At 47.0% G+C, this 144,179-nt stretch overlaps 1 protein-coding gene across 1 annotated transcript; it reads left to right on the top strand.

Moving 5' to 3' along the window:
* Positions 1 to 35,614: 35,614 nt before the first annotated feature.
* boka (BCL2 family apoptosis regulator BOK a) lies at positions 35,615 to 111,742 on the top strand. Its single transcript, XM_038815817.1, has 5 exons — positions 35,615 to 35,977; positions 72,095 to 72,317; positions 87,513 to 87,641; positions 105,370 to 105,533; positions 111,437 to 111,742. The coding sequence occupies exons 2-5, from the start codon at positions 72,095 to 72,097 to the stop codon at positions 111,560 to 111,562; spliced, it is 642 nt and encodes a 213-aa protein (XP_038671745.1). The 5' UTR covers positions 35,615 to 35,977; the 3' UTR covers positions 111,563 to 111,742.
* The last annotated feature ends 32,437 nt before the right edge of the window (positions 111,743 to 144,179 follow it).

The raw sequence follows: 144,179 nt of genomic DNA, 5'->3' as shown, positions 1-144,179 counted from the left end.
AGACAGAGAAAGGAACCCTCAGTATGCCTCAAAGACACATTAAATTGCCTACGGTCAAGCGCATACATTTTCTTTTTTTTAAATCTTTTTATTGGCATTTTCAAAATTATATACATTGCCGTTCATTTTCATTTATTGTCACAAAAATGTCTTCTTAGGTTTCTCTATTTACAGTCAGTCGCCGTCTGTCTCAGCATACAATCCTCCCTATCCCCACCCCCCCTCCAGATCCACTCTCCTTGACCACCCACCCCCCCCCCCCCCCCACTCCCTTCCCCCCTTTTTCACTGCTGCTCCTAATTTTTTTCCTGCTGGGCTTTGCTCCCCCCCCCCCCCCCCCCCCCCCCCCACCCTCCAACCCCCGGTCCTCCCTCGCTTTCTTCTTTCAATCTTGTCCTGGCTGTTTCCCCCGGCCACTGGCTATTTATTTATTTATGTGTTGGCCACAAACAGGTCTCGGAACAGTCAGGTGAACACCTCCCATGTTTTGTCGAAGTCCTCTTCCGCGGATGGTGAATTTGATTTTCTCCATTTGGAGAAATTCTGATAGGTCAGATAGCCAATCTGCAGCTTTGGGTGGTGCTGCTGATCACCCACTAAGCAGGATTCTATGGAGGGTGATCAGGGAGGCAAAGGCGAGGGCGTCCGTCCTCCTCCCCATGAAGAGATCTGGCTGGTGTGATACCCCGAAGACCGCCACTTTCGGGCATAGCTCCACCCTCATCCCCACCACTTTGGACATTGCCTCGAAGAAGGCTGTCCAGTACCCAGTAAGTCTGGGGCATGACCAGAACATGTGGGCGTGGTTGGCCAGGCCTCCTTGGCACCATTCATATCTATCCTCCACCTCCGGGAAGAACCTACTCATTCAGGTTCTGGCCAAGTGGGCTCTATGTACCACTTTTAGCTGCGTTAGGTTGAGCCTCGTGGAGGTAGAGTTGATCCTGTGCAATGCTTCACTCCAGAGTCACCACCCTATTTCGAACCCCAAGTCTTCCTCCCATTTCCTCCTTGTCGTGTCCAGTTCGGTGTCTGCCGTCTCTCGCAGTCATTCGTACATGTCACCACAGTTCCCTTTGCCTAGGATATCTACATCCAGTAGCTCTTCTAATAGTGTCTGTTGTGGTGGTCACGGGTATGTCCCTGTATTAGCACACACATTTTCAACTCTTTCACTGAAAGTTACCTGCATGCCAAAAGATCTGCGCTTTATGAAAGACATCATCCTGTTTCTGGTTCTCCAATCCTGAAGCGTAGTCAATCGAGTCTCCCACACAGCTTGGACTCATGGTGGATTTCGGGATCAAATTTTTAATATCTTCAGTAATTGACACAATCCTGTAGACATTTTTTGTCAACCAGGAATTGAACGGAACACAAAATGGTCAACGGTGCTAACTTGGAATTCATCTTTGTAAGTACAGGAGCTCAATATTACTGAAATTTCCTGTTGTGTACTCAAGCAAGACATCGCTGCTGGTGGAACGTCATGTGAGTTGTAATGATATAATAATAATCTTTATTATTGTCACAAGTAGGCCTACATTAACACTGCAATGAAGTTGCTGTGAAAAGCCCCTAGTCGCCACATTCCGGCGCCTGTTTGGGTACACAGGGGGAGAATTCAGAATGTCCAATTCACCTAACAAGCACGTCTTTCGAGACTTGTGGGAGGAAACCGGAGCACCCGGAGGAAACCCACGCAGACACGGGGAGAACGTGCAGACTCCGCCCAGACAGTGACCCAAGCCGGAAATCGAACCCAGGACCCTGGTGCTGCGAAGCAACAGTGCTAACCACTGTGCTACCGCAGAGCATTTGCATAGGCTTTAGTTCTCCACCTTGTGTTGTATGAGCAACATCTCCTGGAAAAAACCCTGTCTCGTGTTTGGAAGGAGCCCAAGTGTGTGGCACCTCCATACCTTTCTCTATGCAGCACCTTGAGAATATAAAAGTTGATTAATGCTCCAATACAATTTAGCAATGATGCTAATACTGAGGATATTCATTTAAGGTAAAATATTGAAATGAATTTAATGTAAACTTAATAAAAGTCATTAAATGGAAACATTGTTTTTAATTCAATGTAAACTAACTAAATGTAAACATTGTAATAAAATAGGGGCAGGATTCTCTGATCCTGAGGCTAAGTGTTGACGCTGTCGTAAATGCTGTCCTGTTTCACGACGGCGTCAACAGGCCCTCAGGAACAGTGATTCCGAGCCCCTCAGTAGGCCAGCACGGCACAGGAGCGACCCACGACGCTCCACCTGCCGATGCCGGCGTCAAATGGGCGCCATGCATCTGCGCATGTGGGCTGCGACCTGTGCAAACGCACAGCGATTTTTAACGGCCACTCGGCCCATCCCGGGGGGAGAATTGGCGGGGAGGCGCTCCGGTGCCGCGCCGGCCGCACCAGCGCCAATGGCGCCGATTCTCTGCTCGCCCGGCAATTCTCCGGCCCAGCGTGGGCTTAGATAATCCCGCCCTACATGTAAATTTAATAAATGATATTCAATGTAAACATCGTAATATAATTACATGTAAATATAAAAATGTTATTGAATTTTGCAGCATAACATCCCTAGCCTTAAACTCAAGAAAAAAAGAAAACATTTATTCTGCAATTGTATAAGGTGTTAGTGAGGTCACACCTGGAGTATTGTGTTCAGTTTTGGTCTCCTTACTTGAGAAAGGACGTACTGGCGCTGGAGGGTGTGCAGAGGAGATTCACGAGATTAATCCCAGAGCTGAAGGGGTTGGATTACGAGGAGAGGTTGAGTAGACTGGGACTGTACTCATTGCAATTTAGAAGGGTGAGGGGGGATCTTATAGAAACATTTAAAATTATGAAGGGAATAGATAGGATGGATGCGGGCAGGTTGTTTCCACTGGCGGGTGAAAGCAGAACTAGGGGGCAAAGCCTCAAAATAAGGGGAAGTAGATTTAGGACTGAGTTTAGGAGGAACGCCTTCACCCAAAGGGTTGTGAATCTATGGAATTCCTTGCCCAGTGAAGCAGTTGAGGCTCCTTCATTAAATGTTTTTAAGGTAAAGATAGATAGTTTTTTGAAGAATAAAGGGAATAAGGGTTATGGTGTTCGGGTCGGAAAGTGGAGCTGAGTCCACAAAAGATCAGCCATGATCTCATTGAATGGTGGAGCAGGCTCGAGGGGCCAGATGGCCTACTCCTGCTCCTAGTTCTTATGTTCTTATGTAAATGTTCTAATATAATTAAACGTAAACTTTTTTTTCCAGGTACCACCCTGGGGCCTTTCCTTCCTGACTGGGCCTTGAGTGGGGATCCTCCAGTGGAGGCCGCTGAGGAGGCTTCCCGGCCTTTACCAACATGACCCAGACTTCAGGCATTGCCTTCTACTGGGAATTGGCAGACAGTTAACTGACTTGTGGCTCCCTTCACCAGCAAAAGAGGAATCTTCCCTGAAGTTTAGCGGTGCTGGATGAGCGTCTGCATTCCATTAGGCTGACAAGTTTTGTAGCAAGGACCCCGAGACCATTAGCTGAAAGGAATTGGTGGAAGGTTTCTGAATGGTACATGTGGCTAGTGTTCCACAGCTTGTCATGTTTAAGCGAGTCATTTTCAGCTATTTATTTAAATCACTGGGTTGTGCTCATGTGGGTCTCTTTCCTTCTGTTACCAAAACCAATTTCTCCAATGGGGTGAGCAAATGTGATGTATTGATTTATTCATTTTTTGCCAGCGTCTAATTCTGTACAGTGATGCTGCCGTGACCTTTAAAGTGCAATTGCTGCCAAATCTTCCAAACGTAGAATTGTGGGACACCTTGTGGACTCATTCATGCTTCCCCTTCAATTGGCGGGTGAAGCAACAACTCATAGGCTACAGGGGAATTGTCTCACATCTGGGGCTGGATTCACCGTTTTTGGGACTATGTCATCGTAAAAACTGTGGCCTTTCACGCCAGAAAAACTGCGGTGAAAGGGCCACATATTCAAAGCCCTGCAGGGGGCTAGCAGGGGCCCGATGTGAATCTAGCAGCTTTTGTTGCAGATATGGGTCCCCCGCATCTCTGGTCGCCGTGCCGTGCTCCATGGCAGACTCAGACCGCGGAGCTGGACCCTCCAAAGAGTGCCCTCGAGCGCCCGACTCGGACCACCCACCCAAAATTAGCCCAGTGCCGTATAAGACTCCCCTACCCTCCGATCGGCCCGCCCCTGACTATGGTGGCTGCAGACTGATTCTGCAGCCGTCACGCTAGTTTCCCGACCAACAGGACCACGTTAGATCCACGCCGGACTGGGGCAGAGAATGGCGGCAGGTAGATGATACGTGGCAGGGTGTACTCTCAGAGTACGGCACTTTTTGGGACCTGGAGAATCGGGGAACTGGCGCCGGTCCCGATTTCGTGTGCCGAAATGGATTCTCCGTCCGCCGTTGGGGTGCGGAGAATCCAGCTTCAGGTGCGTAAGTTTCTCCTTTTGCAAAATCTGACACTCACAGTGGGTGAGTTTGAACTCACCATTAGTTAGAAGATTCTGATGTGCAATGCTAAGCCCAAAGAAGGGAGAAGGCAGTGTCCATGAAACCCTCGGAGGGATAGACCATTTTGGCAAAGGTGGCGTACAGACCTTCAACTGCTGGGGATGAAATGGCTCATGGATATTATAGAACGCACAAGTATGGGCTGTTCCTTTCTACTCTGCAGTACGGAGCTGAAGCGATGTAAAAATAATAATTCTCCTGTTTTATTTGGCTCCCAACAAAGCTACAAATCATTGTGACAGTTCAATGTGATTGCCAAATGATTATCAAAGAACTACTCAATCAAAGGCTGACCCATGTTCCATCTTGCACTAACCAGGACAATCACAAGAATACCAATGTCAAGGGGAACAAAAACTGTGAAAACAGACATAAAGTAATCATATAGCTTCTCTGCCATTTCTCTGTTGTCCATTATGAATCTTCCTGCCTCTGCCTTTCATGGAGCTGCATTTATCTTAGCCAAACGCTACCTTTTACAGTCCATTTTTATGTTTATCGCATTTATATTCTGTTTTCTTAATTAATTTTTTGGCCTCACTTTGCTGTATTCTAAAAACCTCCCAATCCTCAGGTTTACGACTATTTCTGACAACTTTATATACTTAATTATATATAATCCATAACTTCCTTTGCAGACCATGGGTGACTGACTTATTTTGGTTTTTTGCACCTTGAACGAAGGTGCTGTAAACTATGTAAAAGTTCTTTGAAAACTATCCATTGCCTATGCACAGTCAAACCTTATAATGTATTTTCCCAATTCACCTCAGCCAATTAACACCCTGGCTTCAGATTGAAGTTCCTCACTTTCAAGCATAACATAAAATTCTGTCATATTGTGGTCACGCATCCCTAAAGGTTCTTTTACAATTAGATTATCAATTCGCCCTTTTTCATTATATAATGCTAGATCTAAGATGGCCTGTTCTCATACTGCTCTAAAAACCCATCTCAAACACATTTGAGAAACTTGTATTCCTCAACATCAGTGCTCATTTGACCTAACCAGTATATGTACAGATTGAACTCACCCATGATCACAGTATTGCCAATGCTACTGTTACAACATGCTGAGCAAGTGCACAGTCAGTTCCAGCCCCACAGACCCCGGAGTCCCAACATAAGTGAATTAACCAACAATTCATATTTTCTGAAGATCTTTAACCCTTGACTGCTCCAATGAATTACAGACACCAGGTTTATAATTAAATATTAACAAACAGTTTATTAATAATAAGAGGAAAATATGAATATATAAACAAATGGTCAATGTTCAACCAGTTTACTTATTCCCAAAACCCCGTCCCACCCTCCACCGAGTCACACACAAGGCAGGCACATAGTGAGGGTAGGAGAGGATCTTAAAAATGAGGATTGAAGGTTTGAGATTAATCTTGGCCTCTGGGAAATAGATTTATTCACGAGATTCGGGTTGGCACAATTCTGTCCTTTGACCACCGGATGGAGTTTTACACAAGAGATTCAGGTTGGTGCAATTCTAACCTCTGGTCACCAGATGGAGCTGTACACAAGAGATCCAGATCAACGTAATTCTGACCTTTGACCACCAGATGGTGCTCCTGCCTCACTGAGAATTACTGCAGCTTCATTCCTGAGAAATCACAGATTTTCCCCTTTGTCTAGTTTCTGTGCAGAAACTCCACTATATCGCGATCAGAGTCTTCAGTTTGGGCTCTTCCCAGCCTTCCAGATAGACGATTAAAAGGTTACAGACCTATGAAAGACTGCTGGCTGCCCTACTTCATAAGTGCCCTTCACAGACCTGATTGCTCTTTGTGTATTGAGAGAGAGAGAGAGAGACCAATTGCAAGCAACAACAGGAGATAGTTCAGAATTTCAGCTTCACCAATTGGCTGCTTGCAAGTCTATCAAACTGACATCACAGGCTTTGACACAGGATCTACAAGGAAATACCTGGGCAAGTCCATTAAACAAGGAGTGTTTCAGCTTTTCCTAACATCTATAGTTAAGCAGAAATCTCAGTACTATAGCTGCTAGCAAGAAGATTGTAGATTAAAGGCAGCCAAGACAGGAATTTTAAAGAAGGAAACTCAGAGCAGACAATGGTTTTACAACAGTGTCCTCACATTTCTCTCGTTTTCTGATTCATAACATGCCCCACATTACAATTACTATTTGGTGGCCTATAAACAACGCCAGCCAATATCTGCTACCTTTTGCCTTTTCTTAGCTCTATCCAAACATGTTGCACACATTGTTCTTCCGATCAGAAATCCTCCTTCGCTACTGCACTGAACCCATCCCTTATTATCAGCACAATCTTATGCAGTTGGAAACACTTCCTACAGATGTGTTTGCCAGGAGCACATGATGCGTCCACATCACACATACCACAGGATGTACATTCCACTTGATCGACCTGAACTACCAATCCATAACTGGAAAAACTATTTACTACACTTAGTGCAAGTAGTACAAGTAGAATGAATAGAAGAAATTGCTAGTAACTAAACTATACTAACTACTGTTGCACCAACTTTATCTTAGTTTGCTTACTTTATTTATTTATTTTACTTTAACATAATTTTCTTTTTTTAAAATAATTTTTATCGAAATTTTTGAAAAATGTATAAGAGCAAAACAATAATAATAACAATAATAAACACCCCCCGGACCCGTAACAACGCATATAGCGAGTTCCCCCCCCCCCACCCCCCAAACCCGATGAACAATAAAACAAATTAAAAATAAATTAAATTAACATAAACAACACCCCTCTGAACCCCCCCCCCCCCCCCCCCCCCCGGGTTGCCGCTGCTGCTGACCTAGTTCCCTATCGTTGAGCCAGAAAGACGAGGCAAGGCTGTCACCGCCTAAAGAACCCTTGTACCGACCCCCTCAGGGCGAATTTGACCTTCTCCAGCTTAATGAATCCCGCCATGTCATTGATCCAGGTCTCCACGCTTGGGGGTCTCGCATCTTTCCATTGCAACAAGATACTCCACCAGGCTACTAGGGACGCAAAGGCCAAAACACCGGCCTCTTTTGCCTCCTGCACACCCGGCTCCACCCCAACTCCAAATATCGCGAGTCCCCAGCCTGGCTTGACCTTGGACCCTACCACCCTTGACACCGTCCTCGCCACCCCCTGCCAGAATTCTCCCAGTGCCGGACATGCCCAAAACATATGGGCATGGTTCGCTGGGCTCCCCGAACACCTAATGCACCTGTCCTCACCCCCAAAAAACCTGCTCATCCTTGTCCCGGACATATGAGCCCTGTGCAGTACCTTGAACTGGCTGAGGCTAAGCCTCGCACATGAAGAGGAGGAGTTCACCCTCTCCAGGGCGTTCGCCCATGTCCCCTCCTCAATCTGCTCCCCCAGCTCCACTTCCCACTTAGCCTTCAGCTCCTCTACCGACGCCTCCTCCACCTAATGCATCACCTGGTAGATGTCAGACACCTTCCCATCCCCGTCCCACACCCCCGAAAGCACCCTATCCCTTACCCCCCGCGGGGGCAGCAAAGGGAGCCCCTCCACCTGCCGCCTAGCAAACGCCTTGACCTGAAGGTACCTGAACATATTCCCCGGGGGAGCTCAAACTTCTCCTCCAGATCACCCAGGCTCGCAAACCTCCCGTCAATGAACATGTCTCCCAACTTCCTTATGCCCGCCCTGTGCCACCCCAGGAACCCGCCATCAATGTTCCCTGGGACAAACCGGTGGTTCCCCCGCAGTGGGGCCTCCACCGAGCCCCCCACTTCCCCCCTGTGTCACCTCCACTGCTCCCAAATCTTGAGGGTAGCCGCCACCACCGGGCTCGTGGTGTACCTCGTTGGAGGGAGCGGCAACGGCGCCGTTACCAGTGCCTTCAGGCTCGTGCCTCCGCAGGACGCCATCTCCATCCGTTTCCATGCTGCCCCCTCCCCATCCATTACCCACTTGCGTACCATCGAGACATTAGCCGCCCAATAGTACCCAGAGAGGTTGGGCAGCGCCAGCCCCCTCCATCCCACTTTAACATAATTTAACTTCACTTCCCTATTGCTAGTGCCCTTATTGAAACCCAAGGAGCTCCTTCTTTATAAATGATACATTTTTCTAGTATAAGCTATTTAAACACAACCCCTAGTAGCACCTTCTCTCTAACCAATGAAGTTACCATTTTCCTACGATGTCAAACATTTTCAAACTCAACCCACTGCCCCAGTAGAGGTTATCCCTTGCAGATCTGGCTCTCTCCGCTTCCAGGAAGGAAAGGAGAAGAATCCCTTAATCAATAAATGAACTTACGTTTCTCCTGTGATGGTAGACACTGAGTGCTGCTGTTGCCTGACCTGGTGTCTCCTCTTGCACTCCCGTCTAGGTGCTGCTGACTACCTGTCCCAGCATCCTCCTCTCGCAATCCCCTCTAGGTGCTGCTGACTAACTGTTCCAGCATCCTCCTCTCACAGTGTCCTCTAGATGCTGCTGACTATCTGTCCCAGCATCCTCCTCTAGCACTTCGCTCTAGGTGCTTAATGGAACCCTATTCGGAATCCTGGATATCCATTATCCCTTCTTAGTTCCCAAATAACAGAGGTCAAGTCAATGCTTTTTGGCAAAGTTCAGTTGAACTTTATTTGTCAGCTTGTGCCACTGGTAACTTTATTTGTCAATACAAAATTAGGTCAGATTGATTGTCCTTAGCGAATACAGTGGTTGAGTTTAAAATACAAATCGTGGTAATTCTTCAAATCATAATGCACAATATAAAATGACTGAGTGATTTAAACAAAAGAAAGATGGCGACTTAACAAAAGCAAGCAAAGAAAATGAGTTTCAGAAAGAGATCCAGAATGACTTTTTCCATCCTGACAAGTGAATCTTAAGAAGATTATTATTTTAAGGTTTTGCCTTTTTTACAGCTGTGATTGGCTCTAACTAATTTATAATTCACTCAATTCGGCCAAACTGTCTGTTCGTCAATTTAAGAGAGAAATGTATTTAAATATCTTTGTGTGAATTTCCCATTCCATCGCTTGCCAATTTTCCAAATTATCGACACCGGTACCTTAACATTAATTAGAAAACAACATAGCCTTCAGGGCATTATGACCTTAGACTGTGTATTCCCAAGGAAATGGAACTGAGACATCAGTCCAGTTCTTTCCAACACAATAGGGTCTTTTAGTTATTTGTCATCATTGACCTGCAGTCTCCAGCAAGTGTCAAGCAATTTGCAAAATGTTCCCAGCTATTCAGCTTTCTTCACTCTCATGGGTAATATGATTTAGCTAAGTACTCTTAATGTGTTCTCATTTAAACCTTTTACCTATATCATCAATAGCTAACTAGAAAAGCCAATTTCTATCAGTGCTGCTAACTACTTGTTACAGCATTCTCCTCTCACAGTATCCTCTAGGTTCCGCTGACTGTGTGTTTCAGCGTTCTCCTCTTGTACACTGTTCTAGGCGCTGACTGCCTGATCCCCGCAGCCTCCTCTCGCACTCCCCTCTAGATGACTACGTGACTACGTGTTCTAGCATCTTCCTCTCACTCTTTCCTCCAGATATTGTTGATTACCTGTGATGGCATCCTCCTCTCATACTCCTCTCTAGGTGCTGCTGACTGCCTATCTTGACATCCTCCTCTCGCCCTCTCCCCTAGATGTTGCTGACTACATATTCTGGCAACCTCCTCTCCCCGTCTCCCTAGGTGTTGCTGATTACCTGTCATGCCATCCTTCTCTCGCACTCTGCTCCAGGTGCTGCTAACTGCCTGACCCAGCGTCCTCCTCTCGTACTGTCCAATGCCCAGGCGACGCTGTCTGCGGACCTCAGTGCAGGGAGTTTCACCAGGAAGATCACCACCCAGTGCCGCACGAAGCTAAACGACCTTCACCGGGCCGCACAGTGAATTGACATCGGCTCCCTGGCACCGGCCCTACTTACCACCCTCAGCTGCCCCCTCTGATGACCCTGCAGTTGACGCCCCCCCCTCCCCCCAACACATTAGCACCCATCAACAGAACCTACCCATTACCAGCAGCGGTGCCAACATCCTGTCATGTCCCCCCTCCGCCCGCAATGCATGAAGCATGTGGCTCACAATGTCCTCTCTCTGGCTCCATAAGAGAGTTTGGACTATAATAGATGGAAAGGGACCAGATAGGTGGCGGGGTGCTGGACATCTGGGTCCTCACCCTCTACAAGGGTCTAGCGCTGGAGGTCACAGAGTTGACTGAGGGCAGAACAGTCACCAACATTGGGATTGGCCTGAGCCGCTGAGGTGAGTATCCATTGGCCCCACCCAGATGACCTGTCACACGTGTGTTGTTGATACCAGAATAATGATCCTCCCCTCGCCCTGACCAAATGTCCATTCTCCCGCAGGATCTCCATCCAGCTGTCATCTCCACCCTCCATCATGGAAGAGACACACACCTCGATGGGCGACAGTAGTGGACAGGCTTCTGGGGCACATTCTGGTGAATACCACACAGTTGCTGATGCATATCAGTAGAGGCAGGAACATCCAGGAGAGACAGCAGAGATCTGCTGCATCCCAGGTCACAGCTAGGTTCCAGTCACATTATGGGTTATCCCAGAGCTGATGCAGTCTCCAGGGTACAGCCATTACATACATAGATACATAGAAGATAGGAGCAGGAGGAGGCCTTGTGGCCCTTTGAGCCTGCTCCGCCATTCATCACTATCATGGCTAATCATCCAACTCAATAGCCTAATCCTGCTTTTTCCCCATAGCCTTTGATCCCATTCTCCCCAAGTGCCATATCTAGCCGCCTCTTCAATATATTCAATGTTTTAGCATCAACCATTTCCTGTGGTGATGAATTCCACAGGCTCACCACTCTTTGTGTGAAGAAATGTCTCCTCATCTCTGTCTGAAATGGTTACCCTGAATCCTCGGACTGTGACCCCTGGTTCTGGACACACCCACCATTGGGAACATCTTCCCTGCCTCTACCTTGTCTACTGTTAGAATTTTGTAAGTCTCTGTGAGATCCCCCCTCATTCTTCTGAACTCCAGCGAGAACAATCCCAACCTAGTCAATCTCTCCTCATATGACAGACCTGCCATCCCTGGAAACAGTCTGGTAAACCTTCGCTGCACCCCCTCGAAAGCAAGAACACCCTTCCTCAAAAAAGAAGACCAAAAGAGCACACAATATTCTAGGTATGGCCTCACCAAGGCCCTGTATAATTGCAGCATTACATTCCTGCTTCTGTACTCGAAACATGTCATGGAAATAATAATAGAGACAAAGGCTTCGAGCTTTGTTTCAGGAAATTTATTTGACACGATATTGTGGAGTGACTGAAGTAGGCTAAATAGCAATTCCACAGTACTCTGGAATTACACAGATGAAAACCGTTATATTTATAGTCTGAAATACACATCTAAAGAAATAAACAGTAGCATGGCTGGCTTTGTTTATGTTAAACAAACCGTGGGCATGCTCTTGGTTCCTTATCTAGTACGTATTTTCTTGCGCTTGTTAAAGCAACTCTTTCTAAGCAGTATTTTGTTTACATTATCCAACCCTCTAAGTTTTAGATCAGAAGCAGTGTTAAAATATAGTCAAGCAATCCCATCATGCTTTAAAGTGCCTTTTCCTTAATAGCAACTAATATTAATGTATTCTCTAAGCGGGCAACTAATTCTCACATTAACTTCCCTTCAACAAAACCTCTCACAATGAAGGCCAATATACCATTAGCCTTCTTTACCACCTGCTGCACCTGTCTGCTTACATTCAGCGATTGGTGCACAAGGACACCCAGGTCCCGCTGCCCACTCCCCTCTCCCAATTTACAACCATTCAGGTAGTAATCTGTCTTCCTGATTTTGCTTCCAAAGTGAATAACCTTACATTTATCCAAATTATACTGCACCTGCCATTGATTTGACTACTCGCCCAATGTGTCCAGATCATGCTGTAGGATCTCTGCAGCCTCGTCACAGTCCACTCTCCCACCTAACTTGGTACCATCTGCAAACTTTGAAATGTTATATTTTGTTTCCTCATTCAAATCATTCATATATATTGTGAATAGCTGGGGTCCCAGGACTGGTCCCTGTGGCACCCCACTAGTTACTGCCTGCCAATTTGATCCAAAGGATCCATTAATTCCTACTCTCTGTTTCCTCTCTGCCAATCAGTTTTCTATCCACCTCAATATACTTCCCCCAATTCCATGTGCTTTAATTTTGCACAATAATCTCTTATGCGGGACTTTGTCGAACGCCTTCTGAAATTCCAAGTATATCACATTGACTAACTCCCCCTTGTCAACTGTACTGGTTACATCTTCAAAGAATTCTAACAGACATTTCAAGCATGATTTCCCTTTCATAAATCCATGCTGCCACTACTTTCTAAATGTTCCGCTATAATGTCCTTAATAATGGATTCAAGAATTTTCCCCACTACCAATGTTAGGCTTACTGGTCTATAATTCCCTGCTTTCTCAGGACCTACCCTTTTGAATATTGGAGTGACATTAGCTACACTTCAATCTGCAGGGACAGTTCCAGAGTCTATAGAATCCCAGAAGATGACTACCAATGCATCCACTATTTCCAGAGCCACCTCCTTAAGCACTCTGGGGTGCAGATTCTCAGGCCTTGGGGATTTATCCACCTTCAAAACCCATCAGTTTTCCCAGCACCATTTCTCTACTAATCTTGATGTTCCTCAGTCCTTCCTTCTCGCTAAACCTTTCATTTCCAACATTTATGGTATCTGATTTGTGTTCTCTTTTATGAAGACAGAACCAAAGTGTGTATTCAATTTCTCAGCCAATTCTTTGACCCTTATTATGCATTCTCCTGTTTCTGTCTGTAGGGGGCCGACATTTGTCTTTACCAATCTCTTTCTCTTCACATATCTATAGAAACTCTGCGTCAGTCTTTGTGTTCCCTGCAAGCTTACTTCATAATATATTTACCCCTTTTTAATCAATCCCTTCATCCTTCTTTGCTGAATTCTAAACTGCTCCCAAACGTCAGATCTATTATTTTTCTTGGCCAATCTGTAGCCTTCTTCCTTGGATCAGATACTATTTCTAATTTCCTTTGTACACCATGGATTGGCCCTTTTACCCATTTTGCTTTTGTGCCAGACAGGAATGAACAGTTGCTGCAGTCCCCCCATGCGTTCCTTGACTGTTTGCCGTTGCCTATCCACTGTCCCTTTAAGTAACTTTCCCCAATCCCCCCACAGTCCAAAGATCTGCAGACTAGGTAGATTAGCCATGCTAATTTGCCCCTTAGTGTCCAGGGATGTATAGGTTAGGTCCCCGTGCTAGGGCAGGGGATTGGACCTAGGTAGGGTCTGTGCAGACTCAATGGGCAAAATGGCCTCCTTCTGCATTGTAGGAATTCTATGGTGCAATTCCATGGTTCTAGGAAACCTATGAAGTCACAGCGAGAATGTACCAACACCACACAGTCATCCAAGGTCTGAATTGAACAGAAGTCCCTGGTGTGGCAGCAGTGCTAATTAGTGTGCCACCGTGTTAACTATGTTACTGCCTTGTTTACTTCAATTACCTTATTCATGTGCAATTAGTCATAATTAATTGTTGTGTTTCGATGTTTCATTAAGACATTTGTAGAAGCTTGTAAAGTTTAATGTGAAACATTTATTAACCAAAATAATTTTATAAATACAAAACTTTGAAACCAGTTAACATTTAACTTAACGTTCAACGTTCTCAATTGAACAATGACATAAAACAACCTCAACTTTTCTTGTAATGAAATGTATTTTCTCACTTAAACACAAGGGTCAATAAAATATATTTTTCCACATCAACACAATGGTTTTATCTACTTATAAAGAGGAAGGAGGAAAGAGGGGAGGGAATTTACATATCAATTGTTAATTCACAAGCTCAATGTCCAAAAGCAGCAGCTGCTGAAGTGCAGTGTCCTGGCGCACATCTCCTCTCTCATCATGTTGGAGTGTCCTTTCGCAGTACGCTCTTAGGAGTGAGTGATAGATTCACTGCAATACCTGTCAGACAGATAGTTCACATTAGCTGACAGAAGGCTTGCACATATTAACTAAGGCATTAAACTTTGTTGAAGCATTTGAAGTAATCACTGAGGCATGTAAGCATGAACATTAAATCAGAGAGTCTCTTAAATAACACACCTTAAAATACATTTCAAAATCCAAATGTACATTAGCTCTGAATCAACTGGAAGGATAGCCATGCTAACATTAGTGTCTTTGAAGGAGTCAAGCTCATGACCATCCAAAGCCAACTCCACTGGGCCACCCATATGCTCAGGATGTCAGAGTCCCAAATGCCAAAGCAAATCTTATTCATCCAGTTCAAGGAAGCATCCCAGACAGAAGGAAGACAAAGAAAACTCTTCAAAGGCTTACCTCAGGAAATGGACAGAGATGTCAATGCCTAGGAGGTCTTTGCTCAGAAGAGACCTACTTGAAGGAACCTCCTGACTTAAGGGTTACAATTCTTTGAGAACATCCAGAAGCAAGAGGTCCCGGAAAAGGAGTCTGATTGAAGATTCAGTTCTAGTATCGGGTTCATTCGCCACGCAAGGACCCTCAGAACCTGTGACTAGTAATTCAGAGTATCTTAGGTGAACCAGCATACTCGTTAGCATTATAGTTCCTTTTTTTACCACGCCCTGGGTGAGCACATGGTTAGTTCCAGACCCCGGAGTAGCAACATAAGTGAATTAACCAATCATTTGCTTGTTTTTCTGAGATCGTAACCCTTGACTGCTCCAATGAGTTACAGGCACCAGATTTATAACATTAACAAACTGTCTATTTATAACAAGAGTAAAATATGAACATATAATAGAAATAACGGAACAGTGGTCCACTCGTCTATAAAATAAAGAATTGAAACTATGGTCTACGAGTCCAACTTTTCCCCAAACCCTGTTTCCCCCCCCCACCCAGACACACACAAAACAGACATACGGTGAAGGTGCAGTGGAAGAAGTTAAATACCGGGAATTGAAGGAAAATGTTAGGATGAATCTTCGCTGCTGAGGTTGTTGCCTCAGTAGGTGACGGTTTTCTCCGATTGTGACCCTCTGGGGAATTAATTTACACAGGTGATTCAGGTCTCTGCAATTCTATCCTTCAACCACCAAATGGAGCCTTACACAGGAGATTTCGGTAAGAACTTGTCTTCCTATTTTTTCAGCCAAAATAGATAACCTCACACTTGTCTACCTTAAACTTCATCTGCCCAATTTTGGCTCAATCTCCTAGACTATCTATATCCATCTGTAAAATCTGTATCTCCTCTTCACTGCCTGCTTTCCCACCTATTTTAGTATCATCCACAAACTTTGCTATATTATACTCTGTCCCTGCTTGCAGATCATTTTTATAGATTGTAAACAGTTGACCGGCCCCTACGGCACCCAGCGAGTTACAGTTCGCCAGCCAGAGAAAGACCCATTTATCACAAACCTCTGTCAGTCAGTCAGTCTTCAATCCAATCTAGTACTCTGCCCTCAACCCCCTGTGAAGAGAGTTCTCAGGATGGGGTTTTCCCAGCCATCAGGCAGATGATTAAAGTATTACAGACCTGGTGGGAGAAACTGCTTGATGCCTTTTACTCCAATTGTTCGCATCAGAGGTCTGACCGTGCCTGTATCTTTTAAATAGGAATGACTTCCTAGGTCTGGCCATGAGCCCTTTAAATCACCTGGCAGAGAAGAATGCAGCACTTCTCTACACTTCGGACAGCACAGTAGCACAGTGGTTAGCACAGTTGCTTCACAGCTCCAGGGTTCCAGGTTCGATTCCCGGCTTGTGTCATTGTTTGTACGGAGTCTACGCGTCCTCCCGTGTCTGCGTGTATTTTCTCCGGGTGCTCCGGTTTTCTCCCACAGTCCAAAGCTGTGCAGGTTAGGTTAGGTGGATTGGCCATGCAAATTGCCCTTAGTGACCAAAAAGGTTAGGTGGAGTTACTGGGTTGCGGAGATAGGGTAGCGGCATGGGCTTACGTGGGGTGCAGACTTGATGGGCCGAATGGCCTCCTTCTGTGCTGTACATTCTTATGAATGCCTTCCAGCTGATTCCTGCCGGTGTCTTCTCACAGAACTCAGGACAAAATGAAGTGCTTCCCATGACCCGCCTTTCTTCCAGAATGTTCCGAATGGCTCCACCAATCGCAAGCAAGAACAGACAATGCCTCAGAATTCCAGACTCACCGATTAGCTACTTGCCAAGTCTATCAAACTGACATCATGAGCTCTGGCACAGAGCAAAAGGGGAAGTCCTGGGCTAGTTCATTAGACCAGAGGTGTTTCGGTTTGCCTAAAATCTGTTGCTGAAACAAAAACCCCAATGTTGCAGCAGCTAACAAGAAGGCTGGAGATTAAAAGTAGTCAGCAGGACAGGAATTAAAAAAGAAACACCGAACAGACAAAGGTTTTTGCAGGATCCTTACACTTTAATGGCATTAACTTCCTCATGACAAGCCAAAGTTAAAAACAAATCATTATTTCACCTTTTGTGACTCCAACACACTTTCTACAGTAAAGTATGCTTTTGATGGAATTAACAGCCTCATGCCAACCAAAGATGAAAACAATCTTCCTTTCAGCACGGTAGCATTGTGGATAGCACAATGGCTTCACAGCTCCAGGGTCCCAGGTGCGATTCCGGCTTGGGTCACTGTCTGTGCGGAGTCTGCACATCCTCCCCGTGTGTGCGTGGGTTTCCTCCGGGTGCTCCGGTTTCCTCCCACAGTCCAAAGATGTGCAGGTTAGGTGGATTAGCCATGATAAATTTCCCTTAGTGTCCAAAATTGCCCTTAGTGTTGGGTGGGGTTACTGGGTTATGGGCATAGGGTGGAGGTGTTGATCTTGGGTAGTGAGCTCTTTCCAAGAGCTGGTGCAGACTCGATGGGCCGAATGGCCTCCTTCTGCACTGTAAATTCTATGATCTTCACTTTATTTGCATTTTAAACAAATCTATAAACACTAAACACTAATAATACAAAACATTACCCTGCAGAAAATGCTCCCCGATCTCCTGCCTCTGCGAGACTGAAAAATAAAAGCACAAATTAAAACGGTGTAAAATCCCGAAATCCGGGTAAGTAGTCCAAGTCAGTGCTGTAGCTGGAATTTTCATTCAGCAGCTGCAGCGCATCGCATGGCTTCAAGCAGGGGAAAGAAATGGCCATTACGCCGGCACTTCCGGGTCATCGTGCATGCATGTGCGGCACACCAGCAACTTAAGTCACGAATCCTACAGGAAGTTACAGGCTCAGATAATCATATTAAATCAGGATGACCAATGGTGCAGGACATCCCACCCAAAATATTTACTTCCAAGCAAACAGGTAAGCTGGCAACATTCACAGAAACAACTTGATTATCAGGGCATAAAGTCCAGGATAACAACTGAGGCCTGAGGCAGTCATCGCGCGATAAAGACCAATCCACTGGCGCATAAAGTAGACATCAAGGATAAAGCAGGATCTGATGAGAAGAACACTCTTCAGGAGCTTCAAAGGATTCCAAAATTTGGAACACGAACTTCATTACTTCCAACATGGCGACTCGACCGGCGGTCAACTACCTAGGCTCCTGCAAATGTGGCGTGGGGGGGGGGAACAGCCCGGCCAGCTCAGACCACCTCTCAACCGACAACAGAGACAGGACCACACAGAACTGGAGGTTGGAAGGCAAACCCAGTCCCAGGCCTTAGAGGCAGGTTGAAATGTGTTCCATCGAATTTGAGCTACCCGGCCTCCAGATCAAGATTCCCAAAACATGACAGCCAGTTCTCAAACTCAGGCTGGAGACACCCCCAGGCACGACCGGGCTCCTCACCAGTTCTCATTCATCCTCACCCAAATCCCTCAGGATGGAGGACAGACCATGCAACAAGGACTCAACTGTGCTGAGGTGGCTTCCACCAGAGACAATGCTCATTCTGCTACAACAACAACCTCACGCACCATCATCACCTCACAACTCTTGAAATTGAGCTTTAATGTCCTGGGGCTGGTTTAGCACACTAGGCTAAATATTTGGCTTTCAAAGCAGATCAAGGCAGGCCAGTAGCACGGTTCAATTCCCATACCAGCCTCCCCGAACAGGCGCCGGAATGTGGCGACTAGGGGCTTTTCACAGTAACTTCATTGAAGCCTCCTCGTGACAATAAGTGATTTTCATTTCATTTCATGTCCTGCACCACAGAACCAAGACTGTCAGACAGATTAACTTCATCGCCAGCAGCCATCATCCGTCTGTGTGCACCTTACCGTCAGGGCCGGAAGACTCTCAAAGGCAGCTGTACCACTAGAGACAAGGCCCCACCCTAACTCCCTCCAGCCGCCATGAATCAACGAGGATTAAAGCATATTGTCTCGACTCAAAAGTGCTGAAACATTGGCCAACAACTGTCAGGACATAGTAAAAGCTGTGTAAACAAAAAATAAAGACGCAGAAGAGATGTGTACGAGGATAAAAATAAAGATTGAAAGATGAGCAGAGCCTGAGCTCACGTGATCCCCGGAATCCATCAAGGACAGCAGCTGGGCTCCTGAGGTCAGAGTACCACGAAGAAGTCTTCCTGCGATGACACAGCATCAGCTCTACTATCTGCAGTGGGAGCTGCTGATACCTACAGCGAGAGGGAGGACACCTCAAAATGGCGGCGAGTTGCCCTCAGAACACCAGGTTGAAACATTTAACGTGAAAACAACCAGAGCGTGTGCAGGACACAAAGGCAGACAAAAATGCAGCCCCAAATCGGGGCAAAATCAGGAATGGCAAGAGAACTAAATACCTTCATAGAGCAGATGGGGTGGGGTGGACCCGTGGAGGTTCAACTACCCAAGGGAGAAGGAGCACAAAGCTTACTCCCGGATAGTGGGCGATTTCATGCTTGCAGGTGCAGTAGGGGTGGAATAAGCCGCAATAGCAATCTCGGACCACGGTGGTTAGCACTGTTGCTTCACAGCGCCAGGGTCCCAGGTTCGATTCCCGGCTTGGGTCACTGTCTGTGTTGAGTCTGCATGTTCTCCCAGTGTCTGCGTAGCTTTCCTCCGGGTGCTCCGGTTTCCTCCCACAAGTCCCAAAAGACGTACTGTGAGGTAATTTGGACATTCTGAATTCTCCCTCTGTGTACCCGAACAGACGCCGGAATGTGGCGACTCAGGGATTTTCACAGTAACTTCATTGCAGTGTTCATGTAAGCCTACTTGTGACAATAGAGATTATTATTCACTATGCAGATGTGAGGCTGGAGATGGGTCAGGCCCCGTACCCACCCCCATGGAGGCTGGACACAGCCCTCCTTGATGGCAAGGCGTTCTGCAAAACAATGTCACAAGCCATTGATGGGTATGTAACCTGCAACCAAAATGGGGGTGTGGGGGGTGTCTCACCTTCCACATTCTGGGAGACACTGAAGGCAGTGATAAGAGGGGAAATAATAGCGTAGAGGGCTCATAGAGACAGGAAGGAAAAGGCTGCCAGGCAACGGCTGATCGATTCCATATTGGAAGTGGATCAACGGTACCCTGCAGCCCCGACCGAGGAGCTGCTGGCGGAGAGGAAAAATCTACAAGTGGAATTTGGCCTTGTTGCTCGTTTTACTGGAGTGTGATTAACACGCCTCCGTTTAAAGGCCGTGTGCTTAACACTACTATGGCTCTGTATGTGTAATTATGCTCGGAGTCGCCAGGTGCCGTATTGAGACACCGTCACAAGTATATCAAGGTCAGGTTCAAAGTAATAAATCCGTACACCGATTAGTAAGTCCAAACGATTGGTGTTTATTATAACCAATATAATAAATACACATGCATACGCTAAAGAGACTAACTTACTTCTAATACTAAACAACTAAATACTTATCTAGACAGGAACAGGCAAGGTCAGGGAGCAAGGCCTTCGTCCCGTTCTTGGTCTGTAAATTTCTGATTCGCAAAGTTGTCAAGGGCTAGCAAGGTCTGGATCACGTAGCGATCGTTGTGTTGGCACTTACAGTTCGATGGCTGAGGCTCAACGGCCGGTGATGAAACTGGAGTCAGGATGCGATGTAACAGGTCTGGGCCGGAGCAAAACAACAGACCTGGGCCGGAGCAAAACAACAGACCGAACCATGTGCGGGACCTACTCTTATAGGTCCTAGAAGTCCATGCCCCTTGGGGCGGGTTCTTTCACCTGCTAGGTATCGATTGGGTCTTTCCCAATCGATATCTTGTGAACTCCCTAATCCTAGGGTCGTTCCTCGATGGGTGGGGCGGTCCCTACGGCTCTTTGTGTTGGTTGCTTTGGCGCCATTCTGTCTGGGCCTCTATGGAAAAGTATCCATCGATACTTAAATGTTTCTATTGTCCGGGGTCTGGATCTGGATCACCTCATTACTATGCAGATCTGTTTCCCATTTGCACCTTTGGCTGAAACTCGGCACCTGGCTAGAAACTGGTTTCTGTACGTGCAAAATGCAAAACAGTCTTCTGCAAGCTGTTTGTCCTCACTAAGACTGTTTTTCCCTGCAGCCTTAGCAGTTCTCCATTTTGTAGCCCAGTGTCCATCTTAGATGGCTACAGCCTGACCCAACTCCGCCAGACACGGGGATCTTTGATGACCACGGGGACAAGGCCAGTTGCCTACTAGCACACCAGCTGAAGGAGTAGGGTGCCTCAAGAGAGACGGCACAGGTAAGGGACAGGAACGGTAGGTTGGTCACAGCGCCAGATGAGAGCACAGAGTTTCACTCTGTGTGGATGACCTGCTCCTCTACATCCCAAACCCCCTAGTCAGCATAAGTTAAATAATGGAACTCCTAAGGGAGCTCGGTGCCTTCTCGGGATACAAACTTAACCTGAGCAAGAGCAAAATCTTCCCGGTCAACCCTCAGAGGAGAGGAGCAGAGTTGGGAACGCTGCTGTTCAAACAGGCTCAAACCAAGTTCCCATACCTGGGGATCCAGATAGCCCACAACTGAGCATGGCTCCATAAATGGAACCTGTCTGGACTAGTGGAGGAGGTAAAGAGAGACCTGCAGAGGTGGGACTTGCTCCTACTCTCCCTGGTGGGAAGACAATAAAAATGAAAGTGCTGCCAAGGTTCCTCTTCCTATTCCGATCCCTCCTATTCTTCCTCCCCAAAGCCTTCTGCACCAAGGTAGATAAGTTAATGATGGTGTTTGTGTGAGCTGGAAAAAAACCCCAGAATCCGCAAAAGCGTCTTACAAAGAAGTCGGAGCGTGGGGGACTGGTTCTGCTGAACCTCCGAATCCACCATGCGGGAGGGGTGACTGGAGGTACCAAAGGCAGATGGGTGCAGATGAAAGAGACCTCCTGTGTTGGAACATCCCTCCAAACATTGGCCACAGCCCGATTCCCATTCTCCCCAGCCAAGTACTCGAGGGGCCCGGTGGTGGTGGCCACACGAAGGACCTGGAACCAGCTCAGGCACCACTTCAAACTTGGTGACATGTTTGCTGCAGCCCCCATCTGCAGAAACCATAGATTCATCCCGGAAAAAGTAGGCGTCACCGACAAAACGTGGAGTCAGGGTGAAGGGCCCCTGACAGTAAAGGACCTGTACATAGACAGGTAGAATAACAACCCTGGGGGAACTAACAGAGAAGCTCCAGCTCCCGAAAGGGAACGAGCTCCAGTACTTACAGCCGTGAGACTTCCTCTGAAAGGAGACCGATACGTTCCCCCAATTACCCAGACACACACTACTGGATTGACTGTTAGCAGCGTATGAGTTCGGAGACGGTAAATGCACCAACTTGTAGTGGGGAATGTTAGAAGAGGTAAGGGCCCCGCTGGACAAGACATGAGGAATTGGGCATGGAGATAGGAGAAGGATTCTTGATTGAAGTACTGCCTCCACCTCCTCATGCGCAGGGCTAAGCCTATGCAGCTAAAGGTGGTGCACAGGGCGCACTTGACCAGAACATCGATGAGCAGGTTCTTCCTGGAGGTGGAGGATAAATGCAAACGGTGCCAGGGAGGTACGACCAACCACAACCACATGTTGTTGTCCTGCCTCAAGCGTCGGGTCCTGGAACACCTTTTTCAAGACCATGTCCAGGTGTGTAGGGGTGAGGGTGGCCCCACGCCCCTTGGTGGCAGTCTTCGGGGGTGTCGGAGCAGCCAGAGCTCTTCATGGGGAGAGGTGCAGATGCCCTGGCCTTCACCACCCTGCTTGGAGGCAATTCACCAGCGTCTTCGAGGACCTGTTTCTGACCAGCAACTAGTGAGTGGGGGAGCAAGGGGTGTGAACTAGGGGAGGGAAAAGGAGGAGAAGGGAAAGAGTGGGGTAGAGGGGATGGAGGCAGCACCTAAAACATAGGGAAATATGCACTACAATGGGGGTGCGGGGGCCCACGAGCTGCAGGACACGGCCCAAAAGAAAGTCAATTTCTCCAGACGAAGCCTCACCACCCCAGTGTACTGCCCACTGGGACAATCCGCCTCCCACAGGTGACACCGGAGAGTGGTGCTTTTTCTTTTGTTTCTTGATAAAGTTACCATAAAGCTACCGAGCCGGACACAATCCACTAATATAGACCACACAGGCAACATGTATAGCACAAGTGTATAGTTTAAGCACATAGTCTAGAACGAGTTAAAAGATATAAAATACCTTGGGTTGGATTCTCAATTTCAGTAGGTAAATGCCAGCACCAGCGGAGCATGTGTGGTCTTTTACGACTTAAAGATTAGCGCGCAACCCTCACCGATTCCGGCACCGGTGAAGGGCTAGCACCGGCGCCGACTGAAACTCCCGTCTCCCAGAGGATGGCCGGGTCCCGGCCCATTCACGTGCACGGCTGACGACCTGCAGTGGTCGCGCCGTACAACATGGCGCCGACCGTGTGCAGACCCAACCCTCCATCCGCGATTCCACAGCCCACCCCCTGGCCACCTCCTACTAGTCCCCCCCCCCCCCAGCCCTCGCAGAAGCCACCCCGGCCAGCGGCACGGATCCCGGCCGAGTGTGGTGCCACTGGACACAGTCCGCAGCCTTCACGGCCGGTTCACGAACGCTGGGACCACACATGTCCTGTGCCATCGAGAACTTGGCCCATCGGGGGCAGGGCATCGCGGGTGGGCCGGCCGATGAGGTGCCAACGGGATTGCTGATTCCAGGTCCTTCGTGTTGCCACCACCGGGGCGGAGCATGGCGGACCGGCATCGTCCTAGATTTTGGCGTCAGAGCCCATTCTCCACCGAACACAAAGAATCCCACCCATTATCTCTGTTACCTTGGCTATTTCAGTGTTATGCTTTTGCTATTATTATTACTTCTGTCTTGTTGCTTTTTTTCTCTTTTTTCTTGGCAGATATAATTGGATAGCCGGAATATGGGTGTGCTAAGTGTGCCTGTCATAAAATGAGAAACTTCCAATAAAAATATTTTTAAAAAGAGACCAGACTGTGATCACGGGGAGCATGGCTGTAAAAATATGATAAAGTGGTAAAAGGTCTAAGTCAATAAAATATGATTACTGCTCCCCCCACTGATATCACAGGTAATTACAAAGATAACAGCAATGAGCATAGTTAACGTTGAAGAGTCCATTGGGAGTGTTTACAGGTGACAGAAAATTCTATTTTTAATTATTTATAAATAGAAACAATTAATCTTTTTAGCTCACAAACAAAGCAAAAGAAGTCTCACTCATGGAGCTGCTTATCTCTCCCTGACTCGGAGCAATTCTGTCCTGACCATTACCATTTCTGTCCCACTCTTTTGTGAGGGGCAATGAAAGGAGTCCACACTGAGTTGAAGAGAAAAACAAAACTTATTTTATTAAAGACGTTGTCTATTATCTGCAGTTCCAGTAGTCCCCTACTGGGCCTTCTCACATCGATGCCTGACAGGCCGGCCCTATTGTATACAAAGGCACATTAACTTAGTTAAGAGTCCCCCGTCCCCTTCCCAGGGGAGCTTGTATTCTGCAATATCCCCGGGCTAGTGAATCATCCCTACCCTCTAAGACCATTGCGGATTATAACACAATCAGGTGGTGATTTAACCTGAGAGTCACCACACCTCAGCATTCATGAATAACCTCAGCCGGTATGGGAATTGAACCTGCGCTGTTGACATTGTTCCGCCTGAATGAAGAAGCAGCCATCCACCCAACTGAGCTTTCAAAAGGCATTCAATACAGTGCCACACAACAGATTTGTCGCAAAAGGAATAGCTCATGGAATAAAAGAGAAAGTAGCAATGTGGATAAAACATTGGCTGACGAAGGAGAAAGAGAGTAATGGCCAATGGATATTTTTCAGGCTGGAGGAAGTTTGTGCTGGAGTTCCCCAGTATATATCAGTATCGGGACTGTATATTCCTGATCCAGATCTCGGTGTACATGGGACAATTTCAAACTTTACAGATAACATGAAACTTGGAAGTATTGTAAACTGTGAGGAGAATAGTGTAGAACGTCAAGTTGAAGGAGGGGGCAGGCAAGAGGCAGATCAGGTTCAATATGGAGAAGTGTGACGTAATGCATTTTGTAGGAAGAACATGGAGAGACAATATAAAATAAAGGATAAACTTCTTAAGGGGGTGCAGGAGTAGAGGGATCTAAGTGTACATCTGCACAGATCATTGAAGGTGGCAGGACAGGTGGGGAGAGCAGTTAATAAAGTATACAGTATCCTGGCCTTTATTAACAGGGGATGAGCAAGGGATTTATGCTGAGCATATTGTTACGACACGCTGGGTGAGTGCGCAGTCAGTTCCAGCCCCACAGACCCTGGAGTCCCAACATAAGTGAATTAACCAACAATTCATGCTTTCCTGTGACCATTGGTTGCTCCAATGAGACACCAGATTTATAAGTAAAAGATTAACAAACAGTTACTTTATAACAAGAGCAAAAGATGAACATATAAAGGAAATAATAGGAACTATGGTCTACTAGTTTACCTTTTCCCAAAACCCCAGACCACCCTCCATCCAGACGCACACAAAACAGACACTGGTGACGAAATAGGAAAAAGGGTTAGAATAAGGGAAAAGGTTTGATATGAATCTTTGCTGCTGAAGTTGTGGCCTCTGTAGGCATTGGTGTTCTCTGAATGGGACCCTCTGTGCAATTGGTAGATCAATTGGTAGTTCACCTGAGGAAGGAACTGCGCTCCGAAAGCTCGTGTTTGAATCAAACCTGTTGGACTTTAACCTGATGTTGTAAGACTTCTTACAATTGGTAGATACAAGAGATTCAGGTGGGTACAATTCTGACCTTCGACCACCAGATGGAGCTTTACAGAGGAGATTCAGGTCAGTGCTATTCTGACCTCTGACCACCAGGTGGAGCCTTGTGTCCTTGAGATATTACTGGAACTCTGCAGTGTTTTCCATTTGCCTGATCTGTGTGCAGAAACTCTGGCTGTTTTACAAAGAAGGTTCTCAGTTTGGATTCTTCCCAGCTATTCCATTATTAACTTTCCAAATATTGACTGGAAACACTATAGCTCGAGTACTTTAGATGGATCCGTTTTTGTCCAATGTGTGCAGGAGGGTTTCCTGATGCAGTATGTAGATAGGCCAACAAGAGGCGAGGCCATATTGGATTTGGTACTGGGTAATGAACCAGGACAGGTGTTAGATTTGGAGGTAGGTGAGCATTTTGGTGATAGTGACCACAATTTGATTACGTTTACTTTAGCGATGGAAAGGGATAGGTATAAACCGCAGGGCAAGAGTTATTGCTGGGGGGGAGTCTGCACGTCCTCCCCGTGTGTGCGTGGGTTTCCTCCGGATGCTCCGGTTTCCTCCCACAGTCCAAAGATGTGCGGGTTAGGTGGATTGGCCATGCTAAATTGCCCGTAGTGTAAGGTTAATGGGGGGATTGTTGGGTTACGGGTATAGGGTGGATACGTGGGTTTGAGTAGGGTGATCATTGCTCGGCACAACATCGAGGGCCGAAGGGCCTGTTCTGTGCTGTACTGTTCTAAATAAAGGCAATTATGTTGTGATGAGGCAAGACTTAGGATGCATCGCCTGGAGAGGAAAACTGCAGGGGATGGACACAATGGAAATGTGGAGCATGTTCAAGGAACAGCTACTGCGTGTCCTTGATAAGTATGTACCTGTTAGGCAGGGAGGAAGTGGTCGAGTGAGGGAACCATGGGTTACTAAAGCAGTTGAATCACTTGTCAAGAGGAAGAAGGAGGCTTATGTGAAGATGAGATGTGATGGATCAGTTGGGTCGCTTGAGAGTTACAAGTTAGCTAGGAAGGCTCTAAAGAGAGAGCTAAGAAGAGCCAAGCGAGGGCATGAGAAGTCTTTGGCAGGTAGGATCAAGGATAACCCTAAAGCTTTCTATAGGTATGTCAGGAATAAAAGAATGACTAAGGTAAGAGTAGGGCCAGTCAAGGACAGTAGTGGGAAGTTGTGCGTAGAGTCCGAGGAGATAGGAGAGGTGCTAAATGAGTATTTTTGTCAGTATTCACACAGGAAAAAGACAAAGTTGTCGAGGAGAATACTGAGATACAGGCTTCTAGACTAGAAGGGCTTGAGGTTCATAAGGAGGAGGTGTTAGCGACTCTGGAAAGTGTGAAAATAGATAAGTCCCCTGGACCGGATGGGATTTATCCTAGGATTCTCCGGGAAGCTAGGGAGGAGATTGCTGAGCCTTTGGCTTTGATCTTTAGGTCATCTTTGTCTACAGGAATAGTGCCAGAGGACTGGAGGATAGCAAATGTTGTCCCCTTGTACAAGAAGGGGAGTAGAGATAACCCCGGTAACTATAGGCCAGTGAGCCTTACTTCTGTTGTGGGAAAAGTCTTGGAAAGGTTTATAAGAGATAGGATGTATAATCATCTGGAAAGGAATAATTTGATTAGAGATAGTCAACATGGTTTTGTGAAGGGTAGGTCGTGCCTCACAAACCTCATTGAGTTCTTCGAGAAAGTGACCAAACAGGTGGATGAGGGTAAAGCAGTTGATGTGGTGTATATGTATTTCAGTAAAGCGTTTGATAAGGTTTCCCACGGTAGGCTATTGCAGAAAATACAGAGGCATGGGATTCAGGGTGATTTAGCAGTTTGGATCAGAAATTGGCAAGCTGATAGAAGACAAAGAGTGGTGGTTGATGGGAAATGCTCTGACTGGTGTCCAGTTACTAGTGGTGTGCCACAAGGATCTGTTTTGGGGCCGTTGCTGTTTGTCATTTTTATAAATGACCTGGAGGAGAGCGTAGAAGGATGGGTGAGTAAATTTGCAGATGACACTAAAGTCGGTGGAGTTGAGGACAGTGCAGAAGGATGTTACAAGTTACAGAGGGACATAGATAAGCTGCAGAGCTGGGCCGACAGGTGGCAAATGGAGTTTAATGCAGAAAAGTGTGAGGTGATTCATTTTGGAAGGAATAACAGAAAGGCAGAGTACTGGGCTAATGGTAAGATTCTTGGTAGTGTGGACGAGCAGAGAGATCTCGGTGTCCATGTCCATAGATCCCTGAAAGTTGCCACCCAGGTTGAGAGGGTTGTTAAGAAGGCGTACGGTGTGTTAGCTTTTATTGGTAGAGGAATTGAGTTTCGGAGCCATGAGTTCATGTTGCAGTTGTACAAATCTCTGGTGCGGCCGCATTTGGAGTATTGTGTGCAGTTCTGGTCGCCACATTATAGGAAGGATGTGGAAGCATTGGAAAGGGTACAGAGGAGATTTACAAGAATGTTGCCTGGTATGGAGGGAAGATCATATGAGGAAAGGCGGAAGGACTTGAGGCTGTTTTCGTTAGAGAGAAGAAGGTTAAGAGGTGACTTAATTGAGGCATACAAGATGATCAGAGGATTAGATAGGGTGGACAGTGAGAGACTTTTTCCTCGGATGGTGATGTCCAGCATGAGGGGACATAGCTTTAAATTGAGGGGAGATAGATATAGGACAGATGTCAGAGGTAGGTTCTTTACTCAGAGAGTAGTAAGGGCGTGGAATGCCCTGCCTGTAACAGTAGTGGACTCGCCAACACTAAACGCATTCAAATGGTCATTGGATAGGCATATGGACGATAAGGGAATAGTGTAGAGGGACTTTAGAGGGGTTTCACAGGACGGTGCAACATCGTGGGCCGAAGGGCCTGTACTGCGCTGTAATGTTCTATGTTCTATTCAGGCAGGATAAAAGAATCACAGACCTGGTGAAAAACTATTGCTGCCCTGCCCAGACAACCCTTTCAGAAGTTCTGACTGCTGCCTGTCTTTTAAACATTCACCTGAGGAAGGAGCAGCGCTCCGAAAGCTCATGTTTGAAACAAACCTGTTGGACTTTAACCTGGTGTTGTAAGACTTCTTACTGTGCTCACACCAGTCCAACGCCGGCATCTCCACATCATGTATTTTAAACAGGAATGCCTTCACAGGTCTGACTAGCAGCCTTTTAACTCACCAGGTAGAGAGAGAGAGTGTCTTCCAGGTGAATCTTGGCCTGTGTCTTCTCACAGAACTCAGGACAAATTGGAGCTCTTCACCTGATCAGCCTTTCTTCTGGAAGATTCAGAATGGCTTCACCAATCACAAGCAAAAACCATGGGTGGCTTTGAATTCCAGACTCGCTGATTGGCTGATTGCCAAGTCTAGAAAACTGACATCATGGGCTCTAAAGGAGAAACCCTAAAGGAGAAGTTATGGCTGGTCCATCAGATATGGGATCTTTGGGTTTGTCCAAAGTCTGTAGTTTAAGTAAAAGTCTCAGTGTGGCAGCACCCAGCAAGAACTATAGACTAAAGGCAGCCAGCAAGGCAGGGATTAAGAAGGAAAAAAGAAATTAAGAAGGACACACAGAATAAATAAAAAGTTTACAACAGTACCCTAACAATATACAAGAGACTAGTTCGACCCCAGATGGACTATTGTGTACAGTTCAGGGCACCACATAGAACATGAACATAGAACAGTACAGCACAGAACAGGCCCTTCGGCCCTCAATGTCACATCATAAGAAGGATGTGAATGCATTAGAAAGAGTGCAGAAGAGGTTTACAAGAATGGTTCCAAGGGATGGCATGGTGACACAGTGGTTAGCACTGCTGCCTCACAGCACCAGGACCCGGGTTGAATTCCAGCTTTAGATGACTGCCTGCGTGGAGTCTGCACATTCTCCCCGTGTGTGCGTGGGTTTCCTCCAGGTACATGGTTTCCTCCCACAGTCCAAAGATGTGCAGGTTAGGTAGATTGGCTATGATAAATTGCCGCTTAGTGTCCAGGGATGTACACGTTAGGTTCTGGGGATGGGCAGGGGAGTGGGCCTAGGTAGGGTGCTCTTTCAAGGGGGCGGTGCAGACTCGATGGGCTGAATGGCCTCCTTTTGCACTGTAGGAATTCTATGGTTCTATGGAATGAATGAAAATCTTCAGTTGCGAGTGCAGATTGGAGAAGCTGGGACTGTTCCCCATGGAGAGAACAAGGCTAAGAAGATTACGAAAAATTACGAGGGGGTTGGACTGAGTAGATAATCATAATAATTTTTAATAATCTTTATTGTTACAAGTAGGCTTACATTAACAATGCAATGAAGTTACTGTAAAAAGTAATGGTTCAAGTATAGATTTAGATGTAGAATGATTCAAATTCAGATTTATAATGATTCAGATTAAGAACCATTCTGTTTCAGATGAAGATTTATTATGATTCAGAATGATTCCAATTCAGGTTTTTAATGATTCAGGTTCAAGACAGGTCAGTTGAAGTTTCTATTCAAATATTGAATATTTCAGATTCCAACCGATTCTGATTCAGATTGATTCTGATTTAGATTCAGAATTATTCAGTATAGAAGGATTTAGATTGTGGTACAGCATGATTCTGATTCTAATTCAGAATGATTCCAATTCAGAATGATTCTGACACTGTTTCAGTGTGAATCAAATTCAGATTCAGAATAATTCAGAATGAGACTGATTCACATTTGGAATGATTCTGATTCCAATTCAGAATGATTCCAATTTGGATTCAAAATAATTCTGTTTCAGAACAACTCTGATGCAAAATGATTCTGATTTACATTCAGAATGTTGCAAGCAGTGAGTAATACTTATCCTGATTCAGAATGATCCCAATTCAGAATTATTCAACTTCTGATACAGAATAATAATGATTCAGATTCATGATGATTCTGATTCTGAAGAATTCCATTTCTGATTCAGAATGATTCCAGTTTGGACTCAGGGTGATTCAAAATCAGATTAAGAATGATTCCAATTTGAATTCAGAATTGCTCAGATTCTGAATGATTCCAATTCAGAATTAATAAAATCCAAATTGAAAATAATTATGATTCAGAATTATTCAGATTTGGATGCAGGATTCAAGCACAGATTGTTTGAGAGGCATATTCAGAATGATCAAGATTCAGAATGATTCAGATGTTGAATGATTCAGATTCAGAATGATTTTGATTCAGAATGATTGTCAATTTTGATTCAAATTCAGATTGACTCTGATTCTGATACAGAATGATAAAGAATCAAAATTATTTGGATTCTGACTCAGAATGATGGCAATTACAATTCTGAATTATTCCAATTTGGATTCAGAACCTTTCAAATTCAGAATGAATCAGAATGATTCTAGTTCATAAATCAGATTCAGAATGATTCAGATTGAGATTGATTCCAATTTGAATTCAGAATGATTCAGATCCAATTTTGATTTGGAAGGATTCAAATTCAGATTCAAAATGATTCTGATTCAGAATAATTTAAATTCAGAATAACTCAGATTATGAATCATAGAATCAAAGAATTTACAGAAGGAGAAGGAAGCCATTAGGCACATTGGGTCTGCACCGGCTCTTGGAAAGAGCACCCCACTTAAGCCCTCACCTCCACCCTATCCCTGTAAACCAGTAACCCCACCTAAGGGCAATTTAGCATGGCCAATCCACCTAACCTGCACATCTTTGGACTGTGGGAGGAAACAGGAGCACCTGGAGGAAACCCACGCTGACACAGGGAGAACGTGCAGACTCTGCACAGACAGTGATCCAAGCTGCGAATCGATCCTGGGCACAGCTGTGAAGTTGTGAAGCAAATGTGCTAACCACAATGCTACTGTGCTGCCCAATTATTCATATTCTGAATGATTCCTATTCCAAATATTAAAATTTCAGATTCAGAATGGGTCTGATTCAGAATTATTCAAATTTAGAATGATCGCTATGCAGATTCAGAATTATTCAAATTCAGATGATTCAAGTTCATATTTAGAATGATTCACATTCCGCATGATTATGATTCAGATTTAGAATGATTCAAATTCAGATTCATAATAATTCATCTTATAAATCATTGAAATCCAGATTAAGAATGATTATGATTCAGATTCTGAATTATTCTGATTCAGGATGATTCTAATTTGGAATGCTTCCCATTCAGAATGTTTCCAAATTCAGGTTCAGAATTATTCAGATTCAGAGTCAAAATGATACATATGCAGAACAATTACAAATGAAATTCAGGCTGATTTAAATTCAGATTCAGAATGATTCTCAATGCCTCATCTTCCAATTAGACATGGTACAGCCTTCTGGGCTCAACACTGAATTAAACAACTTTAGACTCCCCCTCTCCCCCCCCCCCCCCCCCCCCCCCCCCCAACTTTCCCAACTTTGTAGTTTGCTGTTTTTCAATTCTCTTGGCCTGGCCCAACATAACCTAACTCCTCCCTTGTTTAGTTTTACTCCCATTAACACATTCTGCTATTTTACCTTTTGCCACTATTAGCACCCTTCATCCTTAATGATAGTGTTAACACCCTCCTTTGCCTTATGTTCATGCCCCCTTTGTCAATCTCTCCTTTGTCCTGACCTATCTCTGTTCTATTCTCCCCCACTCCTCCGACCACCTCTCCTACTACATAATACATTACCTTTGTAAAGGTCCTTCTTGTTCGTTCCTGTTTGCTCCCTGTTTATTCCCTTCCCCTTTCTTTTATTTTTGCTGTTACATATTTGATCCATGGATGTTTAATGCACCTGTGCCTTTAATGGACCTGTGCCTTTAATTCAAACAGAAGTTTCCAACAAGGCTGTGCTGTTTTAGACTGGTGATTGCTGACTGGCTGACATCAGTGATGACTCATTTGATTGATTTGGCTGGTGGCCAATGAATTGGGCCAAAAGATCTGCCCGGTGATAGGATCTGATCCTACTGGAATGTTTCAGAGCTCCAAGGGTTGAGTTTTAGTTTCAGTTTAACTTGGCTGTTCTGAGGAAGGACTGTTGACCTCTTCCCTCACCATTTTCATAGAATCAAATCATAGAATCCCTTACAGTGCAGAAGGGAGCCATTCGGCCCATCGACTCTGCACTGACCCTCTGTGAGAGCAGTCGATCTAGGCCCATCCCCCACCCTATCCTCATAACCCCACTTAACCTGTAGATCCCTGAACACTAAGGGACAATTTAGCATGGCCAATCCACCTAACCTGAACACCTTTGGACTGTGGGAGGAAACCAGAGCACCCGGAAGAAACCCACGCAGTCACGGGGAGAAAGTGCACCCAACAGACAGTAACCCAAAGTCGGAATAGAACCCGGGTCTCTGGCACTGTGAGGAAGTAGTGCTAACCATTGTGCCACCGTGTCACCCCAGAAAAGCTGTGTTTCTGAACTGACAGGAATCCTGGATGAATCTATGTATAGGAGAACCATTGCAAGCTGTGCCAGCAGAGTTTTGAACCAACCAGCTCTCTCTCCAGAAAACGCAGAGGCTTGGAAATAAATCACAAACTGAAAACAGAGTTTGCTGTGAAGCCAAGGGAGCCTCTCCAGGAAAAAGCTACAAGCTGCAAACCAAGGACTTTCATCATCCAGTGTGCTGTGACGAAAGCATGCCATTGGAAACTCTTGGGCTGGATTCTCCGCAGCCCCGCGCCGAAATCGCCTTTGGAGAAATCGCTTGCGCGCCATTTATGCAGTTCGTTGGGGGGCCATTGCCAGAGGCCCTCCCAGCGATGCCCCAGTTCCGACAGGCTAAATACCCAACGGCGTGGTTCTAACCACGTCTGGCCAGTCGGACTCAGTCCACGGCAGCCCTGGTAGGGGGTGGGGGATAAGGTACTGTGGGGGGGGGGGGCCTTATGGGCGGTAGGAGCAGCGATTGGGCGTGTAAGATGTAGCGGCGCAGGGTCAATCGCTGGAACCTCCTTTCCTCGCCCACCGGCTGAGTCCCCATAGCCGCTTGAGGCCGCCGCCGTGCGGACTCGCAAACAGAAGTGCAGTGGCCCACATCCACAGCTGAAGCTGCGAGAAGCACTCTGGGGCCCTGCCAGCCTCCTGCAGGTAGGTGAATAGCTGCTAATATTTTTAAGTAATCTCCAGAGTAAAACTCCAGCGTTTTTACGCTGGCGTGGGGCATGGCCCCATTTTTGGAGAATCCATCCCCTTATCTTTTGACCTTCATCCTTATTATTTTCCTTCCCCCCTCCCATCTGTTTTAGTCTATCTCGCGTGTGTAGGGGGTAGAGGATGGGACAGCAAAAGAAGGTAGTCGGTTAGCTTGCTTGATATCCAGTTGTAATTACTGCATATTTCATCATCATTCTTGCTATAAATAAACAGCAATTGTGTTTCAACTTACAAACTTGGTGACTGTAATTATTGGTCAGCTAAGGGCCAAAGAGTTTGGGAATTTTTACAAGAATTATTGGTTAATTCACTTGTGTTCTCTTGTCCGGTACAAATGGGGCTGGAATTGACCGTGCACTAGCCCAGGGTGTCATAACAATTTCTACATTTCTTCTTTCCTCCAGTTCTGCAGAAGGGTCATTTGGACTCAAAACATTAACTGTTGCTCTCCACAGATACCGCCAGACATGTTGGGTTTATTCAGCATTGTCTGCTTTTATTTCAAATTTCAGTATCTCATTTTGATTTTATTTGATTAAGATTGATTTTGATTCCTATTCAGAATGATTCAACTTCAGAATGATTCTGATTCAGATTGATGCAGATACAGAATGATTCAAATTGAGAATGATTCCAATTTAGAATCAGAATAATTCAGATTAAGAATGATTTCAATGTGAATTCAGAATTATTCAGGTTCAGAATGGTTCAAAATTGGATTCAGAATTATTCAGATTCAATATGATTCTAATCTGGATTCCAAATGATTCAGACTAATGCAAATTCAGAATGGTTCCAAATTGAATTCAGAATTATTCATAATGATTCCAATTCAGAATTATTTAAATTCAGATTCAGAATCAGCATGAATCAAATTCAGATTCAGAATGATTCATATTGAGAATGATCCAAATTCAGAGTGATTCTGATGCAGATTGATTAAAATTCAGAATCAGAATGATTTTGCTTCAGAATGGTTCAGATTCAGAACGATTTGAATTCAGATTCAGAATGATTCTGATTGATTCAATTTCAGATACAATACATCTGCAATGACAGTGGATCATTGTCCATTTACTAATCAAAATGCACGAGCCACCTCTTGATTCGCAATTAGAGATGATTGTGTGTATTGTACAGTTGCCAATGTCCCTCAGTGTGCCTGTTAAAACGAAGAACAAAGAACAATACAGCACAGGTACAGGCCCTTCGGCCCTCCAAGCCCGTACCAATTATGATACCAACCTTTGCCAAAACCCTCAGCATTTCCTTGTGCCTTATACCCATCCTATCCATGTGTTTGTCAAGATGCCTTTTGAACGCCGTAATTTATCTGAATCACGCTGTTATAGCGTGTTGAGTGATTTCTGTATATTTGTGCATTGAATAGGTGCCCAGGTCCCTCTGATTGTATTATTCTGTGTGTTGTATATATATATATGTATGTATATCTCCTGTGAGTGTCCTTCTTGGTGTGCGAGTCCGTGTGTTTTCATATTTCTTGCATTGTCTGCAAATAGGAATTGATCACGCCGAGTATTACCAACAAATCACCATATTTTTTTGTTTAACAAGACTTTTAAAAATATCAATCGGATCCAACACTGTTTATCTTTGGACTATGACATTCCATTGACAATGTCAGGTCGGCAAGCTTTCACTTTCAGTGGAGCCGAGTGGCCAGAAAGGGGCAGTGTTTCCCCAAAGAGCGGTGTGTTTAATCTGAGATGGAGAGAGAGGGAGGGAGCAATGGCTTGTTGAGTAACCCCGAAGCTGCCTTTGTGTGAAGGGAGGGTTGCAGAGTGTGGAGGTGGTCGGAGCCTCCTAATCGCGATTGATTCTCTTTCCATAAATGGGATTGTTTGCGAAAGTTGTCTGGAAGCCTCGGGGCATTTTACCAAACCGCATTTCAGCGAGGGGAGGGGAGATAAGTAGTCTCATCGTTAAAGGGGAGCGAGGGGGAGAGTCGGCGCACAACTGGAGCTGGGAGGCGAGGAGCTGAATCTGCGAGTGAATCAGCAAAGGGGAGAGAGGAGAGGATTCAACTCCCTGGAGTCACATACTCCTGGAAAACACGGCAGGAAGTTTAATTAAGTCCCGGAGCAGGAGGTCAGTCCAACTCACTGATTTGAGAGAGTATTTTCACAGGGCAGCTTCTTTCTCACTGTGCTGCTATCGATGAGAGAGCAGCTCCATCTCCAACTCAGCGGGACAATCCTCCCCCTTTCTCCCCCCTCCCGGGAATCCTGCAGCTGCTGTTCCTTCTTGTCTGAATCCCCCCCCCCCCCCCCCCCAACCTCGTTAAATGAGAATGTATACCATCCCCAAGCCTTGATTTAGTGGAGGACTTCCCTTGTGCTGTGATGAGATTTGAGACAGTCTCACAATTCACCCTCAGCTCCGGGGAGTCGAGGCTGCTTTTGCTGGCTGCAACTTCCCACCCCAAACCCAGTCGGTTTTCAGGGTTGTATTCTTTGTTGGGGGGGGGGGGGGGGGGTGGCTTGGAACTGGAGTCTCAGCGTCCAGCGGGTTTGAGGGAGGGTTTTTGTTTTTAATCAGGTTACATTTATTTATTTCTGACACATTCGAGACGGTGACAGGCTGTGTTGGTGAATGCTGTGACATCCCTGGTGGTTTCCATCTGTCTGAATGTCGCTGACGGATTTTTTTTTTCTTTTAAAAGCTCGCTGGAAGTTTGGGCTGCATGTTTTGAGAGAGGTTTGGGTGAAGGGCCTATTTGAACCAGTTGTGATCGCCGCTTCCTCGCGTGTTAACCTGCCACACAGCATCTGGCGGTGTGTACATTCTGCCCAGGCCTCAGTGACCTAGCCCTTCAATATTTCCACTTAGCAGGCCAGTCAATTAATTCCCGCCATTCATAACATTCTATAACGAAAGATTGCCTAAGCATTAGGTAACGCCTGTTGACCATTCAGCCCCTCACATTGCTCAGCCCTTTGATAAGATCATGGTAAATCTGATTGTGGCCTCAGCTCCACTTTCCTATCTGTTGCCTGGACTATGAAAAAAATCTGTTTAATTGAGCCATAGATAAATTCAATGACACCCCCCCCCCCCCCCCCCCCCCAGCCATTGGTATCTGCATTCTGGCACAGGTTTTGCAGATTCTGGGCTGGATTCTCCAGTTCCCCAGCAGTGAGTCTCTCTATTCCCGGCACTTGTCAATGGAATTTCCCATTGAAGCCACCCCACGACGCCACGAAACCCACAGACTGAGGTTCACTGCCGGTGGGAATGGCGAATCCCGACGGCCGGAGAATTTTGACCGTTCCACCGCAGTAACGTGATCACAGAATAGGATGCCAAACCAAAATCTCCCCCTACCCCAATCCCACTGAAGCAGACGCTAAAGAACCCAGGGCATTTTTCAAAGGAGAGGCTTGTTATCCTGGATAGTATTTATACCTCAAATCAACACCACTTAAAATAAAACAGATTGTATGGTTGTCACGTTGCTGCTTGTAGAAATGCTCGAGTTGTTGTAAAGCATTTTGGGACATCAGGAGGTGCAAGCTGCTCTAATGACAAATAAAGATCAACACAGATAAATGTCAGGTAGGACATTTTAGTATGAAGATGAGGGAAGTCACTTAATTCTCGGAAGAGGCAATGAGCTGAATGACGGGATCACAGTGGACAAATGTGCCACAGGTTAGCAAGGCCATCAAATGAGAGAAAACTAAGCTCTAGGCTTTACTTCTAAAGAGAGAGAATTGAAAAGTAATGAGGTTGAGCTAAAATTGTATTGAACTTTGGTTAGACCACGTTTTGCATGCAGTTTTGTTCATCATCTCATAAAATGGCTGCAAATACACTGGAGAGGGGGCAGAGAAGATTTATAAGAATAATATCAGAAATGCTTGGGTATACATAACAGGAAAGTATTGACAGGCTGGGTATCTTTAACAAAATGTAGCCCGAAGGAAGTCTTTAATATCATGTAAGTTTTTAAAAATATACTTTAAAATTTTTCCGTTTGTTACAACAGAAGAAACCCTCAAAACGGGTACAGTACAGCGTGACTATTTATCCATATATTGGACCAGAACATGTGTGGTGGTTGGCCGGGCCTCCCTGGCATCGTTCACGTTTGTCTTCCACCTCCGGGAAGAACCCACTCATTCTTGTCCTGGTTAGGTGCTCCCTGTGCACCACCTTTAATTACATTAGGCTCAGCCCTGCACATGTGAAAGTAAAGTTTACCCTTCATTCCAAAGTCATCCTCCTATCTCCCTGCCTAGTTCTTAAACCCATATGTCCCTATATATCCGCATAGTTCACGTCTTCTAGCTCGCCCGCAGTCAGTAGTCTGTCTAGGAGAGAGTATCCTGGTAATTTCTGGTGTCCTGCAGAAATGTCATCATCTCCTTGCAGAGGAAGTTTTTGATTTGACTGTACCTTGGTTCATTTCCTTTCAAGAGTTGGAACTTGTCCACAAATTCCCCTAGGATGGTTACTCTGCCTTCTATGTACATGTCTCCTACTGCCAGAGTCCCATTGTCCTGTCACCACCTTTTGAAGGAGGCATCCATTGTCCCGGGGGGTGAACTTGTGGATGTTGCAAATGGGGGGCATAGTGAACATCTCGGTTAGACCAAAGGGGTGTCGCAGTTGATCCCACGTTCTTAGTGTGGCTATTACCACTGGGCATTTTGAGTATCAAGCTTTGGGGGAGGTGGAGTGGGCAGGGAGGAGACAGAGTACGGTAGTGGCCAGAGATCGGAGGGATGTCCCAGTGCTCCCAGTTCCTCCTTCTTTGTAGGGCCTTCCTTTTAATTCTGGCCTCTTCTATTTCTATATGCCCCCCGGGATACATAGAACATAGAGCATACAGTGCAGAAGGAGGCCATTCGGCCCATCGAGTCTGCACCGACCCACTTAAGCCCTCACTTCCATCCTATCCACGTAACCCAATAACCCCTCCTAATCTTTGTTTTGGTCACTGAGGGCCATTTATCATGGCCAATCCACCTAACCTGCATGTCTTTGGATTGTGGTTGGAAACCGGAGCACCCGGAGGAAACCCTCGCAGACACGGAGAGAACGTGCAGACTCCACACAGACAGTGACCCAGCAGGGAATCGAACCTGGGACCCTGGCGCTGTGAAGCCACTGTGCTATCCACTTGTGCTACCATGCTGCCCTAATCTGAACAGGAAGAGGAACCTGGGCAGCACGTTCATCTTGATCATCAGATGACTTTGCTGTCCCCTCCTGTGGGTTCACAGGGACATTTTCGCTTTTGCTCAGATTACGTTTGTAACCTGAGAAGGCACCAAACTCCCTTAGGAGCTCCATTATTCGTTCCATACTAGATTATAGGATATTCACACTTTAATAATCTTTTTTTTATAATCTTTATTATCACAAGTAGGCTTACATTAACACTGCAATGAAGTTACTGTGAAATCCCCTTGTCGCCACATTCCGGCGCCTGTTCGGGTACACAGAGGGATGATTCGGAGCACCCGGAGGAAACCCACGCACGGTAACCCAAGCTGGGAATCGAACCTGGGACGCTGGCACTGTGGAGCAATAGTGCTAACCGTGCTGCAGGAAACATCCCCCTCCTAAGAAACAACAGGATCTGTAAGGAGTACATAGACTGGCCAACTTCAATATTGAACCAAATGAAGGAAGGATCCTCTCTGACCCATTCCCTTATGAATCTAAGATGAGAAGTTATGTGATTAATTTTAATGTTCAGCGCCCCTAACCCCCCCCCCCCCCCCGCCCCCTTGAACTGGACAGCCGCGATTTGGTTAGGTTTAAGCGAGGTTCCTTTTTGTTCCATATGAAAGAACTGGGCATCCATTAATTTCCTTTTCGGGCCTTAGCAGCATCTGTAAAGAATGTAATAACCTAGGCTGCACGTTCATCTTAATCAGTGCTATCCTACCCAGCCACAATATCAGTAAGGGGGACCAACAAAGTAGGCCTTGTGCTCATATAGACAGATTTTTAATTGGTAATGGGTTGAAGGGTTATGGAGAACAGGGAGAAAAGTGGAGCTGAAGCCGAGATGTGGTCAGCCATCATCGTATTGAATGGAGGAGCAGGCTCAAGGGGCTGAATTGTCTACTGCTCACTGCGATGCAGTATGGCCGGTAAATGATGGAGACCCCATTCCCGGGATCTACCTGGCTCGCTACACCCAGTGAGACCTAACTCAAACCTCGCAAGACACCATAATGTGAAGCTCATCCATTGTGGGCAGGATCAGTTTTTCGAAAATCTGCATATTACAGCAAGACAGCTAGTCTCACTCTAATATACAGTTCCCTGGAGGTAACCAAGACATTGGGATCTATCCCCCTTTGCCTTGGAGATCTCGGGCGAGTCTCATTCAGTGCTGGTCTCCACAAATGGGGATTAGATATAATAGCACTTGTGGAGGTCTCCGAGGGGATCAGAGCCCCAGGTGTTTACCCTCTGGGGAGGGTGGCACACTGGCACTGCTCATGCCACTTGGGAATGTTATGGGCCAGGGCTTAGAGAACCCCAAAGTTTAGTATGGAGTTCACCTGACCCACAACTTTTAATAGATTGTGGTATGGGGAGCACACGGCCCACTTTACAGGTGTGGTACAGCAGAAATGGAAAAGTATTTTTTAAAAGCAAAACAATGATTATTCCATGAACTCAAGTTAATCTTTTTTTAAAATACAGTGAACATCTTAGCAACCATCAATTCAAATACAACCCCCAAAGAGTACGATACTAAGTAATCCTTAATAACTTCCCAAACAAGATCCAGAAGACAGAAGAAACACCTTTCAACAGAAGCACATTAGGTTTACATTCACTACTGAGAACATTTACAAAATCCTGCAGCCTGCTCAAAAACGAAAGTAAAAAGCTGACAGACAGCCCAGCTCCACCCACTCTCTGACATCGCTGCAGTAGTAAACACCCATTTCTTAAAGGTACTCGCACTACAAATATTTATATACACACCCATTTATAAACACCCATTCTTAAAGGTACTCTCACATGACACCTCCCTCCAAGAAAAAATAAATCATCAACTTCAAGATGGTTTCATTTTTCACCTTTTCACTAGCCCTTAAGAAATGCACGCAGTAAATATATTTTTCGTTTCAAAAAACAAAACACGCAAACAGGTATAATATAGTCCATTTCTTTTTTAGTTCTTCCTCCAACTGAAATTGCTTCCGTTCATCACATTCGTGACAAAGCATCAGCTTTCACGTTTTCTCATCCCGCCACATGTACTATTTTTAAAATGAAATGGCTGTAACAATAAACTCCAGAGAAACAGCCTTGCATTGTTATTCCAGAATCGCTCCAAAAACATCAACGGATTATGATCAGTATATATAACGGTGTCAGACGGATTGCTGGTCACATTAATGTGAAAATGTTGCAAAGCCAGCACCAAACTGAAAGTCTCCTTCTTAATCGTGGAATACCTTTTCTGATGAGAATTCAATTTCTTTGAAAAATAACCAATAGGCCGCTCTAGCCCTTCGTCGTCATCCTGTAGAAGCACCGCACCTACACCCACATCACTCACATCAACCGCCACTTTGAATGGTTTCGTGTAATTTGGGATGGCTGACACAGGAGCAGTGGTTAACACAGCCTTCAGGCACTCCGCTGATCACTGGAATTTGTTACGCTTCTTGAGCAAGTCCGTCAGTGGAGAGACCACACTGCTAAAATTGGGTACAAATTTCCGGTAAAATCCACTCATACCAAGAAATCGCATTATTGCCCGTCGTGTCGAGGGTATCGGAAACTCCCCAATAACTTTTGTTTTCACATCCCCTTGGACCATTCGACCCTGTCCGATTGTATGGCCAAGGACTTGGATCTTTCCAAATTCACTTTTGGCTAAGTTTATCACCAACCCGCCTCCTGAAGTCGATTGAATAACTCCATCTTACCAGATCGTCGATGTATACCGCACAATTGGGTAATCCTTAAACAAATTTGTTAGTTAACCGTTGAAATGTGGTTGGGGCGTTTTTCATGTCAGGTGGCATAACTTTGAATTGGTATATACCATCTGGAGTCACAAAAGCTGAAATCCCCTTCGCCCTTTCGGATAAAGGTACCTGCCAGTAACCTTTAAGTAAATCCATTTTGGAAATAAAAGCTGATTGTCCCACTTTCTCAAAGCAATCCTCCAAACGTGGGATAGGATAAGAGTCCATTCTTGTAACTGCATTAACATTTCTATAGTCCACACACAACCGTAGGGTACTGTCGGGTTTTGGTACCATCACTATGGGTGAGCTCCATTGGCTGCAACCCACTTCAATTATGACATTTTCAAGCATATTCTCAATCTCTTTGTTAACCTGTGCCAATTATAAAGGGTTAAGTCTGTATGGATGTTGTTTGATTGGAACAGCACTTCCCACATCTACATCATGTATAGCCATTTTAGTACTTCCCAATTTATCTCCACAAACTTGCCCATGTGATATCAATAACTCTTTCAGGTCAGTTTGTTTTTCCTCTGGAAGGTAACTCGACAATTTATCCCAATTTTTAAGAACATCCTCTTTTTCGAATTTAATTTGAGGTGTGTCAAATTCACAGTCATCTGGATTTGGTTCCTCACATTGAGTTAGGATCATTAAAACCTCCTCCCTTTTCTCTCCTTCCCTTTCAAATTACCTTTTAAGCATATTCACATGACACACTCGGTGAGTCTTCCTTCTATCTGGTGTTTTTACCACATCATTCACCTCATTTAATTTCCTTTCAATCCGATATGGTCCACAAAACCTTGCTTTTGAAGGTTCACCTACTACTGGTAACAACACTAAAACGTTATCGGCACTGGCAAAACTACGAACTTTGGGTTTCTTGTCCACTACCCATTTCATCACATGTGCAACTTTTAAATGTTGTCTAGCCAGTTCACCTGCTCTATTTAATTGTTCCCTAAAATTTGATATGTAATCCAATAATGTCATTTCTGATTTCTCACTCACCAAATTTTCCTTAATCAATTTAAGTGGTCCTCTTACCTCATGACCAAAAATTAGTTCAAAAGGACTACATTTGGTTGAATCATTAGGTGCATCCCTAAAATAAAAAAGTACGAATGAAATTCCTTTATCCCAATCCTCTAGATAATCATGACAGTAAGCCCTCAACATTGTCTTTAAAGTCTGATACCACCTTTCTAACGCTCCCTGCGATTCTGGATGGTACGCAGTTGATTTAAATTGTTTTATTCCTAAGCTATCCATAACTTCTTTAAATAACCTTGAGGTAAACGTTGTTCCTTGATCCGATTGTATTTCTATGGGTAGTCCATATCTAGTAAAGAATTGAAGTAACTTTAATTTAAGTAATCTTTTTAGCTGTAATATTACGTACTGGAATGGCCTCTGGAAACCTAGTAGACACATCCATTATCGTCAAAATAAATTGATTCCCGCATTTTGTTTTACGAAGCGGTCCTACGCAATCAATTGGGATCCTTGTGAAAGGTTCCTCAAATGCTGGAATAGGTATTAAGGGCGCTGGTTTTATCACTGCTTGAGGTTTCCCTATCACTTTTTTTTTAATTTAGAGTACCCAATTATTTTTTTTTCCAATTAAGGGGCAATTTAGCTTGGCCAATCCACCTAAGCTGCACATCTTTGGGTTGTGGGGGCGAAACCCACGCAGGCACAGGGAGAATGTGCAAACTCCACACAGACAGTGACCCAGGGCCGGGATTCGAACCCGGGTCCTCAGCGCCGTGAGGCAGCAATGCTAACCACTGTGCCACCGTGCTGCCCACAGGTTTCCCTATCACTTGACATGTGTGATATGATTGACAAAATTTAACTACATCTTTATGTAGTCCAGGCCAATAAAAATGTATTTGTATTTTAGCTTGAGTTTTCCTTATTCCCAAATGACCTCCCACTGGTACCTCATGTGCAACTCGCAACACCTCCTTTCTATACCCTACCAGCAATACTACTTGATGACCTTCTGGCCACTTTTCATCCGCCTGCATTTGTAAAGGTTTCCATTTTCTCAAGACACCACTTTTACTGTAATAACACTCTGGTATACACTCAGATTCCTCTTCCGTATATGCTTTCTGATACATCAGTTTTATTTCTACATCTTTCTGTTGTAACTCCGCCAATTTTCCTGCACTAAAAATATCAGCCTCATCCTCCACCTGTTCTTGTTCTTTTTCAACCATCTGGTCAAAAATCGTTTCTGATAATTGCACTTCAACTTCATCTTCACTCTTTGATTTCTCCTCTTGTCTTAACCTATGACTTTGCAACCTTGTTACCACACAATCCGGGAAAATCCCAGGATATTTGTCCTTCAACACTTCAGTTGTCTGATTTTCCACTGCATTATCAACCACAGTAGGCAACACTCCCACCTGCGATCCAGCCATATCATTACCCAAGATAAACTGTATTTCTGGACAAGATAGTTTCTCTATTACTCCTACTATCACTTCACCACTCTTCACTGGACTTTCCAACCTTACCTTATATAATGGAACACTACTCTCACCCTGAATTCCATATATTACCACCTTTTCTGGCAACACTCTTCCCAACCTACATAACTCCTCATCTCTTACCATTAAAGATCGACTAGCTCCCGTATCTCTTAAAATTGTGACTTCTTTACCTGCTCCTCCTGATACACATGAGTAAACTTTACCCACACAAGTAAATTCTTTTAAGAAATCTGGCACCTTCTTATCAATCACCTCATGATCAGGCTGTGCAATATTTTGCATCTCCTTCGCTTCACTTGGGCTTTCCTTTCCCACTTTAACAAATCCTACTGTCTTATCCTGTTTTACCACATCAGCCTTCCCAGTGCTTTTGCTCAACTACCAACAGTGTGACTTTACATGGCCTAGTTTATTACATTTGAAACTTTTCATGTTTCTTCCACCCTCCTGTATTTTTTTTTAAATCTGAGGTACACTCTCCTTGTTATCTCCCATCAGATCACCTTTACTTTTACCACTTGAGTATTTCTCATGTCCCCAGTTTCTATCTCCCACAGGCTGAAACTGATGTCGGAAACCAAGCTTTGATTTATGAACTAATTCATAATCATCTGCCATTTCTGCTGCTCACCTCACAGTTTTAACACTCTGCTCTTCCACATGAGTTCTCACTATATCAGGAATTGAATTTTTAAACTCCTCCAAAAGTATAATTTCTCTGAGAGCTTCATACCTTAGGTCTATTTTCAAAACCCTTATTCAAAATTACTCTGTTTGAACCTTTCAAACTCCATGTATGTTTGACCAAATCCTTTCCTTAAATTTCTAAACTTTTCTGTCGGCTTCAGGCACTAGCTCATATGCACCTAAGATGGATTTTTGCACCTCCTCATAGGTCCCAGATACTTCCTCCGGTAGTGATGCAAACACTTCACTGGCCCTACCTACCAGCTTTATTTGAATCAGTAATACCCACATGTCCTGTGGTCATTTCATTTGTTTAGCTACCTTCTCAAATTAAATGAAAAAGGCTTCTACCTCTTTCTCGTCAAACCTTGGCAACGCTTGTACATATTTAAATAGATCCCCACCAAGCCTTCGACTTTGATGCTCTTCCTCACTATCCTCATCACTATCATCCAATTGTATGTTTCCCTTTACGTCTGCCAATTTTAACTAACTGTCATGTTTTATGGAAATTTTCTGAAGTTCAAACTCTCTCTCTTTTAACTTTTTCCCTGATCTGTATCTCCCTTTCTCTTTCTTTCTGTTCTGCTCGTGCTATTCTTTCTTTTCTCCTTTCTTCTCTCTCCTTTTCTTTTTCACTCTCTCTCTCTTTCTTTTTCCTCTCTATCTCTTTCTCTCTCTCTTTCTTTTTCCTCTCTATCTCTTTCGTATTCAAACTGCTTTAATTCTTTCTCATGTTCCATTTTTTTTATTTCCAACTGAATTTTTGCTATTTCCAATGAGTCAAACTGTATCTCAGGCAACTTTAAATGCTTAGCCACTGCCATAATTACCTCATCGTTTCGCATTTTGTCAGGTAATGTTAACTGCAATGTTTTTGCCAAATCTAACAGTCTGCTTTTAGCCTCTGTCCATAAGGTACTGCGTGTGACCGTCTCCACCCCCAAAAACTTCAGAGCCTCTGGAAGAGCCATTGTCCACAACACACTCCCTACTTAAACTAAAATACCATACTTGAAAAGCAACCACAATATGCTCACTACACACTGTCTTTAAGTTCACTAAGCCAATCCAGTAGATAGACTTTTATCCTGGACGAGCTCATGATTTGTTATGGGCCAGGGTTTAGAGAACCCGAAAGTGTAGCATGGAGTTCACCTTACCCACATCTTTTAATAGATTATGGTATGGGGAGCACACAACCCACTCTACAAGTGGTACAGCAGAAATGGAAAAGTATTTTTTAAAAGCAAAACAATGTTTATTCTATGAACTCGAGTTAACCTTTTTAAAACAGACAGTGAACATCTTAGTAACCATCAATTGAAATACAACCCACAAAGAATACAACACTAAGTAATCCTTAATAACTTCCCAAACAACATCCAGAAGACAGAAGAAACACCTTTCAACAGAAGCACATTAGGTTTACATTCACTACTGAGAACATTTATAATTCTGAATTCACAAAATGATCAAGAGACAGTCTTTTGATGGCAGAGAGAACATCAGTACACTTACTTGGTCTGGCTTCAGCTCCAACACTGAAAACAATACCCTGCAGCCTGCTCAAAAATGAAAGTAAAAAGCTGACAGACAGCCCAGCTCCACCCACTCACTGACTTCACTGCAGTAGTAAACACCTATTTCTTAAAGGTACTCTCACATGACAGGCACCCTGACACTACCACCTGGATGCCAGCCAGCACTGCCAAAGTGCCTAGATGATACTGCCAGCTGGAAGGGGAACTGCCGGTGTGCCAGGCTAGCAGTGCCCGGGTGCCATGCTGGGTATTTTTCACGCGGCGCGATAGGGCCGAGGGGTGCACTGCGCCGGTGTGCGAGGAGGCCCATAGACCCCCTTGTTATTTAGGGCTGTGTGGGGGCGGGGGTTTGCAGTCGCATCGGGAGTTTGCTGCACTGAGGAGGTCTGGGGAGCGGAGCTCTTACAGTGCACAAAATAGGGCAGAGTGCGGCCTCGGGCGCACGTTCCCCGCTGAGGCCCCATATGTAACCGGATGGGCGTTAGATCGCGTGGTGTTTCCTGGCATTGCGAGCACCAGGAAACACATGGCTGCGTTTGTTCAATGTTCTTATCGGTCCCACTTAATAGACGCAAGTGGGGAGGTGGGGATTTTGCCCCATACAAATGTCTGAAAGAGGGGAGTAACAAAAATACCCACATAAGTAAACCCTGAGGGGGAACCATCTAAATGGGAAATAAGGGGAAAGGGTGCGGGGGGTGGGGGGGGAATGTCTCTCTCTAAACCTTCCCAGAGGCATAGCCACAGACTTCGTAAAATTGATTTTATAACCCAAGAGGCTGAACCCATCCACCACATCAATAATAGAGGAAACAGAGGCTCAGATATAAATAGCAACACATCTTTCACCTATAGCATAATCTTATGTTGTTTCCTTCCACTGAATAGCCGAAATGTTGAAGGATCCTGTTTAATTGCCTCTGCTAGAGGCTCATTAACTATTGTGAACAATAATGGGAATAACAGGCAGCCCGGCCTAGTCCCTTCCTGGAGACTAAAATTATCAGATGGATAACCTCCAGTAAGAACTGCGGCCAATGAACTTCTTTAAAGCACTTTTTATCCACTTAAACTCCCCTCCTAGTCCGAACGTCTGCAACGTATAAAATAAATAATTACATTCCACTCGATTTCAAGCTTTCTTTGCATCCAAAGAGATTACCAAACCATCAAATGTCTGCTTTCGAAAGACCTGGATAATACTTAGTAACCTTAATGGGCAGCACAGTAGCACAAGTGGATAGCACTGTGGCTTCACAGCGCCAGGGTCCCAGGTTCAAATCCCCGCTGGGTCACTGTCTGTGTGGCGTCTGCACGTTCTCCCCGTGTCTGCGTGGGTTTCCTCCGGGTGCTCCAGTTTCCTCCCACAGTCCAAAGATGTGCAGGTTAGGTGGATTGGCCATGATACATTGCCCTTCATGACCAAAAGAGGCTAGGAGGTGTTATTGGGTTATGGGGGATAGGGTGGAAGTGAGAGCTTAAGTGGGTCGGTGCAGACTCGATGGGCCGAATGGCCTCCTTCTGCACTGTATGTTCTATAACCTCCTGACATTGTTACATTAATTCAGGCGCTTTATGAACCCAGTCTGATCGCCCTGGATGATCAGAGAGAAGATTTGTTCTTGGCGCCGTGCCAGCACCGTACAAAGTCCGCCTTCAGGAGTGAGATTGGCCTATAGGATGTGCAAAGTTCAGGCTTCTTGCCTGCCTTCAAAATTAAGGAAACATTTGCTTCACAAAGCAACTGCGGCAGCAGACCTGCTCGAAATGAATGGTTATACATACCACTCAAAGGACCTATTAAGTCATTAAATTCCTTGTGAAGTTCACATCCCAAACCATTGGGCCCGGAGCCTTACCAGATTGAAGCTCCCTCAGGGCAAGAGCCGGGCGGCACGGTAGCACAGTAGTTAGCACTGTTGCTTCACCGCGCCAGGGACTAGTGTTCAATTCCCGGCTTGGGTCACTGTCTGTGCGGAGTCTGCACGTTCTCTCCGTGTCTGCGTGGGTTTCCTCCGGGTGCTCCGGTTTCCTCCCACAAGTCGCGAAAGACATGCTTGTTAGGTGAATTGGACATTCTGAATTCTCCCTCGGTGTACCCGAACAGGCACCAGAGTGTGGCGACTAGGGGATTTTCATAGTCACTTCATTGCAGTGTTAATGTAAGCCTACTTGTGACACTAATAAAGATTGTTAATTTATTACTATTTCCCCTCTAGAAGTGGGAGCATTTAGGCATGACCTTTGGTCAGAAATTGTCGGGAATTTAAGGGGGGAGTAGAAACGTTCCATAAATATCAATGCATTCCCAGACTGGTCCGTTTTATAAAAGTCTTATTAATATTCATAGAATCATAGAATTCACCATGCAGAAGGAGAACACCCGCCCATCGAGTCCGCACCGGTCCCCAGTAAGAGCACCCCACCCAAGCCCACACCGCCACCCCGTCCCCGCAACCCAGCAACCCATCCAACCCCTTTTGAACACTAAGAGCAATTTATCATGGCCAATCCACCTAACCTGCTCATCTTTGGATTGTGAAAGGTCTTAGTCTTAATCACCCTATTACCCTTGGAGTCTAGCACAGAGGGAATAGCCCTAGAGTCTGTCCTCTTCCGAGTAAGAAAAGCCAGGTATCTACTCAGTTTGTTGCCAAACTCATATAGCTTTTGTTTGGCAAACTTTATACTCCTCTCAACAAGGTGTCCAGTGTCGTTCAAATTGCATTAATTTCTTTCAGCAATGAATGGTTGTGATTCTTGCCATACCCCCTCTCTCCTTCAGCCAATTTTACTTGCAAACAGCGTTGTCGCTCTAACATTCTCCAACTTTTGTTGGTCGTATACGAAATGACCACATCCCTAGCATAAGGCTTGCAGGTTTGAAAATGAAATGAAATGAAAATCGCTTATTGTCACAAGTAGGCTTCAAATGAAGTTACTGTGAAAAGCCCCCTAGTCGCCACATTCTGGCGCCTGTTCGGGGAAGCTGGTACGGGAATTGAACTCACGTTGCCATGGCCTGCTTTAAACGCCAGCTATTTAGCCCTGTGCTAAACCAGCCCCTACGGGATTTCCCCACAGGATTGAGGGGCTTACATCAAAGAGAGAATTGCCTGAGAAGAGGAGAAGAGGAGATCAAATTCAGCCTTAAAGTAAGAGATAAAGTTAGGTCCCCAGGTCAAAGACACATTAACTCTCCAAAATCTAGACACGGGTTGGGTCCCCTTGAATAGAAATTCCAGGAAGACAGGCACGTGATCAGAAATCACAATTGCATGAAAAACTAGTCAATTCTAGTATGGCATTGGCAGGGAGCAAAGAGGAACGTGAGCTCTTTATCTTTATGATGCATGTACTCCACACATCTAATTATTATTATTATTAACTCAGCACAGTCCATGAAGATTTTAGTAACAAAATCAGGGGAATTATTTGGGGAACCATAGACATTCATTATCGAGACATTTTCTCCTTGACAATCATATATCTGCCTCCCTTATCTTTCAATATTTCAGTCTAATCAGCCCTTCAGTCTAATCAGCACATTTGAATTGACTGACACTGCAACATCTCAGTTACTGATCAGGAATGAAGCAAAAAAAAAACTGCCCCATTCAGTCCCCCTTCAATTTTAAGTGCTCCTTCTCATCTAAGTGAGTTTTTATGCAATAAAGCTATATCAACTCTTTCCTTTTTAAGGAAAAAACGGGGGTGGGTTTGTCCGTCCCGCTGCTCCAGATTTCTGGTTCAGCATGCCGTCGGGATTCTCCGTTTCGCTGGCTGGTCAATGGGGTTTCCCATTGTGGGGCAGCCCCACACTGTCGGCAAACCCCCGGGCTGCCGGCAAAACAGAGAATCCCGACGGCGGTGATTTGAGCCCAGAATTCAGCCTGAGATGTTTTTTCTTTTAATAGGATTATGTACTTCCTGCACATTCCAGGAGCAAAGTTTCAAACAAGCTACTGCAATTGCTTATTCAGCCAGAATTTTGACACAGAGAAAAAGGCTTATAACCCAGAGATTTTCATGCCCCACTTGGGCATGCACCAAAACATACATGCCTTGCCCCACCCCCAACTATACCAGAGGCACCATTGACTTTCTTTCTAGGAAACGAGACCTGCCTGGACCGTTGAATGAGTTAACAATTCTTTAACCCCCAAATTAAAAGAAATACGCAAAGTTGTTAGTTCTAAGGAGCATTCCTCACCAAACACGAGGACAGATAGGGCTATCCCCACAGACTTTGCATAATTACACCAAGAAGTCTTTCATCTCAAAAAAGAGGCTGTAAGATATACCACAAAATGCCCTTTCTGCATTCTAACCCCTCCCATTAGGACTTAAGCCACTTACCCACCTCCTAGCAGTAGTACCACTCGTATTTATCATGATTAAAGCAAAGTAGACCATAAAGCATTTCCTACCATTATAAATGTGCAGATAAAAAGATGTCAAGAAGGATTTTGTCACACGGCCCGAGTACCATACAACCGGCATAATACACTCCTTGGCTGGAAGGAGCAGGCTGAGGAGTATTTTCCATTCAAGATGAATGGCAGTCCCTGATATTCTTAAAACACTCATTGTGGTGCACAATTAATAAACCATCCCTATCCGCTTGATTGATAACACAGAATCAGGAAGGAATTATAATGACAGGGGATAGAGTCCAGAATTTACAGTGAACTACCAATTGTTCCTCCAAATTATTGTCTCCCACAGAGTTCACAAAGGCATTGCCTTCGTTGGATTGTCGAACATTTTTACAGAGTTGTCAGTTATCACCCTCAGTGTAGCAGGGAGTATTACACTCCAGTAGCCTTCAGCTATTTTCTAATTTCATCGAAACTCTCGCACCTCTGTTGTATCAACACCAAGAAATCTTGGAAAAAAGGGACTTTAGCTCCATTATAGGCCAAGGCCCCATTACATCTCGCTGCTTCCAATACTCTTTGGCAATCTCCAAAGTTATGAAGACACAGAATTACGTGTCGGGTACACGGATTGTCCCTAGGTTTCAAAGACAGCAGACAATGTTTGCAGATTAATAATTTCTCGGCCTTTTGTCACCAACGTTGAGCCAGAAATCTCACAGGCACATAATATGGAGTTCTCACTCCCGGACTAGCTGAGCACAAGCTGCGTGAGCGGGATAAATGAGAGGATTAAAGAATGTAATAGAGTCAGAGCCCCTGGAAACACAGCTATTTCCAGGCTTGTATCATGTGACCCCCCCCCCCCCCCCCCCCCACCCCCAATTATGAAATATTTTGATAAGAGTGAGTACAGGAAGAATGTTTTGTTGTGAAGAAAATTACCTGGAGGTCACCAATAGGAGATAGTCACCAAGAAATCCAGGAGGAAAAACATAGTAGTAACTTCTTCAATCAAAAGATTGGTGAGAACATGGAAATCACTACCACAGGGAATGGGTGAAGGAAATAGTTTTGATGCATTTAGGGGAAGACAGACAAACATTGCCAATGGCAGGTGGTGAGAGTGAGTGATTCCTGGCCAACCATATGGAGGAAAGAAAGTGGAGCCTCCACCATCACTATACATAGCTTCATGCTACATCATTCACGTTGAAGATTTTGTTGCCTCAACTCGGGCTCCTTGAAGGGCCAGTTGGCCAGGGTGGATCAGCAGCACATGGTTCAATCCCTGTTATGGCTAGAATGGATTTGGGCTTGCCTCCTTGCCCTACCCAAGGTGGAGGTGGTGACATTATGTGTCAGATCTGCCTGGAGGCAGAGAACTGAAGAAGACAAGCATATGAGAGGGAAATGGGAATAGAGGGTTACAATGATAGATATAGATGAGGAAATATGGGAGGAGACTCGACTGGATCATGAATTGGCTGGGCCCAGTGGCTTATTTCTGTGTTGTATATCCTAGTTTATGTCTATAAAGTTTTATTGTTGATTCTTGAGTTGCCGGCGATGTCAACAAGGATCGGCATTTATTGGCCCCCTGGTTTCCCTGAGAAGGTGGTAGTGAACTTTCTTAAACAGCCACAGTCTCTGTGTGAAGCTGCTCCCATTATGCCATTAGGTGGAGAGTTCCAAGTGTTTGATCCAGTGTCGATTAAACGGTTCACAACCTCAAGGCGTCCAAACATGCTATTCAGCCAGTTAAAAAAATGTAAGCCACTGCTGTAGCAATTTCTGTTCAGCAGTGTCCCATAAACAGCAATGAGGGAAATGATCAGATCGTTTGTTTTGTCAATGATATATATTGGCCAGGACACTGCTCTTTGAAATGATCCACTGAGAGTGCAGACAGTGCCTCACTTTAATATCTGGAAGATGGGACCTCCAACACGGCAGCACTCCCTCACAACTGCACAAGGAGTGTCAGCCTGGAGCAGGGTTTTTCAAAGTGCGGGTCGTGACCCTCAGGAGAGCCGTGGAGCAATCAGCCACAAAGTTGCTCCAGTGGTCCTGATCACAGGAGAAGCACTGACAGCCTCTACCGACATGTTTATTGAGAATGGCGGCCGCTCCTGCCTTTTAAATAAGAAGGAAATGAGGCTGTGCAGTCTTCCGGTCAGAGGTGGCAGTAGAGAGCAAGCACATATTGGGCAGCACGGTAGCATTGTGGATAGCACGATCGCTTCACAGCTCCAGGGTCCCAGGTTCGATTCCGGCTTGGGTCACTGTCTGTGCGGAGTCTGCACATCCTCCCCGTGTGTGCGTGGGTTTCCTCCTACAGTCCAAAGATGTGCAGGTTAGGTGGATTGGCGATGCTAAATTGACCTTAGTGTCCAAAATTGCCCTTAGTGTTGGGTGGGGTTACTTGGTTATGGGGATAGGTTGGAGGTGTTCACCTTGGGTAGGATGCTCTTTCCAAGAGCCGGTGCAGACTCGATGGGCCGAATGGCCTCCTTCTGCACTGTAAATTCTATGTCTATGTCTATATATATGACAGCAAACACCCTGTATGTATGCACTTTTGGTGCCAAATCACAGAGATTCTTCCATTTTCTAGTTGCTGGCAAGCAAGGCAGGAGGATTGTGTAAATGAATAATTTTCTTACAAGAAAGAGGTGGCCAGAGACATGAATAGGCAGTGTACCTATTGGCCAGGATCTCACATCTGAATCTGATAGAGAGATAGCTGCGCAGGAGAGTTCATAGCAGGCTGGAAAAGTGCTCGTGTTGGCTCTGTACAGAGCTCCAGGAGATCTGGTTAAGAAGAAATTTATTCGGGAACAAAGCAGTAAAAGGGTGATTTCTTGAGGTATTATTTTGTCAATTGTGCCCACGCAAATAAGAATGTAAAACCCATGTGCTGCATGCAGGTATATATTGGCAAGTGAGAGGAGAAGTTTCAAATTTTGAAAGAGAAGTGGTTGGTGAAAAATTCCTTTTGAGGTTGAGACCCAAGGAGTTCACCAAGCAGGCTTCCTTTCGTATGAAAGGTAAGCAAACGTGACATTTGTCGCGTAGGTCGGCCGGCGTGGGTCACAGGAAAAAAAGTTGTGAAAAACACAGGCCGAGATTAGGCACTCAAGTCTCTGAAGCACCCAAGGAAGGAGTCAATTATTAACTTCTAGCTGACTCCAAATGAAAAGACTACGCTGTTGTATCTGTGTGTGAAGCTGCTCCCATTATGACGTTAGGTGGAGAGTTCCAGGTATTTGATCCAGTGTCGATTAAGCGGTTCACAACCTTAAGAGGTCCAAACATGCTATTCAGCCAGTTAAAAGAATGTAAGTGACTGCTGTAGCAATTTCTGTTCAGCAGTGTCCCATAAACAGCAAAATACGACCTGTAATAGCACATTAAAAACATGCCAAAAGCCCATGAGGCTGTCAGCATTCTGGAGTAGCATCTCAATCCAATGCTGAGAAAAACAAGCATTTTGTTGCTTCACAACGAGCTACATGTATGAGGATGGATTTTCCATTCTCACAAAAGATGAAGACGGCACAAAAGCAACTGACTGAAGTCCGCACCTGATATGCTCATTGCCCTCTCCTGTGAAAATGTTTGAAGTGAGGACCAAGCAGGCTCCCTTTCGCATGAAAGGTAAGCGAACGTGACATGTGTTGCGCAGGTCGGCCGGCATGGGTCGCAGGAAAAATAGCTGTGAAAAACACAGGCCAAGATTAGGCACTCAAGTCTCTGAAGTGAACCTTAAGCTCAACCTCCTGACTCAGAGATAAGAGCACTAAGAATCAAACTACAGCCGAGACCTAAAGGTAAAGAGACCTATGAGACGAACAGGAGATCTTTGTTTTCAAATTGCTCATCAATTTAGTGAGTCTTAAGATAAACATGTGACCAGATGTGAGGTCACTATAAAGTTGCCCAGAGAGTAAGCAGGAAGGAGTGTGGAAAAGGCAGCAGGGGTGCAGCTGTGCGCTTTTGCCAATATGCTGCCTCTCTTTTGACTTGCGTGTATCATCCACGATCAGTGTGGTGTTTGCACATTCTCCCGTGTCTGCGTGGGTCTCACCTCCAAAACCCAAAGATGTGCAGGGTAGGTGGATTGGCCACACTAAATTGCCCCTTAATTGGAAAAATGAAAAAAAAGAATTGCCTGTAGTATAGAAAACCTTTTGAACGTTTTGGGTCATAACAGAATTGGGGGCTTGTCTGGGATTTGATCTCTAACAGGCTGCAGGTGCTGCTTGATTGTGATTAATTTGTGTCTTTGTGGACCCTTACTTGAATTCAGGTCTCATCCTGTTAATAGTCAGAGTTGGTTGCGACATCCTAGTTCTCTGTTTGAGGTCCTATACTCTAGGACAGTGTGTTTTAAACTTTGTCCCCGGGACCCATTTTTACCAACTGATTGACCTTCAAGACCCACGCCAGCCGACCTTTACGACCCACCATTTTCGCTTACCTTTAATGCGACAGATGAACATCATCTGGTCCTCATGATCTCACTTGCTTTGTCTGCTAAGGACAAGGACTTTTTCTTTAATGCAGGAGGAGGCCATTTGGCCCATCTTGTCGGCACCAACCCTTGGAAAGAGCACACTACCTAAGCCCATACCTCCAACCAATCCTCAAACCACCCTATCCCCATACCCCCATCTGACACCTTTTGGTCACTCAGGCCAATTTAGCATAGCCAATCCACATAACCTGCACATCTTTGGACTGTGGGGGGAAACCGGAGCACCCGAAGGAAACCCTCGCAGATACGGGGAGAACGTGCATACTCCGCACAGACACTGACCCAAGCTGGCAATCGAACCTGGGACCCTGGAGCTGTGAAGCAACTGTGCTAACCACTGAGCTACCGAGCTTCCCTTTCAGTTGATGATTTAAGTTCTCGCTGCATCCTTTGAAAAAAAACAAGAGAATTGTCCTCTAACTCACCATGCGTAGTCTTCAAATGCCTTTGAAGTTGAGGATTTTAAGCTTTTATTTGCCAGTATTTCCCTGCATATGACACACGGTCCCTGCATATGACACACGGCTTTGCATCCTGATTTGCATTGGCACAATTAACAAAGCCACACCTCAAGAAATCATCTTTATACTGCTGTGTTCCCAATTCTAGTTTCTTATTAATGGGTTGTTCCCCAGAAGCCCTGGAGCTCTGTACATAGCTCATGCTGTGTCCTGCCTTGTCCAACCATGGACTCTCCTTTCCTGAGGAGATTCAGTTGTTGAGATCCTGGCCGGTTTGTGTCTTTGGCCTTCTCTCCTTATTACAAAACAATGTGTCTTCATTTCTCACAGTCCTGTTGCTTGCTTGCAGCTACAAAATGGACGAATCTCTCACATGGCCTGTTCTCTGCCGCCCCTTCTGGCAGGAAGACTCCATCATTCGTATTTCAGGCCGGTTGCAGCTGGCATTCTTAAAAGCTGGTTGTGGCCATTGAGTGCTTCTCCCGCGATTGGAAATGCCACGACCAATCGCTCTGTCACGTCTCACCATGACCAACTCATGGGTCACGACCGCAGTTTGAAAAACCCTGCAAATTTCAGGCATTTGTTAAATGAATACGGTTCGACACTTGATGAGTCACAGAAAGTTGGTTTACAGGTGATTAAGAAGGCAAATGGAATTTTGTCCTTCATTGCTAGAGGGATGGAGTTTAAGACTAGGGAGGTTATGTTGCAATTGTATAAGGTGTTAGTGAGGCCACACCTGGAGTATTGTGTTCAGTTTTGGTCTCCTTACTTGAGAAAGGACATACTGGCACTGGAGGGTGTGCAGAGGAGATTCACTAAATTAATCCCTGAGCTGAAGGGGTTGGATTATGAGGAGAGGTTGAGTAGACTGGGACTGTACTCGTTGGAATTTCGAAGGATGAGAGGGGATCTTATAGAAACATATAAAATTATGAAGGGAATAGATAGGATAGATGCGGGCAGGTTGTTTCCACTGGCGGGTGAAAGCAGAACTAGGGGACATAGCCTCAAAATAAGGGGAAGTAGAATTAGGACTGAGTTTAGGAAGAACTTCTTCACCCAAAGGATTGTCAATCTATGGAATTCCTTGCCCAGTGAAGCAGTTGAGGCTCCTTCATTACATATTTTTACGGTAAAGATAGATAGTTTTAAGGGTTATGGTGTTCGGGCCGGAAAGTGGAGCTGAGTCCACAAAAGATCAGCCATGATCTCATTGAATGGCGGAGCAGGCTCGAGGGGCCAGATGGCCTACTCCTGCTCCTAGTTCTTATGTTCTTATTATGAGTTTATTACTAACGCAATGTCTGAACAATTCCATGAGGGCATGAATACAGCTCATTAACGTTGCTGATCTTTTCAGAGTAAAAATAAATGTTTCTGGTACTAAAAAGGAGAAACTGTTTAGTGCAAACATTGGTTGAGCTAACAGCAGATGTTCTGAGAATGGGAAATATGTTAAACACCTTCAGCTACAAGGTTACTTTCACAAAGAATAAAATTGAGTTGCAGTTTAATGAAAATGCAGACTAGACGAGAAAGAAATAGTAATGGACAAAATGAGGTTAGAGCAAGAAAAGAAATCAGAGAGACATATATTTCAAATGGAGCTTGAAAGTAAGAGATAAAGCCACATGAATGAGAACTTTACTTGGGTGCAGGTGGCCAAGTAGCTCGTATCTCCAGTTTTGATGTGAGCCGGCACATTAGGTCTGGTAAGGAAAATGTGGGGCACTTTGAGAAAGTAGCTGAATTACAAGTGGCCAATGGAAGTTTAGGCTCAAATTTTTTGCAATGTGCGCTGACTGATAAAGCTCAACGAACTTATTCAGCCTTGTCCACAGAGCAAACTTTGCAGTACGGAGACAGTAAAACTACGATATGAGAGCTTACCGGCTTGTTCCTGAAGCATATATTCAGCGGTCCAGAAACTATAGTAAGTAGGAGGGCTTAAATTGCCAGAGGAAAGGAAACCATCTTTGACTGATGGTGTGACTCAGGAAATAAATTCTGACTCTAAAGAAACTGAGATGGTGCTTGTGGAGGACTTTGCAAGAAACCTACCAGATGACTCGTACTGATTTAAACATGTTTTTGAAGCCACTCCAGTAGCTATGGTATGTGCTGATCCACAAGAGGAGTTTCCTGGAGAAACACTCTTCTCGGGATAGAGTGAAGCAAGATTTTAAAATCCCATTTTTAAAGAGGTCAGCTAGCCTGGAACGCTTCCTGATTTGTTGCAAAAAAAAATGCAGTGGAAACACCTGCTAGTGGGGAGAAGGATTTAGGAGCCAAACAGAAACTGGAGTGTTGGGTCCTGCAGAAGGAAAATGTCTTCCAAAAGGGGTGGCTCTGGTGAAAATGCAGACACGTGGGCTGGATAATAGAGTTAATGAGCCAGTTCTCAAGGAGCATGATCCATTTATTATGGAAGGGGTAGTGTCTTTGTCTCATGAAGGTGAGAATGTTTCACAACCAGATACTATACCGAGGGATACTGGTGCAGGCCCGTCTTTGTATTGGAAGGGAGTTTGCCTTTGTGAGGAACTAGTGTCCCAGTTCAGAGGCTAGAGTTGGGTTTTGTGAACGTACCTGTTGTCATTGATTTGAGGTCGGAGTTGGTGTCGGGACGTCTTGTAGTTGGGATCCGGCCTAAACTTCCTGTTGATGATGGGTGACCTTTTATTCCAAGAAATTATTTGGCTCGTGGTCAGGTACCCATTAATCCAATAATTTCTAAACTGTCCTTACTACCTAAGCATTCCGATAAATTGAGAGAAATAACCCTAAAGGAGCTTCCTGCTGGTGCTGCAACACGTGCTATGTCTAAGAGGGTGGAGGAAAATGCTCCTGGGGAAATAAGGAAATTTAATTTTGGCGACTGTTAACCCAAGTAGGATGTTCACTGAAAATCCTAATTTGCATGACCCTGACGATTTTTGCCTGAAGTCGGTCAGTCCCATTGGTGAGCATTTGGTGTTAGAAGACGGGTTGGAGACTGATTATGATAAGTCATGTCAATATTCCATGGCAAGGGAGCAGTTGATTGTTCACCAACAGAGAGATTCAGACCTGCCTGCAGGAATTCAAATCTGTCTGCTCTCTGTTAAAAAGCTTTGACTAAGAAAGAAGCCAAGGAATTTTCAAGAGAAACACTCTAATGGGCACAGTGAAGCAAGAGACAAAAAGCCTGATTTTAAAGAGGTCAGCCAGCCTGGAACTCTCCCTGTTTTGTTGTAAAAGGAAAAGCAGTGGAAACATTTGCGAGTGGGGAGAAGGATTTAGGAGCTAAATAGAAACTTGTTTGCTTAAACTTTTGAGTGTTGGGCCCTGCAGAAGGAATTGGTCTGAAATGGGGCAATTAGAAAATCCTACTCATGAGGAGTTGAATGTGTTTTTTCAGATTGTAGGTCCCTCTGTGTCATCACAAGCAAATTTAGGGTCTAGCTCATAAATAGTACAATGGCAGGGCATTTGGGAATGACTTACGGCTGAATTTTAAAGTATTTATTTTGGCCAGGATTTAAACATGATGTGGCAGAGTACTGCAGATCTCAAATCTGGCAAGTAATGAAAAATGAAATGAAAATCGCTTATTGTCACGAGTAGGCTTCAATTAAGTTACTGTGAAAAGCCCCTAGTCGCCACATTCCGGCGCCTGTTCGGGGAGGCTGTTACGGGAAGTAGCTGGCAAGCCAAATCAAAAGATTCCATTCGCCCCATTACAGCCAATTCCTGCCTTTGATAACCTCTTTTTGTCGGCTTTTTGCGGATTGTGTGGGTCCTCTACCAAGAACGAAGACTAGAAACCAATATGTATTAGTCACGTGGGGATCCATCTAGTTTCCTGAGGCCTTTCCTCTGAGGAAAAGAACTGCCCAAAGGCAATAATGAAGAATTTTCTTTGTACTTTAGAATTAGATCAGGAGTTTAATTTTGTGCCTGGGATCTTTAGACCAGTAATGCAGCAGCTTGGCATTAAACAATATCATTGAAGTGTGTACCATCCAGAGTCCCAGGGAGCACTGGAGCGGTTTCATCAAACTATGTTAAGAACTTGCTGCTGTGAATTTGAACAAGATCAGGATGAAGGTGTACATCCCATGATGTTTGCTGTAAGAGAGGTTGTCCAGGAATCATTGGAATTCAACCCAGCGGAGTTGGTCTTCGGGCACTCTGCATGTGGGCCTTGCAAGTGTTTAAAAGAGAAGTGGTTGGCAGATAATACTCTTGCCTATTTGTTAGACTGAGTAAGCTTCGGTTAAGGCTCGCTAGAGCATGCCAAGTGACATGGTCTAAGTTAGAGTTTCCACAAGAAAAGATGAAGTCCTGCTATGACGGTAAAGCAAAATCGTGAACTTCAGTTCCGGAGACCATGTGCCACTGGCTCTCCTTTACAGGCACACTACTGTGGGGCACAAAATCAGTGGCCATTATGTTGTCACTCCTGATTGCCAGAAAAGGAGCAGGCTTGGTCATGTCAATGCAGAAGATGAGAGGTTATCAATAAATATTTTTGTTTTCCTTTATTTATGGTGTTAAGGGTGTTGCTCGTTCTGGGTGTGCTTAACATTCAATTTGGCTCTGTTTCGTTACTTAGCTTTGGAGTCGCCAGGTATCGTTAAGATACCGCCACAAGTTTCAAGGTCAAGTTCAAAGCAATAAAACCATACACCAATTAGTAAGTTCAAACAAGACACGTTTATTATATTACAATAATCTACTAATCATGCATATAACTATAAGACTAGGCTAATCCTACCACTACTAGGCCAAATACTTATCTGGATAAGGGGACTGCTGGATCAGGGAACAACGGCTTCTAGCTTTGTCCAAGGTCCGCAGGCTTCCAGTGGTTATGGTCTAAAGGGGTCAGGAGTGTCTATTCCCGTAGCGTGCGTTGTGACACTTACTTGCTGGCGGCTGCTTTTCCAGACCTCTCCTCTTCAAGGTTCTTCTGCTGCAATGGTGTTCTGCTGGGAGAGCTAGCTGGTCAAGGAGAGGCTGACAGAGAGCTAGTTGAGGAGAGGCTGGTAGAGAGAGCAAGCTGGGGTCGGGGTCTCTGCTTTATACTCCTCTCAGGGTCTTGCGCCCACCTGGGCGGACCCTCTATACTCTTGTAATCGATTGGGTCTCTTCCCAATCGATTGATTTGAATTCCCCAATAGCGGGGCAGTTGCTCGATCACAGGGGCGGTTCTTGGGGCTCATTGTTTTGGGCTTCTTTGGCGCCGAAAAGTCTGGCCTTCCATCCAATGTATCGATTAGTGTTAACTTGTGTCTTTTGTGCCTGGGGATCGCCCGGAATCGCCTCATTAATATGCTAACTGTTTCTTTTCATAGCGCTGTCTGGTTTCAGCAACGGCCAAACTGGTTTCTGTAGCAGTCCAAATATACAAGCACTCTGCAAGCTGCTTGCTTTTTACAACATGTCCAATTTTCCATGCATTCCCTGCAATCTTCTATTTTGTGTTTGGGCAGTGGCCACCCAGGTGGCTACAAGGGGCAGGTTTAAAAACTTTAGTTTTTAAATTGCTCATTTTACTGAGTCTTGATAAAAACGTGACCAGAAGGGAGGTCACTGCAAAACTGCCTAGAGAGTAGGCAGATAAAAGCAGGGGAGTGTGTGGAAAGAAGCAGCAGGGGCACTGCTTTGAGCCTTTGCCACTGACTACTATCAGGGTGCCTCGCTTCCGATCTGTTTTGCATATATATATATGTTTATTTCTGTTGGTAACCACATTATTGTGGAGGCAGAGGTGCATATGTTTTTGGTTTTGTTGCTGATCTGTCAGGCGTATTTGAATCGGATAGACCACAAGAGGTTGGTTTAATGCACACGAGTATCTCTCTGGTACCTACATTTTTTCTTCTCTACTTGATGGGAAAACTCTTACCGACTGAGTGCTTCCTTCAAAAATTCTCTTTCGTTACGGCCCAGGGGTTAATAACGTCAGAATTGCCTGTGCCTGTGCCTGACACCAACAACTGCACTTCCAAATTCCTGTCTTGTATTTGACTCTATTCACCGATCTGGTCACTCCTGATTGCCTGAAAAGGAGCAGGCTTATTCATTCCCTCATCTGCATCGTTGATACCAACGTCCCCATTTAAGCCTTTACATACCCCACACCCTAGTCATTCTACCTGGTACAGCAATGATCTCCACTCCCTTCAACCCAAGGGACACAGGCCTGAAGATTTACCGCAAACTAGCATAACTAGTTATCAGCAGGTCTGACTGGACTACAATACACTTTTGGATCCTGCTCTGAAGAAGTCATGCAGACTCAAAACGTTAACTGTTTCTGTTAACTGTTTCTGTCTCCTCCGACGCAGTCAGATGTGCTTGAGGTTTTCCAGCTTTTGTGTTTTTATTTCAGATTTCCAACATCCACAGTATTTTGCTCTCTACTCTGTTGGATCTTGCATTCCCCCTACCAAAACTGCTCACTATTCCAGGGTCATCCTGGAATTCCAAGATAACCCCTGACTTTGCCACAAACCTGTCATCTCCACCCTCCCATCTAACAAGTGTGGGGAGCTCACTAACTTTATCATTAAAAATGAGACCATCCAATCAGCTGTCATTGCCTTCTGCTCACTCATGCCCAGACTTAGCTTTCGCCACCCCTCCCCCCCCCCCCCCCCCCCCACCCCCAGTTTCTCCCACTTCTCCTTGTGCCTTTTGCAAACTCATCTTGTCCTGCTCACTCTACCTGGTTTCTATTCAACTGATGACCACCCAGCTTCCCTTCCTGGTTCCTATCTTAGCCGATTTTGTTACCATTCCAGTCCCTTTGGGTGTTGTTCCTCTTCTGTAGATTTGTCATCGTCCCACGCCTCAAAATCCTTGACCCTTGTGTCCTTGCAAACAACTGGCCCACCTCCCAAAATCAGTGCCCACATTTTCCACAATGCCATGTTCGAATCGCTCCAATCATATTTTTGCCAACCACTTTATCCAAATGGTTCTAATCAAAGTCAGAAATTATACCCAGTGTAATTGCAAGAAGGATAAAAGTCCCCTCGTCCTTCTTAATCAGTTTGAAGCCTATGATACAGTCACAACACCATTCTCTCACAACGTCTCTGCACTATCGTTCAGCTGTGTACAACTTCACTTACCCGATTTCGTACCTAATTGCAACCAGAGAATAATTGCAATGGCTCATCTTTCCGTTCCCTTTGGGTTCCCAACTGTCTATTCTTGCCGCCCTCCTACTACTCGACATGCTGTGCTTGATGACATCATCCAAAAGCACAGCAGTTTCCAGGGCAACAGCCAGCGCCCAGCTCCGCCTCACCACTGCCCAGCTCTGCCCTGCCACCCCCCTCTGATATAGTCACTGTCTCCAACTTTAAACTGTTCGTCTGCCATCCATATTGGTTCAGTTTTAAAAACTGAATTGTTGGGTGGATTGAAGGCGGGATTTACTGACCAACCCGCCATGTGTTTTTCAGCGGCGGAGATGGCCCGCCAGCGGGATCTACTGACCCCACCATTGTCAACAGGATTTCGATGGTGACAGCACCCCATGCCACCGGGAAACCCATGCACTGGCGTGGGACTGGAATTATGTCCCAGCGCAAACAACTGGTAAATCCCACCCATTGAGCTGGATTCTTTCACCCAGCCCGCTGCAAGAACGTGACGGGCAAGACGTCAACAGTAGAAAAATCCATTGTCCTCAGGCAGAATTTCCCTGTCGCCGGGTGAACGTGGCCAGAGAATCCCACCATTGTCTTTAGTCTTTGAAATTAACTCCATTCCTTAGCCACCAACCCCATCCCTCTCCCTTGCACTCATCAGAGGCCGAATCAGAATGTTCTCAGCCTGTCGTATTTGACCCCCAAGATGAGATTCCAACCGCATATCCCTTCTGCCACCAAGGCTTCTCACTTCCTCCTCTGCAACATTGCGAGATTCCCCCTGCCTTCTGCTATAGAAACCTTTGCCATATCCAGACCTGGCTATTCCCGTGCATTCTTGGCCAGCCTCCCCTCTTGCACCCTCAAGTGAGCCCACATCGTCGAAAAACTCTGCTGCCACACAAAAACACACAGACCTCTCGCTGATTTCCATGCCTCAATATTTAAAATTCTCATTCTTTGTTTCAAATCCCTTTCTGACCTCACCTCTCTCTACCTCTAATGTCCTCCGTGCTAACTGGGCAGGGTGAAACAGTCAAATACCAACCTGCAGAGAGACTCTCCTTTCCCAACGCATACACACAATTGCCCTGGCTGCTTTGGTGTTTTTTTAAATGGAGGATTCTAAAAATTGGCAAGAGGGCAGCTTCACACTCCCTAGTGTTCCTCTCCAGCTGGCCCTCCAGCTTCAAGAGCCTGCCTGCCACCCTTAGAAATTGGACAGGAAACTGGTCTCCACGCCGTTCTGGGCTTTCCCATGTGAAAATATTGACTTATTTTCAAGACAATATTGAAAATATTGACTTAATCACTTTCCCTACTCGAGGTGCTTTGGAACCTGAAAACAGTCCCACCCTGTTTCTCACTTCCATGGGGAAAATTCAACCGAAGGTGCTGGAAGGTGCTGGAAAGGGCAGCACGGTAGCATAGTGGTTAGCATCAATGCTTCACAGCTCCCGGGTCCCAGGTTCGATTCCCGGCTGGGTCACTGTCTGTGTGGAGTCTGCACGTCCTCCCCGTGTGTGCGTGGGTTTCCTCCGGGTGCTCCTGTTTCCTCCCACAGTCCAAAGATGTGCGGGTTAGGTGGATTGGCCATGCTAAATTGCCCGTAGTGTCCTAAAACGTAAGGTTCAGGGGGAGTTGTTGGGTTACGGGTATAGGGTGGATACATGGGTTTGAGTAGGGTGATCATTGCTCGGCACAACATCGAGGGCCGAAGGGCCTGTTCTGTGCTGTACTGTTCTAAATTCTGAAAGTATAATTTCCCTTGTTTCAGCCTCTAAGGCGGTTGTCTTTCCCTACTTGCAGAACTCTTTCTGGCTGGTAGTTGTGCACAAATGTTGAAAGGGTAGGTTGAGAAAGTGGTTAAAAAGGCATACATAGAATTAGAACATAGAATTTACAGTGCAGAAGGAAGCCATTTGGCCCATCGAGCCTGCACCGGCCCATGGAAAGATCATCCCATTTAAGCCCAGAACTCCGCCCCATACCCGTAACCCAGCAACCCCACCCAACCCCTTTGGACACTAAGAGCATTTAGCATGGCCAATCCACCTAACCTGCACGTCTTTGGGCTATGGGAGGAAACCGGAGGAAACCCACGCAGACACGGGGAGAACATGCAGTCTCCGCACAGACAGTGACCCAAGCCGGGAATCGAACCTGGGACCCTGGAGCTGTGAAGCGACAATGCTAACTACTGTGCTACCATGCCGCCCCACTGTGCATACATGACCCTGGGCTTTTGAAATAGAGGCATAAAGTACAAAGGTAAGGAAAAATGTTATGGTAAACCTTTAATCAACACTGGTTCAGCCGCAATTGGAGAAATAGGTCCACTCCTGGGTTCCGCACTTTAGGAAGGATGTGAAGGCTTATAGATGGTGCAGAAGGATTCACGTCAATGGTTCCAGGGGTGAGACACTTCAGTTACGAGGCTAGGTTGGAGAAGGTAGAGTTGTTCCCCTTTGGGAAGAGAAGGTTGAGAGGAGATTGGATGGAAGTGTTCAAAATAGAGCGGTCTGGTCAGAGCACCTAGGCAGAAGCGTTGGGAACCCCAGGACACAGATTGAAATAACCAAAGGGTTTTTTTTTTTAAAAAGGAAATGGAATTCACTGCCTGAATGTGGTGGAGGCAGATAGATTGTGGCTTCCAATAGGAAATTGGAATAGTCCTGAAGTTAAAAAAAATTGCATAGTTATGAGGAAAGGGTCGGAGGGAAATGGGAGTTGATGGGCCAAATGGCCTCCTCCTTTGCTGTAACATTTAACGATTCGAGAAATAATTGTCCATCTTGTTATGAATGCTTCTTGAATTCTGATGAAGCACCTTTAATTTTAACAAAAGTTTGGATGATTCAACTCTGTTTCTTTCTCCACAGATGCTGTCAGACCTGCTGAGTTTTTCCAACATTTTCCGTTTCTTTTTCCCCATTTCCAGCAACCACAGTTTCTTGCTTTTACTCAAGTATCTGATTTGTTTGATCCTATCGCAACGTGCACAGGTAGTAATTCAGAAGTTATTACCTTTGAAGTTTTTTCCATTTCACATTGGACCCCAACTTCCTCAAACACTCCTTAAAACATCATTCCTATAGGGAATCACAAAACTGGAACATTCCTCTCCAGGTTCTTTTCGAGCCATGAGGGGATATCTTTAACCCAGCAACAGCCAGGCAATACAACCTTCAGAATGCACAGTAGCTGCTGAAGAGAATACTGGGCTGTATTCTCCATGCGGTGATGCCAAAATCGTGAAACGCGATCGGCTGGAGAATCGGCTCCGACGCCGAAATCGGGCTTGACGCCGGTTTGGCGCCGATTCGGCATTCTCCCAGCTCGCCGAAATTGCGGTGCCCGCCGCGCGGCCCAGAAGTACAGTATGCATCTCATTATCTGCCTGACAACCGGTACTCCGGGGCCTCAGCGATTCAGCGGTCCGGATGGCTGATTTTCCAACACCGTGTTTCTAACCACCTTTACAAAATTACGAAGCTGGCGTGCTGGCTGAGGAGGCTGCGAGAGGTGGTAGGAGGTGGCGTGGGGGGGGTGACTGTGGGCTCCCGTATCGGACAACATCCGCGCTTTCTGCAGGGGGCGCCCCTGCCAGGGCCGGGAGAGACAGGCCGAGCAGCCGGGGAGCCCCCGGCAGAACAAGGCGGTGCCCACGCACCGAGCGCCATTAAGGGGGCCATCTTGCTGGCTACCCACCCCGGGCCCTGGATGGCCACCAAGAAAACGGCTATATGGGCGGGTGCCGTTCCCCCTCCCCAGCCACCTCACTCAACCAGCAACACCAACCTGGGGACCATCCAGGGCCACACCGACGACAGACCTTAGTGAGGGCAGTGCCATCAAACAGTGGCCCTGGCAGCAGGGATGGGCGGCAGGACCAGGGGGCACCAACAGGGGAGGGGGGGTGGGGGCATGCGTGGCTGGGGCGCGCGGTGAAAACCGGGGACACCATGTAGCCCATGATACCTGGTTGGGCACGCGTGTATGCGTCATGATGACACGTGTTCCCCTCCCCCTGCAGATAATCATGTTCGGTCACGGCCGCTGCCCTACATGCAGCCCTGTGGCAGCGTGAGCGGGGGGGACTCAGAGATGTGGCAGAGTCTGCAGCAGAGGACCGGGTTGCCGCTCAGGCTGGAGGACCTGCCGCCCAACAGGATGTGGAGGAGGAGGAGGTGGTGCCAAGGAGGCGCCAGATGAGGCCCCTTGTATACTGCGACCGCATGTCCTTTGAGGAACTCCCAGACCGGGCATGCAGGAGGAGACTGCGGATGAGCAGGGAGACTGTCAGGCACTTCTGCTGGGCAGATCGCTGGGGAAGGGGTGATGGGGACGGTCGGGGGAGGGGGGGGGGGGCGGCTGCACGGTCTACCCACTGGGCCTCACTTGCCCACCACCCCTCACTCTCAGTGGCCATCACTAACCGCCCCAGCCCCATACCCATCAGACAGAGCACCAAGGCTGGTTTTAACGGTGTGAACATGTGTTTATTCTGAACAATTTAGTATATAGAGTCTGTGCCCTAGCCCCTGTAACTCAACTGTGCTCTGCACCCATGCCAACTTAACTGGTGTCTAACATTCTGGCCCTACCGCTACTCCTTTATGGTTCCCCAGGAGTGGAGGTGGACGCTGTGACTCCTGCCCTGTTGATGCACGTCTCCTGGGGCTGTCAAGCCTGGATGGGCCCGGCTGCTCCTTGGACGTCCCATGTGGCGTGGTGCCACCCTGTTCTGCCCGCTGCCCACCAGATGCACCAGGAACAGGAGTGGGGGTGGCGAGGGGTGCTGAGGTGCTGCGCTGTTCTGGAACCTCCCCTGCAGGAGTCACCGGCACAGGCCCCAGCATCTCCTCCTCCCTCGGGGATGGCCCCCTGGCTTCTTCATGGGATGGAGGTGCGAGCAGAACCATCCCCCGTGGCCGCCCTGACACTTGGCGCTGCCAGTACTGGATGCCCGTTCTGGTATCGAAAAGGGTCTGGACGTTTGCGGCCATGGAGCACCGGGAGTGGACCACCTCCCTCTGTGTCTGTGCGACGCCGGCCAGCACCTGGGCAATGTCGCTCATGTTCTCAGCAATGGCCTGCTGTGACTGGGCCATCACCTGGGCAATGCCATTGATGCTCTCAGCAATGGCCTGCTGTGACTGGGCCATCACCTGGGCATTGCCATTGATGCTCTCAGCAATGGCCTGCTGTGACTGGGCCATCGCCTGGGCATTGCCATTGATGCTCTCAGCCATGGCCTTCTATGACTCGTCCACACTGAGGAGCGCCACTATAATCTGCTGCTGGCACCGGCACATGGCTGTGTGTGAGAGGGCAGCCCTGTCCTGGGCCTTGGCCCCCACCTGCACAGAATACCCCAGGCCTTGCACACGCTGACCCATGTCTGACACTGTCGCCCCCATTGCCTCCATCGCGGACACCACCCGTGCGGTTTTGGCCTGGGTGGCACGCATGACCGGCACCACCCCCTGCTCCTGCCTGCGGTTGGACTCCTCCATCTGCCCCTGAAGGTGCTGGAAGCCGGCCGTCATCCCCTCCTCTAGTCCCTGGGTCTCTGACTGTACCTGCACTATGGCTGGGACTGGACCTTCCAAGAGCCCGGGACCCGTCAGTGTGGCAGCTGGTTCCTGGGGCCAGCCTGCCCTCCGACCGTTCGGCCCCTCAGCTGCTCCTTCCTCCACCTGCTGTACCGGATCGACTGTGTGGTGCGCACCAGTGAGTGTCCCAGAAGCCTCTTCACTAATTTGCCCAACCGAGGTGATAGTGTCTGAGATGGTGGACAGTGGAGGAGATAGCTGTGACGGAAAGTCTGTGTCCTCCTCCAACCCCAACTCCGTGGTGTCCTGGGTCGTGGTGTCCTGGGTCGTGGTGTCCTGGGTCGTCTCGGGTAGAGGGCTGGTGTTCCGGCTGCTCTTCCCATCGGTACTCGGCTGTCTAGGGGGCATGGCTCAGGCACTGGCTGGTGGTGGGGGGCCCCGGATGGGCCGGGACCATCCCCGGCTGGCTCTGTAAGACACAAGACAGCATGCATGGTTAGACAGCCGGATGAGGTGAGGCGTGAGGTGGTGGGAGCTGGGGTGAGGGGGGGTTGCCTTGTACTGGGGGTGGGGGGCAAACACAAACAGCAACAGTGTTAGACGGAATCGGCGAATCAGCCGCCAGTCCGTTAACAGCGTGTTGTGTTTCCCGATACGCCCGTGTTAGCCCCTTGGGTGCAGTTGAATCGCTGCAGCTGTGGACCCAATCACGCCATCGTGAAACCCCACCGTTTTCATGACGCCGTCAACGTCTCAGGAACGGAGAATCGAGCCCAGTATCTATCCCCCCCCCCCCCCCCCCCCCAATCAGTACTACATTCCTTTTCACTCCCACTTGAATGGCTGCTTGTACCGCAATGCCATTGTCAATTTACACTATTTACCCTCAACCACACAGGTTAGAAGAACCTCGTACTTTATGGGTCAGAGGAAAGGTTCCTCCAGCTCCTGAACCTGGGACCTGTTTGCTTGCCTGACTCACAGCTACACCTTCCTGTACCTGACAATTGACCAGACCTGACCTATTCAATCAAAGGGGCGCGACTGCCCCTTGAATCAAATTATCCAGATTTCCTCCCCTCCCCCAATCTTTGCTCTCTGACCCAGATCACTGAACTGGTAAACTGCAAACCTAGAACAACAGTCTGGGGTTTCAAATCCCACCATTGGTAAAAATCCACCCCCCAATGTTTGCAGCCCAGACTCCAGCTAAACTGCTGAACTGCAGTTCCTCAATAAAATGAAATGAAAATCGCTTATTGTCACAAGTAGGCTTCAAATGAAGTTACTGTGAAAAGCTCCTAGTTGCCACATTCCAGCACCTGTTCGGGGAGGCTGGTACGGGAATTGAACCGTGCTGCTGGCCTGCCTCGGTCTGCTTTAAAATCCAGCGATTTAGCCCAGTGTGCTAAACCAGCCCCTCAAGATGCAAGTGCTGCAGATGTGGTTGTTCAGGATTGTAGTACCTGACCATTAACTCATTCTGCAGCTGCAGAAAGCCACCCCGAATGCCTTGTGTACTTCTTTAATTAGACTGTGTACTAACTCAACCTATCTTTATACTTATTAGTCTTCTAGCAAATTACTTGACCTAGTTAAAATTGTAGGTGATTAAATTAAATATTTACCTCAACACAAGGCAAAACAAACACACACCACTTTCCTTACTAATCTACAATCTTGATGCTGTGTTCTGCAGCTAATCTGTATCAGCAGATTCTGTTTACTTTTATAGACCCTTTTGAACCACACCCATAGATAACTGGTGACTCAGTTTCATGCTCACCTATTAGAACTTATTCAGGCAATCACTTTTAGCCAGCCCTGACAGGCAGTGTCTGCTAAATACTGATTAACTTGCAGTTTGTATTTATGGTTGAAGTTATACTCAAACCCGGTCCGGAAAACGGCGGGGAAGGAGGAGGGCCGCCTTGTGAACCTGCTCCCGAGCCTGGTGAAACTCCCTGTTAATAGGTCCAGGCAACGTGCGACTGAGGAGGTCGTCCGGACGGACTGCCTGCCCCTCTTCCGCGGCCGGGTGACCCTGGAGAGGGAGCATATAGTGTCCACGGGCACACTCGAGGCCTTCCGTGCTCGGTGGGCATCGCATGGGGTGGAGTGCTTTAGCGGCAATTATTAAAGTGCACTTTAATTTGATGTTCTTAAGTTTCTGTTGATCTTTGTTTCATTTGGGCAGTGCAGTGCCCCTGTCACGAGCGGCCCTTTTAATTTGTCCCTTAGTTTGTTTTATTTTGTCTGATTGGCTGAACCCCAAAAGAGTAAAGTTAAATTCAGAGGACGCGATCTACCGGCCGGGCAGCACCTGAACAGGAATGCAAAACGGCTGGTAGATGCTGGGTGAAGCCTCCCGCGGGCTTCCCAACAGCCAGTACATCTCACAAGATCAATCCAGACGTTACAAGGCATTGCAATCAGGATCCCGCCCACAATGGTCATGACTAAGTCCAGCGACCTTTTTTTATTAAATATAGAATACCCAATTAATTTTTTCCAATTAAGGTGCAATTTAGTGTGGCCAATCCACCTAGCCTGCATATCTTTGGGTTGTGAGGGCGAAATCCATGCAAACACGGGAAGATGCATGGGTGGCCAGGGATAGGGCAGCGTGGCCCCCTGGCTCTCCCCCTGGAACGCTGGCAGCCTGGCTCTGCCATGGTGCCCTGGTGGCACCGCAAAGCCAGCAGGAGCACTGCCAGGGTTGCAGTGCCAGGGTGCCCAGATGCCCACCTGTCACTGCCAATGGTCACGACCTGGGGAACCATGCCCACGAAAGGAGGTTGGAGGGGGAGGGTATGGAGGTTGGGGGGGTGCAGGGCGATATGAAGGGGCCTCCAGAAGGTTGGGGGTCCTGAAAGGGGCCCTCAGTGACCCCGTAGCGGGATGTCATCACTTTGGTGGAAGGGGTGGGGGGTTATGCCCATGTGTGGGGGGAGGGGGTTGGGGTGGCATTGTCTATGGGAAGGGGAAACCAAAACAGAGATCGAGGCACCCTTTCAAAATAATGGCCGGTTCTCTGAGGAGCGGGTCTGGCCCAGTCCAGTGATGAAAATAATTCTATGTGTGGGCGAGATGGGGTGGTTAGTTCTGTGTGTGGGCGAGATCGGGTGATTAGGTAGTGGTGGGGGGTACTCGCCGACAGAGCCCGTGGGAAACTCCCAGCAAACCCCGCCACAAATGACAAAATTAGAAACTTTTCCGTTCGATCGTACCCAGCAAGGTGAACTAAATTTCAGTTTGACACTACTTGCCCTTTATTATTTAACAGAGTGCCCAACTTGCATCAAATTCCTAACCTTTCATATTGTTCATATTTCACTCTCCTTTGTATAGTTCTCTGGTTTGATGTTCTCCAGCACAATTCTGGTGCTATCTAACGTCATGTTCCTTTTCTTCCAGATGGAGATGCTTCGACGTTCCTCCATCTTTGCTGCTGAAGTGATGGAGGTTTTTGACCGCTCTCCCCCCGATAAAGAGCTTATTTCTCAAGCCAAAGCGCTGTGTCGAGATTACATCCACTCCCGCCTGATCCGAGCTGGTATCGTCTGGAGTAAACCAGAGACGGCGGTGTCGGGTCCAGCAAGCAAACTTACTGAGGTTTCCGCCGCACTCCTTCACCTGGGTAAGTTGACCAAATGCAGGGACACAGAAGAATTAGAAGGAAAGTAATTGAGTCACAGTGGTGGAAATGGGAAGAATCGTGGGGAGCGAGAGTTGGATGGTGAGAATTGGGATGAGAAAGGAATGGAGGAAGGTGTGGTGATATACATCACTGTAAATACACAAGGGGTTAATGTAAATACACATAGACTAGATAGACACTAGAGGGAGCACCAGAGACATGACACACAGACATTCAACCAATGGGTCAGTAAGATAGAACACGACCAATGGACATTCACGATACACACAGAGGTGACACTACCACAGGGGGGTATTACACCAACCCATATAAAAGGACACAGCACACATGACCTTCCTCTTTCCAGTGGAGACTCTCAGTGAGTATACAGGGTTGATTTGAAACACTTCACACCCACCACGTGGATTGTAGCAGACTGGTTCGTTAGTCTGAGTAGCTATAGTAGGATTAACAGGAGAGTCAAATCCAAGTAGGAGAATTGTTAACAGTTTAATAAATGTGTTAAAGCTATTTCCAAGTCTGAACCTTCCTTTGTCGGAGTGCACATCAAGGAAGCAGCTTATGCTACGTCAAGAGCATAACAAAACAGAAGGCATGATAGAAATTGAGTTGTGGATGGGGGATTACAAATAATAAATGAACTCCAGTCAGAAAAGCAATGCAAATTTATCATGCCTGCAGCTGATAGTAAACTACGGAAGGTTTTGGGATTATAGACAAAGCAGTTGCAATTTCCAGGGACCTCTACAATATTTCCAATTGGAAATGGCAGCTCGGGTTGCTTCGGGCTGTTTCTCTGAAGTAGCGATCAATAAAACAAACAGAATGCGGCAGTACAGAATATATTTTGTGATCTGATGTGCTGACAATGCGGGCTTTGCCACTTGGCAGCGTTAATCCGAAACTTGAGTGGTGTTGATTTTTAAACCTTTTAAAATGAAGGTTCCCGGGGCAGTTTGAGCCCAAATTTCCAATGCGTGCTCCCCCTCCGCTGCTGGCAATCCCCAGCAACGCACACTTGTAACATTCCCTACTGTAAAGTCAGGAAAGTAAGAGCACGAAGCCACCCAGTCAAGAGAAAAGATGAAATAAACTATTTTTAAAGAGGGGATACTGATAGGAAAGGTCTTTACAGATGGATAGAAGATAGTATGTGGAAAGGAAGTGACTAATCTCAGGCATTATCTCAAGTTAAACCCCATAACTGCAGAAAAGGTAACGTAAGCACAAAATAGTAAAAGGCAAGTGCGAGGCTGGTAGCAGGAAGTTTTAATTCACACACACTGATAATAGAAGGGACAGTAGTGGGGCAAAAACGTAAATATTCAAGAGTAATTTGGATGCTGTGGTTTTGAGACCATGGGGCATTGCTGCCTCACGGCGCCATGGACCTGGGTGGCTGCGTGGAGTTTGCACGTTCTCCCCGTGTCTGCGTGGGTTTCCTCCGGGTACTCCGGTTTCCTCGCACAGTCCAAAGATGTGCAGGTTAGGTGGGGTCACAGGGATAAGGTGGGGTTGTTGGCCGAGGTAGAACGATCTTTCGTGGGGTCGGTGCAGACTTGGTAAGCTGAATGGCCTCCTTGTGCACCTTTGGCATTCTATGGTGGAGCAGATGAACCCCAGTCTATGCTGTGGGATCTTGGAAAGGTTAAAGAGAAGGGAAAATATCTTTACTGATTTTTTTTTCTAGGTTCCTGACTCAGGATTGTCACCGCAGATTCTGGTGACAAACTTGGATTGCCAACGTAGAATCATAGAATTTACAGTGCAGAAGGAGGCCATTCAGCCCATCAAGACTGCACCGGCCCCTGGAAAGAGCACCCTACTTAAGCCCACACCTCCACCCTATCCCTGTAACCCAGTAATCCCACCTAACCTTTTTTTTTGGACACTAAGGGCAATTTATCATGGCCAAACCACCTAACCAGCTGTCATGTGAGAGTACCTTTAAGAAATGGGTGTTTATAAATGGGTGTGTATATAAATATCTGTAGTGAGAGTACCTTTAAGAATTGGGTATTTATTACTGCAGTGATGTCAGAGAGTGGGTGGAGCTGGGCTGTCTGTCAGCTTTTTACTTTAGTTTTAGGCTATTTGCTGCAGGGTGTGTTTTAGTTTCGATTTCAGAGCTGGATAGCTGCAGTCACAGCCAGAAGGTGCATGAATCTCTCTGTAATCTAAAGACTGTAAATCGATCCTGGTGATTTAAAACTAATAACAGTAGTGACTTTTTTAAGACTTACGGATGTTAAAAGGAAATCTTAAAGGATTACTTAGCGTTGTATTCTTTGGGGGTTGTATTTGAATTAATGATTGCTAAGATGTTCACTGTATGTTTTAAAAAGGTTAACTTGAGTTCATAGAATAAACATTGTTTTGCTTAAAAAATACTTTTCCATTTCTGCTGTACCACATCTGTAGAGTGGGCCATGTGCTCCCCATACCACAATCTATTAAAAGTTGTGGGTCAGGTGAACTTCATGATACACTTTGGGGTTCTCTAAACCCTGGCCCATAACACCCACATATCTTTGGATTGTGGGAGGAAACCGGAACACCCAGAGGAAACCCACACAGACACAGGGAAAACGTGCAGACAGTGACCCTAGCCGGGAATCAAATCTGGGACCCTGGAGCTGTGAAGTCAACTGTGCTAACCACTGTGCTACTGTGCTGCCCAACATGTGGCTCTGAAGAGGGGGGGGGATGCAGGTCAATCTTCCATTCCTCTGAATGCCTAATCTCGGGTCTATAGGCACATTATTTGGGGGAGGAGCGGGGGTGGAAAATCTGATGAGGAAGTCTACACTGGTTGCATAAGTGCACTTCCTTCTAGCTGACTCATGCACAGTGATTTGTTTCACAATAGAGCAAATAGAATCAGATAGTACTGACGGAGGAGGGCACTTGATCCATTGTGTCCACACGACCCAAATAACCCTGCTCCCCTGCTCTTTCCACTCCAAATGTCTCCTTTCAAATATTTATCTAATTACTTTTTGAAAGTTATGTTTGAATCTGCTTCTATCATGCACTGCAAATCATAATAACTCGCTGTGTGAATGGATTTTTTTGCCTCAGTTTCAGAAATTTTATTCCAGGTTTCTTGCATTTTCAAAAACCTTTCTCTGTTCGTCCTGTTTCAACTTTGGCTTTTGATCTCTTTGGATTAAAATTGATTCAGCCCAGCCACCAATTATTCTTAAAGACTCTTCCTCAGGATTTTTCCCAATGCTTGCTTTTGCTCTGGCAAGCCCATATAACAAGAGAGTTGAGGTGCACCAGCCTCTAGCAGCTCCAAAAGTCTGATTTCCCACCCCAACCATCAGCTCCCCCTTACATGGAGGGCTGAGGGATCATCATGGGGACCTCGCCCAACTGCCAAAGCCCTTCCTTCCTTCCACCAATGTGAGCAAGCATCAGCTGCACGGGCAGGTAGATGTGGAGAAGCATTCCCAAGGCACCCTTGTAGATTGGGTTCACTCTGGCGCTCAGGCCTGAGGCCTACCATTTTTACAAATAGAAAATGCTGGAAAAGCATAAAGTCAGTGAGCACCTGAAAGAGGAAGAGAGTTAGATGTACTGAATACCACTCTTCATCGGAGTAAGCACAGTGAAGCTGAAAATCTTTCTTTATAGAACTGACCAAAATAAAGTAGAACAAGGAACACTTATCTCAGTGCCATGAAGGGGCTTGCCAATCTCTGGTGTGGTGACCCACTCAAAGACCCTAATCTATACGGCTGCAGAATTGTACAGCACAGAAAAAGGCCATTCAGCCCATCATGTCTATCCTGTATGAGATGCTGACTAAGATTCACTGCATTTTTAATTATCTTCTGTTGTTGGTACAAGTTCCCAGAATTTTGATTTTCCTTCTTGATTCACCAATTTCTTGATACGCCTAAGATGTTGATCTAAAAATAATAATTCCCCAATGTCCTCTGACCCGCATTGGAATTTCAACTGATTTCAGTCAGTTGAAGGCCAAGTGTGGACATGTACGGCGCAATCCTCTACATTTGTGAGACTCTAACTCGAGCTGTGGGTGCTGACTTTGTGCAAAACCAGAAAACGGGTTTTACAAACCATTTTACCTCTCTCCACATGAAAATAAGGAAGGGGAGGGTAGAGATCCCCCCCCCCCCGAATTGTCTCCAACATTATAAAGCAGCAAAACCCACTGTGATGAGACAGCTGCATGTCATCAGGACGCGCCACAAAACATTAAAGCTGTCTGAGGCCCTGGTGTGCCAAATCAAGAAGAATCTCAGGAATTTGAATGTTTGCTTCTTTTGGAATATACAGAGCAGCTGTTCCCATAGTCAAAGGAGGTGGAATTAGTGCTAAGCCCCAGCCGAGAATGGGTGAATCAGTGGCTTGTTTACACCTCAGCTGTGCTTATTCTCCCGCGCAGATCCCCCTGCAGAAACACATTGGCAGGCAGCAAGAGCTTTGTCTCGAGCTTTTGCAGCTAAAACTAGCCAATGCATCATCATATTCCCTGTTCACCATGCACCCTCAAGAAAAGAAGACTTGCATTTATATAAGCATATGTCATGACCCCAGTGTAATATCCTGCATGGGGGCCTATGGAGTGGGAATGCTTGTCTTCCCTTGCCCAGTACAAGCTCCTCCCCCCAGGGGGTGGTGTATCTCAGTTACCTAGAGCAGTGGATCTCAAACTATCTGATGTGGCATACCGGCAGCTTTTTTTTCAATGTGCCAGGGACCGGTGCCGGAACCTTGGAACCCCCCCCCCCACCCCCCCCCCCCCCCCCTCGAGGACAGAGCTTGGACCCCCCCCCCCACTCCGCACGGCCCGAGGACGCAACCCCCCCCCCTCAGCACGGCCCGAGGACGCAAACCCCCCCCCCAGCACGGCCCGAGGACACAGCACCCCCCCAGCACGGCCCGAGGACGCAACCCCCCCTCAGCACGGCCCGAGGACTCAACCCCCCCCCCCCAGCACGGCCCGAGGACGCAACCCCCCCCCCAGCACGGCCCGAGGACGCAACCCCCCCTCAGCACGGCCCGAGGACGCAACCCCCCCTCAGCACGGCCCGAGGACGCAACCCCCCCAGCATGGCCCGAGGACGCAACCCCCCCCCCCCCGCTCAGCACGAGGACGGAACCTTGGAACCCCCCCGCCCCAGCTCAGCACTCACCTTTGCGCTGTATCATGTGTGAAAGTGTTTCTTTTCTGGGAGTACTCCACGTACCGGCAGACGACGGCTCACGTACCGGCACCGGTACGCGTACCACACTTTGAGAAGCACTGACCTAGAGTATATATGGTCGGCCAGGAAGGTACTGACCAGAGATGTACCTGGTAGGGGTCTACTAGGAGTGTAAATATAATGTTTGTAAATAAAACTTTGTTCTTATTTTTACTTAGTTTGGACTCCCGCGTCCTTATTAAACACAGGAGTGTTTCACAGCAATTGGGGTACTTTAGAAGTGTAGTTCCTGTTGTAATATAGGAAACATGGGAGCCCATTTGTGCACAGCAAGCTCCCACAAACAGCAGTTACGATGATGACCAACTAATCTTTTTCAGTGATGTTGGTTGGAGGGAGTAAATATCGGCCAGGACAATGGGGAGCACTCATCTTCCCTTGCCGAGTACAAGCTCCTCCTCCCAGGGGGCGGGGTATCTCAGTTACCTAGAGGTTGGCCAGTAAGGTAAAAATGGTGCCCTGGGATCTTTTATGTCAAGTTGGCAGGATAGGCAGCGCTTTGATTCAATGCATCGTTCAAAGGGCAGCACTTGGAGCATTATCCTAGATTTTTATTTTCAGGTTCTTGGGGCCCAACTCAAATCCTTCTGACTTGTAGGCAAGAGAGCTACTAACTGCAGCACAAGGTGCTGCTGAGGGATAGGCCAGATCCTTTGCGCTAACTCAACCAACATGGATACCATCTGCTCATATCTTACTCCATGCCGGCAGAAGTAAATTTGGCAGATAGTTGAAATACAAGTTTAATCCTCTAATTATGAATTTGGTCACCGAGCTAAAGGTTTCTGACTGAGGTTTTCCTTTGGTGACAGTGGGGTGGGGGGGGGGGGGGGGGGGGGGGGGGGGAGGAGGGGGCGTGGCTTTGGCTTGGAGGCAGGTGAGGTGAAACAGCAGAAACAGTGAATTGTAGAGAGGGTGACCTAGTGGCAGTGCCACTGAACCAGTGGGCGGCATGGTACCGCAGTGGTTGGCACTGTTGCTTCACAGCACCAGGGTCCCAGGTTCGATTCCTGGCTTGGGTCACTGTCTGTGCGGAGTTCTTCCCGTGACTGTGTGGGTTTCCTCCGGGTGCTCCAGTTTCCCCCCACAAGTCCCGAAAGACATGCTGTTAGGTAATTTGGACATTCTGAATTCTCCCTCAGTGCACTGGAACAAGCTCCGGAGAGTGGAGACTAGGGATTGCCACAGTAATTTCATTGCAGTGTCAATGTAAGCCTACTTGTGCCAATAATAAACATTATTATTATTAACCAGAGGCCCAGGTGAATTATCTGGGGACGTGGGTTCAAGTCCCAGCAAGGCACTTGGTCCAGTTAGGATTGCTTTCCTCCAGATAAGGAGTTGTGATGCAAACTGTTTCCTCTGACATCTGGTGTTCTTGTGATTGTCCTGGTGAGTGGGAGGTGAAAAACATCAATGAAATGTCTTGTTTCAGCAACACTCAAATTGAATAGACTTCTAAATAGAGTATTGAGGTAGAATCGTCAAAGCTGTGTGTATAAATGAAGATGCACCTTCCACAAAGTGAATCCACCATTAATTTATTACACTGTGCTCCCAGAACCTTCATTTGCTATGCAGTGCAGGTTTGGAGGAACAATAGTGCCACTGAGGCAGTGAGAATCAGTTCTGGTACAGTGACGGAAAAATGAAAATGGCTTATTGTCACGAGTAGGCTTCAATGAAGTTACTGTGAAAAGCCCCTAGTCGCCACATTCCGGCGCCTGTCCGGGGAGGCTGGTACGGGAATCGAACCGTGCTGCTGGCCTGCTTGGTCTGCTTGAAAAGCCAGCGATTTAGCCCAGTGAGCTAAACCAACCCCTCATGCCTGCACCTTGTACCTCCAAGGGAGGGGTGGATGCACAAAGTAAAAGACAGCAGCAGTTTCAAGTGGGCAGGGTAACATTTTGTAACACTCACACAGCAGCCGGTAGATCGAGCATTAGAAAACTGGTGAAATACATGCCCTGATTAAGGAGCAAAAACACAGAAACAACTGCAGCAAAAATCAGAGTTGCTTCCAACTTTCCATTCTTGTAGCTATAATGAACCCTTTAAATAGCCTGGAAATGGCTGTCTGCCAGCATGTATTGCTCTTGGTTTTGGAACTGAAACCTGTACCCAACGATTATAGCTATCAGGGGAGATTGAATAAGTTTATTTTCTCTAGAAAAGATAAGGCAGAGGGGGATAACCCGATATTGGTCTTTAAGATTAGGAAATTAAATTGATAGGGTGAGCGCAGAGAAGATGTTTCCGCGTGTGGGGGAGAATAAAAGTAGAGGATATAAATAAGATTGTCACCAATGAGTTCAATCGGGAACTTGGGCGAAGTGATCCTGAGAGTGGTTAGAATGTGGAACTTGCTACTACAGGGGGTTGTTGAGGTGAATAGCATCGACTAATTTAAGGGGAATTTAGGTAAGCACGTGAGAGGGGAGGTAAAGTAAGATGGGAGAAGGCATAAACCCTTACAGTTGGGCTGGATGGCCTGTTTTTGTTCTGTTTAATTCTATGTGGTGATATAGAGGAAAATGGCATTTGGTTCATACTTAGGGTGTTTTCCCCTGATTTGTATAAAATGAAGCTCCCTGCTGTTTTCAACGGGAGCACTTGGAACTTAAATCAATTTGTAAATTGTCGGACAGCTAAAGTTAGTTGACAGCTTGATCTTTATACAATTATAGTCTCACTATGCCCCATTTTAAGATGTGCACGGAGCTGTAGCAGGATAGAAGTCACCTCGATTTGACCATTTGCAAGGATTCTGTCATCATTCCTTAACTGCACAGCACTTTTATTCCCACCAAGGTGGAGGGTCAACCAAGGCAGTGATTCCCAACCAGTGTGCTGTGTGCCATGAAGGCCGCCGATAAGATACAAAAGGATTCACCATTCACATGAGTAAACTAAAACTAACATTTGTTTTCAATTCCGTGGTTGGCATCTCCAAGTCCCAAGGAACCTTGGGCCTCCTAGAACATAGAACATAGAACATAGAACAGTACAGCACAGAACAGGCCCTTCGGCCCTCAATGTTGTGCCGAGCCATGATCACCCTACTCAAACCCACGTATCCACCCTATACCCGTAACCCAACAACCCCCCCCCCCTTAACCTTACTTTTTTTTTAGGACACTACAGGCAATTTAGCATGGCCAATCCACCTAACCCGCACATCTTTGGACTGTGGGAGGAAACCGGAGCACCCACGGGGAGGAAATGCAGACTCCGCACAGACAGTGACCCAGCCGGGAATCAAACCTGGGACCCTGGAGCTGTGAAGCATTTATGCTAACCACCATGCTACCCTGCTGCCCTGCTGCTCCTGTGCAAGTGCCCGCTCGGAAAGGCCCACAAATGTGCGGTTCAGATTTTTAAAATGTTGGTCAGACCCATGCCCAAGAGGCCAGAGGTTCCTCAGACCTTGGGGATGACAATCACCAAGCTGAAGACTCAGGCCCCAAAGTGCAAAAGCCCTGGCAGAAGTGAGGGAGACAGGGAGAGGTCAAAAGAAACCAGGGACTAGGGAGAAATAAAAAAAAAGAAAGCTCCCGGTAACAGAAGAAGACCGGAGTACAAAACAGGAGCCAATAAAGCTAACAAAGGAAGTCATGGAACAGACCGTAATTGAAGTCAGCTGGGGGGGAGCGGCATGGTGGCACAGTGGTTAGCACTGCTGCCTCATGGTGCCGAGGATCCGGGTTGGATCCCGGCCCCGGGTCACTGCCCGTGCAGAGTTTGCACATTCTCCCCGTTTCTGCACAGGTCTCACCCCCACAGCCCAAGGATGTGCCGGGTAGGTGGATTGGCCATGCCAAATTGCTCCTTCATTGGAAAAATTTGTTTTCAAAAAAGTAGGTCAGCTTGGGAGAAGCCCTAATAGATGAAGTGACCTCAAAAGAAGCCCTGAAGATCTGAATAGGCAACGGAAGGTTAGTAACCGCATGCTGCCTGGCATTAGGGCAAGAATGCACTTTTGGAGCTGTAGTGTTCAGCTTGGCACTGCCGAAGAGCTGAAATTGTGCTTGGAAATTGATGCTTGAGGGCATTTATTGTGCAGTGCGGTGTGTTTTACCACAGTTTGCCCATGGATATGCTCTTGAGGAGAAGTAAAGAATCCCGCTGTGAGCCAGATTTGACTGAAAGAACATAACATCAGGAGACAAACCCGAGGTTCATACCCAGACAGGGCAGCGACACCCACTTGGCCTTTGGTATTTTGAAAAATGAATGAAATGAAATGAAAATCGCCTATTGTCACAAGTAGGCTTCAAATGAAGTAACTGTGAAAAGCCCCTAGTCGCCACATTCCGGCGCCTGTTCGGGAAGGCTGGTATGGGAATTGAACCGTGCTGCTAGCCTGCCTTGGTCTGCTTTCAAAACCAGCGATTTAGCCCTGTGCTAAACCAGCCCCTTGTCTCTTGTCCTGTCCCAGCACGGTAGCATTGTGGATAGCACAATCGCTTCACAGCTCCAGGGTCCCAGGTTCGATTCCGGCTTGGGTCACTGTCTGTGCGGAGTCTGCACATCCTCCCCGTGTGTGTGTGGGTTTCCTCCGGGTGCTCCGGTTTCCTCCCACAGTTCAAAGATGTGCAGGTTAGGTGGATTGGCCATGATAAATTGCCCTTAGAGTCCAAAATTGCCCTTAGTGTTGGGTGGGGCTACTGGGTTATAGGGTTATGGGGATAGGGTGGAGTTGTTGACCTTGGGTAGGGTGCTCTTTCCAAGAGCCGGTGCAGACGCGATGGGCTGAACGGCCTCCTTCTGCACTGTAAATTCTATGATTCTATGATTTGGAGGAGGAAGCTCTCAAACGCTGCTATGTTGCCAAGTAAGTTGAGGCGCCATTTCAAGACAAAACACCGTTCCCCTGCAAGAATATACAATATCTCAAGTCCCTGAGAGCAAAACTCAAAACAAAATCAACATATCATGGAGTGTGAGTGGGTTTCAAATAAAGGCGAGTTACGGGCTGGCTGAGCTCATAGCGAAATCAAAGAAACTGCACACCATTGCCGAAACCCAAATTCTGCCGGCGTGGAAAGCTATTGTGAAAATAATGTTGGGAGCTGATGCTGCCAAAGATATCAACAAAGTTCCTCTTTCTGACCATATAATCAAACGACGCATTGACAAATTGCCAGTTGATATTAACAAGTGCTTCAGGGGAAATTAGAAATGGCTGGAAAATTTGCCCTACAGAGTGATGATTCTGCAGCTCTGAACCAATGTCAGGTATGTTGATAGAGATTTATCAAAGGGAATTTCTTTTTTTTTTGCAAAGAATTACCCAGTCACGCAAACCGACGGCAAATCTTTTGCATCATAACTGCTTATCTGCTTATAATGTTTATGGATTCTATAACATGCTGAAAGAGTTCTGGGCTCGGCATGAATTGGCGCACAGAGATTTTATGTGATTATTGGTGTGCTAAGCTTGCATATCTTTCAGATATATTCAGCCATCTGAATGAGCTGAATGTAAGGGAAGAATGAGACCATTCTGACTGCCGCAGATAAACTTCAAAGCTCCAAAATCAAAACTGGGCCTTAGGCAGGAATAAAAAATGGCATTCATGCAGAGTACCTCTAGACACATTCTGGTTGTTTGTGGGACAAGACTATTCATCTATTCCAGATCACACGATAGCAAAACTCTTACTACTTCCCACACCTACTTGTTCTCAACACTGGCTCATGTAAAAAAACAAAAGGGAGAACATCAGTGGAGCAAGACCTGCAAGTTGCCCTGTCATCTCTCCAGATCCAAGAGACTGTGCTCACAAGTAAAATTTGTCGGTATGATGCTGCGCAGAGTATTTATATCATTTATAAACTTTCAAATTTAGAAATGCAGACTTAAGAACTGCAAACAATTTAAATCTTTAATGGGAAGCATTTTTAAATTGTGTACGCCATGGCCAGTCGTTGCGATTCAATTTTCCTGCTGGCAGTGCACCCCCACCAGCGGGTTTCACGGCGGAGTGGGGTGGTTACAATGAGAAATACCATTGACAGTCGGCAGGAAGATCCCGCCACCAGCGAATGGTGCACAGCCGAGAAACACGTGGCTGGCGGACGAGAGAATCCCACCTCACGTATTTCATGTACAACTGGTGATTGTTGTGTTATGCTTCTTCGTGTAGCATAAGGTGCTTCCTTGATGTATGCTCTGACAAAGGATGGTTCAGACTTGGAGATAGATTTAACACATTTATTGAACAGTTAACAATTATCCTACTTGAGTTCGATTCTTCTGATAATCTTGCGATAGTAACTCAGTCTAACTAACCAGTCTACTCTAAGCCATGTGGTGGGTGTGATGCTTCTGATCTGCCCATGTCCTTCTCTCTAAGTGTCGCCTGTGGAAAGAGAAAGAGCATGTGTGTCCTGTCCTTTTATATGGGTTGCCCTCTTGTGGTAGTGTCACCTCTGGGTGTCTTGACTGCCCATTGGTCATGTCCTATTCTATGTGTTCATCAGCTGTATGTCTGTATGTCATGATGTCTCTGGTGCTCCATCTAGCATTTACATTAACCCCTTGTGTATTTACAGTGATGCATATCACCACAATTGTAATTGTAAACTTAAATTCATGAAAATTGTACCAACAGGTGGCTTGTTGTGTTTTTAGGTGATTGTAGAGGTAAAGGACTTGGTTTAATGGCCACGCTGCGGCCAAAAAGCAGGTCACAGTGGCGCAGCGCAGCCGATAGAGACCGAGAGACCCTGCTCCTGAGATCTACTCGGCTCGCAACACCTCATGATATCTAATGTGATCTCGGGACTTTGCGACGTAAATCTTGCCCATTGTGGGCATATTAGAGCAAGGCAGCTAGTCTCTCTTTAATGGGCAGATTCCCAGTTACCTGAGGCGTCGGATCAATCTCCTTCGCCTCAGAGACCTTGGACAAGTGCCTTTCAGGGGCTGTTTTAGCTCACTCAGCTAAATCGCTGGCTTTTAAAGCAGGCCAGCAGCACGGTTCGCTTCCCGTACCAGCCTCCCCGGACAGGCGCCGGAATGTGGCGACTATGGGCTTTTCACAGTAACTTCATTGAAGCCTACTCGTGACAATAAGCGATTTTCATTTCATTTCAGTACTTGTCTCCACAAATGGGGATTAGATGAAAGGCACTCGTGGGGGTCTCCCAGAGGATTGGAGGACTCCAGGTGCATGCCCTTTGGGCAGGGTGGCACCCTGGCACTGCCAAGGTGCCCAGATGGCATGGCTGGCAGTTTGTGCATGGGCGCGATTGGTCTGGGGGTGCCCTGCGTGGGTGTTGGGAGGATGCGGGGGGAAGCTGGGAACCATTCCATGGTGTGTTGGGGCTTGCTTCGAAGGCCTCGGAGATCGGGAGGCTATTTAAAATGGTGGCCGAATTCGCGCTACGCTGGAGTTCTGCCAAGCGGAGCACCTCAGTACAAAACAGGGCTATGTGCGACCTTGGCCGCGCATTCTCTATTGCGGCCCCTCATCAAACGCGATAGCCTTGTGTTGTTTGGCGCTTAGAGAAACACACGGCTAAACGCATTTCCTATGGGACTTTGTTACCATTGAGTAAAATTGTGCCCACAGACATTTTCTCAATGACGGTTTGGTTGGAGAAACTAGATGTGCCTCAATTTTTTTTAATGGTATAAAGGTGTCCAGTGACATATGAAAGGTTGTGAACCAATTGCAAACAGGTGTTGAAGCATCCAAGCTGAAGCACTCCTGTGCCTGCTCAGTGAGCACAGCATCCACTTCAGCAACAGATAGTCCAGTTTTTACAGCAGTCTTCCATCTGTTTCAAATGATGCGGACACCATTAGCTGCTTCACAATGAAGGCAGTGTGGTTCCTTCCTGGAGAGCATGTCCTGATGCGCACAAATGATGTTTCTGCAGTCAGATAATACCTGAACATTAATTGAGCACAAACCATTTCCCTAAGGACATGGAGTTGGGATGAAGAGCCCTGACACTACAATATGCAATTCCTAGTCAGAGCTTTTGGCGTCCTGTGCAGCTGATGCTTTGAAGATTTAAATTTGATGGGCCGAATGGTCTTTTCACACTTGCTTCTAAAATGCAGAGGAAGAAAGCCTCTTATTTCCCAACAATTTTGTTTTTACTTCTCTGTGTTTACCAAAGAGTACTTAAGCCTCTCAATCTACCTAAGAGCAAATATAATTAAGCTCTAACTGGCCTCAAAATCCTCCTTAGAGCAATTACGCTATAACTGATCTCAGTGTTTCCAAGAGCAATTAAAAATAAAAACGCAGGGCAGCACGGTGGCCTAGTGGTTAGCACAACCGCCTCACGGCGCTGAGGTCCCAGGTTCAATCCCGGCTCTGGGTCACTGCCCGTGTGGAGTTTGCACATTCTCCCCGTGTCTGCGTGGGTTTCGCCCCCACAACCCAAAAATGTGCAGAGTAGGTGGATTGGCCACGCTAAATTGCCCCTTAATAGAAAAAAATAATTGGGTAATCTAAATTTATTTAAAAAAATAAAAAATAAAAAAATAAAAACGCAAACAGGAGCAATAAAAGACAATTTGGCCTCTCGGCCTCGCACTGCCATTCAACAATAATATGATGGCCTCCACGTTCCTGCCTGCCCCCACCCCATAGCCCTATACTACCCTCTGATCAAATATCTGTCGAGTTCAGCCCAATAACTCCCACTCTCCACTGCTCTCTGGGTAGTGAATTCCAAAGAATAACAACACAGAGATGACATGCCAAATGGCCTCTTTCTGTGCTGTATGATTCGAAGTGACAGTCAGGTCTAAGATCTAGATTCAGAGTTTCATATTGAGGAGGCAACTGCCAACCGAGTTTTTATCATAGAATTTACAGTGCAGAAGGAGGCCATTCGGCCCATCGAGTCTGCACCGGCTGTTGGAAAGAGCACCCTACCCAAGGTCAACACCTCCATCCTATCTCCATAACCCTATAACCCACCCAACACTAAGGGCAATTTTGGACACTAAGGGCAATTTATGATGGCCAATCCACCTAACCTGCGCATCTTTGGACTGTGGGAGGAAACTGGAGCACCCGGAGGAAACCCACGCACACACGGGGAGGATGTGCAGACTCCGCACAGACAGTGACCCAAGCCGGAATCGAACCTGGGATCCTGGAGCTGTGAAGCAATTGTGCTATCCACAATGCTACCGTGCTGCCCTTTATCTTATTCGATAGAGGGCTGTATTCTCCAGCGGCACGTCGTTCACTGACGGTGGAATTCTCTATTCCCTCGGGCTTGTCAATGGGATTTCCCACTGAAGCCGGCCCATGCCGTCAAGAACCCGTGGGCAGGGCTGCGCTGCCGGCGGGAAATGGAATCCCAACAACCGGAAAATTCCAGCCAGAATGTTTTTATAGAGTTCATAAAATTTACAGTGCAGAAGGATGGTATTCAGCCCATTGAGTCAGCACTGGCCCTTGGAAAGAGCCCCCTACTCAAACTCACACCTCCACCCTATCCCCGTAACCCAGTAACCTAATCCAACTATTTTGGACGCTTAAGGGGCAATTTAACATAACACCTAACCTGTGCATCTTTGGACTGTGGAAGGACACCGGAGCACCCGGAGGAAATCCACGCAGACAAGGGGAGAACGTGCAGACTCCACACAGACAGTAACCCGAGGCTGGGAATCGGCACTGGGACCCCTGGAGCTGTGAAGCTACTGTGCTAACCACTGTGCTACCATGCCGCCCAATTTTGCACCTCCATGTTTCTATGCTGAACAACCCCCACAAGAAAGCACATTCTGTTACTTTCCCCAATTTGAATGGAGCTCCAGGAACAGTGTTGCAAACCTTCACCAACAGATAGACTGTTCTGATAGTGACAGCTCAAATCACAATCATTCCTCTCATCCAAAAAGCAACACACCAATCAGCAGAATTTCTCTTTTTTTCTCTTTTTCTCTCTCTAGGTGACGAGTTGGAGTACATCAGACCAAATGTCTACAGGAACATCGCAAAGCAATTGAATATCTCGGTCAGTTCTGAAACCATTGTGTCAGACGCATTCCTGGCTGTTGCCACAGAGCTTTTCTCCGCAGGTAAATTCCAGAAATGTTAATTCAGTTGTGTATCTGACAAGTGGGAATGGGATGCTGCTCCCCAATGGTGTTATGCTGTTGAGCAACGTCTGTTCTATGTGCAAAACGTACATCACTAATCCTAGCTATTCCCAGAGATTTGTATCTTGTTTGTTTCGATTTATCTGTTTGTATGGATTTGCATTCCTGCTATTTATTCCCTGCAGTAATTTACGGAAGAGCACATTCAAGCAATCTGCTCCCAGACTCTGCCAATACTGAGGCGTGATGTAACTATAGAGCATCCCATGTGTTTGCACCAATCAATCTTTCCTTTCCTGTGGTGAAGTGACTTTTCTGCTTGGCACAGCTCCATCCAAAGTGGTAACTGACATGAGGAACTGGAGCTTAAGCAAAAGATGCCAGCTGAGAAGCAATATTTACCTATTTCTAATTTTTCACTCTATTTATCACTGCATTTCTGATCATTTAGTGTTTATCTTCTCTCCTTGGTTCCTTCATTGCTGCAGGTATCATTGTGTGTCACTTCGCCCTATAATTCAGGTAGAGGCTTGCCAATTCCATCGTGTACATTCATGAAATAGCTCTCAGTCTCCAGTCCAGATACTGTAATAATAATAATCGCTTTTTGTCACGAGTAGGCTTCAATTAAGTTACTGTGAAAAGCCCCTAGTCGCCACATTCCGGCGCCTGTTCGGGGAGGCTGGTACGGGAATTGAACCCGGGCTTCTGGCATTATTCTGCAGTGCAAGCCAGCTGTTTAGCCCACTGTGCTAAACCAGCCCCTTGTAAGAGATATGCCTGCTCCTGTCTTCATCGCACACTGGCTAGTGGAAATCTGAAACTTTCTAGCCCAAAAAACTGGTTAATGCCAGGCATCAATGAAAATTTCAAAACCGATATATTTTTGTTTGGTGAGAGTAGTCTGAAGTATAGAACCAAGGGGACGGATGGAGTTAAGATACAGATCAATCATGACCCAACTGAGTGGCTGAACAGCTAGGGTGGTTGATTGACTTCCTCATACTCCTATGTTACGCAATTACCACAGCATCTAAACACTCGTTAAAACAGTTACTTTATCTGATTAGCCCACGAGTGGCCATGTCCGGTGGCCACCTCTGCCTCCAACGATATTTGGGCCTAATGTTTGCATTGATAGTTGAGGCAGGAATGCCATTGCACATACTGGGAATAATAATCTCTTTTGGAGAGCTTGCTCCAGTAGAATGGGTTGAGTGGCCTCCTTCTCTGCTGTAACATTCTGTGACTATGGAAGTTTGTTACTTGACATGAAATGAAATGAAAATCGCTTATTGTCACGAGTAGGCTTCAATGAAGTTACTGTGAAAAGCCCCTAGTCGCCACGTTCCGGCGCCTGTCCGGGGAGGCTGGTACGGGAATCGAACCGTGCTGCTGGCCTGCTTAGTCTGCTTTAAAAGCCAGCGATTTAGCCTGGTGAGCTAAACCAGCCCCTGGTATGGTGCATGCAATGACAGCATTCTCTGGTTACATATGAATGTTCCAATAAGATTTGGAGTTCCCATCAAACTGAGCAGAAGTTGACTTTGAGTCTGTCATTTAGAAGTTTATTTTAGAAAAGCCGGGCATTATTATTTCTTCTTTCTTGCGTGTTCTCTCACGCTATCGAATAATTGTTCATCCAATTAACTTCATCACTGAGAGCTGGATTTCAGCCAGTGTATTGTGCAACAATGGCAAATATTGCTCAATGAAAAGAGTTGCTTTATGTTGCTTACATTTCACTGAAGTTTGTACCTTGGCGAGCTCTTCAAACAATGTTGGGTAGGGCATTGAAAGGTAATTGTGTTGCAAGAGCATGTAGAATTTTTGTCATTCTTTCTTAGGACGTGGGTGTCACTGGCTAGGCCAGCATTTGTTGCCCATCCTAAATTGCCCCTTGAGAAGGTGATGGCGATCTGCCTTCCCAGAACTGCTGCAGTCCCTGAGATGTAGGTACACCCACAGTGCTAGTAGGGAGGGCATTCCAAGATTCCAACAGTGAAGGATCCAAGTTAGGATGGTGAGTAAATTGGAGGGGAACTTGCAGGTGATGGTGTTCTCATGTATCTGCTGCCCTTGTCCCTCTAAGTGGCAGCGGTTATGAGTTTGGAAGATGCTGTCAAGGGAATCTTCTTGAGAGGCTGTAGTGCATCATGTAGGTGGCCCATGGTGCTGCCACTGTGCATCAGTGGTGAAGGTAGTGAATGTTTAAGGTGGCAGATTAAGTGCCGATCAAGTGGACTATTAAGGCTGCAGTCACCCAGGTAAGTGGAGAGTATTCCATCACCATTCCTGATTTGTGCCTTGGTAGATGGTGGACAGCGTTGAGAGAGTCAGGAGATAAGTTACTCATTGCAGGTTTCCTAGCCTCTGATCTGCTCTTGTAGCCAAAGTATTTATATCACTGGTCCAGTTCAGTTTCTGGTCAATGGCAACCCCCAGGATATTGATAGTGGGGAATTAGTGATGGTAATAGAACATAGAACATAGAACAGTATAGCACAGAACAGGCCCTTCGGCCCTCGATGTTGTGCCTAGCAATGATCACCCTACTCAAACCCACGTATCCACCCTATACCCGTAACCCAACAACCCCCCTTAACCTTACTTTTTAGGACACTACGGGCAATTTAGCACGGCCAATCCACCTAACCCACACATCTTTGGACTGTGGGAGGAAACCGGAGCATCCGGAGGAAACCCACGCACACACGGGGAGGACGTGCAGACTCCACACAGACAGTGACCCAGCCGGGAATCGAACCTGGGACCCTGGAGCTGTGAAGCATTTATGCTAACCACCATGCTACCGTGCTGCCCGTAATGCCATTGAATGTCAGGGGGGCGATGGTTTGATTCTCTCTTATTGGAGATGGTCATTGCCTGTCACTTCTGTGGCTCGAATGTTACTTGCCACTTGTCAACCCAAGCCTGGATATTGTCCAAGTCTTGCTGCATTGGACGTGAACTGCTTCAGTATCTGAGGAGTCATGAATGGTGCTGATAATTGTGAAATCGTAAGTGAACATCTCCACTTCTGACCTTATGATGGTGGGAAAATCATTGATGAAGTAGCTGAAGATGGTTTGACCTGGGACACTACTGTGAGAAAGTCATGTCCTGGAACTGAGATGATTAACATCCAACAACCGCAACCATCATTCCTTTGTGCAAGGTATAACTCTAACAAGTTGAGAGTTTTGCCCAATTCCCACAGACTTTGTTAGGTCTCCTTGATGCCACACATGGCCAAATGCTGTCTTAATGTCAGGAGCAGTCACTCACACATCTCTTGAATTCAGCTCTTTTGACTGTTTTTGGATCAAGGCTATATTAAGGTTAAGAGCCGAGTTGCCCTGGTGGAACCCAAACTGAGCATGAGTGAGCAGATTATTGGATTGTAAGTGCTGTTTGATAGTGCTGCCGTTGACCTTTTCCATCGCCTTACTGATCCGAGAGTAGATTGATGGGACGGCTATTGGCTGGGTTGGACTTGTCCTGCTTTTTTGTAGACAGGACATACCATACCTGGGCAATTTTCCACATTGCCGGGTAGATGCCAGTGTTGTAGCTGTACTGGAACAGCTTGGCTAGGGACCTGGCAAGTTCTAGATGGAGCACAAGGATTCAGTGCCAGAATGTTGTCTGGGCCCATAGCCTTTGCAGGATCCAGTGCCTTCAGCTGTTTCTTGATGTCACGTGGAGTAAGTTGAATTGGCTGAGTACCCAAGGCACAAATTAAACACTGGATAAAAGCAAATTACTGCGGATGCTGGAATCTGAAACGAAAGGGAAAATGCTGGAAAATCTCGGCAAGTCTGGCAGCATCTGTAGGGAGAGAATTAAACATGGGGGTATGTCACTGAGATATGGTTGAGAGAAGGGCAGGATCTTCAGTCAAGAGAGAGAAGGAGGTAAAAGAGGAGTGGCTGTCACAATTTTGATCAGGGAATCAATTACAGCAGTAAGGAGGGATGACATCTTACGAGGCTCTTCAAATCAAGCCGTATGGATAGAACTTAAAAAGCAAAAAGGAACAACCACATTGCTGTGAGTGTTCTATAGGCCCCCTAACAGTCTGAGAGAAATAAAAGGGCAGATATGTAGGCAAATTTCGGGGAAGTGTAAAAGTAATGGGTAGTGATAGTGGGGGATTTCAACGTCCCCAATTTTAACTGGGGAAGCCAAAGTGTGAAAGGGTTAGATGGAGCGGAATTCTTAAATTGCATTTAGAACTTATTAAGCCAGTACGTGGAAGGTCCTGCAAAATAGGGGCCGGTCCTCAACTTAATTTTAGGTGAAGAGGCTGGGGGGAGGCCGATTTTAATAAGATCAGATATGATTTGGCTCGAGTGGACTGGGAGCTGACATCTTTAGGTAAAGCTGTGACAGAACATAGAACAGTACAGCACAGAACAGGCCCTTCGGCCCTCGATGTTGTGCCGAGCAATGATCACCCTACTCAAACCCACGTATCCACCCTATACCCGTAACCCAACAATCCCCCCATTAACCTTACACTACGGGCAATTTAGCATGGCCAATCCACCTAACCCGCACATCTTTGGACTGTGGGAGGAAACCGGAGCACCCGGAGGAAACCCACGCACACACGGGGAGGACGTGCAGACTCCACACAGACAGTGACCCAGCCGGGAATCGAACCTGGGACCCTGGAGCTGTGAAGCATTTATGCTAACCACCATGCTACCGTGCTGCCCCTAAAACAGTGCGATGTATTTAAGAAAGAAATAGGGTGAGTACAGGGCCAGCATGTTCCAATCAAGAAAAAGGTGGGGACCAACAAATCCAGTGGAGCCTGGTATCGAGGGATATGCAGCATTTTTAAAAATGTGTTCGTCCATAAGATGTGAGCTTCGCTGGCGGGCCAGCATTCATTGCCCATCCCTGAGGCATTTGATTTGATTTATTGTCACATGTACCGAAGTACAATGAAAAATGGGGACATGAAAGGATATTGGCAAGTAAAATAAAGGAAAATCCCAAGTTATTTTTCAGGTACATTAAGGGTAAAAAGATCATTCGGAAAAGAGTAGAGCCCATTAAGGATCACAGTGGATTATGTGTGGAGCTGGAGGACGTAGGTAGGGCAGCATGGTAGCACAGTGGTTAGCACAGTTGCTTCACAGCTCCAGGGTCCCAGATTTCCAGCTTGGGTCACTGTCTGTGCGGAGTCTGCACATTCTTCCTGTGTTTGTGTGGGTTTCCTCCGGGTGCTCCAGCTTCCTCCCACAGTCCAAAGATGTACAGGTTAGGTGGATTGGCCATGGTAAATCCAGTGGCGTCCTGCAGGGAAGAGTGTTGGGGCCCTTGCTGTTTGTGGTTTATATAAATGATTTAGACATGAAGGTAAGAGGGTTGATCTGTTGGTCCACGGAAGATACGAAAATTGGTGGGGTGGTAAATAGTGAGGAGGATAACCGAAGATTATCGGAGGATATAGAGGGCTGGTCATATGGACCCAGTGGCAACTGGAATTCAGTCCAGATAGGTGCGAGGTGTTGAACTTGGGCAAGGTGTGAGGTTATGTTGGAAACTGTACAAAATATTAATTGGGCCACAGCTAGAGTATTGTGTGCAGTTCTGGAATCCACATTATAGGAGGGATGTGAAAGCATTGGAAAAGGTAGAGAGGAGATTTACCAGGATGTTGCCTGGGCTGGAGAGTTTTAGCTATTGTCATGTGTGGTGAATGTACTTCACCTAAAGCATGAGCTGTCTGTACAATAATGTGACCCATGACCTGGAAGTGATGATGCGGGCTACTTCCAGGTACTGTACTGGAACCCCGGTGGGCTCCGCCTCTGGCTCCACCCTCACCGGGGCTATATATAGTCCGGTCACCTGTGGGTGGCACTCATTTGTGCAGCCGACTCTGGCAGGCGAGTTCATGGATATTAAAGCCTAATGTTCACTCATTCTCACGGTCTCACAGTGAATTGACGGTATCACATCATGGGAGTTTACCTTTAAGAAATGGGTGTTTATCAAATTGCTACAGTGATGGAGCTGGGTTGTGTCTCTGGCTTTTACTTTCATTTTGAGCTGGAAGCTGTTTGTATTTTCTAAACCCTGATCCATAACATTACGAAGAGAGATTGGATAGACTGGAGTTGTTTTCCGTCGAGCAGAGGGGACTGAGGAGGAACATGGTTGTTTTTTGAGATATATAAAATTATGGGCACAGATAGAACACTACAGCACAGTACGGGCCCTTCGGCCCTCGATGTTGCGCCGACCTGTGAAACCATCTGAAGCCTATCTGACCTACACTATTCCATTTTCATCCATATGTCTATCCAGTGACCACTTAAATGCCCTTAAAGTTGGCGAGTCTACTACTGTTGCAGGCAGGGCGTTCCACACCCCTACTACTCTCTGAGTAAAGAAACTGCCTCTGACATCTGCCCTATATCTATCACCCCTCAATTTAAAGCTATGTCCCCTCGTGTTGGTCATCACCATCCGAGGAAAAAGACTCTCACTGTCCACCCTACCTAACCCTCTGACTATCTTATATGTCTCTATTAAGTCACCTCTCAGCCTTCTCCTCTCTAACGAAAACAACCTCAATTCCCTGAGCCTTTCCTCGTAAGACCTTCCCTCCATACCAGGCAACATCCTAGTAAATCTCCTCTGAACCCTTTCCAAAGCTTCCACATCCTTCCTATAATGTGGTGACCAGAACTGCACGCAGTACTCCAGGAGTGGCCGCACCAGAGTTATGTACAGCTGCAGCATGACCTTGTGGTTCCGAAACTCAATCCCCCTTGGAGCAGACAGGAAGAAACCTTTCCCCTTGGTGGAGGAATCAATGACCGGGGGCACAGATTTAAGGTAAGGGGTTTTGAGGAGATAGGAGGACAATCTTTTTCACCCAGAGGGTGGTGGGAGTCTGGAACTCACTGCCTGAAAGGGTGGTGAGGCAGAGACCCTCATAACATTTAAGAAGTGTTTAGATGTGCACTTGCAATGCCAAGGCGTGCACGATTATGGGTCAAGGGCTGGCAAATGGGATTCGACTGGAGCAGACACGATGGGCTGAAGGGCCTTGGTGTTGTCGACATCTGACTCTATGACCAGCATCTGTGATTCTGGAGACCTGAGAAGCAGGTTGCGATGGATCATCCACTCTACATCTCCCAGCTAGGACGATTGTTGAAAATGCTTCAGCCTCTTATATTGCACTTTCAGCTTTGACAAAGAGTCATCCAGACTCGAAATGCGAGCTCCCCTTTCTCTCCACAGATGCTGTCAGACCCGCTGAGATTGTCCAGTATTTTCTGTCTTTGTTTCTTATTTTGCACTGATGTGCTGTGCTCCCCCATCATTGTATTCTTGCTCTAACACGAAGGCTTAAAACTTTTGACTGTATCTTGATTTCTGTCCAACAATTGGAAAGTAAGGCTCATGCTGGAGAGGCTATTCAACAGAGTGGGAGAGGGGTGTAGAGGAGAAAATGGATGATTGATACAATGGGCTGGATACAGTTGAAGTGGAATGTGTTAGGGCAGCATAGCACAGACCGAGGTGGAAATCTATGGCCGTCAACCTTCTGGGAAGAATATGACTCCAATGAATGGATGAAAAATATCTAAATCTATTGTGGACCTGCTCGAAACAGGCCAGAAACCGAGGAGTAACAGTCACTGGATCCGGTGGTAGAATTTGATCCAGCAAGTTGTGGCCCAGATTTTCAGCCATGAGTCGGGGTACACAAAGTCAGGGGACGTCCCGGGTTGCTGAAATAGGAGTCCGGAATGGTGACCCCAGAATGAGTGTGGAGGCGGCCTGGTGCAAAAATCTAAAGCCACTGGAGGAACCTGGTGATTTAAGTGGCCAGCTGTTTCTGGAACCCTGACCGCTGTGAAGATGGCAAATTTTGAGTTCAGGCCTAGGACTTAGGATTTCCCGCCATGGCAGGGAACCTTTCCATCGTGGCAAAAATCCAGGCCCAAGTTTTAACTCATTAAACAAACAATAGAAAGCAGTTGAGAGGTGGAAGTTGAGAACACGCATGGCTCATTGCCATTGTGTTGAAGGCTCTCAATGGGACTTACTCAACACAACGGTGCCATGTTGTTATGGTTGCCAACCCTTCAGGACTGACCTCTAGTCTCCAGCAACTGAAGATTAATTTCTAGAACATTTTGTGAGCTAATGCAGGAGAAAAATCAGCGACATTAAATTATACTCTGTAAATTCTTATTCTTTTTTTATTCAATAAAAAATATTGGAGAAGTAGCAAAAGGCAGTTTGACTGATAGTCAAGAATCATCCAATCAGATAATATTGTTGATATCTATTGGTGTGAGTAGGCAGGTCACCATGGCGATGGATATGTTGGACAACCAATGGCAAGAGCATGGGGATTGGAGGTCATGTGATGAAACATTCAGGAACATATCCGACTTATGCTGTAACCATTCCTTGATTCTGTGCTTTTATAACACACTAATAAACTGAAACATACCATAACCCCATAATATCGCACAATAACCGTACAATATAAGACACTGCAACACAATAAGTAAAGTTGCCATAGTGCAGGTGACTCTAGGCTGCTTTCCCCTTTGAGGGGGTGTAGCCATCTGGGATGGTCACTTACAAAGGATCCCGGGAAATATGGCCACCTGCAAAGAATGATGGGAATTATGGCCAGGTGTGGGACACAGACAAGCTGCAGCTTGTATCTTTGCAAACGGCAGCCCAGACGTATGCAGGAATTCACACCTACAAATGGGCCATTCAAGGCAATTTAAAATAACAATGGGACCATCCATCCATCACATCATCTTCCAGACTAGGCGGCACCGAGGTCCTGTTCGGAGCCTCCCAGGATTGGCCACTGATGCCCGACCCAAAAGTGATGTGGTAGCCCCCGATAGGATGTGACCAATCAGAGGGTGGAGCCCTGAGGAAATGATTGATAGTGACACAGAAATTGCCCACAAAAGGGGCAGGGGAAACTCAAAATAAACCACCTTTGAATTTGAACTGACTAACTGGTTGTGTGGTCCTTTGATCGATATCTGGTAAAGCCTTGTGGTGGAATCATTTGATACCTGGCGACTCTAAAAAGCCATATCATTAATAACTTCCATATCTAGTTAATTTGGCAACAAGGGAGGGCTGACTGGTGGTGATTTCACCTGAGGATCACCACACCTCAGGCGAACGGGCAAGCTTGAGAAGGTGGGGCCGTCACAAATAACCTCAGCCGATACGGGAATTGAACGTACTTTGTTGGTATCACTATGCATCACAAACCAGCTTTCCAGCCAAGTGAACTAAACCGGCCAACATGTAACACGCTAATAAACTGTAACACACTGACATACTGTAACGTCACAAGCTGGAGTGGTCCTCCGTGGAGCAACAGAGGACAAGGGGGAAGCTGATTGAGATGTACGAGTCCATGACCTTGAGCCAACAGCACTGAGTTATTCTGCTGCGTCTGCATCACTCTTTACTTTGCAGTAAGTGCAATTTTTGAAAGTTCATGTTAACATTTTGACTATTTATTTCTCTTTGTTTGTGGTTTGTACAAGCCCAGAGTCCTGTGGGACCACATCCATTGTGAATCCCTCCGATAAGAGCGTGAGAATTCATAGATTTTTCTACAGTGCAGAAGGAGGCCATTCGGCCCATCGAGTCTGCACCGGCTCTTGGAAAGAGCACCCTACCCAAGGTCAACACCTCCACCCCATAACCCAGTAACCCCACCCAACACTAAGGGCAATTTTGGACACTAAGGGCAATTTATCACGGCCAATCCACCTAACCTGCACATCTTTGGGCTGTGGGAGGAAACCGGAGCACCCGGAGGAAGCCCACGCACACACGGGGAGGATGTGCAGACTCCGCACAGACAGTGACCCAAGCCGGGAATCGAACCTGGGACCCTGGAGCTGTGAAGCGATCGTGCTGTCCACAATGCTACCGTGCTAGAAGGTGTAGTCGGCCATTTGGCCCTTCGAAACTGCTCCGCCATTCAGCAAGGTCATGGCTGTTTTCCACCATCCCACACTATCTCCATGACCCTTAATTCCCTTAGTACCCAATTTAACATTCCTGTGCTGAGATCACTGCAGTTTTCTTATGGAAAGCCAGACTGACACTCCAGTGCAGTACTGAGAGCATGGCGCTGGCGGAGGTGCCATCTTTCTGATGAGTTTTAAACCAAGGCCCCATCTACTTGCTTGGGTGGGTATAAACAATTCCATGGCACTATTATGAAGAGCAGGGGAGTTATCCATGGTGTCCTAGCCAATAGTTATCTGTAAAGAAGAGATTATCCCGCCATTTATGCATTGCTGTGGCATTTTGCTGAAGCCAAAACAATTGTGTTTCCGACAGCAGTGACTACGCTTCAAAAATACTTTTTTCAAAAATAAATTTAGATTACCCAATTATTTTTTCCAATTAAGGGCCAATTTAGCGTAGCCAATCCATCTGTCCTGCACATGTTTGGGTTGTGGGGGCGAAGCCCACGCAGACACGGGGAGAATGTGCAAACTCCTCACAGACAGTGACCCAGGGCCGGGATTCGAACCCGGGTCCTCAGCGCCGTAGGCAGCAATGCTAACCACTGTGCCGCCCCACTTCAAAAATACATAGTTGTCGGTAAAGCATTTTGAGATGTCCACTGGTGTTGAAAAGCACCAAAAAATATGTATATTTTTTCTTTCATCTACTCCATTTGATAGTGAGTGGACATTCCCACCATTCTCTGAATATAGAAGGATACTCTGGTAGGGAGAAGGGGAGGACACAGTTATTGTGGCGCAGGTTGAACGGATGACTTGGGAAAGAGTAGACAAGAGGTTCTGGAGAAAACTTAGGAGCTGGATCGAAGAACAATCTCAAGGGACATAGTCACAAACTGAATAACTTCCAGACTAGTCCGAGATGTTCGTTTTCTGACTGAAACGTGCTGATCATCTTGAGAGAGGACGTTTGCTTGCCAGGAATCTCAGGCATGTTTTCCATCCAGATAGCTCATGGTTTATCCACATCCACCCAGTCAGTGAGAACTATCACACTCAAACCAAGGCTTCCCACAGAGGAATAATGTCACCCTCCCACTTTTTGTATTCCGCTTTATAAAACTGGATTTCAAGAGCTCTTCAGCTTTTTGGAAGGTTTCCACTAAGCATTGAGTAGCATCTCAGAGGTCTGAAGCATACACACAGCAGCTTTAACATTCACACAAAACCAAATGCCGCAGTGTCAGCTCAAGTGTTGAAATTGCTCCTTCAATTTCAAAGTCAGCACGATGACACAGTGGTTAGCACTGCTGTCTCACAGCGCCAGGGACCCGGGTTTAATTCCAGCCTCAGGTGACTGTGTGGAGTTTGCACTTTCTCCCAGTGTCTGCGTGGGTTGCCTCCGGGTGCTCCCGTTTCCTCCCACAGTCCAAAAATGTGCGGGCTAAGTTGACTGGCCATGCTGAACTGCCCTTAGTGTCCAAAGATGTGCTGGTTAGGTGAGGTTATGGGGTTACGGGGATAGGACAGGGGAGTGGGCACTATGTAGAGTGCTCTTTCAGAGGGTCAGTGCAGACCTGATGGGCCGAATATGCCTCCTTCTGTAGGAATTCTATGGTTCTATGATTCTAAATTTAAAATCAGCTCAATACCAAGTTAAACAGAGTCATTGTGAAGCCAGGCTAAGTCTTAGTGTCATTATGGCTCAGCAGAAGGCCATTTGACCCATACAGTCCTCCATGTCCATTCTCCCACTCTATTCCCAAAGTTTCTTTCCTTCAAATTGCACTTTCTTCTTAAAATCTTGTAGGGAGCGCATTCCAGGAGATTAACATTCGCTGCATAAAATAATTATTCTTCACATTCCTCCCCGCACCCCTCCCAACCATATTTCTTGCTGAAAAATCTTACATCTGTGTCCTTAGTCATTGTACCATTAACTAATTGGAATAGCTTCTTTCTTCTTTTCTATACCGTAATCCTGTCAAATCTCCCCTCAATATCCTTTGGTCCAAGAACAAGCCCAGCTTCATAGAATACTAGAATCGGTACAGTACAGAAGGTGGCCATTCAGTCCATCGAATCTGCACTGATGCTCCAAAAGAGCACCCTACCGAGGCCCAATCCCTGCAACCTCACCTAACCATTGGACACTAAGGGGCAATTTATCATGGCCAATCCACCTAATCTGTGATGTACCATTAATGACTACACGGCAAATAGTGAACTATTGTGGCTTTATTGTGCTAGATGTTAAGCCTCCTGCAGCTGGACCCAAGAATGGGGGCAGTGCAGGAGAGCGTACACTTTTATACAGAGCCTGCTGTGTGGAGCCAGCAGGCCGGGATTTACTGTACTGACTGGAGTACAATGGCAGTGTACCGTAATATATGATCAGTGGTTTACCACATTCACCCCCTGTTTAAAAAAAAGTCCAGCGGGGGTGAAGCGAAGTTACAGGTCGAGTCTGTCAGGGGCTTTGACCTTCCTCCGCGATCACCTCTGCCCCGGCTGTGGTGTGGGCGCCGATGTGAGTACCTTCCAGACCATCGCGTTCTCCCTCTCCAACTATCCGTTTCCCCGGGGGTTGTAGCTGGTCATCCTGCTCGAGGCGATGCCTTTGCTGAGCAGGAACTGACACAGCTCATCACTCATGAACGAGGAGCCCCGATGGCTGTGGATGTAGGTGGGGAAACCAATCGAGGTGAAGAGACTGTGCAGAGCCTTGATGACAGTGGCAGAAGTCATGTCAGGGCATGGGATGGCAAAAGGGAAACGGGAGTAATTGATGAGCAATGATGTTGAGGAAGTACATATTACAGTCAGTGGAGGGGAGGGGCCCTGTGAAATCGTGCTCAGGCGTTCAAAGGGGCGGGAAGCCTTCACCAGATGTGCTCTGTCCGGCCGGTAGAAGTGTGGTTTGCACTCCGAGTAGACCTGGGAGTCCCAGGTCACGGTCCTGGCCTCCTCGATGGAGTAAGGCAGGTTGCGGGCCTTGATAAAGTGGAAGAACCGGGTGACCCCCCGGGTGACAGAGGTCGTTGTCGAGTGCCCGAAGTCGGTCTACTTGTGCGCTGGAACATGTACCACAGGATAGAGCATCTGGGGACTCATTGAGCTTCCCAGGGCGATATAAGATCTCGTAGTTATAGGTGGAGAGTTCGATCCTCCACCTCAAGATCTTGTCGTTCTTAATCTTGACCCGTTGTGTGTTACTAAACATGAAGGCAACCGACCGTTGGTCAGTGAGGTGAGTGAATCGCCTGCCGGCCAGGTAATGCCTCCAATATCGCACAGCTTCCACAGTGGCTTGGGCTTCCTTTTCGACAGAGGAGTGCCGAATTTCGGAGGCATGGAGGGTACGGGTGAAGAAGGCCACGGGTCTGCCTGCCTGGTTTAGTGCGTCGATGCGTCGCTCTCCACCTGGAATGGGAGGGACTCGGCGACTGCGTGCATCGTGACTTTGCCAATGTCCGTCTTGATGTGGTTGAAGGCCCAGCGGGCCTCAGCCGTCAGGGGAAAAATGGTGGACTTGATGACTGGGAGGGCTTTGTCCGCATAATTAGGGACCCATTGGGCATAATATGAGAAGAAATCCAGGCATCGTTTCATCGTTGGGACAGTGAGGGAGGGGGAGTTCCTGGAGAGGGCACATGCGGTCGGGGTTGGGCCCTAGGACTCCATTTTCCACAACGTAGCCAAGAATGGCTAGGCGGGTTGTGCGGAAAACGCATTTCTCCTTATTGTAGGTAAGGTTAAGGAGTTTAGTGGTGGGGAGGAATTTCTGGAGATTCGCATCGTGGTCCTGCTGGTTGTGACCGCAGATGGTGGGGTTATCCAGATACGGGAACATGGTCCGCAACCTTGGGCTCTCCAGGGGCTTTTACTGGCCTCAATGACCCCCTCCCGCAGAGGTTATTGGACCTCCGACCTGATAAAGGTCCTGTCCTGGACACTGTACCGTCTGCCCCTCATGGCGACGGGCTTACAGTCGGGGGTGAGGTTCGTAAAGAGCGAGGGTGGATTGACCTTCAGGGTCGTGAGGCCAGACAGTGAGGGGAGGGGGGGGGGGGGGGGGGGGGGGGGCAGAGGTCCACTGAACTTTAGGGTAAGCCTCTGGAGGTGGCATTGGAAATGGAGGCCCAGTAACAGGGCAGCGCAGGGATGGGGGAGGACGTAGAGCCTGAAGTTACTGTACTCTACGCCCTGTACTGAGAGGATCGCGATGCAGTACCCCCGGATCTGTACGGAATGGGATCCAGAGGCCAGGGAGATTTTCTGGGTGATGGGGAGAACCGGGAGGGAGCAGCGCCTTACCGTAGCTAGATGTATGAAACTCTCCGTGCTCCCGGAGTCAAAGAGAGAGTTCATCTACAGCCCGTTGATCCGTACGGTCGTCGTAGCGGTTGCGAGGTCGAGACTGGTCGAGGGTGATGGAAATGAGCTGCGGAAAGTGGTGGGAGGATTGATCAGCGGTGGCGGAGGTATCGGTGGCCAGCATATGGCCAGGCGAGCAGGGGTCCTGGGGTGCGTTCCAGGATGGTGCCGAAGATGGCGGCGCCCACAGGGGCGCACATGGCGGGCGGCATCAAAGATGGCGGCGCCCACGGGCCGCACGTGGCGGGTGGCATCAAAGATGGCGGCGCCCACGGGCCGCACGTGGCGGGCAGCATCAAAGATGGCGGCGCTCATGGGCCGCATGTGGTGGGCGGCAGCGAAGATAGCGGCGCCCCTGGATCGCACAGGGGGGGTTTTTGCTGTAGCGATGCTGGGCCTAGAAACGGCAGCGACTGATCGGGCCTGGCAGATGGTAACAAAGTGGCCCTTCTTGCCACACCCGTTGCAGATCGCGCTCCTCGCTGGGCAACGTTGTCTGGGGTGTTTGATCTGTCCACAAAAGAAGCATTTGGGGCCTCCGGAGTTGGCTGGCTGCCGCGTGGCGCAGGCGTGCGGTGCACCCGGGTTGGATGATGGCGGGGCTCATGATGCCCATGAGGGTGCCACGTGGTCAGAAGTGTAGGACTCCAGGTTGCGGGAGGCCACTTCTAAGGTGTTCGTGAGCTGCACTGTCTCTGAGAGACCGAGTGTACCAACTTCTAACAAGCGCTGGCGGATGTAGTTGGACTTAATACCCGTGGCATAGGCGTCCCTGATCAGCAGCTCCGTGTGTTGGGCTGCCGACACCACCTGGCAACTGCAGTTTCTGCCAAGTATACACAAGGCATGCAGGAAATTGTCCTGAGACTCCCCTGGGAGTTGCCGTCTCGTGGCCAAGAACACCTGATTTACAGTCCTAATATACTGTCCTTTCAGTAGTTCTATCACCTCCGTATAGGTGGGAGCATCCCGAATAAGGAGGAAGACTTGTGGGCTGACCCGTGCATAGAGTAGTTGGAGCATCTGTGGATCTGAGATTACTTTGGTGGATGCTCCGAGATATCCTTCAAAGCAGGCTAGCCAGTGCTCGAAAGTCGCTGTGGCATCGGCTGCGTGAGGGTTCAGCTCCAGGCAATCCGGCTTGAGTAAGATGTTCATCTTCAAAATTCTAGCGCAATAAATTGATGTACCATTAATGACTACGCGACGAATGGTGAACTATTGTGGCTTTATTGTGCTAGATGTTAAGCCTCCTGCAGTTTGACCCAAGAATGGGGGCAGTGCAGGAGAGCGTACACTTTTTAGGGCTAAATCGCTGGCTTTGAAAGCAGACCAAGGCAGGCCAGCAGCACGGTTCAATTCCCCTATCAGCCTCCCCGAACAGGCGCCGAAATGTGGCGACTAGGGGCTTTTCACAGTAACTTCATTTGAAGCCTACTTGTGACAACAAGCGATTTTCATTTCGTTTTATACAGAGCCTGCTAGGTGGAGCCAGCAGGCCAGGATTTACTGTATTGACTGGAGTACAATGGCAGTGTACCATAATACATGTCGTATACGATCAGTGGTTTACCACAACCTGCACATCTTTGGACTGCAGAAGGCAACCAGAACAAATTCCACACAGACGGTCACCTGAGGTCGGAATCGAACCTGGGTCCCTGTGCTTTGAGGCACAGTTCTAATCGCTGTGCCACCGTGCGGCCCAACCTTTTCAAACCAAAACTTGTAGCACAGTCTTCTCATCCTTGAAACCATTTTAGTAAATCTCCCCTTCAACCCCTCGAGGACCTTCATATCCTTTAGAACATAGAACATAGAACAGTACAGCACAGAACAGGCCCTTCGGCCCTCGATGTTGTGCCGAGCAATGATCACCCTACTCAAGCCAACGTATTCACCCTATACTAGTAACCCCCCCCCACCCCGTCTGACATTTACAAGAAACTTATGGGGTCAGAGGCGACGCAGACTGAGGAGCTGAAGCACAAGTGGGAGGAGGAGCTGGGTGGCGAGATAGAGAATGGTCTATGGGTGGACGTGTTGAGTAAAGTCAACGCGTCCACAACATGTGCCAGGCTCAGCCTGGTACAATTCAAGGTTGTTCACCGGGCTCACATGACAGTGGCCTGGATGGGCAGGTTCTTTGGGATGGAAGACAGGTATGCAAAGTGTGCGGGAGGGCCAGCGAACCATGTCCACATGTTCTGGACATGTCCAAAGCTTAGGGGATTCTGGCAGGGGTTTGCAGATGTCATGTCCACGGTGTTAAAAACAAGGGTAGTACCGAGTCCAGAGGTGGCGATTTTCGGAATGTTGGAAGGTTGGGAATCCAGGAGGAGAAAGAGGCAGACGTTCTGGCCTTTGCTTCCCTGGTAGCCCGGAGATGGATGCTATTAGCTTGGAGGGACACAAAGCCCCCAAAGTCGGAGACCTGGCTATCGGACATGGCTAACTTTCTCTGTTTGGAGAAAATTAAGTTCGCCTTGAGAGGGTCAATGTTAGGGTTCGTCCGGAGGTGGCAACCGTTTGTCGACTTCTTTGCGGAAAATTAATCGTCAGCAGGCTGGGGGAGTTAGTTTAGCTCAGAGTAGGGGGTTCATAAAGGTGGGACTTGTAAGGGGGAGACGGCTTTTGCACTATGTTTATGGATTCATGTACATTGTTTACATTGTTTATTTTGTTGTTGTTGTAATACCAAAAATACCTCAATAAAATGTTTATTAAAAAAAAAAGAACTGGATGCAATTGTAGGGGATTGCCAGGAGTGTCAGTATCTGTGGGGGCTTCCCAGGAGAGTGACAATTCCTAGAAGTTTGTCAACGCACAGAATGGGTTCAAAACCATTGATTTATGTGATGGCTTCGCACAGAACCTTCCATATTTAATTGAAAAGGCTATGGGAAAAGGGCAGGGAAATGGTGAAAGCTCTTCCAGTGAGCCAACACAGACATAATGTGCAGAATGGCCTCCTGTTCTGTACAATTCTAGAATTCAAAATCATTGAAGGAAATTGCAACAGTAGTAGACTCGCCAACTTTAAGGGCATTTAAGTGGTCACTGGATAGACATATGGATGAAAATGGAATAGTGTAGGTCAGATAGGCTTCAGATGGTTTCACAGGTCGGCGCAACATCGAGGGCCGAAGGGCCCGTACTGCGCTGTAATGTTCTATGTTCTATGTAAATAATGTGTGGATATCAATCAGGAAAAATAATTCTATATGTTCTCCTGTACCTTTATGGACGTATATATTGAATGCTCTTGTCTCTTTATGATTCTATATGTTAAGTGCTCCTGTATTTTTGTTGTGTAGGTATAACCTGGGGGAAGGTGGTAGCCTTGTACGCTGTAGCTGGAGGACTAGCCATTGACTGTGTCAAGCAGGGGCAGCACTCCATGGTACACACAATAGTCGATTGCTTAGGGGAGTTTGTCCGGAAAACACTGGTGACCTGGCTTAGGAGGCGAGGCGGATGGGTAAGAGACCATCTTTTCAGTTACTTTCAATATTTTTAATAATATCGGTCCCATCAACACAATGAATAATGATTTCCACCCAAATAATGCAATGATTGGGGTATCCCTGCCTCCAAGTCAGAAAATCCAGGTTGAAGTTCCTCTCCAGGACATGATGGGCAAGGAATATTACAGCCTTAGAACAGATTTAGTATCAGTTTGCAAATCCTTCCAACACACACCAACAGTAGGTGGTAAGAGTGGGAGAAATTCCTGGTCAGCCTTCTGATGGAAAGAAATTGGAGCCCCTACCATTGCTCTCCATAGTTCCAGCGAACAACAAGCAAAAGTGTATGTTGCCACTGCAATTCAGAGGCTAAATATAGAACATAGAACATTACAGCGCAGTACAGGCCCTTCGGCCCTCGATGTTGCGCCGTCCTGTGAAACCCCTCAAAAGTCCCTCTATACTATAGAACATAGAACATTAGATGGTCTGTGTAGATCAGATTGGTGCCAACAGCACTGGGTTTGATCCCTGTTCCTGCTGGGGTGAATTCGGGACCTGCCGCCTGCCCTGCCTGTGGTGGGGATCTTGGCTACCTCCCTTCGAGCAGAGAACTCGAAGAAGAATGCAGTGATTACTTATCATGTTGTCAAGCCTCCAACTCAAAGATCTCAGTTTGATCACTGATACTGTTTGAGTTTGTTAGGGTGTTACAGGTTGCCTCAATGCCCCAGGAATTAAGAGAGGGAAAAATCAAACAAGGTTCTTACCCTGATTATTTGTTCCCTCTGTGTACCATAGAACATAGAACAGTACAGCACAGAACAGGCCCTTCGGCCCTCGATGTTGTGCCGAGCCATGATCACCCTACTCAAACCCACGTATCCACCATATACCCGTAACCCAATAACCCCCCCCCCCCCCCCCTCCTTAACCTTACTTTTTAGGACACTATGGGCAATTTAGCATGGCCAATCCACCTAACCCGCACATCTTTGGACTGTGGGAGGAAACCGGAGCACCCGGAGGAAACCCACGCACACACGGGGAGGATGTGCAGACTCCGCACAGACAGTGACCCAAGCCTGGAATCGAACCTGGGACCCTGGAACTGTGAAGCATTTATGCTAACCACCATGCTACCGTGCTGCCCCAATGTAGGACAATGATTCAGGGCCTATATCAATAGCTGCCCATACAGGAGGATAAGTGGTTTTATATTGCAGAACTTTAAAATTCTCGTCCTTCAGTCCAAAGATGTGCATTGGCCATGCTAAATTGCCTCATCATATCCAAGGATGTGTAAGTTAGGTGGGATTACGGAGATAGGGGGCAAGAGGAGTGGGCCTCGGTAGGGTGCTCATTTTTGGAGGGTCGGTACAGACTCGATGGGCCGAATGGTGGCCTTCTGCACTGTAGGAATTCTATGGTTCAACGTTCAAATCTCTCCGTGGACGCAACCCTTGCCATATCCATAACTTCCTTCAAGCTTCCAAGGACTTACATTTTCCTAAGGCCTTTCCTCCCTTCGCCCCATCATTGGCAGTCGAACCCTCATTCATTTTATCCCGAAACGCTGGAATTCCCTCCCTAAACACCTCCACCTTGCTATCTCTCTCTCCTCCTCAAAATCGACCTCTTTGGCTCTTTGAAGTTACAACAATGTACAATGCTTAAGCTTGGCAGAAGGTCAAAAGATTGGGAATTTTTAAGAAACCGACAAAGATCATTTAAAAAAGGGAGAAATTGGAGTGGGAGAGTAAATTAGCAAGAAATGTAAAAACTTCCATAAAAATGAAAAGAACAGTGACAGTGAGTGTTGGCTCAGAGGATGAGATTGGGAATTGATAATGGGAAACGACAAAGTGGCAGAGACTTTGAAAAATATTTGTAGAAGACAGCATGGTAGCTCAGTGGTTAGCACTGCTGCCTCACAGCGCCAGGGACCCGGGTTCCATTCCAGCCCTTGGGTCACCATCTATGTGGAGTTTGTACATTATCCCTGTGGGTTTCCACCGGGTGCTCCAGTTTCCTCCCACATTCCAAAGATGTACGGAGTAGGTGGATTGGTTGTGCTAAATTGCCCCAGTATTGTGAAGGTTGTGTGATGGGGTTGCAGGGATAGGGTGGGACATGGATCGGTGCGGACACGATGGGCTGAATGGTCTCCTTCTGCACTGTAGGGATTCTATGGATTATATAGATACATCCCAAGAACGATTTTTTAAAATCAGCGAACGAAAGGGAGAGAGGAATTTAAAACAAGATCAAGATCAAGGGGCAGCACGGTAGCATTGTGGATAGCACAATCGCTTCACAGCTCCAGGTCCCAGGTTCGATTCCAGCTTGGGTCACTGTCTGTGTGGAGTCTGCACATCCTCCCCATGTGTGCGTGGGTTTCCTCCTGGTGCTCCGGTTTCCTCCCACAGTCCAGGTTAGGTGGATTGGCCATGATACATTGCCCTTAGTGTCCAAAATTGCCCTTAGTGTTGGGTTGGGTTATGGGGATAGGGTGGAGGTGTTAACCTTGGGTAGGGTGCTCTTTCCAGGAGCCGGTGCAGACTCGATGGGCCGAATGGCCTCCTCTGCACTGTAAATTCTATGATAATTCTATGAAGATCAACCGGGGGAAAAAAACTAGAAAATCTAATTAGATTAAAGCTGACAAGTCCTTTGGATCTGAAGTCCTGCATCCGAGAGTCGTAAGATACGTAGTTGCAGAGATAGTGGGTACATTGGTTGTAATCTTCCAAAACTCCTAAATTCTAGAAGAGTCCAAGCAGATTGGAAAACCACAAATATACCACCAATATTCAAGAAAGGAGGGAGACAAAAAGCAGGAAACTACAGGCCAGTTACTCTAGCTTTTGTCATTGGGAAAATGCTAGTGTCCATTATTAAAGACGTAGCAGCAAGACATTTCGAAAATCATAATATGACCAGGCAGAATCAACATGGCTTGGTGGAAGGGAAATCATAGCTGGGTTTCTCTAAAATCGCGGCTAAGTGTAGACGCCACTGTAAACACCGGGGTTTCACACCGGCATCAACGGGCCTCGATTCCGCGGCCCACAGGGGTCAGCATGGTGCCAGAGTGCTGCATGCGGCGCCGGCGCCGATACGCGGCCCTGCAAGCACCCGGCAGCTTCCACACCAGCCTGCGCAACATGGCAAGAGCCACACAGCAGGCCGGAGAGGAAGAAGGTAGGCCCACCCGGATCGCACACACCCGCCTATCGGTGGCCCCCGATCGCGGGCCTGGCCATCATGGAGGCCCCACTGCCCCCCCTACCCAGACGGCCACCGCAGCCACGGGTCCGAGCTCCCGCCGGATCCATGTCAGAACCACGCCGGCGGGAACTCAGCCGGTCGACCGCGGAGAATCGCCACGGGGCCTAATTCAACGGCCCGCAGCTGGTGGCGAATTTCCGGTCGCCGGGCCATCTCGGCTTCAACTCCGATTCTCCAAGCTTGGAGAATCCCAGCCCATGTTTGACAAAATTATGCGAGTTCTTTGAGGATGTAAGTAGGCTGGATGAAGGGAAACCAGTGTGGTGTATTAGGATTTCCAAAAGGCATCTGGTAAGTTCCCCATAAAACATTACTGTACATGATAAAAGTTCATGCTGTTGGGGGTGACATATTTAGCATCAGAGGATTGGCTAAGTAACAGGAAACCGAGACCAGATAATACTGTCATTTTCAAAGTGTTAACTTGGAAGAATTTTTGAGGAGGTGAATAAAGGGCGGGATTCTCCCTTCTGATGGCAGAGTGTTGACACCGTCATAAAAACCGGAGAATCTCCCCGTGTCTGTGCGCGTTTCGCCCCCACAACCCAAAAATGTGCAGAGTAGGTGGATTGGCCACGCTAAATTGCCCCTTAATTGGAAAAAATAACTGGGTAATCTAAATTTATAAAAAAAATAAAAAATAAAAATAAAATAAATAAATAAAAACCGGAGAATTTAACAACGGCATCATCGGACCACTAAGTGTAGTGATCCTCTGTCCTACAGGGGGCCAGCGTGGCACTGGAGTGACTTACGCCGCTCCAGCTGCCGATACCAGTGTCAAACGTGCGTCACGGTTCTGTGCATGCACACTGCGACCGGCCGAACTAGCACATGCGCGGTAGCTTGCTTCCCCGCGGCGGCCCTGACGCAACATGGCGTAGGGTACAGTGGCCGGCGCGGGGTAAAAGAGGCCCCATCAGGAGAGCCAGCCCGTCAATCGGTAGGCCCCAATCGCGGGCCAGGCCACAGTGGAGAGGCCCCCCCTTGCATCGGACCCTCTCTACCACCCTCCCCCCCCCCCAAACCAGGCCGAGCCCGACAGGATGGACGCCGAGGTCCCGCCGGGTAAGACCAGATGTGAACCGCGCCGGCGGGACTCGGGCCTTCTTGGTGGCCATTCAGCCCATCACAGACGGAGAATCGCTGGGGGGGGGGGGGCGGACGGACGTAGAGCGGCCCCTGACTGGCGCTGTGCCACCGGTACCAATGGCGCTGATTCTCTGGTCACCGGAGAATTGACAGACCAGCTTTGCACGAATCGCACCTGGCCAGGCGATTCTCCGAACCGGCGCGTGCTAAAGAATCCCGACAAAAATTCTTAAACCCCCTTGTTCTGTTGCCTAATGTTGAGGCTGCGATGCAGTTTCTTTTCAGTGTGCTCGCTGACTTAACGTCTGGTCTGGCAACAACCTCAATCTAAAGATTACCATCCTTGTTTTCAAGTCCTCCCCAGCTGCTCCCTCTCTATAACATCCGACAACCCAACAAGATTCCTGTACTCCTTGAATTCTGACCTCCTGAGCATCCACTTCCCAATTTAACATGGCATAAAACACTGTTGAAACAGGTATTCGTTCAGTTCAAATTTACTATTTTTTTTTGCGTTTAATTTAACAGCCAGAGAAAAGCAAGGGCATTACCACCTGGGAGTATAGATTGTTCCAACACTGCAACAAAATGCTTTGGCATAAAGGAACTCAGCTGTACAGTGCAGACAGCATTGCAGAGAATGTGGGAATGTACCTGTATAATTTAGTTGCTGAAAGTTTCTGGGATATCTGGTTAACACATTGATCCCATTATTCCAGGCCTGCCTCAGCTGATCTGCTGCTGAAACTCTCATTCCTGTCTTTGTTAAGTTCAGACGCAACTATTCCCATACTCTCATGCCGAGCCTCATAAGACAACCTTTCCTCATAAGAACCTTTCACCTCTTCATCCATCTATCTTTGTATCATCAGCAAGTTTGGCTCCCATGTAGAAGGCCCCAGATTATCCAACATGTTGCCATCCATAATTTAACAAGCACCAAGTTCCATTCACTTAGTGAGCTTGCTGACTTAAAAAGACTTCTGGCCTGGCAATACCTCAATCTAAAGATTCCCATCCTCGTTTTCAAATCCGCCCAGCTGCTCCCTCTCTCCAAAATAGCCTGCAACCCAACAAGATCCCTGTGGTCCTTGAATTCTGACCTCTTAAGCATCCCAATTTTAATCACATCCTAGTTGCAGCCATACTCCGAACTTCCTGGGTCCTAAACTCTGGAATTCAATACTTAAACCTCTCCAGCTCTCCATCTTCCTCCTTTAAGACACTCCTTAAAACCTACCACTTCTGCAAGCTTTCAGGCACCTTTGCTAATACAGTGTCAACTTGTACCTTGGGCCTTTCCACTATATGAAAGTGCAGTGTTAACACCGATCTGTAGTGTCAAACTCAGTCCATGTGTAGCAATGTGCGACTCCTTGTACTCACCCTGCACTCTCTGATGCTTAAGCACAAGGATGTATCTTTATTTCTAAGCTGAGTAACGTGACAGCAAATAAAATGATTTCAAATTAATTCCGCAGCTTGAGTCCCCACTCAGGTGATGTCTAATAATTCTCATCTGTTCTGCTTCTAGGCTGACATTACAAAGTCCGTGGTTAACAATGATTCCAGCATCCGTGATCATTGGCTTGTCTCCGTCCTCTGTACCTGTGGACATTTCCTCAAGGCAATCTTCTTTTTCCTGCTGCGGGAGCGATAATTCCACCTGGGAGGATGAGGCTGCCGTTGACTGCCCTTTTCTAACACCATTCAGAATTCTTAGCATGCCTGAATAAACATCAGCAATTGGAAGCAAACTCTGAACTGGGCAGAATGGAATCTGAATTCTTTCACAGTCATCAACTGAACAGGGAACGTGTAGCTAACCATACAGTGGAAATTATGACGTCCAAATTCTACTGACTTCACCAAATGGTCTCGATTTCTAGGTGTGGAAATTTTGATCTGTGCGATTTAAGGAGAAGCTCCCAGCTTGCTTGCAAGTGAAACATTCCTGTCTGCAAGGGCAACTGGTTTGAAGAATCAAGAGTGAACAGACATGAATCAGCAGTTTATCAATTTCTTTAAAACTGTCATTTGGATATCATTTGATTCTACAAATTAGCTGCACAGAGTAAATTTGTATCTGATAAGGTAAACAAATCCAAGAATATATTGGTTTAAAACATAAGGTGCAACAGTAAAGGCAAATGCTGGCAGATTTCTGGAAGATATGGAGCTGGATTCTCCACTTCCTGACGCCAAAATTGCGTTCGGCGAGAGGACGGAGAATCCCCGATGACGGCAAAAACGGGAGCGATGATGCTGTGCCCCCTGAAAAGCGGCCTACTCTAGGAGTACGCCGCGCCACGTATCCACAGCCTCAAACCATTGCCTGAGGCCCGCCCTGCGATGCTCCGTCCCCGACTGGCTGAGTTCCCGATGACGTGGGACTCTCGTGGACTCACCCATCATGAACTTAGCGTGGCGGCTGCGGACTCAGTCCAGCGCCGCCACAGTCGGAGGAGGGCCGATCCGCAGGCGGGGGGACTTCATTCGGGGCACTGTGGGAGGGCGGTCCGGGGCGCGCAAGCAGCCGAAGGGGGGCACTACTTTAGCGGTCCGGGTACGTGGGCTGAGTCCGCCATGAGACATGGCGCAGCCACTGCAGGCCGTCCGCCGTGCGCATGTGCGGCCACGGACCCGGGAATGCACAGGGCCGCATCGGCAGCTAGAGCTGGGAGCTCTGAGCTGCCTCCCTGCTAGCCCCCAGCAAAACGGCCAATCGGTGGCCGTTTTGTGCCAGTTTCCCTGGCGTAAAATACCACCATTTTCACGCCGGTGAGGGAACAGTCTTCCAAATGGAGAATCCAGCCCATGGTTACCTGATTTTGCTGCTGTTGTAGTTTAGACCAAGTTTAAGATTTTTGTTAAGCTTTAGTAAAGCAGGAATTGTACTATTTCTATGCTTCATAGAATTTACAGTGCAGAAGGAGGCCATTTGTCCCATTGAGTCTGCACCGGCCCTTGGAAAGAGCACCCTAGCCACACCTCCACCCGATCCCCGTAACCCAGTAACCCCACCCCCACCTTTTTGGACACTAAGGGCAATTTAGCACGGCCAATCCACCTAACCTGCACATCTTTGGACTGTGGGAGGAAACCGGAGCACCCGGAGCAAACCCCACAGACACGGGGAGAACGTGCAGACTCCGCACAGACAGTGACCTGGAATTGAACCTGGGACCCTGGAGCTGTGAAGCAGCTATGCCAACTGCTGTGCTACTGTGTTGCCCGTGCTTGTAGAAGTACTCTGGCTGCAGGCTTGTTATTCTGACCAGTTCTTTCTTTGCATGTCCAGGCTAATGGCTGTGATGGGAGTAACCTGTCCAGCACAAAACCTTTTACTCCTGTCTTGCTCATTTCATAGCATTTACCAGAATTGGATTTAATTCCATCGAGTCATAGAGGTCTACAGCACAGGTAAGGCCCTTCAGCACATGGCGTCTGCACTGGTCAAAAACAACCACCTAAGTATTCTAATCTCACTTTGCAGCACTTGTCCCATAGCCTTGTATGCCTTTGCATCACAAGTGCATGTCTAAATATTTCTTAAATGTTATGAGGGGCTCTTCAGGCAGTGAGTTCCAGACTCAAACCGCCCTCTGGCTGAAAATGTTTTTCCCTCACATCCACTCTAAACCTCCTGCCCCTTACCTTAAATCTATGCCCCTGGCCATTGATTCCTCCACCAAGGGGAAATGTTTCTTCCTGTCTGCTCCATCTATGCCCCTCATAATTTTATTCATCTCAATAATTTCCCCTCTCCAAGGAAAACAACTCCAGTCTGTCCAATCTCTCTTCATAGCTAAAACTCTCCAGCCCAGGCAACACCCTGGTAAATCTCGTCTGCAACCTTTCGATATCCCTCCTATAATGTGGATTCCAGAACTGCACACAATGCTCTATCTGTGACCTAACCAATGTTTTATACAGTTCCAGCTTAACCTCCCTGCTCTTAAAAACTATGCCTTGGCTAAAAAAGGCAAGTATACCATATGCCTTCTTAACCACTGTATCCTCTTGCACACCAATGTCCCTCTGATCCTCGGTGCTTCCCAGGGTCCTGCTGTGTTCCCTTGCCTTGTTTATACTGCAACACCTCACACTTATTTGGATTGAATTCCAGTCTAGAAACCATGGGCGCGATTCTCCAAGGCCGCGCCGGTTGGGAGAATCGCCGGCTGCGCCATTATCTCGCCCGACGCCGCCCCGCCATTCTCTGAACCGGCAAGAATGGCCCCGTCGAGTTATGCATCGCGCCAGCCGGACAATCGCCCGAGACACTCAAAACAGCGAATCTCCGATACCCCGGCTATTCACCGGCCTGGATGGGCCGAGCATCAGCTCCGACCTGACAGGTTCCCGCCCGGACCGTCCACACCTGGCCGCTGCCGGCGGGAACTGTGCAGGAACGCTGGGGGGGTTCCTTCACCGGGGCGGGGCTTCGATGGGGTCTGGCCTGCGATCGGGACCCACCGATCGGTGGGCCGATCTCTCTAAAGGACCTCCTTTCCTCCGCCACCCCGCAAGATTCATCCGCCGTCTTCTTGCGGGGTTGACTTCATTTACGCGACGCCGGCCGCGTCATTTATGTGCCGCCGCTTTTTACGTGGCGCCAAGGCCCAGCGCGCGTAAAATATGCGACGCCACTCCTAGCCCCCCGGGGGCGGGAGAATAGGGGCTGGGAGCGGGCTCCGACGCAGGAGTGAAACACTCCGGTGTTCACTCCGGCGTCGGGGACTTTGTCTCCATTTCGGAGAATCGCGCACCACGCATTTATTCCACAGAATTCCCTTCAAATATAAAGAGCTCATCCTTCCATACAAATTATCTCAGAAATGTCTTGCCGCTGTGTTGGTTTTGAGGCACTAGTTGGCCAATATAGCAGGGAGGACTGTGTGCACTCCAACTGCCTCGTTGATGTTGACAGCAAAAGGCGTTGCGAGCCACGCCTGAAACAGGTATTCCATCCTTTGTCTATGCGGATAACATATCTAATGCCTGTTTGAGTCCTGACACTGCAAGGTTGGATTGCTCTGAGGTTGCTGGTGCCAGCTTACCTGCGATCAGTAGGTCTACATGTAGCTTAATCGGACGTCGTTAAAGGGAACTCTGCAGCCCAACTTTAGAAAGGTGGGATTAGATGGCATGTGGCACAGTGGTTAGCACTGGGACTGCGGCGCTGAGGACCCAGGTTTGAATCCCGGCCCTGGGTCACTGTCCGTGTGGAGTTTTCACATTCTCCCCATGTCTGTGTGGGTTTCACCCCCACAACCCAAAGATGTGCAGGTTAGGTAGATTGGCCACGCTAAATTGCCCCTTAATAGGAAAAAACAAATAATTGCGTACTCTAAATTTATAAAAAAAGAAAGGTGGGATATAAAAAAATACTTTCTTGAATATGAAAGTGGGCAGTGCCGGAGTACTTGTGTCCCACTGCAGACCCGCAGTGTAACCGATTCCAGTCTCTCCACTCCCATTCACATCTCCTCCTGAGCACCTTCCCTTCCCCCTGAAAGACGTTGCGAGGGTCACTGCCAGGAGTACAGAGGCCTGAAATTCCAATTGTGTGCTGAATGAGCTGCTTGGCTGCTGACTGCAGCTTACCAGTCTTGTTTACGTAAGTCCAGAGGGATATTATCAGATGCACAAGAAATAAATAAGTGACGAAATAAATAAATAAATTTAGAGTACATGTCACTCAGAAATACCGGGGAAGTTGTTTCAAGAAATTGTAGTATTCTGTCCTTGGGGGGTACCCTGTGAGGTCCAGGACTGACTTCACTGATTCTAATAGGAGATTCATCAGATTCAACTCGCTGCATAAAACTCTGATTGTATGGAACAGGTCTGAAGGCAAAAATAAAACATCTGACCGTTAATATAACTCCGGATTTAGTCCAAAGTTTTTAACTTGCATTCACGATGAGCAGATCAAAGTCAGAATTTTCTTCTTAATTTGTTTTCTTAATTCCATGGGCAGAAGGAAAGTCTGTCATGTCGGATCCCTGCCCATGTTTTATGACAATGGTATTTTCAGTCATAGGAGACGCAGGAGGCCTCAAGTGGATGCCCAAATACAAAACACTTTTTAAAGGTAATAATGACTTGGGGAAATAATACCCCATTTTCAACAATTGCCTTCTCATACCTGTCTCAAGCAGGTGAACAATTTTGCTGGGCACAGTAGAAATGGCAGAAATAAAGTAATTTTAAAATGCATCAATTTTGAGCAGTTTTCCTCTGTCTTTTCCGTCACTATTATTTCATTGTGCATCTTTTCCTGTGAGACTTCCATTTTAGTACTCTAACCTGTTCAACAGATGTTCCGATGGGTTTCCCATTGAGAATTATCTGTGAGGAAGAAGAGCCGGTCAAACAGATGCTAAAGCAGGTGAATGGCACCCACTGTTTTTATTCTTTCATGGAATGTGGGCAAGGCCAGCATTTGAAGCCCGTCCCTAATTGCCCTTGAACTGAGTTGCTTGCTAGACCATATCAGGGGGCAGTTAAGAGTCATTGCTGTGGATCTGGAGTCACATGTAGGCCAGACTGGGTAAGGACGGCAGATTTCCTTCCCTGAAAGACACTAGTGAACCAGATGGGTTTTCACAGCAATTGATGATAGCTTCATGGTTATCATTACTGAGACTAGCTGTGTACCAGTATCAGTATCCCCATCCAAAAATATACAGATGAATGAAAATGAAAATCGCTTATTGTCACGAGTAGGCTTCAATGAAGTTACTGTGAAAAGCCCCTAGTCGCCACATTCCGGCGCCTATCCGGGGAGGCTGGTACGGGAATCGAACCGTGCTGCTGGCCTGCTTGGTCTGCTTTAAAAGCCAGCGATTTAGCCTTGTGAGCTAAACCAGCCCCTGATCCAAGGTGTGTTGACCTGGAGTCAATTCAGGAGCAGCGTCTGGGAAGCTGAACCTTACCAGGGTGGACATCAATGAGTTACGCCCATGTTGAAACTTAACCTGCCACCTTAAGCAGCTCTACCAGTGCCTGTGAAAACCTCTACCACCCTGAGTTTATATGCTATGGTAAGCCACAAGCACCTGAGATATATGAGGTGTCTATTCTGTTCTTCTGTCAATTCCAAAAGTCGGCAGGCACAATGTTGTCACACAATTATGTTCAGGCTAAAAATGATAGTCAAGTTTATTTACAAAAAAAAATTTTACACAATAAGTAAAATGTACAGAAATAGCAAGCTGGTGGTACAAATGGGCAATTAGTGTTGATTTGCCAGTAATGCCCGTATCTCATGAACAAATAAAAAAAATAAAGCTAATAAAGACAGAATAAGTTCACAACAGCTTAAGTATCTTTGTCAGAACATGTTTCACATATCGCCGGATAATCTACAAAGTCTTTGGAAGCAGTAGTTTTTTGATCCAGGCATGGATTTTAACTCCCAATTAGTTGAGTGGGATGAATGCAAATTGCAAAATATCTACATTTGAGGTTAAGGCAGCCCAAAGCCAGTTTAGCAGCTGTTAGTAATAGTCAGCGAGGTGAGTTATGAGCCAGATAAAATACTAATGGATAGATAATGTAATTATAGGGTTAACTAGCTCAAGTGCAGTTCTGTGAGAAAAACCTGTGAAAATGTGAGAAAGAAACGCAAAATGAATTTTAGGTGATGGTCAGTTACTACATTATCTGAAAAGGTGTGATAAAGAGTGAGAGAGGAGTGGAGAAATGTCTTAAAATATAAGAGTGTAGACTCACAGGACCAGCCCCCTGACCATTCAAACATTTGAAGTGCCCAGTGTGATGGATAGGAGGGAGATTAACTTGAAGAGCCCTAATTTCTCTCCTCACTACCCTCCGTAATTAGAACTGTGTTTTTTGATTTTTGATTCCCCCATTAAAAGTATTTGCCCCTATCCTTAAAGTTGGAGTATTCCAATCCTCTATGAATAAGCTACACAGCAAACTCAAGAGGAGAGAAATAAAAAGGTTGGTTTATTTTACAGACACAAAACCTGGGAAAGGGGTTTTGCAACATCTGCAGCTTTTGCTTTCATACAATAAAGGAGGGTTAAGGGAAAGAAAGGGTCACAGGGCAAAACCACAGGAAAAAAGGGTTATGGGTTCACATGAATTCAGAATCAAATGTCTCATGGTGCATTCCTTCAGAGGATAACTGGCCGACTGTTGTTGGCTGATCCTTCTTTCCAGAAGTGAGGACTTCCATAATGGGAGGAAGTTGAATTAGTCTTGAAGGCGCAAGTTCCAATTTACAGTAGTTCACAGTGCAGATAAGGGCCATGTGATGTACCTGGGCTGAGCTCTTTCTGCTGCTACTTGTGAGATAGTAAATGGTAGAGAAAGAAAGGCTGCTGCCAGGAGTCACTGTTTCTCGTCTGAAGTCAAACAGTGACTTCCGGGATTCAGTCCCAAGTGACAATTTACATGTTCTAGAAGCTTGGGGGGAGATCATGTGACATGCCTCCCGCTCTTCTCCTGGGTCTTGGATAATGGATGTACCTTCCCTGGAATCTTGGTGCATTTAAGAAGAATCAGGGTTGCTGGTGACCAGAATTCTTCTTTAGAAATGTAAAAAATAGTTTGTGTATTTCTTTGGTATTAGATTGTCTTCAGGCACAGAGGGTGCCTCTTTAACGACAATGAGGTTCCTGCTAGTTTTGTAAAGGTTAGAAATTCCTCGGGTATGAGTCAATACACCAATAATTTTATGGAGAAGCCAGGTTGATGTAGATATATATTTTCTTCCCGTCTCCTGTCTGCGACACAAGCAAACAATAAGCAGATAAAGTTGCACCATGCAAAATTGTGAAGTGACTCTCATGACCCCAAGTATACTCACTTACTCACATAATTACACTTTATATTTTAATATTAACTCTACATTAAACCATACACATTGTGCAGTATAACAATGGAACACACATGTAAACTGTAGGAACTTCAGTAGCGTTTGCAAGGGCTACCAACAAGCATAGTCTGAGGAATCAGTTTGCAAAACCATGGGGAGTTGTTTAATTGTGAGTATACACTAGTACTGATGGAATAAATATTGCATATGTTTGGTTTGTATTGATTTTACCAATAAAGAGTATTAATCAAATGATTGTTTGTCTCTTAAGCCTGTATTCAAAGTAAATGGTAGGGATTGTCTCAACACTGACCAGCATATGAAGAAGACTTGTTGTCAAGCAAGTAAGTTAAGGGCTGAAGGTTTGGGAGGGTTTTGTGGGAGAGAATCCTGAGTAAGGAAGGCATGATCTTCCACCTGGCCTCACTTAATTTGGAGGGTCTCTTTTTCTTCCCAACAAAAGACAACCTATCTTTAATAATAATAATCTTTTATCGTCACAAGTAGGCTTACATTAACAATGTAATGAAGTTACTGTGAAAAGCCCCTAGTCACCACATTCCGGCGCCTGTTTGGGTACACTGAGGGAGAATTCAGAATGTCCAATTCACCTAACAGCACATCTTTGGGGACTTGAGGGAAGAAATCAGAGCACCTGGAGGAAACCCACGCAAACACAGGGAGAACGTGCAGACTCCATACAGATAGTGACCCAAGCCGGGAATTGAACCTGGCATCCTGGCGCTGTAAAGCCATAGTGCTAATCACTATGCTACAAGTAGGCTTACATTAACACTGCAATGAAGTTACAGTCGGCAGGCTATTATTCTTCACTCAGTCTTCTGGGTATACTCAAATTAACTTGTAGTAGCAAGGCAGCCACTGGAAAATGTTTGGACTTTAACTCTGTACAAGCTTAATTTCTTTGAACAAGGGATCCATACTTCTTTTTATAAATTCATTTTTTCCAATTAAGGGGAAATTTAGAGTGGCCAATCACCTTTGGGTGAATGTGGGGCGAAACCAATGCAAACACGGGGAGAATGTGCAAACTCCACACAGACAGTGACCCAGAAACGGGATGGAACCTGGAATCTCGGCGCCGTGAGGCAGCAGTACTAACCACTGCACCACTGTGCTGCCCAAGGGATCCATACTTAACACCACTCGGCTTGCAGGTTAACCTGTCCTGTTTGACATAGCAGCAACTTCAAACACTTTGGCTGACTCTGAAAATCAACAAATCTATAGCTGCCTCATCTTTCATATTAGGGTGTTAAAACAGGGGCAGCAGGGTAACATGGTGGTTAGCATAAATGCTTCACAGCTCCAGGGTCCCAGGTTCAATTCCCGGCTGGGTCACTGTCTGTGTGGAGTCTGCACGTCCTCCCCCTGTGTGCGTGGGTTTCCTCCGGGTGCTCCGGTTTCCTCCCACAGTCCAAAGATGTGCGGGTTAGGTGGATTGCCCATGCTAAATTGCCCGTAGTGTCCTAATAATAAGTAAGGTTAAGGGGGGGTTGTTGGGTTACGGGTATAGGGTGGATACGTGGGTTTGAGTAGGGTGATCATGGCTCGGCACAACATTGAGGGCCGAAGGGCCTGTTCTGTGCTGTACTGTTCTATGCGCCTTACTTTCAATGATCTCAAACCTGGGGACATGACCCCAAATGGACTGGTCTCCAAGTAGATTTAGGGTCACATGGGCTTGACACTGGGCAGATTCCCTGAGTCGTCACATCTTCCTCTCCAAGCTTTCCATTTTCCTTTGAACTAAAGGAGATTGTTTAAAACATAACATATTTTAAAGTCCAACATTCGTGGCACCTCATCACCAAAAGTGAAAATTGCTTTAGTAATTACTTTTTAAAATACTATCACAATTTAACATTGTAGACACTTTAATCAATAACTTATTATGTACAACAGTACAAGTAGTATTATTTCCCCTTTTACACATTTTAATATTAAGGATTCTATTGTGGCAACACTGTAAGGCATAACTCACCACTATCAACTATGTGACAGGATTTAAAGTCCGTACAGTTGAAATTCACTGACAAACAAGTTAATTTTACAAGCGCTGGCTTCATTTTATGTCACTTGTCTCAAAGGTCCCCTTTCTCATTTTGCATAGTCATTTAAACTTGTCCATTTCCCTGATTAGAAAATTGTATTTTTGGTTTAGTCTGGTTAACTTTATCAAGAATAATACTGTCATTAACCTGTATTACATATCTTTTTGACACTGTGTTTGACCTAACCTGTTTAAGCTTTAACTCCTGCTCTCCAATTATCGGCCTCCCAGCACTTGTAAAATCAACTTGTTTGTCTACAAGTTTTTAATGTTCAAGCTTTTAAAGAAAATCTCCAGGTTTGTTTTCACTAGTCAACCCTTCAGGATTTTTTCCCAGGGGACACATATTTGCCTCTTTTTGTGTAAGCAGTTCATTCTTTTTCTGAGTAAAATCCTCTATAGCTGTTTTCAGAACTTTGTTAAAGTTATACTAATGATCAAACAAAAGATTTCAATTCACCTTTATCATCAGTTCATGAATACTTGTTTTTTTGTGCTGTCTGTCTTCCCAATCAGTATAAGGGGCAGGATTCTCTGATCCTGGGGCTAAGTGTTAACAGCGTCGCAAACGCCGGAGCGTTTTACAACGGCGTCATCTGGTCTATTGGATCAGCGATCCTGCGCCGCACAGAGGGCCAGCATTGCACTAGAGCGCTTCACATAGCTCCAGCTGCCGATACGGGCGTCAGCATGGGCAGCGCAGGTCCGTGCCTGTGCGTCACGGCCGGCGCGAATTCGCGCATGTGGGTGGGTTGCCTTCTCAGTGCCAGCCCCTGGGCAACATGGCGGAGCCCTACAGGCCCCCTCGTGCCCCCCCCCCCCCCCCCACCCACCCCCGGGATAAGGCCGCCCGCTGATCGGTAGGCCCCGATCGCGGACCAGACCACCATGGAGGTCCCCTCCAGAGTCAGATCCCCCCTCCCTGACTCCAGGATGACCCTCCGCAGCATGAACGGCGAGGTACCGCCAGGTAGGACCACACGCAAAAGGCACCGGCGGGACTCGGCCGAACTCGGCTGGCACTCGACCCGTCGAACACGGCCCCCGACCGGCACCACCGCGACGGTGCCATTGGTGCCGATTCTCCGGAGAATCGACGGACCGGCGTCACATGATTCCCCCCCCCCCGCCCCCCGGCCGTGATTTTCTGACTCGGCCAAGCTTTGTCTCGTTCTTTTCGTGCAACTTTTTGAATAGAGCACATGCCCTTCCTCACACCTATATGCTATCAATATTGATTGCTGTGAACCATTCTGGTTGAAAGAAGTTCTTCCCTTTTTTCCACCATGAGGTTAATGTTTTCAGTCTGATTCGCCAATGTCCTTTTAACATTAGCAGTTTGAGCTTCTGACTCTATGGACACATATTTAGTTGAAATAGTAGTTTTCACAGCAGGGTGACAGAAAATCAGCTTTTTTGAAATGAAAAATGAATGAAAATCGCTTATTTCACGTGTAGGCTTCAATGAAGGTACTGTGAAAAGCCCCTAGTCGCCACATTCCGGCGCCTATTCTGGGAGGCTGGTACTGGCTTTGTACATCACCTGATTTCTCTTGTACATTTTTAATTTTAACAGCTTCACTGGGCTTTTCTGAAAGTATTGGCGAGGGCAATACCTTAAATCCAACCAGGTCATTTTCTAATAGAAAAATGTCATCTCCAACGTCAACACAACCCCAACAAGTGATTAAATCATGCTTTAAATTAATTTTACAGAATGCAATGGGTAAGCAATTTCTATCAACACCCTGTAAAAATATGTTTTTATCTAGTGAGCATTCTGGAAAGAATGCATGTCACTTACTAGCATAAATGGCTGGGCTGACCCTGTATCTCTCAGAATAATGACCAACTTGCCAGCTTTACCAGACAAAAGTAGGGCCACTTCCCCTTTAAACAGAAAACTTCAAGAATTTTCGGTGATTTGATCTACTCCAACAGCAAATATATCAGGGGCGGAATTCTCCATTCCTGAGGATAGGTTCCAGCGCCAACGGAGAATCCGCCGGTGATTCATTTTTTTTTATAAATTTAGAATATCCAATTCATTTTTTCCAATTAAGGGGCAATTTAACGTGGCCAATCCACCTAACCTGCACATCTTTGGGTTGTGGGGGTGAAACCCACGCAGACACGGGGAGAATGTGCAAACTCCTCACAGACAGTGATCCAGGGCCGGGATTCGAACCCAGGTCCTCAGCGCCGTAGGCAGCAATACTAACCACTGTGCCACCGTGCCGCCCACCGCCGGTGATTCATGACGGAAAGATTGGCGGGAACCCCTCACCGATTCCGGTACCAGTGAGGGGCTAGCACTGGTGCTACATGGAACACCCGTGGATCGCACGGAACACGACCAGAGAATTGCCGTGTCCCAGGCCGCGCATACACAGGGCTGATGAGCTGTACCGATCGCGCCGGAAAACATGGTGCCAGCCATGCTGGAGCCCTGAACCGCCCACCCCAACCCCCCCCAGCCCACCCTCTGGCCATCCCCCACCACTCCCCCCGGCCAGCGGCACGGATCGCGAACGAGTGTGGCGGCGCTCGACACTGTCCGCAGTCGACAAGCCAGGTTCCCGGCCACTGGGACCACGTGTGGCCCACGCCATCGGGAACTCAGCCCATCGGGGCGGAGCATCGTGGTGGGCCAGCTGATGCGACGCCAATGCTGTTGAAACTGTGTGCGGTGCGCGTCCCGATGACACCGATTTAGAGGGGGCAGAGAATCGTGAACTGGCGTCAAACCGACACCTGCCCCGAATCCGGCGTCGGAAGCCTGATCTCCGCCGATCCCGATTTTGCCATCAGGCTATGGAGAATTCTGCCCCAGATATTTGTTTGACCCACTTGTTCAGCTCTGTCCAAAGAATCACAATGTAACCCTACAAATTATACAGATTTAAATTTCCAATAGTCCACTTTTATCTGCCCTCTCTTCTAACGCAAATAACATGTTGGGTCCCTTGAATTATGCCTATTCTCCATACTGTCTGTATTACTGCTAAGGAGTATCTGTCTGTTCATTTTTGCTGTCTTCCTCACTGTAACCAGAGTTTGGTTCACTACCAAATCGGCACAGTGGCACAATTGTTAGGACTGCTGCCTCACAGCACCAGGGACCCAGGTTCGATTTCAACCTTGGGTGACTGTGTGGAGTCTGCTCGTTCTCCCCATGTCTGCGTGGGTTTCCTCCGGGTGCTCCCGTTTCCACCCACAGTCCAAAGATGTGCAGGTTAGGTGGATTGGCCATGCTAAATTGCCCATGAGGTATCCAAAGGTTAGGTGGGGTTACGGGCATAGGGAGGGAGTGCGGACCAAGGTAGGGTACTCTTTCAGAGGGCCGGTGTAGACACAATGGGTTGAATGGCCTCCTTCTGCACTGTAGGAATGCTCTGATTCTATATTTCTCTTATCTCTCCAGTTTCTCTGTGGGTTTGAAAACAATGGCCTGGAACTGACATGTTTGTGCAACAATTCATATTCATCAGCCATCATTGCAGCCTCTCTTAGAAACATAATGGTCTTCCAGGTTGGAGTTTAATCCCAAAGGGACACTATTTTTAAAGCCTTCCATTAACATCGCCTCTCTGAAGTTTTCAAAAACTGTTCATGGACCTAAACAACCTCGCTAGCAGATTCTGACTTTGTCTCTTTGTTAAACTTCTAAATTACTGGCTGTTAGCCTGCAGAACTCCTTCATCGGCACCGAAAACAGCAGTTTTCTAGGCTGCATGTTCAAACGAGACAAGTACACTTCTAAAGTCTTTGCCGTGAACACTGGCTACAATAAGACTGTCCTACTTGGCCACTGCATATTTGTAGCAATTTCCTTTAATGACGCAGAATATATTTCAACCCTTTCTTCACTTTAAGTGCTACGTTAATGGGTTAAATGTGAGTCATCGTTAAGTTTTATGCCACGCTCATTCATATAATCAAAGCTTTTTTCTGTCTAGTTTAAATTTTCTTAAATATTTGTCTCCTTCTAGTTACTCATTTCCTTTCTCTTTGAAACTCAAGAGGCGGGATTCTCAATCGGCTGAGGCCGTAAATCGGGATACGCAATTGGACAGGGAGTTGGTGAACATGCAGCTGATGTGTGACCATCTGATGCGCCTTCATCGTGGCACACTCAACAATTCCCAGCCTCTTTGAGATGCACCCACCCCGCCCCGGGCTCAGGGGGGCGGGGGGTTACCTACTGCGGTCGTGGCTGATGACACCTAACAGGAGGACCGATGCGAAGAACCGCTACAACGACGTCCATGCAACGATCAAGTGCCTGATCGAGCGGTGCTTCGGCCTCCTGAAGAGAAGGTTCTGGGCTAGGATTCTCCCCTACCCGGCGGGCCAGGGGGTCCCGGCATACCGGAGCGGTGAGAACCACTCCGGCGTCGGGCCTCCCCAAAGGTGCGGAATTCTCCGCACCTTTAGGGGCTAGGCCCGCGCCGGAGTGTCTCCCGCTCCGAATGCGAATGGCCTTTGGTGCCAAGCCGACCGGCGTCAGGGCTGGCCGAAACGCCTTCGCCGGTCGGCGCAAGTCCACGCATGCGCCGGTGTGTCAGCGGCCACTGAAGTCACCCCAGCACATGCACGTTGGAGGGGGTCTCTTCCGCCTCCGCCATGGTGGAGGCCATGCGACGGCGGAAGAAAAAGAGTGCCCCCATGGCACAGGCCCGCCTGCCGATCGGTGGGCCCCAATCACGGACCAGGCCACCGTGGAGGCCCCCCCTGGGGTCAGATCGCCCTCGCCCCCCCCCAGGACCCCTGGGCCCGCTCGCGCAGCCTGCTCCCGCCGGCACAAGAGGTGGTTTAAACCACGTCGGCGGGAGAGGCCTGACAGCGGCGGGACTTCGGCCCATCGCGGGCTGGAGAATCGCCACGGGGGGCCCACCGACCGGCGCGGGGGGCCTGCCAACCGGCACGGCGTGATTCCCGCCCCCGCCGATTCCCAGGTGACGAAGAATTTCGGCGGAGAAGGCCCCGGGCGATTCCCCGACCCTGCGGGGGGTCGGAGAATTCCGCCCCAGGTTGTGGACCACTCTGGAGGGGCCCTCCAGTTTAGTGCTGGGCGGGTCGCCCACAACGTGGAGGCCTGCATAGCAGAGGGATGAAGTGCTGGAGGAGGACGATGAACGAGCGATTTCTCAGAGTGAGAAATTCTTAGCCTATTTTAAAAATAATTTGAGGGCTAGTCTGGGATATGAATGCAGAGGCTGTAAAACTAGCACACTTGAATTCTCATGTCACGGGGAACCGCAACTCAGCGGAGTCTCACTTCCTCACTTTCCTTGGGCGGCCTTTTCCTCTGCGGTGGGGGGGGGGACAGAAAATGCACAGTGTTAGACAGTCCAATACATGCAGCACAGGGGGTGGGTAGCTGGTGGCTTCAGTGGCCAGGGCACCCAGCCATGGCGGCCAGCATGGGTGCCGGTATGTGGTGCAGGGTGTTCGGAATGTCCACTGGGTGGGTGGGTTTGGGGAGGGGTAGGGTTTCAGGTGGGGGGAGGGGTTGGTGCAAGGGGCACAGAGCTGCCTACTCACACAGGCTGCCCTGAGGAGGTCGTACTGATTCTTTTGGCACTGCTGGCTGGTCCAGAATGGTGTTGCTTGTGGCGCTTACTACCTCTGCCACCTGAGCCAAGGCACGGCGAATAGTGGATGGCAGCCGCCTCCCCAGACCAGGATTCAGGATGGCCTGCCTCTCCTCCATGCAATCCAGGACGGTCTCAAGCTCGGCATGTGTGAATCTCCGGACCGCTCTCCTCGCTGCAATCTTGTTGGCTGGTATGATGTGTGTGTGGAGTGAAATGCATATATATGCGGCTGCAGCTTGTCAGCCTCCTGAGTGCCAATCGCGAATCCGAAAAATCTGGCACAGTTTCCCATGGGAATCATTTGTGTTCCTTGTGGCATGGGTGCTAGCCCCTCAACGGTAGCTGAATCGGTCCAGATGCCGTGCCGTTTTTGCAATTGTGGAAGTCCACGAATTCTGCCCCGCCACAGGTTTTTCTGTTCTTTTGCTCCTTGGAGTTCAATTTCAAGTTTCCCCATTTCTCCTTCTTTCACTTTTACCTTTTTTTGCAATTCAATTTTTTTCATTTTTCTTTCTGATTCAAGTTGTTTAATTTGAACTGAATCCTGACCAACTCAATTTGAGTGCTATTAGGATCACCCTTTCCCTACTCAAGATTAATTGTTGAGCCAATATGTCAACAATTCCTGGCTTTTAGCCTTGACTTTCAAGTTGATTCCTACTTTCTCTGTCACAGCCTTTAAAATAATTTTTGTTAACTGCTGCAAGGCAGTAACAGACAGGTCATCTCTCTCCAGAAATGTCTGAGCATTGAACGTTGCTATGCTGACTTTTTACTGAGCACAGCAAAAGTAATCTTGTTCATTTCAATTTTGGAAAATTCCAGTATGCTAGTTTCACAGCCTCTGCATTCATATCCCGGACAAGCCCTCAAATTGTTATAATCCCCCTAGAGACTGATAACTTTTGAAATGTGCTAGGAATTTCCTACTCTTGAGAAGTTACTCTCATTTATGAAAACCCATTCGATACACTAAAATCTCCTCAAGTACTTAATTTCTTAGAAAAAAAACCTTAGTATTCATAACCTTATATCAAAAAGAGCTAACCCTTTCAGGAACTCTTGGAGCTGTAAATCAAACTGTGAACTGACCCACTCCACCCCCATCATGATAATTATAGCTTGGTGAAGCAGTAATACCTGGAACACAGTGTTGGTGCGGAAGGTGGACAGGTCCAAGCCGTGTTTGCTGCTTCAGTTGGCTGGGTTTATAAGGGAAATGGGGGGGGGGTTCTTGTCTAAGTGGGACAGGGAGTAATCATTTTTCTCATCTGTGCACAAGGTGTACTCGAGGATTGACTTTTTTGTAATGGGAAAGATGCTGCTAGCCAGGATGAGGAAGGCAGAATATTCGCCGATTGTGATTTGGACCATGCTCTCCTTGGGTGGATGTGGTCCTGAAGAAGGGGTCAGTCCAAAGGCCAGCGTGGCGGTTGGATATGGTACTGTTGGCGGACCTGACATTTTGTACTAAAATGGGGAAGGTGATCGAAGATTATGTGGGGTTTAATTATAATGGGGAGGTTTCACCGTCAGTGGTATGGGAAGGGTTGAAGGCAGTAGTGAGGGATGAGGTTATTTTGTTTAAGGCGCAGGTGGATAGGGAGGCGAGGGAGGAACGGCAAGGGTTGGTAGAGGAGATTTTGGAAGTAGATGGGAGGTATGAGAGGACCCGGATCTTCTGGCGGGGAGAAAGGAGTCTTATACTGCTCTTCTGTCTACAGGGAAGGTGGCTCGGAAGCTGAGAAGGGCGAGGGGGATTATTTATGAGCATGGGGAGAAGGCCAGCGCCTGTTGGTGGGCCAGCTCCGCAGGCAAGCAGCGATGAGGGTCAGAGATGGGACGGGTGAGCTGGTGGTGACGCCGGAGCAGACGAACAAGGTTTTTGAAGAGTTTTATAGGGACCTGTATAAGGCAGACCTGCCAGAAGATGCATCAGATATGAGTGAGTTGTTGGAGAGACCGGAGGAAGGAGAGGGCAGGTTTGGAGGAGCCAGTGGGGGGTGGAAGAAGAGCAGATAACGATAGGGAAGACGCAGACGGGAAAAGCACCAGGATGGTTGAGATGCTGCGGAGGGCGAATGCCTCAACCGTGTATGCGAGACTGGGATTGATACAGTTGAAGGTGGTGCAAATGTTATGAAGTTGAGGATGATCCGGCTGTTTGAGGTGGTAGAGAATACTTGCAAACGGTGTGGGAGGGGCCTGGCTAATCATGTGCACATGTTCTGGTCCTGCCGGAAGTTGTCGAAATCTTGGAGGTTGTTTTTCAGCACCCACGTCGGCGATCCTATAAATGGATTTGGAGCCAGGTCCCCTGGGAGCTATATTCAGGGTGTCAGACCTGTCGGAGTTGCAGACGGGAGCGGGAGCAATGATTTAGCTTTTGAGTCATTGATCGCTCGCAGGCAGGTTCTGTTGGGGTGGAGTTCAGCTTCTCCACTTTGTACCTTGGCATGTCTGGGAAATCTAATGGAGGTGAAATTTGGCCTAAGGGGGGCAAATGAGGGGTTCCACAAGAGCTGGGGTTTGTTTATTATGCATTTCAGAGAGCTAGTTACAACTGATGGGGAGGGGGACGAGGTCCGTGCAGCGTTTATTGTATTTGGGGGTATAATGTTTTTGTTATGCTTTGTAAAATGTTAAAATGCTAAACATTTGAATAAAAATACTTTTTTAAAAGTTTAAAATTACAAGGGTTTTGGAAACAAAAACAAAAATTTTAAATTTTAATTTTCATTTTTTATAAATTTAGCGTACCCAATTATTTTTTCCAATTAAGGGGCAATTTAGCATGGCCAATCCACCTATCCTGCACATCTTTTGGGTTGTGGGGGCAAAACCCACGCAGACACAGGGAGAATGTGCAAACTCCACACGGACAGTGACTCAGGGCCGGGATTCGAACCCGGGTCCTCAGCGCCGTAGGCAACAATGCTAACCACTATGCCACCGTGCTGCCTCGTGGGTTTTGGAAAATTAAGCCATCTGTTTACATTGTTGGTTCTTTTTTTTAAGGGGGGAGGTGTGACAAATGGAGGATTATAGGAATATTGGATTCTTAATATTGGGACAATTTAGGTGTTAAAAGCCTGGGGGTAAAGTGTGTTTGACTGTAGTGGTTATATTTTTAAAAATAATTTTGTTTTGCTTCCAGAAAACAGCAGGTGAAATTGACCAGAGAAAGAGGAAATCCCTGGGGAGTTGATGTGCTTTGCAGCCTGCCGAGATCATTTGTTTTTCAGCTTGGGAAGATGAGGTCATTGCTTGGTGGAGTCCAGCAATGCAGATCGGCAGTTAGTTTTTGGAGAAGCTTTGGGAGAGTGAAGAGGTGAATTCTGATCTGTCTGAAACTGAGTCCACAATTCTCTCACAGTGGGGTAATCATTAAAGTGTAATAGTCTGCAGAGCAGAGCAGTCTTGTCTAGGGACAAGGAAGAAGCTGAAACACACCAGGTGAACCAGCTTTTTGAAGACAGGAGCCAAATCCGTTTTATAAAACAAGCATTACTCTCGGACATCCTATTTTTATAATGGATTGAGAGCTGTATGTTTCTTTTGTTGTTTAATGAGAAATTGCGTTCAGGGGTAATTGTAAGCTATTATTTTTGGGTGTGAAGTTAAAAAGTTTAATATTGTATTCATAATAAAGTTTTGTTTTAGAAATACCAAAGCCCTATTTCTTCATGCAATCACTCCTGAAGCCAACCATTCTTTCCGCACAGTCTTATAAATAAGCAAAAATATTGGGGTTTCGGTCCTGTATCCTAGCCACTGTTGGGATCTGGTCTGGAATCGTAATTATTATACTTATGGAAGACTTCTGAAATAGCACTACAGTAATCATTAAGACTTATTTAGATGACTGTCAAGTAGCAAAAATCTGAGAAGTGGGCAATTTTGACAGTTACCTGTGATATAGCACACAGACAGCTGCACGTGAGGAAATAGTCATAGTCATAGAATATACAGTGCAGAAGGAGGCCATTTGGCCCATCGAGTCTGCACCGACCCACTTAAGCCCTCACTTAAACCCTATCCTCGTAACCCAATAACCCCTCCTAACCTTTTTGGTCACTAAGGGCAATTTATCCACCTAACCTGCACGTCTTTGGACTGTGGGAGAAAACCGGAGCACCCGGAGGAAACCCACGCAGACACGGGGAGAACGTGCAGACTCCGCACAGATAGTGACCCAGCAGGGAATCGAACCTAGGACCCTGGCGCTGTGAAGCCACCGTGCTATCCACTTGTGCTACCGTGCTGCCAGTCATAGGGGGAATCAACAGGGAAACTGAAAAACTGGAGGAGTAGGAAAGAATGTAGCTTTATGGAGCAGGAAAATGTTTCAGTGAAGAAAAATTATAGTGTAGAGAAGAGGTGAAAATAAATTGGTATGTTTATTGCCATAAGACAGGGTATCACAAAGCCCAATGTTGGAAGCTGAAAGCTAAACTGGTGCTAGTAAAAGGAACATTCAAGGAATCTTCAGAAAGAATTATACAGAAAAGAAATGGGCATTAAACCTGTAGCCGTGGTACAGGTGAAACATGTTCCCTCAGAACCTAGAAGGGGAATATAGCACAGGTTAGTCAAATAATTCTTCTTTGACTACTGCTAGAGTCAGGATATTTGATGTTTTGCCTCGAAGGGAGAGGTGTTCCCTTACTTCTTCAAAAACTGCAAACAAATTAAAATTTTGAGAGATAGTGGGGTGAATCAGCCATTGATGGTGGCTGATGATGCAATTTGTGTTCCAGATAGTTGGATGAAGGCAAGGTACTGATAGGAGATATTCATGGAAGTTCACAAACCTGTTCCTTTGTGTGAGGTCAAGTTAAAAAGTGACTTAATAAATGGTATTGTCATGGTGGCAATTGTTCCTCGTTTGCTCATTCTGGGTATAGATTTGACTAGCAAAGTCAGTAGCATTGCAATGACTGTATTGCAGCAGACTGTATTCTGATAATGCTGACCTTAACAAACTCCAAAAGATTACTGTGGCCAAATATGAGAAGCTTATTGCTGATAATGAGCAATTCTAGGAAAACCAGTGTAGAAAAGCAACTTTCACTCAAGAAAGTTGGGTTTTGTAATGAAAATTGAGAACTGATGAGAACAATTTAATAGCAGCCACAAGAACACCAATGAGGACTTGGAGAGGCCTTGTAAGTAGATCTTCAGATACTACTTGATGAACACCAAGCATCAGGGCCGGATTCTCCGAAATCCTGGCCAAGTGTTGACGCCGGCATCAACGGGCCTCCTGGTCCAGCAATTCTCCGTTTTTCTCCGGCCCCCATTGCAGCATGATCAGACGCCTGCTACAATACAGTCAATGCAATGTTACTGACTTTGCTAGTCAAATCCCGGCCCAGATGTCTCTATGCAGTACCGTGAAAAAGCCTTAAACAGGAAAAGGATTTTCTGGTGAATCAGGACTGCTGGTTGAATGCAGAATTAAAAACCAAGACTGATGAACGGTTAGAACTTTGTCATTAAGTGCAATGTGATTATTGAATTCTGATACTATGAGCACCAAAAGAATGAGGTGTGGTTGGAAAGAGCAGATTAAGAATTTAAAAGCAGACGGAAAATTTTAAGAGTGAATTGAAGGAGTCCAAAGAGCAGTCAATAGCCATGAAAGATGACACAACAAACTAAATGCTGTTATGGCGGGTCTCCGGGTGATTCCACAGAAGATACCCCCAAATTATTATACTCCCGGGTGAGGTAAACTGGCACGTCTTCAACCCCCTTGGTGGTCGCAACCAAGTTAATTTAAAAAGGATCCCTTCCCTAGTGGATACCTCCTCTCAGTCGAATGTATTTATATTTTAAGTAAAAAGTCTTACAACACCTGGTTAAAGTCCAACAGGTTTGTTTCAAATCACTAGTTTTCAGAGTACTGCTCCTTCCTCAGGTGAATGAAGAGGTAGGTTCCAGAAACATATATATGTAGCAAACGTCAAACACGCAAGACGATGCTTTGAATGCGAGCATTTGCAGGTAATTAAGTCTTTACAGATTCCCTCTCTCCGGATTCAAATTTGTATACAAATATACAAATGTCTGTATATATGTTTCTGGAACCTACCTCTTCATTCACCTGAGGAAGGAGCTGTGCTCCGAAAGCCAACGATTTGAAACAAACATGTTGGACTTTAACCTGGTGTTGTAAGACTTCTTACTGAGCTCACCCCAGTCCAACGCCGGCATCTCCACATCATTTATATTTTAAGGGGCCAATTTAACCAGGCTTTCTTCAGTTAAAGAATGAGTTTATTATTTACTAAAACACGGGAAGAAAATAATAAAATGCAACATGCATACTCACAGATTTGAAATGAGAAGTGAGCCCAAAAACAAAAGTTAAAAGATATACGAATCAGTCTTTGGCTCGTCCATGAGCAGATGGTGAAATATTGCTGCCGCTAAGTTGGGGGATTTCAATAGCGCTGACTTTGGCAGTTGAACCGTGGTTTGGATATTCTTGGTTCTGCAGGTTAGCTGAGTTGTCCTGTTTCCTTTTCGACCATAGCTGCTTTGCTGACTCGTGACTTGCTTCCAACAATAATAATAATCTTTAGAATTGTCACAAGTAGGCTTGTATTAACACTGCAATTAAGTTACTGTGAAAATCCCCAAGTCGTCACACTCCAACACCTGTTCAGGTGCAGAGGGAGAATTCAGAATGCCCAATTCACCTAAAAAGGTGACTTCTGTGGAACTTGTGGGAGAAAACCGGAACGGCCGGAGACACGGGGAGAATGTGCAGACTCCGCAGTGACCCAAGTGGGAATCAAACCTGGGACCCTGGCGCTGTGAAGCAACAGTGCTAACCACTGTGCTACATGCCGCACATCAGAGAGGCTTTTATACCTGCAAGCGCAGGGATGCCTAGTGGATATTCTTCACCTGTGACCTTCGCAGCACACACTAGCAAAGTAAAAGCAGAAAACTTGCCTAGCACAGAGAGACCAGAGGTTGCAGTTGTTTTGTTAACCTCTTTTCTTGTGTATTCCTGGAAGGGGAAAAAACATAAACATGGTCTTTCATCCTGAACTGCTTTCTTTCAACTCACATCATGTCCACAGTCTGGGGTATAACTCTCAGGAGATCGTTTCTGCTGAGATGGCAATCAGCATCCTTTATCTCCACAGATTAGTTATTTTTGCTTTGCATATCTTCCTTTGAAGTGACACTGTCTGAAAAAGGTGAGCTATTCCATTCTCTTTGGTATAGTTGGTCAAGTGTAACACACATAGGAATTCCAATAAGCAGTTACCTTACAGTCTTAGCCAGTTTTTGATTACTTGTTCTTATCTTAAAAAACATGTGTTACTTAAATGATCCACATGTCCGGGTGAAATCTGAGGTTATGATCTGTTGTCACACCAATGCCCATGTGATGTACCATCAATTGGACTCGAGTCGTGAAGAAGTTCCATGTATCAGGCTTTAATCAACGAGTTGTGTGCCCGGCAGTCGACTTACAGAGAAATGCTGACTGCCGGGTCCTACGGGTTGTTATACCCCGCCTCGTAGGCGGGACTACTTGCCTCTCGGCCAATGGGTGAGCAGTCACATGATTAGCCTCAACCAATCAGCAGAGAGGCATATGACCAACCTGAGCCAATGGGCAGCGAGTGCTCTGCACCAATGGCAGATAGGTACCCTAAACCTCCTAGTCATACCACCACATTCACCCCTTGTGGAGAAAGAAGCCGGGGGGGGGGGGGCAGGAGTAAGAAGGGGTGGGGGCTGTTGGACTGGTGGTATGACTAGAGAGAACGAGGTGTACCGAGGTAAATGGTGGCTGCCCACTGCCTCGCGACGACTGTGCAGATACAATGAACGGCAATGAACAGTACACAAAATAGAAAAAAACGAATAAAATGTGCAACTTGTACATTGGAACTCTGAATGACACAAGGAGTCCAATAAAAGTCCAGTGGAACATCAGATCGACGCGATCAGTCTGTCGGGCGCCCTCGATGTTCTGCTGGACCATCGCAGCGGTGCCGGTGACGTCGGGCCGGTGGCTGTCCTTGACTCCGGGAGCGGCGGTCATGATCCTGTGTCCGTACCCCTGGTTGGTGCTAGCGAAGCTCTGGCCGGGGGAGGGGGTTCCTGTGCGCTGGGTTGCGGGGGCGCCGGGGGTGGGGTGGGGGGGGGGGGGGGGGTGGGACTGGCCGGAGGGTGTTGATGTGGGGGGGTTGAGGCCGCACGCCGACGGGTGCCAGGTGTCGAAGGGAGACCGTGTCCTGCCGAACGCCAGGATACTCCACGTATGCGTACTGCGGGTTAGCGTGGAGTAACTGGACTCGTTCCACCAACGAGTCGGACTTGTGCACCCGCACGTGCTTCCGGAGCAAGATGGGCCCGGGTGTGGCCAGCCAAGTCGGGAGTGGGGATCTGGAGGACGACTTCCTAGGGAAAACAAGAAGACGTTCATGAGGCATTTGGTTTGTGGCAGTGCAGAGGAGAGGCCGAATTGAATGGAGGGCGTTGGGGATGATCTCTTGCCATTGGGAGATAGGGAGATCTCTGGACCGTAGGGCCAGTAGGACGGTCTTCCAGACTGTGCCATTCTCCCGTTCGACCTACCCGTTACCCCGAGGGTTATAACTGGTCGTCCTGCTAGAGGCAATGCCCCTGATGAGCAGGAATTGACGCAGTTCGTCGCTCATAAAGGAGGACCCCCGGTCGTTGTGGCTTTACGCGGGGTAACCGAACAGGGAGAAAATGGAGAGGAGGGCCTTGATGACGGTTGTCGTGGTCATGTCGGAGCAGGGCATGGTGAAAGGGAAGCGGGAGTACTCATCAATCATACTTAAGAAGTAGGTGTTGCAGTTGTTGGAGGGGAGGGGACCCTTGAAGTCCATACTAAGACGTTCAAAAGGGCGGGACGCCTTTACCAGATGCGCTTGCTCGGGGCGGTAGAAGTGCGGTTTGCACTCTGCGCAAATGTGGCAATCCCTGGTCACGGTCCTGACCTCCTCAATGGAGTAGGGCAGGTTGTGGGTCTTGATAAAGTGATAGAAGCGGGCTACCCCTGGATGGCAGAGGTCAGCGTGGAGGGTGCGGAGGCAGTCAATCTGCGTGCTGGCGCAGGTACCGCGGGACAGGGCATCAGGAGGCTCGTTGAGCTTCCGAGGACGATACAAGATATCGTAGTTGTACGTGGACAACTCGATCCGCTATCGCGAGATCTTGTCGTTCTTGATCTTGCCCCTCTGTGCGTTGTCAAACATGAAGGCCACTGACCGCTGGTCTGTGAGGAGGGTGAACCTCCTGCCGGCCAGATAGTGCCTCTAATGTCACACAGCTTCTACTATGGCCTGTGCCTCCTTTTCCACCGAGGAATGGCGGAGTTCGGAAGCGTGGAGGGTCCGGGAGAAGAAGGCAACAGGTCTGCCCGATTGGTTGAGGGTGGTCGCCAGAGCTACGTCAGACGCGTCGCTCTCGACCTGGAATAGGAGGGACTCGCCGATAGCACGCATCGTGGCCTTTGCGATATCCGCTTTGATGCGGCTAAAGGCCTGGCGGGCCTCCAACGACAGTGGAAAAGTGTTGGATTGGATGAGGGGGCGGGCTTTGTCAGCGTAGTTCGGGACCCACTGGGCGTAATATGAGAAGCCCAGACAGCGTTTAAGGGATTTGAGGGAGTTGGGGAGAGGGAGTTCCATCAGGGGGCAAATGCGTTCGGGATTGGGGCCTATCACTCCGTTACGCAGCCGAGGATGGCTAGACGGTCGGTGCGAAACATGCACTTATCCTTATTATATGTGAGGTTAAGGAGTTTTGCGGTACGGAGGAATTTTTGGAGGTTGATGTCATGGTCCTGCTGGTCGTGGCCGCAGATTGTGACGTTACCAAGATACGGGAAGGTCGCCCGTAAGCCGTATTGGTCAACCATTCGGTCCATCTCCCGCTGGAAGACCGAGACCCCATTTGTGACACCGAATGGAACCCTTAGAAAGTGATAGAGGCGCCCATCTGCCTCGAACGCGGTGTACTTGCGGTCACCCGCGCGGATGGGAAGCTGGTGATAGGCGGACTTAAGGACAACGTGGAGAAGACTTTGTACTTTGCGATCCTGTTAACCAGGTCGGAAATACGAGGGAGAGGGTACGCGTCCAGCTGCATAAACCTGTTGATGGTCTGACTGTAGTCAATGACCATTCGGTTTTTCTCCCCAGTCCGAACAACCAGCACTTGGGCTCGCCAGGGACTGTTGCTGGTCTCGATGACTCCTTCCTTTAGTAGCCTCTGGACCACGGACCTGATGAAGGTCAGGTCCTGGGCACTGTATCGTCTGCTCCTAGTGGCGACGGGTTTGCAATCCGGGGTGAGGTTCGCAAACAAGGAAGGGGGGTCCACTTTGAGGGACACGAGGCTGCAGACAGTAAGGGGTGGAATAGGGCTGCCGAATTTAAAGGTCAAGCTCTGCAGGTTGCACTGGAAATCCAGTCCTAAGAGTGCCGGTGCGCAGAGGCGGGGGAGGACCAGGAGTTTGTAATTTTTAAAACACTCCCCGGCTACGCAGCACCCGGTGATTTGGACGGAGTGCGAACCCGAGGCTAGAGCTATCTTATGCTTGAATGGGGAGCACGCAGCGTCTTACTGTATCGGGGTGGACAAAACTCTCTGTGCTCCCGGAGTCTAGTAGGTCGTCGCCGTGGAGAGCGTGCGTGGTCGCGACTGGTCGAGAGTCACTGCAGCGAGTCGTGGCAGGAGGTCTGGGTCGACTTCGCTTGCGGAGTAGTCGCTGGTGGGTTTCTCTGTATTGGTCCAAGATGGCGGCGCCCGAGACCCGCACGTGACGTCCGGGTGCCAAAATGGCGGCGCCCGTGGGTCACTCGTGGTGGCTAGAGGCAGGGGCAAAGAGGTCCGTTGGTCGCTCGTGGTGGCCGGGAGCGGGGGCAGCGAGGCCTGTGTGCCACGCGGGGCCCTGGAGGAGAGCGGGGGGGGGGGGGGGGGGGGAATCCGCGGTCGCTGCACGGAACAGCAGCGACCGACTTTGATTGACAGGCCACTGAATAGTGACCTTTCTTACCGCAGCTTTTACATACTGCGGAGCGGGCCGGACAGCGCAGGCAGGGGTGCTTGGCCAGGCCACAGAAGTAACAGCGGAGCCCCGTGAGCTTATCGGGGCACCCCATAGCGCAGGCCTGGGGGGGGGTCGGAGTCGGTGGGGGACAGGGGGGGTTGCGTGCCACGTTGACCAAAGGGCTGCCGTGCGGCCGGGGTCATATGCGCGGGCGTTTCGGTCGCCGACCTTCAGAGAGGATGCGAGGGTCCATGCCTCAGCGAGGCTTAAAGTGTCTTTTTCTAATAGTCGCTGGCGTATTGCAGAAGGTTGCATTCCTGCAACGAAGGCATCCCGAATTAACAGTTCCGTATGTTCTGCCGCAGTAACTTGCGGGCAGGCGCAATTTCTCCCCAAGACAACGAGGGCCCGATAAAATTAATCGAGGGACTCACCGGGGAACTGCTGCCTTGTAGCCAGGAGATGCCGTGCGTAGACTTGGTGAACAGGCCTGAGAACACGTCCTTTCAGAAGGTCCATGGCCTCGTCATAGTCTTGTTCATCCTCGATCATCGACTAGACGGCGGTGACCACGCACAAGTGGAGGATGTGGAGTTTCTGCTCCTTGGAGAGTTTTTTTAGAATTAGAACAGTACAGCACAGAACAGGCCCTTCGGCCCTCGATGTTGTGCCGAGCAACGATCACCCTACTCAAGCCCACGTATACCTATACCAGTAACCCAACAACCCCCATTAACCTTATTTTTTAGGACACTAAGGGCAATTTAGCCTGGCCAATCCACCTAACCCGCACATCTTTGGACTGTGGGAGGAAACCAGAGCACCCGGAGGAAACCCACGCACACACGGGGAGGATGTGCAGACTCCGCACAGACAGTGACCCAGCCGGGAATCGAACCTGGGACCCTGGAGCTGTGAAGCATTTATGCTAACCACCATGCTACCGTACTGACTCGAGTTGGCTGCCTGTGGTGGAGAGGTAGCTGTTGAAGCACGCCAGCCAATGTTTAAAAGTTGCTGACGTGTTTGTAGCATGTGGGCTGATGCGGAGGCAGTCTGGTTTGATCCGAAGCTCCATTTCAAAATTCTAGTTGATTAAATTGATGTACTATCAATCGGACTCGAGTCGTAAAGAAGTTCCATATATCAGGCTTTAATCAACTAGTTGTGTGCCCGGCAGTCGACTTACAAAGAAATGCTGACTGCCGGGTCCTACGGGTTCTTATACCCCGCCTCGTAGGTGGGACTACTTGCCTCTCGGCCAATGGGTGAGCAGTCACATGACTAGCCTCAGCCAATCAGCAGAGAGGTACATGACTGACCTGAGCCAATGGGCAACGAGTGCTCTGCACCAATGGCAGATAGGTACCGTAAACCTCCTAGTCATACCACCACACTATACAAAGTTGTTAAACGTATATAAGGGTTCCGCAAATGACAGCTGAAATGACGAGAGTAACCATTAAGCTAAATGAAAAGATTAACAAGCTTGGCAAAGAATTGGAAAAGAGAGTAAACAAATACCTGGATTAAATTGTGACAGAAACATGAAGGTTCCATTTATGAAATGTCAGCAGGAAGAAAATAAGTGTGTGCAGAAGACTGTGGAACATCTCCTGCATAAACTAGAAAATGACTGGAGTACTGATGTGTTTTGGTTAAACCTATGCGAATTGTATAATTTGACATGTGCAGCTGTGCAACAAAAGAGAAAGTTTCTTTGTATAGAATGTAATGTTATTTATTTAAAATAATAATGTTAAGTTATTGAAAAGGAAGTATACAGACATCATAAAGAAATCTTCACTGTGGTGAAGCATTCTTTCATCCAGGGGTGGTGGAAGGGCGCAGGGGAGGTGATGAAACAAAAGGAAATTTAAAAACTTTGCCTTAAGTTTAGATCAGAATCACGATTCAGGAACCACAGATCCCGTCAGGCCTCGAGACTGCTGCACGTGCATTGTCGGGAACAATGGCAGGAACTGGCCCTGCGCACATGCGCAGAAGAAAAATGAAATAGCCTGAAATGGCAGGTCAGGTGGCCAGAAGAGGCATGCTGTTGCAGGAAAGATATCCCTGGGAGCAGGTCACAGGGAAGGAAATGGGGGAATGTCCCAAACTAAAGTGGGGCAGAAGCAGGTCCCAGGTAAAGGACAAGGCTGGAGATTAGAAATAGGTCTTCTTTAAAAAAAATTGAGAGAAAAAGGCTCCACGTTAAATAAAGAGGAGCCGGCTTGAAAAAAAGTGGGCTCGAAAGAAGCCCAGAAGATCTGAAGAGGCAGCCGACAGTTGGTGATTCCTGACTGTGGGCCTTTGGAGCAGTTATGTTCTGCTTGGCATAGCCAAAGTCTGAGATAATTCTTGGCGGGTGAAGCTTGATTGTATGTGGCAATCCAGGGAAAAGAATGTAAGAGGGCATGATTGAATCCCTGAAGGTGAATTTGTGTTGAAGATGTCTGAATGGGAGCGACTTTTCAAGAGAATTCTAAGGCACATTCTTCAAATGTGAAGATTATAAATTCTTGTGGGAAATATCAATGAGTTCAGCTGGATCACAATCTAACAAACGTCTGGGTAGGTACTGTAACCTGTAACGCACTGTAACCAATCACTGTTTTGTCGATGTACCATTTGTCAATGTTCTCTGTTGATTATCCTTGTGTCTACTATGTACGTACTGTGTAGGTTCCTCGGCTACAGAAAAATACTTTTCACTGTACTTCAGTACGTGACAATAAATCAAATCAAATAGGTGGTTGAGAAATCCACAGAAAGTGCTTTGATTGCAACTGTCATTTACTTTGGAGTGTGGTGTGTTTGACCAGTTCACCCGTTAATTCAGATGTACCATGTACTTACCTTGAATATTAAATATTTGAGTCAATTTATTGTGTTTGTATTGCGATCTTTCCAATCTTTTAGTCTGATATAATAGTTAATTTTTCTTGTTTATTAGAGATTTTATTCTTGGTGTTAAAAGTTCATTGGTAGATTCCTGAGAATTTGTTCAGTAACTTACCTCCAGTTTTCGAAAAAAAAATAGAATTAGGATCTATCAAGCCAAAGATAGTGAAAATACATTAAAGTTTATTTAACAACATATTGACCAACTTCTATTTATATTTTGTACTACTGTTTCAACCTTGTTGGGGTGAATGCACACCAATACTCTGATGGTTTCACGTGCCCAGTATTAACATCAGTTGGGAACACAGCAGTTGTCAGGACCTAAGGGAAAGGAAGTTCATTGAAGTGCACGGAGCCGGTGATAATTATATCTGGAAAACTCGGGAACAGAGCAGTTGGTGACGGACACAGAGGAAGATTCGATTATGTGGCAAGGAGTGATTAGAGCTTGGCCGCAGAGCTGGGAGAAACCTTTGATCTGCCATTTGATAACATATATTCACCCAAAGCATGGCATAAATTTAAGATATATACCTTTTTTATTATAGTTAATGTCATTTGCCTGTTGGTTGTTTGAATTATGTCATTTTCTGCTTTTTTGTCAGAGTAGAAATTTTTAAGAAGTTAAATCTTGACTCACCTTGAGAAATTAATCCCTTAATTATTGGTCTCTATGGGAGTCACGACAGTGAGAAAAATGCTTTGATTCACTGCTGATGGCATTGATCTACTTCTAAGATTCTATCGCAACTAACATTTTTTGTATCTACCCTCTCAAATCTTTCTATATTTTAAATATCTCAATTATATCATTCTTGTTCGTCTAAACTAAGGGAGATACAAGCCATTTTTACGCAACCTAGCCTCATGATTCAATCCTTTGAGCCCTGGTAACCTTCATGGAGTCTGCACTAGATAAAAGTAAATTACTGCAGATGATGGAATCTGAAACCAAAAAGAAAATGCTGGAAAGTTAGGGCCCTCAACGATGTGCAGTCCATCTCCCGCGCCACTACCCTCGCCCCCCCTCCCTCCCAGAACCGATGACGCCACTTTCAAAAATGGTGCTTTGAAAATGTGTTCCTTCTTCCTCACCCATGATTTCCCACCTAGTTATTGACAGGGTCCTCAACAATGTGCGGTCCATCTCCCGTGCCACTACCCTTGGCCCCTCCCCTCCCTCCCAGAACAAGGACAGATTCCCCCTCGTTCTCACATTTCATCCCACCAGCCTGTATGCAAAACATAATCCTCCGCCATGTTCGCCAACTCCAGCGTGATGCCACCACCAAAAACATCTTCCCTTCACTCCCTGTCAGCATTCCGCAGAGACCGTTCGCTCCAAGATAATCTAGTCCACTCCTCCACCATACCCAGTACCTCTTCCATCACCAATTGCACCTTCCCATGCAATGGCAGAAGGTGTAACACCTGCCCCTTTACCTCTTCTATGCTTAACATCCCAGGCCCAAAACACTCATTCCAGGTTAAGCAGCGTTTCATTTCCATCTCTTCCAATTTGGTCTACTGCATTTGTTGCTCCCAATGTGGTCTCCTCTATATCGGAGACACCAAACGTAGACTGGGTAGTCGCTTTGCTGAGCATCTCCGGTCTGTGCGCATTCAGGATCTTGACATTCCTGTTGCTTGCCATTTTAACAAAAGACCCTGCTCACATGCCCGTCCTTGGCCTGCTGCAATGTTCCAGTGAAGCTCAACGCAAACTGGAGGAACAACATCTCATCATCCAGTTAGGCACGCTACAGCCTTCCTGTCTCAACATCGAATTCAACAACTTCAGATGATTAGCTCCACCCCGCTCGACCCATTTGTTTTCATCCCATTTCATTTTAACTGTCTTTTACCATTTCTCTCTTCCTTTATATTAACCCACCCCCCCCCCCCCCCCCCCCACACATCTTATCTACCATCTTTCATTCTCACCCCCACAGTATAAATATTTCCCACTTTCTCTGTTAGCTTTGACAAAGAGAATTGGACTCAAAGCGTTAGCTCTTTTCTCTCCCTACAGATGCTGCCAGACCTGATGAGATTTTCCAGCATTTTCTTCTTGGTTTGAGTCCGCATTGTAGCCTTTGCAAGGCCGATGCAGCTTTCCTGAGGCAGAATGCCCAAAAACTGTACTAACACAGTATTCCAAATGGCGTCTGACCAAAGCTATGCACAAGTGAAGCATAACTCCCGTCCTTTTGAATCTTAGCCCCTTAAAATAAAGGCCGACATTTCATGAGCATTTTTTGGTGACTCTTTCTACTCATGCTCCAGCTTCTAGAGATTTATGTACCAGGAAATCTAGGTTTCTAAATCAGCTTGCCTACTTTCACAGTCTAGGCCAGGGGTGGGCAAACTTTTCCGTGCAAGGGCCACATTCAGAAATTCACAATTTTAAAGGGCCGCATAGTATATTAAGTAAAATAATTACTTCACCCGGTTATGATTCTGGGCGCCTCATATAGAACATAGAACAGTACAGCACAGAACAGGCCCTTCAGCCCTCGACGTTGTGCCAAGCAATGATCACCCTACTCAAGTCAACGTATCCACCCTATACCAGTAAGTAACCCAACAGCCCCCCCCCCCCCATTAACCTTAAAAAAAATTAAAAAAAATTTTTTTTTTTTTAATGACTTGGTGGGCCGCATAAAGACCTTTGGCGGGCCGCATGCGGCCCACGGGCCGTAGTTTGCCCACCCCTGGTCTAGGCTTTGATTTCAAAACCTCTCCATTATACTCAGGATTACCCAATAGGTCAGCACTGGAAATTTACCCCATTAGGTGGACAACTATTACCCCTTCAGTTGGACCACTGGAGTATTACCACATTATGTTACTGCATTCAGCAGAAAGAAATATAACTTTAATGGACACTTATTTACACAGTAGGGAAGAAATCAAATTTAATTTTGTTTAAGATTCACAGTTTCATATTTATATACTCTAGTTGTAGAATCATAACTTTGACATATACAACTGCCCAGTCAACTCTGCTGAGTGCATATCATCAAACTCCCTAACTCGCACCATCACCACAAGGACAGTGTCTGGTCAAGAGGAAGGCCTACCAAACAATAACTAAAAGGTGCATTAAATACAGCCTTGACAGCGTCATGAACAAATAAAAACAAACAAAGCATGGTTATGAAGTGGGCCATTAGTCCTCATGACTAATTTTCAAGTTTTGTAACAGTTGACGTGCTTGTCAGATGGATTTCTCAAAGGTCAATCTCAGTACATTTCCATGAAAGAAAAGTTAAAATCTTGGGCAAGTGGTTTAGCATGGCAAAAGTCACAGGGTAAATGGCTCAACTATCGGCTAAGTACTGTTCATGCTTTTCTGGTAGGAGTCGGTGAATCCCATTCAACAACATGCCAAGTATGAAGTAAGATTAAGTGTTCAGGTACAGTGATGTCCACTTGAAATTCCGTTCATACATCTCTCGGCCGAAGGACTTGTTTTCATGCTATAAACCTCTATGTCTCTGAGGGGCTGATTTCAGAGTGGTGAGATTCAGGACAAAGTCACTTGCTGGTCCCTCAGCTGGGGATACTGTGCAAAACAAAGAGACAGATTCAAGAAAGAAAGGATGCCGATCCAGTTTTAAAAAAGGGGTGGCATCTTAGGGACGGATGTAATCTAACAGACTGAATTAGGATGTCTCGTGGATGTTCCTGAGTTATCCATTGATAAACTGATTTTTAATTACAGAACAAAATCAACATGAACCTTACTCAACTCGGGAGCCAGAGCCAAAAAGGGTATCCCTA

Source organism: Scyliorhinus canicula, chromosome 13 (assembly GCF_902713615.1).
Source record: "Scyliorhinus canicula chromosome 13, sScyCan1.1, whole genome shotgun sequence".
NCBI lineage: Eukaryota > Metazoa > Chordata > Chondrichthyes > Carcharhiniformes > Scyliorhinidae > Scyliorhinus > Scyliorhinus canicula.
Note: the sequence above shows the minus strand (reverse complement) of the source record. Positions and strands in the feature narration are given on the sequence as shown.

What these genes read in the sequence shown, in the direction of transcription:
- boka (XM_038815817.1), top strand. Translation starts at nt 72,095, where the DNA reads ATGGAGATGCTTCGACGTTCCTCCATCTTTGCTGCTGAAGTGATGGAG. An exon ending in CGCCGCACTCCTTCACCTGG is followed by an intron (nt 72,318 to 87,512) that starts GTAAGTTGACCA and finishes TTCTCTCTCTAG; the next exon opens with GTGACGAGTTGGAGTACATC. An exon ending in TTAGGAGGCGAGGCGGATGG is followed by an intron (nt 105,534 to 111,436) that starts GTAAGAGACCAT and finishes TTCTGCTTCTAG; the next exon opens with GCTGACATTACAAAGTCCGT.